Source organism: Cnephaeus nilssonii, assembly GCF_951640355.1.
Source record: "Cnephaeus nilssonii genome assembly, chromosome: 20".
In the NCBI taxonomy this organism is placed as follows: Eukaryota; Metazoa; Chordata; class Mammalia; order Chiroptera; family Vespertilionidae; genus Cnephaeus; species Cnephaeus nilssonii.
This window is the reverse complement of record NC_137091.1, coordinates 35,504,704-35,615,790: the sequence shown is the minus strand read 5'-3', so window position 1 is coordinate 35,615,790 and position 111,087 is coordinate 35,504,704. Positions and strand designations below refer to the sequence as shown.

General features: G+C 51.5%; 9 protein-coding genes across 21 annotated transcripts; 2 read left to right on the top strand and 7 right to left on the bottom strand.

Annotated features, from left to right (window-relative positions):
* Positions 1–328: 328 nt before the first annotated feature.
* Positions 329–13,730, bottom strand: ARHGAP33 (Rho GTPase activating protein 33). Of its 2 annotated transcripts, XM_079799579.1 has the most exons (22): positions 13,415–13,730; positions 11,438–11,535; positions 11,275–11,359; positions 10,828–10,908; positions 10,586–10,723; positions 10,062–10,154; positions 9,375–9,497; positions 9,208–9,285; positions 9,056–9,122; positions 8,913–8,972; positions 8,669–8,821; positions 8,482–8,584; positions 6,948–7,092; positions 6,785–6,867; positions 6,594–6,701; positions 5,152–5,297; positions 4,764–4,805; positions 4,365–4,518; positions 4,135–4,280; positions 3,983–4,057; positions 2,030–2,692; positions 329–1,937 (listed from the first exon to the last, which is right to left on the bottom strand). In XM_079799579.1, the coding sequence occupies exons 1-22, from the start codon at positions 13,553–13,555 to the stop codon at positions 661–663; spliced, it is 4,059 nt and encodes a 1,352-aa protein (XP_079655705.1). In that variant the 5' UTR covers positions 13,556–13,730; the 3' UTR covers positions 329–660. The 2 variants fall into 2 exon arrangements, with proteins under 2 accessions (XP_079655705.1, XP_079655706.1); XM_079799580.1 differs by lacking the exons at positions 4,764–4,805; positions 13,415–13,730.
* A 2,922-nt stretch (positions 13,731–16,652) lies between these two features.
* Positions 16,653–25,883, bottom strand: PROSER3 (proline and serine rich 3). Its single transcript, XM_079800366.1, is given in 12 exon segments — positions 16,653–18,221; positions 18,224–18,273; positions 18,431–18,512; positions 18,595–19,480; positions 19,584–19,759; positions 22,043–22,176; positions 22,278–22,360; positions 22,974–23,080; positions 23,548–23,675; positions 24,523–24,725; positions 24,921–25,069; positions 25,747–25,883. Coding segments are annotated over 11 exon segments (2,004 nt in total). The 5' UTR covers positions 24,927–25,069; positions 25,747–25,883; the 3' UTR covers positions 16,653–18,072.
* Positions 25,884–26,809: 926 nt separating this feature from the next.
* Positions 26,810–29,314, top strand: HSPB6 (heat shock protein family B (small) member 6). The gene is made up of 3 exons (XM_079800367.1): positions 26,810–27,298; positions 28,134–28,256; positions 28,362–29,314. The coding sequence occupies exons 1-3, from the start codon at positions 27,101–27,103 to the stop codon at positions 28,548–28,550; spliced, it is 510 nt and encodes a 169-aa protein (XP_079656493.1). The 5' UTR covers positions 26,810–27,100; the 3' UTR covers positions 28,551–29,314.
* Positions 29,315–29,391: 77 nt separating this feature from the next.
* On the bottom strand, positions 29,392–34,492 carry LIN37 (lin-37 DREAM MuvB core complex component). 4 transcript variants are annotated; one of them, XM_079800280.1, is made up of 10 exons: positions 34,272–34,492; positions 32,359–32,463; positions 31,436–31,511; positions 31,209–31,259; positions 30,854–30,883; positions 30,693–30,778; positions 30,442–30,608; positions 29,753–29,893; positions 29,591–29,664; positions 29,392–29,517 (listed from the first exon to the last, which is right to left on the bottom strand). In XM_079800280.1, the coding sequence occupies exons 1-10, from the start codon at positions 34,303–34,305 to the stop codon at positions 29,436–29,438; spliced, it is 846 nt and encodes a 281-aa protein (XP_079656406.1). In that variant the 5' UTR covers positions 34,306–34,492; the 3' UTR covers positions 29,392–29,435. The 4 variants fall into 4 exon arrangements, with proteins under 4 accessions (XP_079656406.1, XP_079656408.1, XP_079656409.1 ...); XM_079800282.1 differs by having other exon boundaries at positions 29,753–29,835; XM_079800283.1 differs by lacking the exon at positions 32,359–32,463.
* A 903-nt stretch (positions 34,493–35,395) lies between these two features.
* On the bottom strand, positions 35,396–36,857 carry PSENEN (presenilin enhancer, gamma-secretase subunit). 3 transcript variants are annotated; one of them, XM_079800192.1, is made up of 4 exons: positions 36,728–36,784; positions 36,454–36,546; positions 35,956–36,060; positions 35,396–35,775 (listed from the first exon to the last, which is right to left on the bottom strand). In XM_079800192.1, exons 2-4 carry the CDS (start codon positions 36,512–36,514, stop codon positions 35,636–35,638), a joined length of 306 nt encoding a protein of 101 aa, XP_079656318.1. In that variant the 5' UTR covers positions 36,515–36,546; positions 36,728–36,784; the 3' UTR covers positions 35,396–35,635. The 3 variants fall into 3 exon arrangements, with proteins under 3 accessions (XP_079656318.1, XP_079656317.1, XP_079656316.1); XM_079800190.1 differs by having other exon boundaries at positions 35,407–35,775; positions 36,454–36,593; positions 36,728–36,857; XM_079800191.1 differs by lacking the exon at positions 36,728–36,784 and having other exon boundaries at positions 35,405–35,775; positions 36,454–36,721.
* Positions 36,858–36,895: 38 nt separating this feature from the next.
* Positions 36,896–41,633, top strand: IGFLR1 (IGF like family receptor 1). Of its 5 annotated transcripts, XM_079800187.1 has the most exons (7): positions 36,896–37,020; positions 37,180–37,243; positions 37,573–39,246; positions 39,673–39,871; positions 40,314–40,486; positions 40,794–41,070; positions 41,188–41,633. In XM_079800187.1, the coding sequence occupies exons 4-7, from the start codon at positions 39,715–39,717 to the stop codon at positions 41,511–41,513; spliced, it is 933 nt and encodes a 310-aa protein (XP_079656313.1). In that variant the 5' UTR covers positions 36,896–37,020; positions 37,180–37,243; positions 37,573–39,246; positions 39,673–39,714; the 3' UTR covers positions 41,514–41,633. The 5 variants fall into 5 exon arrangements, with proteins under 5 accessions (XP_079656313.1, XP_079656312.1, XP_079656311.1 ...); XM_079800186.1 differs by lacking the exon at positions 36,896–37,020 and having other exon boundaries at positions 37,031–37,764; positions 38,326–39,246; XM_079800185.1 differs by lacking the exons at positions 36,896–37,020; positions 37,180–37,243; positions 37,573–39,246 and having other exon boundaries at positions 39,253–39,871.
* Positions 41,634–41,985: 352 nt separating this feature from the next.
* Positions 41,986–61,338, bottom strand: KMT2B (lysine methyltransferase 2B). Its single transcript, XM_079800184.1, has 37 exons — positions 60,846–61,338; positions 59,721–59,793; positions 57,497–59,475; positions 57,193–57,306; positions 56,949–57,099; positions 56,395–56,674; positions 56,178–56,233; positions 55,648–55,926; positions 55,247–55,341; positions 54,874–54,972; positions 54,619–54,732; positions 54,336–54,482; positions 54,140–54,235; positions 53,600–53,717; positions 53,005–53,118; positions 52,657–52,841; positions 52,492–52,581; positions 52,295–52,399; positions 52,094–52,167; positions 51,425–51,540; positions 51,244–51,335; positions 51,027–51,164; positions 50,170–50,328; positions 49,825–49,945; positions 49,670–49,748; positions 49,412–49,572; positions 48,091–48,318; positions 46,718–48,008; positions 46,547–46,624; positions 46,366–46,469; positions 43,893–44,030; positions 43,736–43,810; positions 43,456–43,633; positions 43,052–43,159; positions 42,851–42,934; positions 42,606–42,735; positions 41,986–42,514 (listed from the first exon to the last, which is right to left on the bottom strand). The coding sequence occupies exons 1-37, from the start codon at positions 61,200–61,202 to the stop codon at positions 42,239–42,241; spliced, it is 8,082 nt and encodes a 2,693-aa protein (XP_079656310.1). The 5' UTR covers positions 61,203–61,338; the 3' UTR covers positions 41,986–42,238.
* A 971-nt stretch (positions 61,339–62,309) lies between these two features.
* Positions 62,310–65,089, bottom strand: ZBTB32 (zinc finger and BTB domain containing 32). 2 transcript variants are annotated; one of them, XM_079759992.1, is made up of 5 exons: positions 64,173–65,089; positions 63,618–63,691; positions 63,439–63,507; positions 63,158–63,322; positions 62,310–62,779 (listed from the first exon to the last, which is right to left on the bottom strand). In XM_079759992.1, exons 1-5 carry the CDS (start codon positions 65,051–65,053, stop codon positions 62,514–62,516), a joined length of 1,455 nt encoding a protein of 484 aa, XP_079616118.1. In that variant the 5' UTR covers positions 65,054–65,089; the 3' UTR covers positions 62,310–62,513. The 2 variants fall into 2 exon arrangements, with proteins under 2 accessions (XP_079616118.1, XP_079616119.1); XM_079759993.1 differs by having other exon boundaries at positions 62,635–62,779; positions 63,430–63,691.
* A 26,611-nt stretch (positions 65,090–91,700) lies between these two features.
* Positions 91,701–102,782, bottom strand: UPK1A (uroplakin 1A). 2 transcript variants are annotated; one of them, XM_079800504.1, is made up of 8 exons: positions 102,750–102,782; positions 102,369–102,457; positions 99,793–99,993; positions 96,211–96,285; positions 95,970–96,077; positions 94,442–94,621; positions 93,086–93,169; positions 91,704–93,003 (listed from the first exon to the last, which is right to left on the bottom strand). In XM_079800504.1, the coding sequence occupies exons 2-8, from the start codon at positions 102,447–102,449 to the stop codon at positions 92,959–92,961; spliced, it is 774 nt and encodes a 257-aa protein (XP_079656630.1). In that variant the 5' UTR covers positions 102,450–102,457; positions 102,750–102,782; the 3' UTR covers positions 91,704–92,958. The 2 variants fall into 2 exon arrangements, with proteins under 2 accessions (XP_079656631.1, XP_079656630.1); XM_079800505.1 differs by lacking the exon at positions 96,211–96,285 and having other exon boundaries at positions 91,701–93,003.
* Between the last annotated feature and the right edge of the window lie 8,305 nt (positions 102,783–111,087).

Genomic DNA, 111,087 nt, shown 5'->3' with positions numbered 1-111,087 from the left:
ATAAAGCAGCCCTGACCGGTTTGGCTCAGTGGATAGAGCGTCGATCTGCGGACTGAAGGGTCCCAGGTTCGATTCCGGTCAAGGGCATGTACTTTGGTTGCGGGCACATCCCCAGTAGGGGGTGTGCAGGAGGCAGCTGATCGATGTTTCTCTCTCATCGATGTTTCTAACTCTCTATCCTTCTCCCTTCCTCTCTGTAAAAAATCAGTAAAATGTATTTTTTTAAAAAATTATAAAGCAGCCTATTGCCTCTTCGTTCACTGAGCCTAGTCCCAGCAGGACACCAGCAGCCACATTTTCACCATTTTTATTCGTTAATTTTGTCAGATGGTTTAGTGGGGCATGTGGGAGATGGGCAGGAGCTGGCCCCCAGCCCCTGTGCATAGGTCAAGACATGCTGGGGGCCCTGGAGGAAGAGGAAGGACAGTTGTCAGCCTAGCCCTCAGATTTGTGTGAGAGCCCCAGGATAGAGGTTGGTGGGGGGATGGGGGTGCCTTTAGTCCAGGGTAGGGAAGCCATACAGGTTAGGGACCACATCAGAAGCAAGTTACAAAGTTAGAAACCTGGAATAGGGGTCAGGAGCTCAAGAAAATACAAAACAAGGAATTGGGTTGGGCCAAGATCAGTGAGGAGGGAAGGGAGGAAGGTCTCTGCTCTGATTCAGCAGTAACTTCGGGTCTGGCCCTCCGAGTGAAGGGACCAGCTGGGAGTCGGGTAAGGGGGTGGGGGACCAGCCCCCTCCCTTCCTTGGCCCCCATTCCTGTACAAGGACCCTCGGTGGTGCTTGCCCTGCCTCCCATAGGCTGGTGGGGCTGCCCTGTAGTACAGGAGAGGCTCAGGAGAGCCCCAGGCCCCAGGCACCCTGTGAGGGGTGTGGGGATCCCAGGGAGCCCTCTCTTTCTGGGGAAGGTGGGGGGCTGTGGGGCCTGAATCTGAATGGCTATGGGGATGAGGAGCAGGAGGGGAAGAGGAGCTGGAAGAGGTGGATGAGGGACCCCTGGGCCCTAGGGCTAGGTTGACATAGAGGGGCTCAGGCCGAGTGGGGCACCGGGCAGGGTGCTGAAGGGCTGAATAGCCCAGGTGGTTATGGGGAAAGCAGGAGGGGGGTGGTGGGTAGCTGAGTAGGAAGTCAGGGGACCTATGGAATGGTGGTGATTGGTCAAGCATGCCATATGAGGCATTCAGCCTATCTGGTGGCATGGAGTGAAAGGGACTCCAGGACTGGGTGGTGCCAGAGTAGGGGGACCCCTCACCCGCCTCAATCTCATAGTACAGGTTCTCTCCCCTGTCAAGTGGTGTAGGAGGACCCAAAGGGCTCCTCCAGACCGGGGTTGGGGAACTGGGCTGGAAGGATGAGGAGGTCAGGGGGTACAAGCCTGGTTTGGGGACCCCAAGAAAGGGTGGCAGGCACTCCTGGGGAGCTGAGGAGAAGCAGCCAGGGGTTCTCACAGAAGAAAGAACCTGTGAGGAGACACAACATCGGAACTGGGCCAATGTCTCTGGCACATCTCTGAAGCCCCCACCCTTCCTGAGCTGGGCACTGACCTGGGTAGAGCTTCTGTGTCCCCTCCTTAAGATCCCCATGGGCCGCTGGCTCCTCACCAGGCTCCCAACACTTCGTTGCCGTGGTAGGGAGGGTGGGGGTCCTGGAGCCCAGGCATCAGGGTGGGGTAGGGAGGGGGCGGGTGGCCCACTCCCTGAGGTCCCAAGGGGCTCACCGCCCACCTCCAGGGACAGTGAGCAGTAGAAAGGGGAGCGGGGAGCAGATGGGGTATTCCCATGCTCCTGTTGGCTCTGTCTCTGGGCCACCTGCTGAGCCTGCTCAGCCAGGGCCAGGGCCATGAGGCGTGCTGGGTTCTTGGGGGGCGGAGGTGGGGCCCCCCCAGGGCGCAGGAGGGATAGGGGTGGGGGCAGCAGTGGTGAATCCATGACAGGCCCTATACAGAGAGGAATGGGAAGGGGCGTCAGCCAGGTCTTGGATGCAGCCTCAGGGTCTGTGAGGGTGTTGGATGGGTTGAGTAGGACTCACCATGCTGTCGTTGGGCTTCCCCGGGACCGGGTAGTGCTAGGTTGCTGCAGATCTCCTGTGGACAGGTGTCACTCAGCTGGGCTTCAGCTCCATGTGGCAGCAGGGGGATGGCATGGGGGCACAGGCCTGGGCTGGGGCTGAGTGCTGGTGTTGGGGTGAGTGAGGCAGGTGTTCCCCCAGCCCCCAGCAGCTCCAGAACAGCAGGTGGCACTGATACAGCCAGGGGCTCTGAGATGTCCAGGGCAGTGGGCGAAGCAGGGCTGGTGGGCCCATGGGGCAAAAGGGCCTGGGGAGTTGCCCTGGGTGGGAAGGCAGAAGCAGGGGCTGGGGGGGCCGGGCTGGCAGGAGGTGCAGGGTCCCCTGGGGTAGGGCTGCTGCAGCGAAAGGTAAGGGGATCAAAGTCGAGCCCCCGGAGCCCCTCCAGGCAGTGAGGTGGGCTGAAGTCCAGATCATCACCATCATCTAGCCAGGCCGAGGTTCGGTGAGAGGGGGAGCCGGAAAGTGCCCCGAGCCCAGCTGCTGAGGAGGAGGAGGACGCAGAGGAGGAGGAGGACGCAGAGGAGGATGAGGACAGGCTCTCACAGGAGCCCGCGGGTGCTGGGCCCACAGGGAAAGCATCACTGCTGGAGTGGGGTCGCCGTAGCCTGCTCAACCTCTGGAGGCCTGGGGGCGAGGAGGGGCAGTTAGGGGTCAGGGCTCAAAAGTTTACATACCCTCACATTAGTGAGAACAGGGCACACAACCCAGGAGGCTGGGAAAATAGCATGCAGAGGCACTTCCCTGGGTAGGGCCACATGGCTGTGAATGCAGGGAGAGCTGTTCAGACTCACAGTGACAAAGGAAATGAATGGCAAGTCCCTGGGGAAAACCATTCCGGACCCAAGGGCCAGAATAGTCTGACAACCCCACGGCTGTGAACATGAGACCAACAGGATCCCAACCAAGGCTGCTGGGAGTACAGACTGGGGCGACCACGTTTGGAAAACAATTGGGCATTTTCTTGTTCAGTTGAGCTCTCTCAGGAGTGTGGGCATGGCAGGGAGCACCCATAGAGCCCCCAAATCCATCAGGAGTGGGATGGACAAGCAACTCCCAATGAAATATCCACATGGAACACTAAAGATCAGCAGGCAGGAGTGAGCCTGAGCTGCACCTGGCAATACGATGGTATCTGTAATGCAGCGGTGAATGAAGTCGTTTCACATACAGCACTACACCCCCTTTCTTATGATACCTTTAACTGACATTTTAAAACGACTAGAACTGCTCAATATGTTTATGTATACATCTGTACATGATAAAACCTTAAAACCAAGGATGACAGCCCTGGCCAGTGTTGCTAAGTGGTTAGAGCTAAGCCCACTCACCAGAGTCCTGGGTTCAATTTCCAGTCAAGGGCATGTACCTGGGTTGCAGGTTCGATCCCTGGCCCTAGTCAGGGCACGTGCAGGAGGCAACCAACCGATGTGTGTCTCTCTCATAGCTGTTTCTCTATCTCCTCTCTCTCACCCACTCTCTTCCCTTCTACTTGCTCTTAAAAGAAAAAAAGGAATCAATGGAAAAAATATCCTCCAGTGAGGATTAACAAACAAACAAAAAAATCAATGAAGATGATGACATCTAATCAAGAGGAGGCCTCTGGTGGATAGGCAGCAGGTAGGAGAGGGGAGGAGCTTGAAGATAAGGTAGTGGGGATTCTTTTAGCTCTGGCCAGTGGGTACATGGGTGTTCATTATATTATTTACATTTTTTCAAAAGGAATGAATAAGACTGTTTGAAAGGACCCTGTATGAACCATTGATCACAGTGTGTCATGAACTAAGGGTGATGCTTTATCCAATTCACCATACCCAATGTCCAAATTAAAAACTAAAAAACCACCAAAACCCCCAAATTGGAAGTACAGCATTTGGAGGCTCCACCCCGCCACAGGCCAGGCCACCCTGAGCTCACCAGCCCCGCTGGCCTGAGATGATAGAGACTCCTCACTCTTGGCAGATCTCAGTGTGACTGTGTCAGGTCGGCTGCCTGCAAGGAGACAAGAAGGGTCAGAGAGGCATTCCAGAGTGCTGCACCACCACCACGCTGACTGTCCGACCTCTGACCTGAAGGCTGTGGTGGGGCGCGCATCCCCCCCAGCCAGGGAAGAGGCTTCTTCCGGGGAATGCTGGGGCCGCGGCCCAGTGCAAAGAAAGTCTTCCAGCTGCTACCGCCTGGCTTCCGCTGTTTCTGGCCTCTCTCCCCCTTCCTCCTGGGGTTTGGGTGAGACACAGGAGGCAGTGTGAGGAGCTGGGACCTCAAGGCTAGCCCCTCCTCTCCCCTGTGTCCGACTCACCTTTCCACAGGAGAGTCTGAAGCCTTGGGAGCTGTGGATTCATTGGATGTCCCCAGTCGGCCCTGGGTGCGAGCCTGGGCTTCCTCCAGTGTCAACAGGCGAGTGGAGGGGCCACTGCCCACAAGGGACTTGGGCCTGGGAAGGAGGCAGCGGCCTGGGGAGTTGGGAAAGTGGGCAGCTGTCAGCCCAGGGAACATTCAAGGCAACAGGTAAAGCTAAGCGCTACTGCCCAAGCTCCGGCCCCAAAGCATAACCCCCACCCTGGCTGGCAAGGCAGGGAACCAGAGAGGATCAGGTGGGAATGGGTGGGCAGCAGGCAGGTGAGCAGGAATGAGGCAGAACCAGCTGATGAGGCAGCTCCCAGCAGCCAGCAAAGGCAGTGGCTCTGGCTTCAGTTACCTCGGGCCAGAGGGCCCTCCGATGTGCTGAATCCTGATTGGGCTGGGGTCCGGGGCAGGGTGGGGAGTCTGGGTGGGGCCTGGGCAGGGTCAAGTCTGGGGACCTCCCACCTCCTCCCAGGTGGACCTCTGGCCCCAAGCACCCCCAGGAGCTACAAGGGGTGGAGGAAGAACGATGTCCAGGCCAAGAAGTAGGGATCCTGAGCGTAGGAGCTGAAATGAGAAGGGTGGGGAGGGGAGGGAGAGGCCGGGGCGGGGTCCTCAAGGAGCCAGGAAGGAGGTACAGCTTCAGTGGGTAGGGACAGGGCTGGGAGCCCCCCTGCCCTCCCACTGCAGTCCTGACAATGAGGAGGCAGTAGCCAGGACATCAGGAGATAGGACGAGCATACCTGCAGGGTCGAGGCCAGCAGAGATGAAGGTGTCACTGAACAGGACATCCACATGGGTGAGCAAGAATTCCACCACCACTGACTGCACCCGCACCTCACGGAAGGCTGCTGCCCCGCCCAGCCCCACTGACTCCAGCTCCATGGACCTGAATGGGAGAGGGAGAAGAGGTCCGGTGCCTTGAGCCACAGCTGGAGGAGGGGGAGGGTTGTGACTAGGTTAGGTAGGGAGCTAATAGAAGCAAAGACTGTCATTCAACAGCTCTGATTTTATCAAATTGATCACATCTACAACTTGGTTCTCAACTTTTCCCCAACTTGCTCCCTCACCACCTTCCCCATCTCAGTCAATGCAGTCCTTTAGTGGTTCAGGCAAGACACCTTGGAATTGTCCTTGACTTCTCTCTTTCCCTCACACCCACATCCAATCTGCCTAAAAACCTTGTGGGCTCCCCCCACAAAATCTGTCCAGAATCTAAACTATTCTCCCCCTCTACTGCCCCACCCTCCATCCTCTCCCTCCTGGCTATCACAGCCACCTCTTCCCTGGTCCCCTGGTCCCACCCCACCCCCACAGTCTGCTGCTCATGCAGAGCTGGAGGAAGCTGGGAACACCTCCTGGCGAAAGCAAAGTCCTCACATGACTCACAACCTATAAGTCACTCCTCCTCTATCCCAGTCCCCATCACCTACCTGACCTCATCATCTCCTCCCCCTCAGCCCCTTACTCACTCACTCACTCAGTTCCAGCCACAATGGCCTCTCTACTGTTCCTGCTGACCCAGCCCCAGGACCATTGCACTTATTGTTCCTTCTGCCTAGTTTGCTCTTCCCCAGATATCTCACCTGCTACAGTTCTTGACTCAAATGTTACCTTCTCAGTGGAGTCTTCCCCATCTACCTTATTTAAAACTGTAAGCTTTCTCTGTATTCCAGGTCTATCTTTGTTTCTTCCCCCCTCGCCCCCCCCATAGTTCTTACACCCACCACATATTTTGTTTAGGACAGAGAGCTTGCCTGTCTCGATCACCATCAAATTGGAGGCTCTCTGTGCTGCTGGCTATCGAAGACTTTTTTACTGAAGCCTTCCCTACCACCTACACATCCCAAAATGCCACAACCCTGTGCATGCCCCTTCCCTGCTTTGTAATCTTTATCCTTGCCACTCACTACCATCAGACCATTCTCTGTTTCCTTGTTACTAGTTCATTGTCCATCTCCCTATGAGAATATGAGCCCAGGAGCCCAGGAGCCCAGGATCTTGCTCACTACTCCATCCCCAGTGCTGAGAACAGGGGCTGGCACACTGGAGATATTTAATAAATATATGTTGAATGAAATGAACAAGAGAACCAAAAGTTGGGTGAGTTCCTAGGGTAGGTGTAGAAGTAGGGGGAGACTGGGGCTCAGCCCATGGGTGACAGGCTGGTGAGCTGCCAGCTTACCGTAGCAGGTTGGGTGCCCAGACAATGGCCAGGTTGCGGGCATGCATGCTGGTATTGGCACTGTGTCTTGCCATGCGGGCCAAGTGCCTCAGCAGGTACTCCAGGGTCCTGGGGTGGGAGTGGAAGGGGACATCTGAGTCTCAACTCCCTTGTGAGCCCACCACAGCCCTTCCCTACCCCTCCTGGTTTACCTATAGTGTGGCGGGGGCAGCTGTTGGATGACGTCATGGACACGCACCAGGCGTTCGTCCTCCCCAGGCACTGACATGGCCTCCTGAGATTGTGCACAGGCATGATGGGGACTGGGCCCAATGCATCCCAGCACCCTCTAACCTCACTATCTCCTTTACTCACACTGAACTTCCCGTAGAGCTGATATGTGAGCAGGGGGTTGGGCAGCTCTCGGAAGTAGAGCTTGCAGAGAGAAGACACACTGTGAATGTCCTGTAGGAAGGTGGGGCCAGACAGTTCAGGGATCCTCTCACTGTCAAACTCATGCCTGAGGCCACCAGGTCAAAGAGAAGAAAGACTCGTGTCAGAGCTGGTCTGCCTGGCTGTGCACCCCATACCCACACTGTCCACAGATGGATGCAACCCTCTTTCTGCACTGTGCTCCTCAAAAGACAGAGACTTACTTCCTCTACAATAACCCTGTCTGCCAAAGACAGGGGCACTCTTTCATAGAGGAAGACACTGAAGCTCAGGTGGGAGGTGTCCCTCCTGCGCCTGCCCAAGGCTATCTGATTCCAGAGCACGGCCCTGCTACTTCCAGCACATTATGCCATTCTCCTAACTTCAAGAGGTCACTGGAAAACTGGCTGAAATCCCAGTAGCCCCTCCTCACAATTATCTGGCTGTGTCTCACTGCTCGAGGGGAAAAGCTCAATGCACATGAACTCATGCATCTCTCACACCTCCGGGCTCTATACTCTCACTTCAGGGCCTCCCGTCAGTCTCAACACGTGTGCCTCACTCCTTCCCACCTCTTAGACTAGCATGTGTCCTCAGTTCAGAACCCTCCAGTGTAAAAGCCAAAATCCAAACAGTTGTTAAAAAGGCCTTGCACAGCCCTAGCTGGTCTGGCTCAGTGGATAAGAGCGTTGGCCTACAGACTGAAGGGTCCCGGGTTCGATTCCGGCCAAGGGCACATGCCCGGGTTGTGGACACGATCCCTAGTAGGGGGCGTGCAGGAGGCAGCCAATCAATGATTCTCTCTCATCATTGATGTTTCTATCTCTCTATCCCTCTCCCTTCCTCTCTGAAATCAATAAAAATATATTATTTTTAAAAAGGCCTTGCACACTCTGCCCCTAATTACTTCTCAGACATCATCTCCTGCTACTTTGCCTTGTGGACTGCCTGTTCCCTCCACCATGAATGCTTTTCCCAGAATATCCACAGGGCTCGCTCCCTCCCTCCCATCCTCCAGAAGGAGCTCCCCTCCAAGAGGCCTTCACTGCCCACCCTTATTTAACACGGCAACATCCCTCCCAGATTTACTATTATGATTCTCCTTACCCCCATCTCTTTTTCTCCATAGCACTTGTCACCTACTAGTAAACTCTCTCATTTCCTTGTTTGTCTCTACCTCTAGCATGTGAGGGTGGGAATGAATCTCTGGTCCTCAGTGCCCAGTGTTTAGCATGTAGCAAGTACTCAGTGAAGGTTATCTCTCTACTTCCAACACTCATTCTGCTCTCACCTTTCAGGCCTCAGCTGGAGTCACTTCCTCAGAGAAGCCCTCCCTGTCCACAGCCCTGATCCAACCCCGTTAGATGCCCTCCCAATTCCCAAGAGCTCTTGTCACCAGCACATGGCACGGGGCCTAGACTAGAAATGATGTTCAGTAAGTGTCTGTGGAGGGAAGGGGTTGGTGGAGGGCCCTCACCGTAGCCTCTGGATATTGGATGACACGCCTGAGAGTCGGTAGATTCCATCCACTACCCCATGGGCCTCAATAAACTCAGAGCAACAGCGAAGCACCTGGGGCACTGGGAGAAAGCAGTGGAGTCAGGAATGGGCGGGTCAAATCCTGGGCGGGAGGGGTGGGCTAGGCAGGTGGGCCCGGACCTCACCGTCCTGGCCTGAGTTACTGAGGTGCTCTCCAAGGTCGCAGCCAAACACCCTCTGCCGCAGGATACCCCGTTGTCGCAGCCGCTGCCGAGAAGGGCGGGAGCGCATGAAGGTACGCAGGAGGCCAGCCAGCTTCCCACGTGGCCGGGGCACAGCTGTGAGAGTAAAAGGGTCAGTGCACACAGGTCAGTGCAGTTATCAGTCCGACAGGAAGGAGGCAGGGACAGAGCCTCTTATTTCCATTACCTGAGGTCAAAGAGGAGACACCCTGGGGAGCCGCAACACCACACAGGAGACCATCGGCATCTGTGGGGTGAAGGATGGGTGGAAAGGATGGACAGCAGGCAAAGGATGCAGGAAGGATTCCCCACTTTGCCGCTGGCACTTACCCGCCTTGAGTCCTGGACTGGGCCGCTCTGTGAATAGCTCCACACACTCGCTGGGGAAGAAACCGACCTGAGGAGGGTTCAGGGTCAGTGCCTGGGCCACCCTAGCTAGCACAGTGCCCTAGCCCCACCAGTCCACCCCAACCCAGGCTCACCTGGAAGCCTCGCTTGCCCCGCCACCAGCTCCGATCCTCTGTGGGCGGCATGTCGATCACGGAGACAATGTCTCCCACCTAGGAGAGGGCAGATGAGATGAGGGAGGGTCAGAAGTGGCCGGAAGAGGGGAGTCCAGATGGAGTCTGCCCCACCCCCACAGCCTCACCTCGAAGGACAGCTCGTCTGGTGCCTGAGCTGTGTACCGCTTCACCACATGGGCGGCAGCCACCGCAGGGATATTGAGGGAGGCCTCCTCACTGAGGAGCAGGCGCCTGCCATGGTTGTCCAACTGAGGTGGAGGGTGAATGTGGCAGGGAGAGGCCAGAAGGTAATACAGAATTAAGGCGGAGAAGGTTCTTCCAGGCCCAGTGGAGGCCACTACTTGCTCCACATCTAAGAGCCCCAATCACTCAGAGCTATTGATCAAACACCTAAATTCAGGCCCCTTCCAAAACAAGGCCCCTTCCTTCCTCTCACATGCCTCAGGATTCCTCTACCCTGAAGTCCTCCTGATACACCCCTGCACCCTCACCATCCATAGCAGACACTGCACATCTGCTATCTAAAAGCTGCTGGCTTAAGTCACTCTTAGCCAGGCGTTCTTCTGTGAGTTACAGCCAAACCCATTCGATATACCTCGAAATTCTCCCCACAGCCCAACACCTGCTCACACACACGCACACGCACACACACTCATTCTAACAGACATACACCCAAACAGACACTGAAATGCCAGTGACTCCTCCTGTCCGGCTCATTTCCTTCCTGTGCCCACACACACTCCCAGGCTGGTTCTCACTCTTCCGACCTCCCTCACTCACTCCCAACTTCAAGCCCTGTTGCCCGGGCCCACCTCCATCCAGGTGAGCACAGGCCCACAGTTGAGGTTACTGTCCACCAGTCCTGACAGGGTCTCCAGGTACTGCAGCAGCAGCGGCACCAGCATCTGTGGTCAGATTGTCAGGGGGGGGGTCTCGTGAGGAGACCCCCGAGAGAGCCCAGTGCCCTGCTATACTGCCTTAGCTTGCCTCTAAGCAGGACAGAAATTCACCCTCAATGCATGGGTGCCACTCTACTGTTAGGTACTAAAATATTGGCATAGTAGTTGGGAACAGACTATGTCAAGCTCCTCTGTGCTTCCATTGGTCTGGCCATATTGATCCTCCCATGGAACTCCCTGGAAGTCTTTATGATCCTAAAGCTAAAGAGGGCCTCCAGAACCTTGCTGCAGTCCTATGGTCTCTCCATTCTGATTGGTTGGGAGTCAGGCCATACTCGTGATTAAGTATTTATCAATCCCTCTGCCTTGATGGTTTCACACATCGATGATGAGGACACATCATGGCTGAGGCAGGGATGGGATCACAAGCAGTTTACCTGGGCAGCCCTGGCACCCTCTGGGGGTGGGGGAAGCTCCGGGAGGCAGGAAAATCTCCGGTCAAATATGCACCGATGGAGGTGGGCATCCAGGGAACGGAAGTCATCGTAACTGCGAAGAACTGGCCAAGAACGGCCCTGTGGGAGGGTGAGGGACAAAAAGGAGCAGTAGTCCCATTTCACTGAGCTGAGGACCATGGCAACCATTCCGACAGGCCAGATGAGAGGCAGGGTGGCCTTACCTGACAGGTCACCTGCACCCCAAACACCAGCTCGTTCTCCCCAGAGAAGCTGGAGCCATCACGCTCTGGAGACAGTAGGAGCTGTAGAGGGGAAGAAAAGCCCGGGGGAGAGGGGGGTCTCACTTTGGTTCCTGTCCTAACCTGTCCGAGTTGGCACTCTCTAGGGATGGGGCTGTGCTCTCCAAGGGCAGGGCCTAGTGATGCCTCAATCAGAGTGCAGGGTCCTGGCACAGAGCACACACCTAACAAAAAGCTGTTGCAGAATGAATAAAGGAACAAATGATGAATGATGAACAGCTCTTCCTTCCCACCCTGCAACTCCAGCCACCGACTTCTCGGATGGGCAGAGCAGCCAATCCCAGGGACAGCTCTCAGGGGTAAGGTGGCTAACGTTGCTTCATGGTTGGGTGGGATCTCCTCTTCCCACCTGGGTGAAAACCCTCATACCTGAATGTGGCCAAAGTCAACATTCTCATAGTGGAAATGGGCACAGTCAGCCAGCCGGGGAAAGGGACCGCGAGGAGCCGAGAGCCTGGAAGACAGGGGACACATCACTAGTGGCTCCTGTGCTTGGCCCCCTCCTCAGCTGGGCCTCTCCCTCACCTCTCACCTCTTCCCAGGCTTCTCCTTCACACTGGGACCCCCAGTGGGGGGCAGGGGCTGCACCGAGCCCTCCCCTGGGCCATCCAGGCTGTCAGTGCTGCGGGCCTGCAGAGCAAAAAGAATCAGAGGCCCCCAGCGATGGGAGCAGAGACAACAGGAGCATTGTTATCTGCCACCTTGTGCCTAGAGGCCTGAATCACTCCATACACTGCCCTGAGCATGGAGGAGCAGAGGTCAGGGGGAGGTGGAGACCAGAGGAGGATAGGGCTTCATCTTCCTGTGTGGTCTGGGGTGAGGGGGCTAGAAGAGGAGGGGCCAAGGGTGAGGCAGGAAGAACGAAGGCTGGTACCATCGCTCTGGATTTAAACTCCTCCTGTAGCCCCTGCAGAGTATCGTCATCTTCCAGGTGTGCCTCTCCACGCCTCTCCACTGTCTGGACAACCACAGCTCCCAGTTTATCAGTCTTCCTGCTGCCAGCCTCTCCCCTCCTACCAGCATCTCCACAGCAAGCACTAGTATAATTTTCACACAACACAAATCTGCCTCTGTCTCTCCACAGATCATGGGCCTTCAATGGCTCCCTGTTGTCTTCAAGATAATCCTCTGGTCTCTGTTTACCTCTCCACCCTTATCGCTTCCCATTGCCTCCACTCTCAGAGCGCTCGAATTTCTCAGAGCCCAAACGAAAGCACATCTTTTCATTTCCTTCCTAGGCCCTCTGCGTGGAACACCCTTCCCCATTCTTTCACTAGCTGCCCTCTTCCGCATCTCCCACCTCTCAACCCTTCCCGTTTCCTCCTCTCAGTTCTCCCTGACCCTTCAGGCTGTATCAGTCACCTCTTCTGGACTCTCCCATCCCCTGAAGTTCCTCCATCCTAGCTTGATGACTCTGTCTGGGTTTTTCCCATTATAGCCCTGAGCACTCTGGGACGTCACGATCTGGCGTCAAGTCCATCTCCCACATTGGACTGTGACCTCCCAGCATCACAGCCTGGAGCTAAGCACCCCAGCTCCCCAGCATCGCCCAGCACGGGGGGGGGGGGGGGGGGCGTCAAGTCCATCTCCCACATTGGACTGTGACCTCCCAGCATCACAGCCTGGAGCTAAGCACCCCAGCTCCCCAGCATCGCCCAGCACGGGGGGGGGGGGGGGCACAGAATTGGTGCTCCTCACAGGTAGGGTCGTGCCTGATTCTTCGCTGGGTCCTCATGCCCAATTTCAGCCAGTTGCCAGCAGGGACCGGATAAAATCTGATGAATTAACCAGCTGCCAGATGGGGATTTCCCAGACTGGCTCTAGCTTCTCCCTCCTTCATATCCCTGCAACCCCAAGTTCGTTCTTGGGTCTCCCCCCTCGGATCTGTCCCCTTCCAACCCATGAAACTCCCCAAAGCAGGATGGGTTCTGACTTTCTCTGTGTCTAGAGCATGGGCTTGCAGAGGTCTCAGTGAGTATCTGTTAAGTGAGGGAATGAGGGGATGGATGAATGAGCAGGAGCAGCATGGTGGAAGAGGGAGCCGGTAGGGGAGGGAGGACGAGGACAAGATGGAGAGGACCCAAGGATCAGTGCCGGGGTCGGAGTGGAGTCAGTAGGAGGGGAGCAGCTGGAGAGCATGAGGTAAAGGTTCAGGCCGATGGGAGTGGAGGAGGTCTGGTTGAGTGGGCCTGGGCTGGGGTGAAAATGAGGAGAAAGAGAAGACAAGGGTTAGGCTGAGGATGGAGCTGAGTGGGGGTGGGGCTGGAGAATGAAAAAGTGGCGGGTGGGAGGAGGAGGAGGGGGCTAGGCCCGGAAGGGTGGAGGTTGGGATGAGGACAATGAAGATGGCTCGGGTGCGGGGGGTGGTGAGGAGCCAGGGGAGCTTCCGCAGGCCCCTGCGGGGGACCACTCGGGGGATGCCGGGTCCTGCCCGGGACCTGCCCCTCCTCCTCCCAAGTCCAAGCCTTCGGCCACAAACACCCCACCCGGGCGGTGGAAGGAGACGCACGCTGAGAGGGCGGGGCCGGGGCGAGGGCTCGGACCCAGCCCGGCTGGGGGACCAGAGGACCCGCGACGAGGGGTGAGGGGAGGCGCAGGCCCCGGGCTCGGGCGGGGCCGGGGGCGGGGCGCGCGGGGCCGAGCCGTGCATGGACAGACTGCCACGCGGTTGGTCTGACGGCCGCGTAGGCCCCTCACCACCATGGTCGCGAGGCCTCCTCAGGCGCTGGCCGCGCTAGACCCCTCCATCGCCGTCCTCGTCGCCGAAGCCGCCGCCATGGCGACACAAAGGGGAGGGCGCGAGCCGCGCGCGGGCAACTGGAGTCCCCGCCTCCAACCCGCTCAGCCGCGAGCCCCGCGGGGGCGGGAACAGCGGGGGCGCGGCGCCGCTTCCCATTGGCCCCACCCTCGGCCTAGGACGCCCCACCCACCTGGCGGCTTTTCATTGGCTTCGGCTCGAACACCCTTCCTGGCTGGGTCTCCGGTCCCGCCCCGAAGAGTTTGACAGCGCCGCGCCCCGGACCTCTTTCATTGGCCGCCTTTCCCCTCCTGAGACACACCCCCAGGTTCTGGAAGCTTTGCTTTTTCTGACACTAAGCAATGGCCCTCCCCTTCGTCTACGCTCAGCGACCACGCCTCTGACACTCACACCTGGATTCTCCCGTGGGCTCGGGGCTTTTCTCCATCCCCAAGCAGCTTTCCGAAGCTTCAATCCTCTAAGCCACACCTTGAATGTCAGAATACTGAGGACATTCGCCCATGGACATTTCCCCACCGACTCAAAAGCCCTGCCCGGAACATAGAATTCTAGGCACTCTGTGACTTGGCTCTACCCACTGGATATTTTCCTTGCCTTCTCTACTGCTTATTTATTTTTATTTTTTTATATATTTTATTGATTTCTTTACAGAGAGGAAGAGAGAGGGATAGAGAGTTCGAAACATCGATGAGAGAGAAACATTGATCAGCTGCCTCGTGCACACCCCCTACTGGGGATGTGCCCGCAACCAAGGTACATGCCCTTGACCGGAATCGAACCTGGGACCCTTGAGTCTGCAGGCCGATGCTCTATCCACTGAGCCAAACCGGTTTCGGCCTCTACTGCTTATTACAGGTCAGCCTCCAGCCTTGAATCCTTTTTCCTAGGAATAAGTTTAGCCCAAAATGCCAGAACATGACCATGCCTCCCAAAAAGCCAATCCCAATCTTTCCTGCTGCTGACTGAGCCGGATTCAGAAAACACTAACAACACCCTTTCCAAGAGAACTCTCGTTGCTCATGCCTTCAACAAGGCGTTCACCTCAGAAGGCTCATCCTTGACCCACCTACTCATTCATTCAAAAAACTCCTACCACTTACTTAATTTGTGGACACGTCAGTAAACAAAACAGGTAAATGTACTCTGCCCACATGGAACTAAAAAACTAGTGGGAGAAAACAGTGAACAAAATAAGTATTAAAACATATAGAATATTAGAAGGTGATAAGTTAGGGCCCAGCTAGTGGGCTCAGTGATCATGGTTTAATTCCTGGCCAGGGCACATGCCCAGGTTGTGATTCCCAGTATGGGGCATACAGGAGGCAGTTGATCAATGATTCGCTCTCATTATTGATGTTTCTTTTTTAAAAAAAATATATTTTTTTATTGATTTTCCACAGAGAGGGAGAGGGATAGAGAGCCAGAAACATCGATGAGAGAGAAACATCGACCAGCTGCCTCCTGCACACCCCCCACCGGGGATGTGCCGGCAACCAATGTACATGCCCTTGACCGGAATCGAACCTGGGACCCTTCAGTCCGCAGGCTGACGCTCTATCCACTGAGCCAAACCGGTTTCGGCATTATTGATGTTTCTATCTCTCCCTCTCTCTTCCTCTCTGAAATCAATTAAAAAAAATTTTTTATTAAGCAGAGATGGGGGGAGTACTGGAGGAGGGGTCAGTTTACAGTTACTCACTTCAACTTATTAAATTTGCAGACCTCACTCCCATCACAGATACCTTCCATGTGATGTTCCCTCTACCTGGAGCAGTCCTCTTTTCCCACTCAACCTCTGTGGTGGTTGCAAATCCTTTGACACTTCTCTCATGAAAAGGTAGAAAGTACATCTCCTCCCCTTTGAATCTGGGCAGATTTGTGACTTCAACTAATAGAGAATGTGACTGCCACTCCGGCCAGCAATGCTAAGTGGTTAGAGCATCAGCCCACTTACCAGAAGGTCACAGGTTCAATTCCTGGTCAAGGGCACATACCTGAATTGCAGGTCCCATCCCCGCCCCCAGTCCGGGTGTGTGTGGGAGACAACCAATCAATGTGTCTGTCACATGGATGTTTCTCTCTCCCCCTCTCTACACCCTCCCTTCACTCTCTCTAAAATTAATGGGGGGAAATCCTCACTCCTTGGGTAATGATTTTTAAAAAATTATAAAAATAAAGAGAGAGATAATGTGACTTCCAAGGTTAGGTAATAAGAGGCAATACAGCTTCCTCCTTGTCTACTGGAATGACTAGCTCTAGATGTGTTGAGGCATGTGAGAAATGTGGTTATGCTGAGTTTTGAAGAAGCCCAAGCCACATGGAAATCATGTGTAGTTACTATAGACCAGTGATGGCGAACCTATGACACGCGTGTCAGCACTGACACGCGTAGCCATTTCTGATGACACGCGGCCGCATGCCGAGGATGAAACATTTGCTGCTCCTGAGGATGAAACATTTGCGACTAGAGTCTTGGAGTTAGTTTTTTCCTCAAAGTGACACACTACCTGAGTTATGCTCAGTTTTTTGGCGAAGTTTGACACACCAAGCTCAAAAGGTTGCCCATCACTGCTATAGACTATAGTTCCAGTTCATCATGTAAGCTCTGGTGCCAGATTGTTTTATGCCACTAAATTTTGGGGGTGATTTGTAACCCAGCAATAGTAATTAAAATAGCCCTCTGTCAACTAGTTAATTTCTACCTGTCACAGCTTAAATCTAATTTCTCAGGAATCCTTCTAGGCTTTGCTCACCCTCCAACTAGATCAGGTTCTTCTACTATAAACATCTTTTATTTTATTTTTATATCTAAACATCTATTTCCTTCTTGTTGGTTTAATTTAAATACATGTTTTGTTCAAAAAGGCTGAAAACAAATATTTACCATGTCTGTGATATACAGAAAATATTTTTTACAGAAATCTATTCCATCCTCCCATTTTAAAATAGATATCAAAATAATCCTGATTATATATTCTTCAACATTTTATTATGAATGTTTTATTAAGTTTCTAACATACAGCACAGTTGAACAATCTACAATATATCCACCACTTAGATCTTATAATTAACATTTTACTGTTTGCTTTATTCACATCCACCTATTACTCTATTCATACATTAGTCTAATTTTTAATGTATTTCAAAATAAATTAGACATTGGTATGCTGTCCCCTAAATAATTCAGCATGCATATCTTTAACTAGAGTTCAATATTTCTTTTTCTTGAGGTAAACTTTACATACAATGAAATTCAAAAATTTCACTGTATGTTGACAAGTGCACACACCTGTGTAACACAAACCCCTACCCAACATGGTAACTGGACTTTTTATATGGTAGCCCAGGGCTCGAGAGAGCAAGAAAGAGAGAGCGAGAGGAGCCACATGGAAATTGTATCATCTTTTCTAATCCAGTTTAGAAATTTAAAGCAGTATCACTTCCTCTGCATTCTGTTTATGGAGGCGGTCACAAAGTTCTATCCAGTTTCAAGGAGAAAAAACCTAGATTTTTTATAAGAAATGTTTCAAAGACCTTGCTGACAAAACAAACAGGTTTTTAATAGTCCAAACAGATAATTATAGCTTAGACTAAGGTGAGGGCCATGGAATGGAAGAAGGGGTTAAATTCTGGACAGATTTTAAAGGTAGACCTGACAGGACTTGCTGGTCAACTGACGGTGGGTCTGAGGAAAAGAGAGGAATCAAGGACGAGTATGAGGCTTTTGGACTGAGCAGGAAGAAGGACAAAGCTGAGGAAAGTTTGGGAGGAGCAGGTTTAGGGGGAAGATTGGGAGCTCAGTTTAAGACCTGTGCAGTTTGGGACATCTCTTAGACCTTTGAGTGAGGATGATGAGCAGGTGGCAGGATATAGAAGCCTGAGGTTTAGTGGCCAGGTCTAGACTGAAGATAGAAATTTAGGGACTATCAGAACAGAGATAGGATTTAAAGCCAGGAAGCTAACAGCATATGGGAATGAGTTTAGATAGAGAAGTCAAGGCCTGAGCCCTGGGACACAGCAAAATGACATGTTAGTGATGCTAGAAGCAGGGGGAGGAAATGCTTCAAGGAGGGTGGGATCAATGAACCAAATACAGTGCTGGTTCAGGCAGGATGTGGGCTGAGGACTAACCATTGTCCAACACTCTGATAGCTTCACACCAAAAGGAAGTTCCTTCTGTCTCATCTGAGACAGGAGGACCTACTCCTGAGTTAAGATGAGTCCCAGTCCTGCCTGAAGCTTTGCCTGAAACCCCTCCCCTGCCTTGCCCTCAAAGAGGATGAAACTAGAAGAGATTCTGTACCACAGTCAGTAACTAGGGTAGGGGTGGGCAGGACAGGGGAGGCAGGGGTGGGGGGGAGCCATTTCCCTAAATTAGCATGACTCTTGGCCTTTCCAGAACTCTTTTCTCAGAGACAACCTGTAACCCGAAAAGAGCATTTCATTGGGAAAAACAAAATTTGTACAATTCCAAGTCTTCTGGCCTCAAGTGAGGCTCCTTTCCTCCTCAGCCGCATCCTTGGGGACCTGGGGGTCGACCTGGCTGGAGGAACCCAGACCCTGAGTCTTCAGTGTGACCCAGCAGGAGGGATAATTGGGCGTCCACTTTCCTGGAAAAAAGCCAGGTAGTAGAGGCTGAGGTATGTGCTCAGGATTGGGGTCTGGGGCTCTGGATAGTTCTGGGAAAGGGGTTCAAGGGTGGGGGACACTTGACGGGAATCTCAGAAGATGAAGGGGCTCGGTGTTGTAAAGGCTGGAGATAGTCACCTTTTCTGCCGCCGCAGCTCGGCCCTCTGGACCCTTAGCACCTGCAGCACAGGGTCCTCCTGGAACTCGCTGCTGTCGGAATCTGGAGGGAAAAGAGCGAGCTCCGGGGGGGCTGGACTCACAGCCAGCCATCCAGATCCCAGCAGCCGCACGCATCAGCTCACCTTCCGCAGCCTGCAGAAGCCTGGCGGCCTGGGAGAGCAGGTCCTCTGGGGGGGCGTGGTCAGCAGCGGGCGAGGAGGTGGCCACAGCCTCTAGAGACCCCGCCTCGAATGAAGGGGGCGGGGCTTCAACCCCGGTGGAAGCCTCGGCAGCTGGCGGGGGCGGGGCCTTGGGCTGAGCATTCCTGACTTCACTGCAAAGCACCCACCCCTCTGCGGGGGGCGTGGCCTTGGCATCTCGAGACTGGGCCTGGGACCGACCAGGTGGGGTCGCCTGAGGAAACCATGGATCAGACAGAGGGGAGGTAACTTCTGAGCACGAGGGCGCAACCTTAGCTTTGGGCGGTGCGGTCTTGATTTTCTGAGATTCAGCCAGAGGTGGAGGCAGGCTCTCGAGGCGAGGGGGCGTGTCCTCCAGGCTGTCGGGGAAGAGCCGAGCTGTCACTACCTGGCCCAGAGGGCCGCGGAGCTGCGGGCTAGGCTCCAGGTCAGCCACCAAGACTCGCCCAGCAGATTCTGGGCGCCAGGCTCTACCCTTCCGAGGTTTGGGGTCCTGCCTCTCCAGCTGGGCGGAGCTACATGGCGCAGGGGTGGGAGGGCCCTGGGGGATGATTGGGGGCCCAGGAGTAGAGGCACAGGGCATGTGGGGGACGCCCCCAAAAGATACCCAGGAACCGGGCTGTGGGGCCCAGAAAAACCCATGGGGGTAGGGGCTCCGAAAGATGTGTGGAGAGAACTCTGGGGGAATAGGACGCCTCTCGACACAGGCTTCCTGGGGAGCAGGCCCGGCCACACTGCCCCAAAACGGGATGCAGTTAGGCTGTGTTCCCAGGGAACTAAGGGTCTCCGCAGGGGCAGGCGAGGTATGCAGACAGATGGGGACAGGGACCTGAGGGGGAGAGAAAGAGCAGGGTGTCCTCAGTTCCACTCAGGCCTCCCTCCCTCCAACCACCCTTAGGATCCCCCTCCAGTGCCTCCCTCCCCCATCTCACCGGAGTAGTGAGGGCAGAGGTCCCTGGCAGCACCCAGGTTCCGTCACCCTGACCTCCTTGAGCTTGTTCAAGCTTCCGCCGCTGTCGCCACTGGTACAGAATGTCATCCTCTGGCCGCAGGGGTGCCTGGGAGGAGACCAGGGCTGGAGCAGGGCTGGGGGCTGGTGCCAGAGTTGCTGTGGGGTAAGTAGAGGGAAGAAGGGTAAGACAGGAGGTTGGGGGGGGGGGGGTGTGAGCAACCTGATGACAGCCAGTGCACACACCTTCGACTGTACCAATATTCAGACAGGCTCTCCAGATAATGTCCCAACTCCTCTCGGGAGTGGCACGCGGAGAAGGGGCGAGAGGACTCATGGACTTCCCAACTTGCCATCATTCAATTCTTCCTTCATTAACAAATGTTTGTTTAGCTCTTACTACTGAGCCAGGCACTGTTCTGGCTCAGTACAACAGTGACTCAGGACAGGGCCACTGGCTGTCCTCGGTCCAGTAGGGCAAAAGAACATTTTCCCATCACCCAGAGCATCATTTCAACAGCAATGATCAGTAGGGCTACCACTGTCTCTCAGAAGCCTGACCATCTGATGCTGCAGAGGAGGGGGGCGGGGACCATCATCTCAGACCTCTCTCTCCTCCCCTACCCTCTATGTCCCCCAAAAAGATGTGCGGAGAGAATCCTGTGACTCTACTTCCAAACCTGGCCACTGCCCTCTACTCTGCTCCTCAGGCTCTGGCCCAGCATCTCGGTACCAGCATCTCTCACTGGGTACCGAGAGCAGCCAGGGGGAGTGTGTTAACACTCAAGGAAAATCATGTACCCTCCCAGCTCAGAACCCCCTCATGGCTCCCCGGTACTAAGATAATGACCAAATGCCCCCCCAAGCCCACATGGCCAAATGTAATCTGACCTCTGCCAATCTGTCCGTCCTTATCACCTACTACTCTCACCATTGGCTCTTGCCTTGTCTAGTTCACTGTCCGCACCATGCTTCCTCCCACTTCAGGTCCTCTGAACATGTTAGAAGGCGCTTGTCCCCACCTTCATCATTCAGGTCCCCACCTAGATAGCATCTCTTCTAGGAAGGCCTTCTCTGACTTCTCAGCATCACAATCCTCTCCTGAATAGCCCTCGTTTCTGCTTACATTTCACATTTGTTTGTGGGGTTATATAGCTACCCTATTCTACACTCACTATGCTGTGAGAACCCTGAAGATAAAAGTATTCATGGTTAGTTCACTGTGGAATCTCTAATCCTGCTCTCAGGGCCTCATACACAGCAGAAATTTAATTTTTGTTAGATGAATGAATGAATAAATTTGATCTGTAAAAAAAACAAACATGAAATAGGTACTAGGTTTATTCCTATTTTAAAGAAGAGAAAATTGAGGCTCAGAAAGGAAAGGTGAACAAAAGGGGGAACTTAGATGGAAGGAAGAATCAGACAGGTGAGTTTGAGCAGGATCACACACAAGCACGAAAACCTCTGGTTGTCTGTGCTTGCCTGTCCCCACTCGTGGGAGCCCCGTGAGATTGCAGAGCACCTGTCCTGTGCTCCACTGCATCCCAGGACCTGGGCACAGACTAAAAGTAACCACCACGATGGCAGCAACACTAACCCAGGTCCCTAATCTCATTTCTGAAATCTTGCATGTTTTAGCGAAGTTGTATGGCATATACAGTGTAGCCAGGGGTCTGATGCAGTACACCAGACTCAAACACATTGGTGTTTGGTTGAACAATATGCAATTGGCAATATTTAACCATTTTTTTACTTACAAAGGCAAAAATGTCATGTTTCAATGTAATAAATCCATAGCAGCCCTAGCTGGTTTGGCTCGGTGGATAGAGCGTCAGCCTGCGGACTCAAGGGTCCCAGGTTCGATTCCGGTCAAGGGCATGTACCTTGGTTGCGGGCACATCCCCAGTGGGGGGTGTGCAGGAGGCAGCTAATCAATGTTTCTCTCTCATTGATGTTTCTAACTCTCTATCCCTCTCCCTTCCTCTCTGTAAAAAAAAATCAATAAAATATTTAAAAAAGGGAATATATGTACATTTAAAAAATAAATCCATAGCAAAAAGTATGAAGTTGTCCTAATTGATAGATAGATAGATAATAAATATCCTTCTTATTGTTGAGATCAGATTTTGCTGTCAAATCAAGTGTAGCACCAAATTTGCAAAAAGCCTTCTGATTTTGGAGCTCTGTGTTTAGAGGCAGATAAGATACAGAGAGAGAACCTGTCAGACTAATGATAGCTACTATTAACAGACTGGTGCTAAGTACTCCATATTCACCAACTAATTTAATCTTCACCACACCCACAGTAGAAGAGTACAATTATTATCCTCCTTTTGGGGAAACAAGGAAGGCTCAGAGAGGCCCAAGGTCACAGAGCTGATTAGTGGCAAATGTGGGGTTCACACCGGCTGCCCTCAATCCTTGCTCTCCAGAACTCACCATGTGCCTTGGGGTCAGAGCCCTTGCTGGAGTCAGGGGTGATGGCCACAGAGGAAGGAGAAAGACCATCAGAGCTGACGGGGAATACGGAATTGCTGGAACTGCTGGGGCTGCAGGAGGAGACGGAGGCCTTGCTGTAGGAAAAATACAGAAGTGAGGCAGTCGGGGTCCCACAGGCAATGTGTGGGGCCTGGAGTTGTAGGAGTGGAGAGGATGATGGGGGCAGGGAAAGCACCTGTGTTTCAGCAGCCTGGCAGCTCTGCTTTGCAGGCTCAGCATCTCCAGGTCCAGCAGGGATGAGTTCCATGTGTTGAGGCTCTGTGAGGTGAGATGGTCAGAGGCCAGCCCAGAGTCCAAAGGCCGCTCAGACAGAGGGCACGCCACCTGGTACCCTCACACGCTGGCTTAGAATCTGCTCTTCCTCTTCAGGGAAGAGTGACCCAGTTTTCCTGTGTGGATCCACACCCTCAAGGAAATTATTGTTGTAGAAGTGTTGACCCTGCCTTCCTGGCCAGGCCTGGCTAATCACAACATTCTGTCCTCTGGTTCACAGTGATTGTGAGCTGATGAGAGTAACAAGGGCTTTGGATGGAGCTACTGGAAAAGGCTCCTCTTTCCTGTGGATAAATAAGTTAAAAGGCTAGAACTACTGAGGCCATCTTAGCTACGTTGAGAGGAAAGCCTGCCTGAGACTGAGCCCAACAAAGATGACAGAAAGCCAAACCAGTCAAGTTCTTCCCAATAGTGTTCAAACACCTGGATCCAGCCATGCCTGAAAGAAGCTACTTTTGGACTTTTTAATTGCATTAGCAAACAAATCTTTTGTTTGTTTGTTTATGCTTCCTTGAATTGTGGACTTACTCTAATTCTATCCCAGGGCTGGTACTATCAGTTCAGGTAACATAGGGGGAGGAATAAATGGGGATGTCACCTGCTTTATTTCCTGAAGGGGGGCCATAGCCTTAGCCTGCGATGCACTGGCAACCTTGGCAAGAGTCGGGACTTCTGTGGTGAGTCTTCCTTCTGGTTTATTGGCTCCTGCTGAGAAACCCCAATTGATTTAGGAAGGCCAGGAGGAGTGGCTGCTGAGAGCACTGGACAAGAAAGATTTTGGAACAGCATGAAGGGACGTGGAGAGTATTATGCTAAACAAAATAAACCAGTCAGAGAAAGACAAGTACCACATGATCTCACTTACATGTGGAATCTAATGAACAAAATAAACTGATGAACAAAAATGATCCAGAGACATTGAAGCATGCAACAGACTAACGTTATTTCAGAGGGAAGGAGGAGGGGGGAGAGATTAAACAATGAACTTATATGCATATATGCATAGCCCATTGACAGGCAATAGTGAGGGAAAGGCCTGGTGAAGGGACAGGAGTTGAGTGGAGGGGGTCGATGGAGGGAAGACAATCTGTAATACTTTCAACAATAAAGATAAATTAAAAAGAAAAAAGAAAAGGTTTTGGGCCAGGAGTGGATGGGACTGAAGCAAGTACCTGCTGCAAGTTGACTACTAGGGTCTGGAGATTCAGGCCGCAACCACCAAAAGTCAGCTGGGGTTGGGCCTGCAGGCTGGCGTTCCTCTCGGCTTGTGGGCTGAGCCTGGCGGAACCGGTTTATGAACCTGTGGGCATCAGAGAATGGGAGGAGGGTGGGGTAAGGAGAGCCAAATAATAACAGTAATAATCACAACAGCCAATGTTTATTGAGCATTATGGAAGCACCTGGTAGTTGTCCCTCAATATCCATTCTCTTTTCTTACATAGTAATACAATATTATGTAAGACTAGTACTGGACACATACCCACTCTTCTATACATACATTTACCAGGTGCCCTTGTAACTTTATGGCCATGTAACTGGGTTCTTGACTAACAGGGTATGAAGAGATGTGATTCTGAATAATGGAAGTTGTTGGGAGCCATTTTGGTCCATGAAGGAAAGGGCAACAGTCTAGGGGAGGGGGGAGGGGAAGGGGAATGAGATGGAAGGAAACTGTGTCTCTGACACCTCAACTAGGTGCTGCCATATCGGCCCTGGTGGTTTCTACCTGTACTGTTTGGTGAGGGAGAAAGAAACTATTTTGTTTAAGCCACAATTAATTTGGGGCTCTTCGTTGTAACAGTGAACTTGTGTCCTACAAATCCAAATGCTCACTCTGTGACAAGCATTGTTATAGAAGCTTTACCGACAGTAAGTAACTCATTGAAAGCTTAAACAGCCCTAGGGGATATGTTATTCATATCCCCAATTTACAGACAAAAAAAAAAAAACGCAGATGAAGATCATACAAAGAGTAAGTGACAGAGCAGGGATTTGAACCCAGGCAGCCTAACTCCAGAGCTCTTAACACACATGAAGTGTAGTCCTGAAAGTGCTACCTAAACAGCACTGGCTGTGGTAATCACAGGGTGCCTTCCCCCCGCCCCCCACCCCCAATCTTTCTTGCCCTCAGGGCTGATGGTACTTACTTGGCCACCACGGAGTCACCACTGTCAGTCAGAGTGGGTGGTGAGGAGGCACCCATCTGTTCCTCAGTGGTGCTGGGTGGGGAAGGGGTCCCTGACCTGGATGGCCAGGAGTTCTCAAATAGCTCAGGGGAGTTGGGATCTGTGGCCAAAGCCTTGGCAGTTTCTGGGATCCTGGATCTCTGGGACCTGGATGGGCTCAGGCTCTAAGATAGGGGAGGTGGGGAGAAGAAAAAGTGATATCCCTGAGACAAAGACACAAGTGAAGTCTTAGTCCAGAGGGGAGGAAACACATCTCACAGTGGTAACAACTCAGAGTAAACTCGGCTCTGATGGTGGTAGAGGACTAGATCAAGGAAGGGCCATGGGGAGGGGAGGAGGGACTGTGTTTAATCTCTCACCGGCATCTCTTCACGGGTCTTCACTCCCTTGCTGCTAGGCTGGCACACAGCACTCTCTGTGGGGTGTTCTCACCTTGGGGTGCCAGGTCTAGCTTTGGCCCAGGGGAACATCCCCAAAGGGGCTGTCTTGAGCGTTGAAAACTGGCAGGCTGCAAGGAGAGAGTAATGTTGGTAGGCAGAGCATGGTCACTGCAGCCCAGGAGGAATGGGGGTGGGGAGTGTAGAGGGCAGTATCAGGGCAGGAGGATGGGAAGAGGAGTACAGAACGACTACAATTCCCAGGGATTCCTGTAAGAGATGGAGTATAATTCCCAGGAAGCACCACTGCACATTCGAGATAATGATACTGGAGGCGCCAGCCCTTGGAGCAGTCTCAAAAGAGAACCCAGGAACTGCTAACGGTGATTCTCAACACTGGATGCAGCCTAGGAGTTGTCTTTAAAACAACAACAGATGTGTGGTCCTCACAACAGACTTAAAGAATAAGAATGATCTGGAAGCAGGAGTTAGGCATCCGTATCTTTTTCCTAGCGTCCCGGGGATTCTGAAGTGGACCTCGGGTTAAGAACCATGGCTAAAGCCTATCGCAGTACATTTCCCACAGGTCTTGGGGACACTAAGGAAAAAGGGGCAGATGGACTACAATCCCCATCAGTCAATGGGCTCTTCCTAAGCAAGAAAGATAAACAAACAAACGAAACAAAACAAAACAAAAAAACAACACCTATGGGAGTCTGGGGGCAATTTCAAAATTAAGAAACTTAATTCCCAAGATTCCCCTGGACACTCTTAGAAGAAGGGGAAAAAAGATCTTGGGGTCACTAACAGCGGAACGCAAGACACTATGGGACCGCCGGGGATGGTGACGTCCAAGACTGCAGCAGCAAAGCTGTGGAACAAACTTGGGTTTTAGTTCCCTGCGACTGAGGGGAGACTCCGGACCCCAGCCCTCCTGACCCCAGGTTGTGCTTCTCGCACCCTGGTCTTCAGGCATCCCTGTGGTCCCCGGAAGAGGGATGGCCTCACCTGCGGTTCATCCGGTGGCTACTTCCGCGCTTCCGCCTGCAACTCCCCTTCACGGACCGACCCAGCGCGCCTCTCGGTCGCTTAGCAATGCTCTATAGCCCCGCCCCTCTCCGGGGGTGCCCTCGCGGGATTACAGCCGCCTCCAAGGCGACCAACGGTGAAAAGTAACTGGACAGCGGCCGAAGGCGGGTGTCTCACAACTGGCTGTTAGAGTCCGCCCGACTGAGGGAGCGTGTGTGATTGGAGAACCATAACGTGCAGCAGTGATTGGCAAGCCTGTGGACCAATGGGAAGAATGGAAAGCTGTGTTCAAGGTTAGGAGGGGTTCGAAAGTACACGCGCTTCCCTGCAGCCTTGTCTTACAACCTCCCTGCTGCGGGAATCTCGTCCCGAATCTAACCCAACAAACGTTTTTCCCGTTGTAGGGGCAATCGGGGAGGCTGTCCCTTTCTAACGGACATCCCTCCGTCAGTCGGCCCTGCAGGACCGTCCCGCCCGGTCACCTGCTTCCGTCTTGCTGCAGGAGCAGCTGGTTGCGCCAAGTGCCAGGCCTGGGCTCCTGGCCAGGTGGCGGGATCAAAACAAGCTATTTCGGGCCAGGCGCGCGGCCCCCCCGGGGCCAACCAGTTGAGAGAACATCCACGGTCCCTGGCCGCTGCTCACCTGGCAGACCCCGCTCCTCTGTGCATCCGAGACTGAGTCAGAGGCACAGAATTAGGCCCCGCATGCCCGGGACTGGGCTGATGGAAATGGTCTGCCCTGTGTCCTTCTGACAGTTTGGCTGGTCCGCCGCATTCTCTGCACCCACGATTCTGCGTCATCCCCAGAGCTGCCTGCGGGGCGGGGGTGGACTAAAGGGACTGGGAGCTCTGCAGAGGGCTTCTCGAGCCCTGGGTCCCCAATTCCGGCCAGGCTCCGCCTCCTCAGCCTTAGTTTCCCTTCGGGGAAACTGGAGAATCTTGATACCTCTCTGGCATCCAGCAGGAGCTTAATAAATGGCCAAGTCATTGTTGGCTTTCTAAATAAGGCTCTGTCAGTGGCTGGGTCTGGCCGCAGTCCGAGTGTCCCCGGGCGGCCCGCGGAGGGGGGGACACAGGGCGCACTATAAAGCAGCGGGGGGCGCACCAGGGACGCGACAGCGCCGGAGGAGCAGGATGGAGATCCCCGTGCCCGTGCAGCCGTCCTGGCTGCGCCGCGCCTCCGCCCCGCTGCCCGGGCTTTCGGCTCCTGGGCGCCTCTTCGACCAGCGCTTCGGCGAGGGGCTCCTGGAGGCTGAGCTCGCCGCGCTCTGCCCCACCACGCTGGCGCCCTACTACCTGCGCGCACCCAGCGTGGCGCTGCCGGCCGCCCAGGTGCCAGGCCTGGGGAGGGGTGCTGGTCATCCTGAGGGGGATGAGGGAATGAATGCCCCTTGACTTTGAGAGGGACGAAGAATCCGGCCACTCAGAGGGGCTCCCGGAGTTGCCCAAGTACGGAATTTTAGAGGCCAGGTTATTAATGGAGGGGGTCGGAGGTCCCCGTCGATCTGAGGAGGATCTCAGTTCTCAGGGGACTGACAGGGTGAGGTGGTCACTCTGAGGGGGGATCCCGATGACTTTGAAGGAGGCTGGTAACCCAGGGAATCTGGGGGTGGGGGTGGGGATGGGAGGTCAATCATTCTGAAGGGCGTAGGGGCTCCAGTGAGTCCTGCAGGGAGGGAATGTTGGTTATTCTTGGGGAAGAGTTTGTAGATTATATGAGGTGACCCTAGGTATCCCGGAGAGGCAGAGAGGAGGGTCTTGTGACTTGAGAATGGGGAGGGGGCTGGCCACTGAGGGCGCAGGTGGTCCCGTGGGGGATGGGGGGGTGGGGGGCCTCTGGGAGGAAAGGCCTGGGGAGGCAGTGTCCAGGAGGACACTTCGGCTATGGGGTCGTTGACACGGGGGGCGAGGGGGGGGGGGGATGAAGGGGACTCACTCTGTGAGGCCTGAGGTCTCTGACCTGGCAGGGGAAGGGGCCTCTTCCCTCTGGGTGAGAGGAGGAAGAGACTGGTTCTTCGGGATGAGGAGGCCATCCCTGGCTACGAGCAGGACAGGGGACGCCTCCGTTTCGGAGGCCAGAGTCAGCTGCACTAGAACCTACGAGGGAGAGGCCCGGCTTGGGTCCCGGGAGCCCTGCCTCGCCCGCTGACCACGGGGCTGTGCGCAGGTGCCCACCGACCCCGGGCATTTCTCGGTGCTGCTGGATGTGAAGCACTTCTCTCCGGAGGAAATCACCGTCAAGGTGGTTGGTGAACACGTGGAGGTGCACGCTCGCCATGAGGAGCGCCCGGTGAGCCGGCTGGTGGGGGCGGCCCCGGGAGCCCGCTGCGGGCTGGCCTCAGGGGACGGGCAGCGCCAGGGAAGGGCGGGGCCCCTCAAGCCTCTCCGTTTCCAGGATGAGCACGGATTCGTGGCTCGAGAGTTCCACCGCCGCTATCGTTTGCCGCCCGGTGTGGACCCCGCCGCCGTGACATCAGCGTTGTCCCCTGAGGGCGTTCTGTCCATCCAGGCCGCGCCCGTGCTGGCGCAGGCCCCACAGCCGCAACCACAGGCTGCTGCCAAGTTGGGGTCTGGGCACACCTGAAGCCCGGAACCGCCTCAGGCACCTCTTTTAAAGCCGACCTGACTCCGCCCAGCCAGATAAACCGAGCTCGCCAAGACCCCCCCACCCCCCCACCCCCATCTGGGATCCAGCCCAGACCCTTCCAAGCTAGACTCAGCCCTGATCTCTCTCACACACCCTCGTTTTCAAACCCCAACACCTTCCTAGCTTCCAGACCCTACAAGCCCATCCCCACTAACCCATTTCTTATCTTGTAAACCCACTCAAAACCTATTTCCTTCTCATGATAAAATAATCACTGACACCAGATTATGATATAGACAGCCCTGTTCCCACCATAGGCCAATCAAGCATAACCCCTCCCCACTCCCCACAAAGTCCCAGACTCCGCAGACTTCCCACACTAGATCACCCAAGCCTGGTCTTCCCCTCATTCTCCCCCCATTCTCATCTTCTGACTTGAAATTCTCAGCCAGCCACCTTCAGACTCTTAAATCCCTTTTCTGACCCCCGCCCTTGGAAAACCTATTCTAGGCCAACCAAGACCCTCAAAATATAGATATCCTGCTCATTTCCCCAGGCTCTGCATAATATCCTAACCCTCATCTCCAACTTTACCAAGGGCACCCCAGTCACTTTGTCTTGACCCCTAAGTCTCTAACCACAGGCAATCCACTTTCCAGACTCCACCCTTATTCTCCAAGATCCAGCCTGCAGCCACTTTCTTTGATTTTGATTCCCCACAATTTCTCTCCCTCCCTGAATTCCCTGCTGCCCTATCCCCTCCCTCCTCAATAAACGTGCTAGAGCTGTGCCATCTGCATTGTGTGTGGGCCGGGAAGGAGAGGCTGGAGCAATCCGAGGCCAGTGTAAAGAGGGGAAATGTTTATTGGGGTCAGGGGAACATCACTGTCGTTCATACATCTCCCGTAGGATCTTCATGCTTTCTGAGTAACGAAGCTGGTTCCGATGAGATGCCTCCTTCCACCTGCAGTGGGAGAGGGAGGGCTCAGCAGTTGGGACAGGAGCCATAGAGGAGCAAGCAGGTTGGGGATGCTTACCTCTGGCGGATGCGTTTCCAGCGCTGCATGTTGCGATAGATGAGTGTGGAAGGTGAGGGTGAGGGTTCAGAGGGCTGTGTGGACAGAGAAGCCAGGCTGGGTGGCCATGTCCAAGCCCCACAATATATGTCCCAAGGCCCCAGGCAAGCTTTGCAGACCCACCTCATCCTCAGGGGTACCCTGTGTCTCAGGCTGCAGCGGGGATGGAATTCGGGATCTGCAGGCATCTCCAGGTGGCCCAGGGGCTGTGGGAGGAGGCAACTTGTACACATCACGACTCTTGCTGATGGTGACCTCTGAACCCTGGAGACACAGGAGCCCCATAAAAGGTCCAAGAGTCAGAAATGAGGGCCAGGGGTACACATTTTACCCCTCCTTCCTTTCCCAGTGACAACAAACATGAGCGTCTCCTCTGGGACCTGTACTTGGGAGTCATGTCTGAAGGATGGGGACCTTACCCGGCCAGTCGAGAGATTCCCATCTATGCCTGTGCACCCTAGGGCATCCCCATCTGCTCCTTTAGATCAGGTGGCTATGCCTGTTTACACTAAGGACCCCTTTCCAGCCCACCAGCTCTTGGGGATCCCAATCTTAGAGGTCACACATATCTGCCCAGGTGAACCCTGTCCCCTCTTTCTCCCAGAACAGGTAGCCATGTGTGTCTGCTCTGGAGAGCTCCATCCATACTCCCAGTCTAAGGGTTCCTATCTGTGTGCCTCAATGGATCCAGGAGACATTTAAGGGACACAGAAAACTGCCTGTCTATCCCAATAGCTTGTGAGGAGGGTACCTTGTGACCATCTACCCACTCCCTCCCTGGCTGCTGGGCAAGGGCCTACCACCCATCCCACCTCCTCATCCTCAGGCAGTGGGGGCAGCGGTGAGCTGGGTGAGCGTTCGTGCTCACGCACTGAGGGGCTGTTGCGCATCCAGGCACGGCAGATTGGATACAGCGGTGTGTTCTCACTGAACTGAGCCAAGTCCACACTCCGGTCAAACAGCTTGATCACATACGCGTCTAGGGAAGTGGGAGCGGGAGGTATGTGAACATGCTTATATAGCCTCTATCACTGACCGCCCTCTAGGGCTACCACCCACTCACTAGATCGCTGTGGCCCTCCTTCGGCCAGCCCATCATCCATCTCCCTTCTCTTCTTCCTCCGCTGGTGGGGGAAGCGGGCAGATGGCCTGTGTGAGTTGAGAGAACATCAGGACCAGCGCTGGGGACTTCTTTTCACCTGGCTGAAACCCCTGCCACCTTACCGTTTGCCAGTGGCCACAATGGAGCAATCCCTGTGGGAAGAGACAGGGCATGAGCAGGCTCACTCTTGAACAAATGCCTGCTCAAAATCTCCCAAAAGACACCCTATGGAGACTGAGATCAAGCCTGAGATGCCCACATGTTCCCCACTAACCCTTAGGCTTTGTGTCCCACCCAAGCCCCTGGGGCTCTAGTTGCCAAGTACGAGGGGACCTAAGCTTCTGCGGCCCCAGCGGCTTTGTACACAGAGTGGTTAAAATTGTGGCGGAGGAGGCAGGGGACAGAGTGGTCAGGGCTCGGGTGAGAGAGGTCATTCACCACAAACCCTCAGATACAGATCCCCCCAGGAAAACTTACTTGCTGTGGGTGTCTGAGGGGGTCTTCCTGGCTTCCTCATCCAGGCGCTCCCTGGTAGCAGAAGATAACTGTGGACTCAGGGTTCCCAGGGCCCACAGTGGTAAGGCAATGAGTGGCCTCTCCACTGGGCCCCTGCCTCCCTAAGCCAGGTTCTGGGGTCCCACCTAGATCCACCCAGGACTAGAGGGCCCAAGCCCCTCTGACCTCAGGCTGGCCCAGGTCCCAACCTGTCCATGTGACTCTTCTCCAGCAGACACTGTAGAACGGCATCCAATTGGTTCCGGGCCTTGGCCATCTCCAACTCTGGGGAAGAGGGTACCAAGCAAGAGTCAGTTCCCAGGCTCAAGGCAGGTGGGAAGTCAACTGGGCTGGGGAAGGGCATGCGTAGTCAAACCTATGGCCGGGCCCGGGCGTGCTGAGAGGGTGTGGAGGGCAGACTACTGAAGTGATGCGTAAGAGCGCTGGGTTCCTGGGCTGTCCCACCTAAGACAAGTCATCTTACCTCACTGAGTCTTGTTTCCTCTTGAAAATAGGTCTCCAAATGATACTTATTTGTTAGGACTGTTCGGAGACTTAAATAGGCCTATGTTGTATATGAATCTCTTAGCAGAATGCAATAATAAGTAATATATACAGAGTTTATGCTTATTATGTGCCAAGCATTATTCCAAGCATATCACACATATTAACCCGTTGAATTCCCACAAGAACCTACATATGATTTTGACCCATTTTACAGATCATGAAACTGAGGCACATAGATGTTAGGTAGTTGCCCAAAATCACACAGCTAGGGCTAAGGATTTGCATGCAGGCCATCTGGCTCCACAGCTGAAATTATATGGCAGGGACTCAAATGGGGCGTGGTATCTAGTCCCCAGATAAACTTGGTTTGGATGAGGCAGTGGAGTTACATTAAATCTGAACTGAATCTGAATGAGCTCACATTTAATTGGGAGATTTCACACAAGAGACCCGTTCCACCCCGCCCCCCCTCCCCCGCCCCTATCGCCACACACACATAAGAAATGAGATCTGGGCCCACCTTCCTGCATATCACAGGCCCTGCCTGGCCCTGCAGCCTGTGTTTTTGCCTCTGTTCATCACAGAACTTAAGGAGGTAATGATGTTATAAATATTCTCTTCTCACCCTGTGAGGTGTTTGCTCTCCTCTTCCAGCTAGTAGGTGCTTTGGCACAGTGCTCAGAGCCTGGAAGGACACTTGGGGATATGCTCTGGCCAGCCCTGGGACTTCCTGAGGAGACCAGAAGATGCACGGATTCCTGACATCACTCAGAGACAGGGTAGAGTGTGGATTGGGGCAGCTGAGATTCTAGTAAAAAGCCTTGTTCAGGAGACAAGGTATGGATTATGCCCACATCCCTAGCCCCCACTTCTCTCCTGAACCTCAGATCTTGGGATCTCATGGACTCCTGGACACCTCCCCCTGGTTCTTCTACCTATTGGCTTCCACATTATCATTGGCCTCAGTGTTTCTCTAAACTTACCCTCTTTCCTGGGCCCCCATCTCAAGGATAGCCCTGCTGTCCCCTAATCCCTCCCTGGGCCTCAACATGGACACCTCTCTCTCTCCTCCATCCCAAACCACCAACTCCTGTCCCCTTGGCCTCCTTTTCTACCACTTATCCCAACCCTTCCCTGCCCACCCTGGTCCTTTTCGTTCCTTCCCTTGGGTTCCCAACCTCAGTCTCCCCTTCTGATCCATCCTCCACAAGGTGGCCAGGGAAATCTTCCTAAAATCAATCCTGACCCCGATACTCGCCTTAGAACCCTCCACAACCCTGCAGTGCCTCAGGACAGAGCCTGAACCTTTTGCACTCGGATGTCGAGTGTGACTCGACACGGTTAGCATCGGTAGCAGCTCGTATGTCGAATTGTATTGAATGTATCAATAATTTGAAATATAAAAAAATCCAAATAAATAAGTTTGTATGAAAGGAAACTTCAGTTTTTTATTCTACTGCCGCGCTTTGTAAAATCTGGGGTATTTAAAAAATTAAATCCCGAGTAGAATAAAGGAATCGAGAAAAAAGCAAGCGAGTGCAAAGGGTTAAGCCTGGTGGTCACAGGCCTCCATGACCCGACCTACCCACATCATCACTGTGGTTGGGCCCCCTACACTTTTCCTTCCACAATTTTTTTTTGGCATTTGAAAGGCATCTTTATTAACTCACTCCTCAATTCAAAGCCCTCCCTTGGTTCCCCATTTCCCTCACAGCAAAACCTAAGTCCTAACCTGGCTCCACAAGATTGGTTCCTCTCCCCTCCCCTCTTTGCCTCCATCTCCTCACACTCTCTACCTCACTCACTCGGTTCCAACCACCCTGGCCTCCCGGCTGGTCCTTGAACAGGCCAGACAAGGCCTTTTCAAAGCTATTTCCTTTGTCTTGTTCGCTGTTCACTCACATACCCTCATGGCTCTCTCCCTCGCCTTGCCTCACTCCTGATCTCACATTTTCTCTCCTGTTTCATTTTATTCCATGTATACCATCCAACATCCTACATCATTTTACTATTATGTTTTGCCCGGTTTCTGTGCCTCTCCCACCGCCCTTAACCTGCCAGTCCTGGGTTCCCATAAGCTTGGTCCCAACCCAAAATGAATTCTTCTCTCTCAGCTTGTTTTCCCATCTACCGCATTTCCGACTTCCGGGATTACTGGGATACAGTGACTTCAAGGATTAAAAAACCTCCTTGTACTTCCGGCACTCAGTACGATGTTTGATTCATCACTATTGCTAGGAATGGAAAAACTGAGACGCAGCCAAGTCGAGTCTCTCTCGGCGTCACGGGGCTGGGAACCCCCCTGTCTTGCGGCACCACACTGCCTGAGCCGCCACCACTCCACCGCAAAGCAATCTCCAGCAGAGACGGGTAAGGCGTGCGGGCGGCAGGAATCGCTCCATGCCGGACAGAGCGATAGGCAGAAGGGCGGCCGGGAGAAGTCTCAGTCTACCTTACCGCGACGACCCTGTCTATCGGCACTCGCATCCCCTGATCAGACCCGTGCTCTTCTACAGGCCCCCGACCTCAAAACCTCACCTGATTTCTCCACTTTCACCTTCACCGGGAACATGGTTTGGGTCTGGAGTCTGGCTAGTTGGGTCAGAGGAGCCCAAAAGGGCCTAGCGTCACAAGTCAAGGGCACAGGCAGACGGAGACTCCTGTGAGATAAGCTCCGTCTGCGGGAGGTCTTCCGCCCTGAGCAGCGTCGGTCTACGACTGCCGCCGCCGCCGCCGCCGCCAGCACCTCCAGCTCCCCTTTGGTGGGGCCCCATCGGAAGTCGCTTGTTCCCATTAGTCACTACAACCGTCGATCTCCTACGCTGACCAATTGACAGCTCTCAGCCCTAAGTCCCACCTTGCTAGGGACCCATTTCCGGAAACAAACTAACGACGTCCCGGCACGCTTTCTGGGAGGCGTAGTTCTGGCTCCCGAGACTCAGCCGTGGTAACAGCGCCTGCGCCGCGCGATGCACGGTGGGAGATACAGGACCAGGGCAACGCGAGGTTTTTTGGAACTTATAGAGCTAGTAGCTTTTTAATAAAAGCCATTTAGGTGTTAACAGCACTTATTTAACCTTGTCCTTCTTGCCCCTAATTGGAAGACAAGTCTGGAGTTAGGCTTTGTTCCCTTTCACTGAGCACTCATTAGTGCCCGCTACCTATTAATCTCTTTTCAGGCACAACCTTATTCACTTAGCAAATATTATTACTGTGCGAGTCAGTCTTCTGGGCACTGGGGACAAGCAGAGTACAAAACAAACAAAAATATCTGTCCTAATAGAGCTTATATTTTGAGGATGGGGGCACACAATAAACAAGTAAAACACTGAAATTTTAAATAGTTTGGTTAAGGAAGCTTTCTCTAATAAAGCAGACATCTTCAGAAAATGGGGAACTTCATTTTACCACATATGCCTTGACCCAGATAAATTCCAAAAGGTAGCATTGTGGTCCACACTTTAGATGAGAATACTAAGGCCAAATGGAAAAGCAATGTTTTCAAACTCACATAATACCAGTAACAGGAGAGCAGCCCCTAGTAATAGAATCATATTCCTTTCTTGGTTCTGCATCTGTAAAATAGGTTTCTGGAACAGGACAGTTCCTATTCAGAAGGGTTATGAGTAGTATTCAGTGAAAAGATGCACATAATGTGTAAAGCACTAACCCTGGAACAAAGTAAGCATTTAATGAATGTTTCTGAATAGTAATAATCATTTTCTGTTTCAATGTTCAAAAGATCCCAGGAAGTCAATATAGAGAATTAGGGTCATTTATTGGAGTATGTCAACAGAGAACACAGGAGATGGGAATAAGTATTAGGGGCTTGAAAGTGGGCTCGGAGTACAGGAGCCCATCCTGGGAGAATGATCAGGTCCCGGCCTGTGCTGAAGAATTTGTCAAGGGGTACCCAGAGGTATGGTGAAGGAGAGGTAGTCCCCAAGGGCGCCCCAACGGGGCCGGTAGATCTGGAAGATGGTGATCCAGGTGGTGAGTATAATCACCCAAAAAAGGAAGCCCACAGCAGAGCGCCAGACATCTGTAAAAGGTAACAGGAGTGGGTAAGGTTGGCTTCCACCTGCTCTCTGGTCACCTCCAGACCAGTTCTCTCTTTTCTTCCACAGAGCCCTAGAATTCTGGAACTTCTTTCATCCCATCCCACCAGAGCTCCACCCCTCCTCCTCCCAATGGCCTTCTTTCAACTGTACCCTGGACTCACAGCCTTTGATTTGGCTCTGCTCTGTGTATGCGGGGACAAGGAAGGCCTCTCGGAAGAACCAGAAGATGTTGACCAACCAGAGAAAAGGCAGGAAAGCAAACCCACCTAAAGAGAAAAAAGCCAAACTAGGTCATAAGACAATGAGTATCTTCCCCAACGCCCACTTAGATGACTTATTTGGAAAGTCCTTCTCCCACACCCAAGTTCAAGTTGAGATCTCTGCAATTAAGGACTCTGATATCAAGGCTCCTCCCTGGGATCCAGGAATCTGATTCCTCAGCCATCTCTTCGTCAGGACCCAGGAGTCCAGCCCCCAATTCCCCTCTTGGGGCCAATAAGCTCTTGAGGCCCAGCCTCTCCCTCCTCAGGACCCAGTTCCTTCCCTCAGAGCTCGCGCTCCCAGCCCAGCGGCTTCATCCCTTAGACCCAAAAATCCAGCCCTACAGATCTCATCCCGTCCCCTCTCTTCTCCTGGGACCCTAGGAGACTGGCCCTTACCCAGGTAGTACTTGCGGCACAAGTTCAACTTCTCTTCGTTGGACACCCGCTCCAAGTTCATAGTTGCGCTAGGGCCAGGTCGTTCCGAGGGTCCTGAGGGGCAAGACACTGAGATGCAAGGATCGCGAAAATCCACGCCCCTTTTACGACAAAACAGAGATAAATTGAAGGATGGGTTTGCTGAAAGCAGGGCACCCCCGCCCCCACCAGCAAGTTCATTGGGTTGAGACGCTCTTGATGTTTACTGGGGTGCGTGAAACGACCCCCATCTCACCAGTGGAGTTTACTTCTTCCGGATAGATGCCTTTGCCACTTTCAACTTACGGACGTTTGCATGTGATGCCGCAAGGATCTCTGGAGTTTGTAGTCTTTTCTTAATAGGCAGCGCTGCACGCATGCGCTCTCAGGGAATTTCTGCCGGTGATTCTGTGGAGAGGGCGCAGGCTTCCAACACGCAAGCGCGTTAGGGAGTTGGTGAGCGCGTGCTACGCAAGACGAAGAACTACACTTCCCAATGTTCTGAAGCAACGGAAGTGACTTCGAGCCGATCGAGTTTGGAGAGCTCGGGTAAAAATGGCTGAATGTTTCGATATTCGGGACTGAGAAGGACAAGTGGAAACGGGCGCAGGCAATAGCCTATCGGGGTTGCTGGGCGGCGTGGGGTATTTCTGGGGTCTTCGGCCCTCGGTTCACCTCTCCCAGGGTTAACTGCTCCTTTTACTTTAGGATCGGGGCCTGCCAGCTTGGGGACCAGTGCTCCCGGCTTCACGACAAACAAACTTTCAGGCTGGTGAGACTTGGCACGGAGGCTGGAGGGTTAACGCCTCCGGGTTATTCCCCTTCCGTTGTCCATCATCCTGAGGTCCCGCCTTTTCCGGATTTCTTAGGCCCACCCTACCGCCCGGCTTTTTTTTTTTTTTTTTTTTTTTGTCGGACCTCTGCAAGTTCCTTCCTCAACCTACACACCTCGGTTGTCTCTCACTTCTAGGTCCTCCCTCTGCTGGTTTCCTTAGGGACATGCATCGCTGATGCACTCAAGATGCTTAGGCTTCTTCCCAGCACCTTTGCACATAGCCCTGCTTTCTCTGCTCAGGCCCTGCCCTTCTTAAATCTGTTCAGACAATGGTGCTGCTCAACCTGTACCGGAATCCACAGAACACCGCCCAAACCGCAGACGGATCGCACTGGACGGACCATTTCTTGGGGGCAGGACGGACTGTCCTCTGCAGGCCACCTCCTGATTCCACCCTACCCCCTCCAGGTCACGTGCCCGACCTAGAGGTGCAAGAACATTATGATAACTTATTTGAGGTGAGGATTGGCAGAGATGGGTTGAGTTGTGGGCCAGGAGTTCAGCTGAACACCTCCTGGTCTCCGCAGGAGGTGATGATGGAACTGCAGGAGAAGTACAGGGAGACTGAAGAGATGAATGTGTGCGACAACTTGGGGGACCACCTCATGGGCAATGTCTGTGTCAATGTGCCAGCTTTCCCCCCATTAGAGACCAGAGTTGGAGGCATTTCAGTGCCTAAAGGTCACCACTTAAGCCTCAGTTTGAGGTCCACCACTAAATCCAGTCCAGCCCCAGAGCTGCTTACAAATCCCCTGGAGGTTTCTGAGTTTGACTACCAAACCTGACCTACTTCCGGCCTGAAGAGGATGCTGAGCGGGCAGTAGCTGAACTCAGTAACCGCTGGTTCAGTGGGCAGGCTCTGCATGCTGATCTGTCTCCTGTCACCGACTTCCGGCAGTATGAGATGGGGTATGGCAGTAAGAGGATGGGATGGGCACCTGGAGTTCCAGACTCCTGTGTGTGTGTTGGTGGGGCTGTCAATGACAGTGTTCTCTTCCATCCATCCATCCTCAACCCAGAGAATGTACTCGTGGTAGCTTTTGCAACTTCATGCACCTGCGACTCGCCTCCCGGAACTTCTGGCAGCAGCTTTATTGGTGGGAACCCAGGCTCAGGTATCTCAGGACCAGCTTGCCAAGACTTCTCATACTCTGAAGCTCCTATAGCCTGAGATGAACCTGATTCTATGTCTCGATAACAATATCTCAAGTCTTTGGTATCCTAGGACTAGTACTGAGCCCATTCCAAGACCAGCACCTAAGTCCCAACCCCCAAACCATCCTGAATCCCAAACCCAAGACCAGCTTGGATCTCTAATCCTGAGACCAGCTCCTGAGCACCTATCTTAGACCACCCTCAGGAACTCTAGTTACTTCATCACCTGCTCTGCCCCATGCCTCTAACCCTTCTCCCCACTCCTGTCCCCAGGTCACCCCCAAGGTCCCATACCTGCACTGTCCCAAAGAAAGAAACTGACATTTCCCAGACCACCAGCAGGGCCACTTCTGAGTTCCTGACCCTCTTGCCCTTCACCTCTAACAGGTAGAGATGTTCCTGGCCAGGACCCCTCCTCAAAGCTCCCTTAACTCCTCAGGGCCATCTTCCCCAGCCTCTAGGGTCTGCCACTCCTCCCCGAATAAAGTTCTGTATTTTGAGCTTGAGTCGAGTCTAGCTGCGGGCTGGAGTTTCCTTCCACCCCCACATCCGATGAAAAGGGGAAGTAGGTTGGGCTCTAGCCACAACTGCAGCTGAAGAACTTCAAACCGGTGGAAAATTATTGGACTCCGGGCTCAACGCCCTAGAAACCCCCAAGTGGGACTGGTGGAGCGCCTTCGTGCTGGAAACCACCACATCCATCTGAGGCTTTTCAGAGGGAAGACGCCTAGTTGTGGCAGATTGGAGGATTCCCAACCCAGAAGAGATTTGGGTTAGGATCTAAGGTAAGGTCACTTGGAATTGAGTGGGAGTCTTCAGTAGATGAGGGCTGGGTCCTCCATCTTTGATTCCCTGAAATGGGAGTCAGTAATACCTAATATTTAAGCTTACCATATACCAGGTGCTGCCCTAAGAGCTTTACTTCTAATAAGGGTGTGGTTTTTTTAAATCACTTTTTATTTTTCAATTATAGTTGACTCTAGTACGTTTTAATTCTCCACAATACCCCTATGAGACAGGCAGATATGGGATATGAATCCACACGGTCTGGCTTCAGAGCCCTTGCTCTAGCAATCTTGAGGCCCGTGGCTTCTGATAATGGGTCAGGAGCTGGACTGAGGACTGGGAGGTGGGTGTAGGTAGATTCCCGTCCTATGCCCCCACATCCACTGTTTCCTTCTTCTCCCTGGTTTCCTGGGAAATGGGCAAAGGCGCTGTGGCCGGAAGTCCTGCACTCTGCACGCGCCGCTGGGATGAGGCCCCAGCACCTCCTCTTGTCTGCTGCGCTGTTCCTGGCCCAGGCAGTGCCGCGTGAAGCCTCCCAACACTGCAGCCGCCTTGAGTACTGGAACCCCGACAACCTGTGCTGTGGCAGCTGTCTACAGCGCTTTGGGCCTCCCCCGTGCCCCGGTGAGGAGCAGAGACTGGGCGTATACCTATATATACCTATGCATATATGTTTGGGCTGACTGAGGGGGTGATGGAGATCCTGTGAAGGAACAAGGTTTGGGGGCTTGCTTCTAGGTAGGGGCAGTGGGCCTTAATCAGATAAGGCAGTTATGGGGGCTAAGCCTGTGAGAAAGGTTAGAAGCAGGATCCAGGCAGTGAGAAAGGGGTGAGCTCTACAGATCAGTCCCAGCATGGGCAGAGCTTGGTGTGGAAGCAGGAGGGGCATGAAGGGTAAGGAGCCTTTTGAGACTAGCAGGGCTAGTGTGGGGGAGGGAGAATGGAGGGGTGAGCAGGCCTGCTGATGATGGGCGGATAAAGTCCAAGGGGCAAGGCCTGCTAGGATAGGACAAAAAGGATCTTTTAGGGGCTTGGAAGGCACTTACAAGACCCTGTCTCCCACTAGACTATGAGTTTTCAGAAAACTGCGGGCTCAATGACTTTGGTGATCACGTAATGCATCCCTTCAAAAAGTGTCCTTCTGGGCAGTGCAATCCGGACTTCGCAGAGCTATGTGGCTTCTGTGGCAGCAGAACCAGGGCCCCCACTCTCGAGAGAAGCCGGCAGCGCTGTAGAGAGGTGCTGGTCTGGCTCAGACTGCATGGGCAAAGGTGTAGCCTGCCAAAAGTGGGGTGGGATGTAGAGGGCGTGGTTTGGGATTGGGATTGGGATTGGGTGGGCGGGGTCTGGAGCAAAGGTGGTGGTGTACCTAGCCCCACTAAAGAGGATAGGGGTGGGGACATTGTATCTGGGGGTGACCAGCTACAGTTAAAGTACGGGGGGTGGGGGGTGTCTGAATCAGGCGGGGATGTGGCTTATAAGGATGAAAGATTTGGGCTGAGGGGGCAGGATCAGGGTTTACCTCCAGCTCTACTCCTATTCTCAGAGGCCTGCTCCTTCCAAGGGGCCCTGTCTCCTGAAGCCTGAAACATCCAGCGTCCTAAGCTCCCAGGAGACCACCTCACCAGCCGTTTCCAGCCCCTCTCGAACACCTGAACACACCGTCCTTTGGCAGGCCCTGATAACTTTTGCCCTGCCCCTGGTGCTGGTTCTGCTCGTGACCTCAGCAGCCATCCTCCTGTTTGCCCTGCAAAGGCACAGTCCCTGCCACCCCTATCCTGGCTCCAACACCTCTCGAGGCTCTCTGGTGGCATGGGAGGCAGGTGATCATGGATTTCTCTGCTCCCACTCCTGGCGGGGGGTTAGTCCCAGACATGCTGAGGGGAATATGGACTGGAAGCCCAACCTTCCTCACCCTCACCCCTCCCTCTGTTTCCCAGAGCTGCCAAATCTGGCATCACAGCCCCTGTCTCGCCTTCTGGATGAGTTGGAGGTGCTGGAGGAGCTGATTGTGCTGCTGGACCCTGAGCCTGGGCCAGGTGGGGCTTTGGCCTGTGGTACCACTCGACACCTGGCTGCCAAATACGGCCTGCCTGCTTCCTGGTCCACCTTTGCCTACTCACTGCGACCCAGTCACTCGCCTCTGCGTGCCCTGATTGAGATGGTGGTGGCAAGGGAGCCCTCCGCTTCTCTGGGCCAGCTCGGCACACATCTGGCCCAGCTAGGGCGGGCAGATGCTCTGCAGGTGCTGTCCAAACTTGCCTGATCTGGGGCTCGCCCGGCCTAGTACTCAATAAAGTTTCCCTTGAAATTAAGTGCCTGCTGTCTCCTGGATTCATTAGGAGTCCTCTTGAAATAGTCTTAATTGGGCCAAGACCCAGCAGAAAAGGGCCCATCCTATCACAGAAGACCAGATGTGGGAGAGCTGGTCTCAGTGTTTCTGGGCAACCAGGGTCCCCTCTTGAGGAAAACACCTGCTACCCAAGAGAGATCCACAGGCATCCAGCTGGGTTCTAACTTACAATATGGAAGACATTTGTTGCTCTGAAGCCTTGACAGACCCAATTTACTACTAATTCTGAACAATGGCCTCTCACCTGAGGCTGATGGCTTCCTTGGTTCAGAATGGGTGTGGGGCACGGAGAAATGGGAGCTTCTACATGCCTCCAGCACTATACAAACTGTAAGACCACCTCTCCAAACATTGACAGACTTTATTGGGGAGGTTCCCACCTGGGATCCCACCTCTTAAATAAAAAAGTGCATAGAAAAGAAGGGATTTAGAAACCTTTGTACAATATCTACATTCTGGGCCCCCAGGGCAAGAAGGGGGCAATTGCTGAGTGGGCTGGAGGGGTAGGGGCAGGGCCCTTGCCACCTGCATGCCCACATTCACCCTGGACATGAGGGTGGGGTGAGATGCTCTGGGGGGACTAGGGAGCCCCCAGACCAGGGGGAAGATGGCAGCGGGAGGTGTGGGCAACCACAGCTTCAGTTAAGGAACCGACGGCAGCGCTTGGCGCCACAGTTGCAGGGCAGCTTGTTGCTGGCATCCTCAATGGGGAACTTGTAGTCATAGGTGAGCTCCTCACCACGCAGGATGCGGCGCAGGGCAAAGATGACGATGTGCTTCTGGCCCTCCACGTGGATGACTCGAGAGAAGCAGTTGGGCTCACAGGAGTGGTTGATGAAGCGGGCGGCGTTGCCATGCATTGTGGCATCCACCACGTCAAAGTCATCCATGCGGAACATGTAGCACCCAATACCCTACAGGGACAAGGTAGGGGCAGTTAGATGCTCTGTTCCCATGGTAGACCCTGCTTCTCCCACCTCATTCCCATGACCTGGCAGAGCCCACCTTCCCATCGTAGAACTTCTCCCGCTTGTCAGTCAGCACAGAGCGGATGACAATGCCAGAGTACTCAATGACCATCTCGCCAGCATCGATGTTGCGCTTACAGAACAGTCCCCGCCCATGGATGGCAGATCTGCAGGGTAGGATGGGCAGGGGAGCTCAGGGGGCAGGGGGATAAAACCAGGGCAGCCCCACACCAGGGCACCTGTTATCCACCCAAGGGGCATCCTCCCCCCAACCCCACTAACCTGTAGACACCTACAGCCTCTTTGGATGTCTTTTTGAGGTGGCGAAAGCGCATGGCCATGGGCAGCTCCAGGCTGGTGGCACGTCTGGTGGGGGACAATAGTATCACACAGGCTAATACCCAGAAATGATCTCTTTTGCCCCTGGTCACCCTCTGTAGGACCCTTCCAGACCACCCCAGCACCCTGGCCTGCCCTCCATACCTGGTTGACCTGAGCTGTACCTCATCCTCTTCCTCATCACAGGTGGCTCCCTCAGGGAGCACCCTGTGCTGGGAGGCCAGGAAGTTGAACATGTCAAAGGTGCATTTCCTGTAGGTAGAAGAGAAAAATGGAGGGAGGTACAGAGCCATTCCTTCAAGATGCTACCCTCCTATTCCTGGCCTGGACCTGCTGCTGGCAGAGTAAGAGTAATACAACTACTACTGAAGACAAAGCAAAAGGAGAATGAATGAGGTTCATTCTGATATGACCCCTAGAAATAATTCCTGGAATAGCCTAGTGTCTTCTCCCAGGCCTCAGTTTCCAATCTGTACAGACTTAACTCCCACCCTCAAGACTGCCCATAAGGTTCCCCCGACGCAGGCATCACACCCCAGACCTCTCACCGAAGATAGACCTCGGCACGGGCTGCCCCATGGGGATTCAAGGGTGGCTCCTCCTGGCCTTCTCCCTGCTGGTGGTAGCGGAACTTATAGTGCTGGCAGTGCTGGGCCCCAGGCAGCTGCTCTGCCAGGAAGATGACAGCATCATGATGGATGCCGAGGAGCCTTGCTCCACTCATTCCTGAGGGAAGTCAAAGGTGAGGATGCACAAGTCATGTCAGTGACCCATCTTGCTCTCAGGACGTGATCCCAGCCCCCAGCGTCCCTGTGGATCCTCACTTACCACTAAAGGAGAGATGTCTTAGCCGGGCATGCCCTCGGGCCTCTTGCACCTTCTCAATCAGAGTTCTCCACGCCCCTGAGAGGGCAGGTCCACAGCAGAGTCAGGATGGTATTCTATGGCACATCCTCCCTCCCTGTCACCATTCATCCTAACTCACCCTCCAAGCTCTCTGCCTCCACGCTGAACCCATCCTCACTGCTGATCTCGAAGCGCAGATGTGGACCAGTCCGTTTTGGGGCCTGGTTTTCTTTATCCTCTGGAAATGGAGGCTCTTCCTCAGAGCTTGAAGCCTCACCTGGTCCCAGATAGCAGGTCAGAGTAGGTAAGGATCACCCCTCCTGGAGTCAAAACCTTCCCACTGCCCTCCCTCACTCCCTGGGCACAAGCACAGACTCTGGATCTAAATGCCTAGTGAACCCTACAGACCATTTTTTTCTAAAGGGTCTGCGGTTCCTTTTCTGCAGGACTTCTTGGCTACAGGAGCAGTTCCACGGAAGCTTGGAGTGTTTGGGCTCTGCAGGATATCCTGTGGCTTACTCAAACCCAACCTATCATAAACACCCACCCCTCATTCTTTTGTCTCACATAAAATTACAAATACTGGAGAATTATATTTTACACAAGTATATTTTTATATACAGCATATTGCTATAAATATTACACATATTATTTTACAGGACCATACAGAATCTAATACATGTACATTATGAGGTATTTAATGGATTTCTCATGGGCTAAAGATTTTAAAGACAGAGCAGAGAGGACTTACTGACGTAGGAGATGTAGATGTAAGAGAAAGAGGTGTGTGTGGGGGTTGGGGGGAGGGAGTGTCAAGGAAAACTCAGGTTTGGAACCTGAGCAACTGGAAGGACAGTGATTGTGAGGCTGGAGGAGAAACATGTTTTGTGTAAAGGTTGAAAGCTCAGTTTGGAACATGTTGAGTCTGAGATTTCTCTTAGAAAAACTTTCCTGGCAACTTGCTGGTGGAGATGGCAAGCAGGTACAAGGAGTGGCTAGCAACTTGGGGACTATCAGAATTAGAAATGGGATTTAGGGCCATGAAATTAGATGAGAGCACCCTGGACATGCCAAAGTTGACAGGCTGGGGCAATGAGGAGGCACAACTGGAGGGGAGGGGGCGGGTTCTGGAAGCCAGGAAAGAGTGCCTCACAGAGGGGAGGGATCAGCACACTGAATGTTCCTGGTTGAAGCAGGATGTGGACTGAGGACTGACCGCTGTATTTGGGTGGAGAGGGGGTAAGGAGTTTGAGTGAGCACACTTTAAGAGAGGCGGAACCCACGTGGTTGCTCTTTTCTCCATATCACTTCTCTGGGCCAACATGACCACATGACCTCCCAGCCCTACGCAAGACTCTAAACCTTGTTGTTGTGTGACTCACATCATCTCTAGGCCTCAGTGCCCCTGGGGCCACCTCTGACAACTTCTTCTACCGTTCCTTAGCCCTCTCCCATCCTCACTCCCTGTTCTTTGAACACAACTCTCTCATTGCCTTCTTTCTCACAGGGCTCATTCTAAGCTACAGTGCACTAATAATGTACATGTCTGCTTCCTCTACCAAAATGTGGTATGCTCCCTAAGGGCAGTCAGGACTGTCTTGTCACGGTCACTGCCACATCCTCGTGCCCTCTCTGACCCCGTAAGCAGTCTTTCAGTTAAGCAGTTTCAGTCTACCTCACTCCACTTCCACGCTCAGCAGCTGTGTTCTACACGATGACAAAATCCACATATCAGAACAGGACTGGGCCACTACAAATTCCAAACCTTGGGCTGCTAATTACTAGCTTTCATGGTTCCCACAGCTCTCTCTGCCCCCGCTGACTGACAGAGTACTTCTCCTCTGGCTTCACTGAGATTATCAGCCAAATGATTCCAAGTGCCCTCATCCTGTACACTAATGTCTCTGCAGATACACTTAACCTCACCGTTCTTCCATCTCAGGGGTCTCCTATTCTACCTGACCACCATGCCTCCTCTCACCTCCTTTGCCTTCATCCTTGGCTTTGCTGTCTCAGCCCTCACACCAAACTCCTATAAGCTGCTGGCCCACCTTCTCTTCCCAGACTCTTAGCTGAGCTTTTTGGTAAAGCATCTGGGTGTTGTTTGACTTATTAACCACCGTCTTTGATTCTGGACTCTGGCCCACACGGTACATACCAATCCTTGACACTGCAACCCTAGGGTCCTCTGTGGCAGTTGGGATGGCTGACTACTCCCTTCCCTGGCCTCTGATCTTCTTCCTACTGTTCCTGCCCCTTCTCTGGGTCCTAGGTGGGATCCATCTTCTCTGGATAATACACAGAACTTCATCTTTGGTTTTACCAGGTAACTAACCCTCTGACTCTGGCAGACTAGGCGCTGAAGCCTTCCCTGGGGCTCTTGGGCAAGGCACTTGCTGAAACTTCCTATCTGTCTGTTTCTGTCACAGGCCATAAGCTCCTTGAGGGCATCTCTGTAATTGTAACGCCCCGCCTCAGGCCTGTTCCCAGGTGGGTGTACAACGTGTTCCCACATGTTTTTTTGAAGGGTACCAATTCTCCACTGTACCTGTCAGTCATTCAGCTGAGCAAGTACAGGGAAGAAGGCAGTGAGAAGAAAAGGTTGGTCCTACCTGAGTAGTGGTGCCACTGGGATTCAAGGTCAGAGATACCATCGAGAGCCTGGGTAGGACCACCTTCTGCAAGTGGCAGCAGAGGGGACTGGTCCTGGAGGGGCCTGTGAGGAGAGACCTGTCAGAAGAGGGAAGGGACAGAGATCCCAGAGCTTCCAGGGAAAAGGGACTGGCCACTCACCTCAGACTTTCCTCCCCAGGATCATCCAGGTGGAGAACTCCACGCACAGTAGGCGTTTTCATCCTCACTCGGCTAAACCTGGTAGGGAGTGGGGGGACCACAAGAAGCCTGAGCTGCCTTCTCTTGCCCAACTCCCTTGCCCGCCTCCACAGCCTCAGGATACTCACTCACCCGCCGCCACTAAGCCCTGGACCCTGTGGGGAGTCCTCCAGGGCCTCTCCATCTTCCTCCATCCGGGGAGTCTTGCTCGGGGGAGGTGCTGGTGGGGAACGGCCAGAGAAGGTGGACACCCTTTTGACACGGATGGCCTGGCGGGGTGGGCTGGAGGGCCCACTGCTCAACACCAGTGTCAGTGGAGGAGGGGGTGGAGGGGGGGTAGGGCGGACCACCCCCACCACTGGCAACACACCCAGCAGAGATCCTGAGGGCAGAGTCCAGGAAGTGGGGGCTGTGGGGGGAATGGGAGGGGGAAGAGGCAGCTGCTTCACTGCAGGGGAGACAGGTTCACCCTCCCCAGCCATCTTCACAAACACTTGCCCCAACTTGTTGACAAGGATGATTTTGGATGTGGCAGGTTTGGGGGGCTCTGGGGGAGGGCCCAGGCTCAATACTCGAACCCCTGGAGCCCCAGGGAGCCAGGCAAACGTCCGAGTGGTGTCAGCGGGGCTAGGGGGCAGGCCCTGGGGGGGTTGGCTACCATTGGCCAGTGGAGGTGCTGGGGGGAGTGGCTCCTCTCTGGGGCCAGTAACCCCCTCCCCAGGCCCCCCTAAGTTCTTCAACACGAAATCCACAATTTCTGACGGCAAGTCTTCAGGAGGTCGGACCCTGTCCCCTGCAGCCCCAGTAACCCCAGCCCGGCCTGCTCCTGGCCCTGAAGGAGTCTCATGGCCCCGAGGCTGCTGGACTGCCTCAGCCTCGCTGTCTGTGCCATCATCCACTCCGTCCAGCTGTTCGATGCGAGGGGCTCCGGAGAGAGTGCCAGGGGGCAAGGGAGGGCCAGACACAACAGTCACAGGGAAGTGGATGTAATGGGGGACAGGGCTGGCCTCCTCCTCTGAGCTGTCTCCTGGGCCCCCGTGGCTGCTCCCCACTGCCCCTGCAGCCACAATCTCTTCCTGAAAGGGCTCGGTCCCCAGCAGGCTGGCAGCAAAGTCCAGGTCAGCAGCACTCAGTCCTGACACCACCTCCATGTCCTCAAAGTCTGGGCCCAGGTCTTCAGGGGGAAGTGGGGATGTGGCCGGGCCGGGGGGAGCCAGCTCCCCTGAGGTAGGTGTACAGGCTCTAAGGGATGAGGTAGGAGGGGGCACCCTGAGCTGAGGAGAGGTTCTGAGAGGTGGGGAGGCCCGCCGTGACAGTGGTAGCCTGGGGGCCAGGGGGCTGGGACGACGGGAGCGTCTGGGGGGAGCTGGAAAGTCCAGGTCTCCCACTGTAGGGATGTGGTGGGCCAGAGAAGATGGACTTCCTGTGGGGGGAAGGGTCATTGTCAGCCAGGTGCTCCTGCCTCACCTGCCCCTTCCCTCCCCTGAATACTCCCAAGTACTCACCAGGGGAGGGCAGGGGTCCAAAGGAGACACCCCCCAAGGGCCTCCGGGATGGTGAGTAGTTGGGCACTTTGATTCGAGCCCCAGAAAAAGAGCGGGGAGCTGGAGGAGGGGCGCTGCTTGGATCTGGCCGCAGAGTGGGGTCCAGGTTCTGAATAGGTGAGTGGTGCTCAGGAGCTCCAGGGATAAGGACATCTGTATTTGGTGGGGAGTTGACATGATCTGGGGGCTCTAAAGAGGCAATAAAATGACATCAGGGGTGGCAGGGGCTCTTTATCAAAGCCTTTTTTTCACATACCCTCCCTTCTTTTAAGCCAAATGCATCTTCTCCACCCTTGCCCCAGACCCAGTCACAATGGGCACTGGTCCCAGTCATCAGCCAGGCCCCAAACCCCTGCATGGCTTCTGCAAAACCTCCACACACACCTGGGGTCACTTTGTGACCCTTCCTCAGCCATCCTTTGCCATCTCCCTACTTCCTGGCCAACAACTGCTTTGATTCAGGCCCTATATGCCCTGAGGGACACTGCCCTCTCCAGCCAGGCCAGTCCTACCACTTTCTTACCTGCTCTGTGCATCCCTGCCACATCAAACACATCCGCCCCATCCTGGCACTTCTGGCTCCCCATTACTTGCTCCACCCAATTTGTGCCAGTTGATCTCTGCCACCTCCTCCCAACATTCCCTATTTCCATCCAAGTCAGCTGCACCCTCCTCCCCTCTCCATTTCATGTCAGACTCTAACCTGGAACAAACTCCTTACCTGCAAACACCATCCCAATCTTTCTCCTCCCATTCAGCCCCCAATGGCCTCTCCCTTTACCAATCTCCAAGCCCATTCTTTGCTCTGTGCCATCCAGTCCTCAGCTACATCCCTCAGTGTCAACGTGGCTGTGAAGGTGCCAGATTGGGAACTAAGCAGATCAGGTTAGAATCCTGGCTCCACCACTATGTTACTGTGGAGAACGACTACCCTTTCGAGCGGCAGCACAATGGAGCTGTGCCTTCCTCAGAGCTGTGGGGAGCATTACATAAGCATGGAGCCGAGTCAGGTGGCCCTAAAGGCTCCTTACATTTGTACAGAGTTGTTACCACCTCCCCCCACCCTAAAGCAGGTAGCATAGTGCCATCCCTTCACTTTCTGTGAAATCTGTGAAATGTTTAAAATAGCCCTTGTCACATGATGCATAGCCATTAAGTTATGTTACTGCCATTACAATGAGGGAAAGAATGCAAGCATCCTGGCGTTTCTTTAGGGAAGAGGAAAGTAAGAATTGAGAGGGTGGCATTCAGGGAAGAAAATGAAGTAGTTCTAAGGCCATACCAATGGAAGGGGCGGGGCTGTGCACAATGGTCTGGTTCTCCTCCGCTGCCTCCAGATGAACTGGCTCTTCCCTCGGCCCCCATGGCCGATACTCAAGAATTCGGCACCGATACCAGCAGCGCCGCCGAGCATCCACTGTGCTCCAGTACAGACGGGAGCATCTGTTGGGTGGGCATGTGGGACATACAGTCAGGACAACTTGGGAAATGAGATCTAGCCCTGGAGTCCCGAACCCCATCAATGCCCCGGGCTGCTCACTGGTAGCCAATGGGGAAGAGCCGTCCCTCGCAGTCCGAGAGATCAGACAGAGTACCCAAGGAGTCAATTCGAATGGAGCCTAAGGGCAGAGGAGAGTTCAGGAGGGTGGGCCCAGGCAGGGTCCGGAAGAACACGGTAGAGAGCAAGCAGCTTACCAATGAGCACATTGATGGCATCGGGCTCGAGCCCTGTCAAGAACTTTCGCTTGAAGTTGATGCCCTCAAAGTCTACATAGACTCGGCGAAGAACATCAAACCCATCGGGGGTTACGATCTCCTGGGAAGTGGGTGGCAAATGGGATTGCTGGATTGGTAGGGTGTGAGAGGGATGGAAGGAAAGGCTCTGTAGGTAGGGACTTGTGGGCAGGTGGCTTGGCTTAAGGGCTCAAGGAGAACAAGGACACACTGAGGCAGCAGGGCCAAGCCTGAGGGGCTATGGGGATCCCTAAGTGGAAGGGAGAAGAGCAGTGGGGAGCTATCTCCCCCACAGTAATGGCCCACCTTGCCATCTAGCAGATCTGTGTGTTTCTGACAGAAAACTTTCTTGTCGTCCTGGAAGATGCAGTAGCTGGCCCGGGCGCACATGAAGTGAAAGTTGCTGAGGCAGGAGGAAAGGCAGCAGCCCACCGTTGCTCCAGGCTTTAGGCAGAGCTCACAGCGCTGCAGGTGGAAGGGGCTGCTGAGGGGAGAAGCCAGTGACCTGGGCCAGGGCCTGGGCCTGACACTCAGCATCACTGTCCCCGAGATTCTGCTTGGGCTCTGTCTAGCCTAGCACTTCACAAAGGGCACTCACCAAACGTAACCTCTCACCTAGTGGCATCCAGGGTCAAGTTCATATCAAGCTACTTCAGATTTTTTGAAGCACAGTGTTACAGTGGAAAGAAAAATAACAACAGCTAATACTTGGTAATGCTGGCACTTACCATCTTTCTCACATGATTCTAATGTAGAAACTGTACTATTTCACTTAATCCTCAACCTGGCCCCTGTAGTAGGTACCTCTATCATCCCATTTTCTGACAGTGAGCTTAAGCATTCTACAGGTCCCACACTGGTGAGGGAGATTCTAACCCAGGCAATACCTCACTTCACAGGGATGAAGTAAGAGGTAAGTGCCAAACTGTATGGAAAGCATCCAGGACAGGATCAAACTGAGGTCTCCCAGGTCAGAGGGCTCAAAAGGGGGAACAAAGCCACTATGTCTCCTGCACCAGAGTCCTGGGACAACCAGGAAAGGTACGTAGGACCAGCAGTGAAAAGACATACTGTGGTAGACTGTGGAACAAGAGCTGTCTCCACTGAAGGGGGCGTCCCCAAGACCCCGAAGGCTGCCCACCTCTCCAGGCCCGTGCCCTCACCATCTGCCTCCCTCGAGCCACAGCAGCGTGCACATTCTTGAGGGAACCATCATTTTCCTCAAATACTTCAGCTGACCAAATGGCACAGTTAACGTGTGTCCACTCATTCTGCCCGATGTACAGGAGCCGTCCCGCCTCCTGAGGGCAGAGGAGTGATGTGAGGAGAGGCCCCAGGGACCAGACCCCACAACCTGGGGCTTCACGCAGCAGCCCTCACCTTAGAATCCGCATCACCATACTTGAGGCAGAGTGCACACTGACGAGGGTCCTCCAGGTGCGAAAAGGCAACTGGATCCTTGCCCTGAAAACCTGGAAGGAGTGTGGGAAGGGAGGTCTAAGAATCAGGACCCAGATCACCAACTCAGGGGCTCTAGTTTCCAGCTCCCACTTCCCAGTACCTGCTGAGGGGTCCCCTGGAGGCTGCCCTGATTCTGGCATCTCTGGTTCCTGCTGCCTCCACTGAGCGTAGACATGGTCCAAGGATGGGGGCAACACAGCATTGGGAAGGACTCCACTGTGGATAGGCTGGGTCAGCATCTGACATGTCTAACAAGGATGGCTGGACTAGACCCACCCAAAATCTCAGCCTAAACATGCCATGACACCCTTTGTCCTCTCTCCATGTAGCATTTCTCTCAGTCTCCCAAACAAGCTAGGCTCTCTCATGCCACCTTTGGCACATGAAATGCTTGTTGTTCCTCATGCTTGGAATACTCCTCCTTCACATCTCAGCTCAGACTCCATCACTTCTAGGAAGTCTCAGGCCCTAGGCTCCAATAGGCACCTGCCATGGGCTTCCTCACCAGGATCCTGGACTGTCCAGGTCATCAGTGCCTGCCCAACCCCCCAAACACAGTTCACCCACTGCTGTCCCCCACAGTGCCTTGCACAGAGTAGAAACTGAGAGCCAACTCCACAGTCCGAATCTTTGCTAGTCCACAACCACTAGGGACTGTCGTTCTAGTCCTACCATTCTCCAGACCCGAACTCTGCTCCTTATCCCCTCAGGTGCCCTTGGCCTTTCCACTCACTCCCTGATTCCCCTCCTGCCACCCAGCCTTGCTCACTTCGGCAGCCGGGTACTCCGTCGCCAGTACTTGGGGTCCTGGGCGTCGAACCAGCCGAACGTAGACTCTAGCAGCTGGGGAGTGGGTAACAGGATGAGAACTGGCTTCCCCAGTAGAGTTGGCAGGTAAAGGATCTGTGAAGGACCCACTTCCTCCCCACTACCACTGAAGCCACCCTATAAACATCCCCCAAGAGCTCACCTTCAATAGGAGCCCCTTCATCTGGCCTCCAGCCCGGTGCTCTGAGAGCTCTCCTTCTTCCGAGTGCCCCATCAGGATGCTCACCACATCCTCCATGAAGCTGTGCTGTAAGGGGGCTTGTCAGGATCCAAGACCCTGCCCAACCCCAGCCCTCTCTCCTCCTGGCATCCACTTGTTCCTCTCGGTGTCCCACTCACCACAGACTTGTAGTGGCCTTCCTCAAAGCGCTGACTCACAGCTTGCAGATTGCAGGGCCCAGGGTGCAGCTGCTTTCCATCTTGCCCACACTGCAAAGAGGGGAAGTCAGCAGAGCTGGTGCTAGGCCTGGCCCCACCCAGTCCTGCCACCTGAGCCCTCCAGACCTGGGTGCACAGCAGCAGTGGGACCGCCACTTTGGAGCTCAATAGGCCCTGGAGCACCTGTCGCAAGCCACCCTGCAAGGCCCCACTCAGGGCCTCTCGCCAGCGGGGGTGCGTGGCCCCAGCACACGGTCCACAGGTGTACAACACTGAGTCTGGCAGCCCCGAGAGGATCTCGTAGTCTTCATCTAGAACAGCCAGGGTGAGAAAGGAGAAAATGTTTGGGGGCTCTTAGCAGCCCTTAGTTCAATAAGACATTTAGCCCACCTCTCCGCTGAGGGCCTGTGGTGGGAGACAGGACAGGGATCCCCACAGGGCTGAGGTCACACCCCTGGTACACCCCCAACTCACCTGAGAGCCCCTCACACTTGGCATGCACCCAGTGGTCACACTGTGCACACTGCATCATCTTGCTCTCGTAGTCGTTGTCTTCATAGCAGCGTGTACAGATTGGGCAGTAGTTTCCTAAAGGAAGAGGGAAGAGGGCAAGTCAGAGTTTCTGCCATGGGGGTGGGAGCATCATCCCTAGGCTACTACGTGGGCTGCCTCCATTATGCTCCATCTTGGGTCCCTACCACTCCCAAAAAGCTGGCTGAGGATAAAACCTCTCTTCTAACCCTGTAGCCCAATGCTTCACAAGGAATAGGGCCCGAGTAAGTGAGAAATGTGCAGGTTTTCAAACTTGAGGTTCCGGGAAGCATCTCAGGACCACCATGAGGGTGGCTTCCCAGGCCCTCCGCTCCCATTGACCTCAGAGAGGCTCTGTCCCTGTTTTATGTACCGGAAGAGCCTCGATTGAAGAGTACCCTAAACAGAAGGAAAGAGTCCATGGCGAAAAGGGGGTGGAAAGCAACTAGAAAGGAGCATCTGTCCTAACTGCCTATGCAGGAGCCTGGCCCACTCCCCAGTGGACCCCCAGGACCCAGGGCCCCTGCCAAGTCCCCACCTTTCTCATAGAGCTGGGTGCACCTGGGGCAGAGGCTGTAATCTCCAGACCACTCGACGTCCCAGTTCTTGCCTGGAGTTGCCCCACAGCTTTTACAGCGCACACAGGCTGAGCAGATCTGGAGAAGCAGGGCAATATTAGGGGCAGAGCCAGATACCTGGCTAGAGCAGTGCAAGGGGAGGATGAGCAAAGAGAAGTGGATGGTAGGCAGGAGATAGGTAAGGAAGGAAGGGTAAGAGAAGGAGAACAGGAGAGAAATGAAGCAGGGAGACTGGTGAGGGAGAAACTGGAAGGAGTGGAAGTTAGGCTAGAGCAGGAGATTGAGCCTGGGATTGTGGAATCCATGAACCCCTGAAAAATAGTACATCTAATTTCTTGTCTATGTGAAATTCCTGAAGAAATGTAATGTTTATCAAACTCTCAAAAGAACCTCCAACCTTCCCCTCCTCAAGAGTCCTGGCCTGCAGTGGCGGGGGGGGGGGGGGGGGGAAGAGCATTAATTAGAATTCCAAAGCAAGGGGTGCGGGCCTCCTCTCTCACCCAGTGGCGCCTTTTGCGTGTGGCCCGGGTTGGGTAGCTGGGCCCCAGGCAGGCTGGGTGGTAAGCATGGCGGCAACGCTCACACTCCAGGAGGTGCTGTTGGATGTTGGAGAAAGACAACAATGGCAGGACCTACTGGCATAGGGATACCCCTCTCCTCCATTCCTCCATCCCCCCATGGCTCCAGTGCCTAAACCTTGGATCCCCGGCCTTTGCGCCCACAAACGTGGCAGAACTTGCAGCGGCGGCAGCACCAGGTGTCATGATGTTGGGGCAGGGGCCGCTCAGCTTCCTCCAGGCAGAATGGGTGGAAAGGGTCACAGCAGACTTGGCAGAACACCAACTGGGGGTGGAAGAGTGAACAGGGAACGATGAGCACAGTGAGGCCAGGGCGTGCGACCCTGTTGGGAGAGCCCAAGAAGTCAGACAGTAAGGCTAATGGAGACTTGAGGGGTTGTGAGAAAAGGCGAGGAACCAACCTCATGCAGGCCTTTGCTGGCACACAGCAAGCACACCATAGGTGGCCCTCCTGGCACGGAGGTCAGCACACTCAGTCCTCCCATCAGCCACACATTCTCCAGGTCACAATCCTCCTGAGGGAAGAGCGGACACAGGATCAGAGAGCAGTCAGGAACATAAGTCAGATCTATCCATCTTAAAGCACAGGCTTCTCAGACACAATCAATAACTTTCTTCCAACCACAGTTCTTGCCATCCTCCCCTCAAAGCCGTACCTTAAAATCCACACGGACCCGGTGCACACCGTCAGGGGACTTCTGTTTTCCAGTCCAGCCATTGGGAAAAGAAGGAAAGGGACCAGGGGCCAAAGCATCCTAGGGAGGGATGGTGATGGTCAGAAGGCGGCCCACCCCATCTTTAGAAGCTTCTCTCCTTGCTGCCCTCTCACCCAGCCTTCCAGACCCAATCTTTTGCCCAGATCCTCTGCTTTCCAGGACAGACTGTCTCATCCATCAGGGCCTGTTTTCCGGTGTAGACACACCACGGCACTAAGGTGAGCCCGCTACCCTGACTTGCCAGGAAGCTCCTGGAAGGAAGGAGCCATGCCTTCCACGAGGCTCAGGTTTCTTGGGGTGGGGCCGTGCTAACCTTGTCTAGGCGCCTTCGGGCCTTGAGCTGCAACACAGGCTGCAGGGTGGGTTTGCGGGGCCGGCTCTGCTCCTCAGGTTCTGGCACTGGTAGCTCTAGGCAGGACACATGAGCAGTGAGGTTCCCTCTCTTGCCTGCTGCACCGTGCCTTTTACAACCCCAAAATGTCACCTGGATCCCCAGGGCCTTCTTTATACAACCAAGGTCTGTGAGGATGGTCCTTAAGCCTTGCTCAATAAGCTACTAAACACCTAACATGCTAGTTCCCCATCCACCTAAGACTACCTCCTTCTTGCACCCAGCTCCCCTATCACACAGATAGAACCCTGGGGTCAGAGCCCCATCACTTCCACAAAAAGACATAGGACTGACCGATAGAGGAAGCAACAAACAATTCGCACCATTCTCTCGGGGAGTCCGACGCCGGGGAGCAGGGGGACCCCCGGGCTCTGAGTCATCCGAGTCCTCGAAGATATCATAGGAGGGTCGCTGTTTGACGCAGCGCCTGGCTGACTTGCGCTGCAGTAGGAGGGAGTCCTGCTCCTCGGGCCCTGGCGGGGCCACCACCTCCTCCCGGGGCCCCCCAGCTCCCGCCCCCCGGCGTGGGCCTGGAGGACCAGGGGAGGCCTCAGGAGATTCATCGGAATCCCAGGGCAACAGCGTCTTCACTATCGTCCGGCCTGTGGGAACAGGGGACTTAGTAGGATCTGACTTCAGCCAGGGACATGGGACATTTGGATGAGAAAAGCCAGAAGAAACAAGTGGGGCAGAAGAGAACAAGTACAGGAAAGATACAAAAGCACATGATGGGAAAAAAGACAAAGGTGGTGGACTGCAAAGATAAGGGGAGAAGAGCAAATAAAACATGGTTTCCTCTATACAACACGTCTAAATAAGGTTGTGTAAAGAAATGCTCCTCAAAACTCGTTACCTTTCTTAGCCAGCCGCTCCATCTTCCGAGCCTCTATCTTGTCGCACTTCCGGTATCTGGGGAGGGGAGCAGCACGTCACCAGGGTAGGGGACTGGTGGTCTGGGGGGAAGAGAGGAAGCTCTCCACAAGGGTGCCAATCCCACTGCTCTGGTGGGGCAGAGGCCTTGGTGATAGACAACCACGGGTGGGAATGGAGGCTGAATCCCAGCTACTCACACACAGCACTGCTTCTTGGTGTTAGGGCCACCAAACTTGGGCTTGTCCAGGCAGTTGACACAGGAGCCACAGTCCTGCACACGCAGGCAGCCCCGACAGTGTCCACATCGTGCCATCCGCATCTTCTTGCCATGATGGGAAGGCAGTGAGCGCTGGGGTGTATGGACCAAGGGTCCTCCTGACCCTGCAGGCTCTGAGTCTCCCCCCGGCCCTGCCGAATCCACCTTTCCCTGCTGTGACCGTGATGGGACACTCTCAGTCTCAGATGCTGATGATGTATCTAGAAAAGTGGAGGAGGGGATGGAGCTACAAAGCCACCAGGCCTTCTACTTCATCTCCCTTAAACCTCCTTCAACTGGCCCTCAGGCTCCTTTTGCAGTGCTCAGGTCCCTCGTCCCCAAACCCGCTCTGTCTAAGACCTAGCATGTGCTCCAACCCCCTTGCCACCTAGCCTTAAGCACCCAACTCAATTCCACTCTCCCAGGCTCTTGGTGCATTCGCTCGCTCCGACTTGACAAGGTTGTCAAATTTCCCCACAAGACACCCATCCCTACCCTCTGTGGCAAGGTCCTGCCGATCGCGGAGAGGGAGAGCACTGAGGCGGGGGACGTCTTCAGGCACCATAGCCCGGGCCTGACCCAGGGCCACAGCAGCATGACGGCAGACGTGTTTGATGCGGGGGCCTTGCACAGGGGACTCAGGGCCCTGGGAGAGGGGATACCAGGAATACATGTGGGCAGTTGCTAGTTGCATTCCTGCAACCACTCTCCTTCACAGGGCCCTCCACCCACTCCATACCGATGGTCTCTCTCTCTTAGTTTCCACAGATTCATCTTCAGACCTGACAGGACCTCTATCTGAGATTTGCTTGACAGTCCCCACGACCTCCTCCATCTGCCCTCCAGGGCTTGGCTGGTGGGGAAATAATAAGCAGGATTAGAGGCTGGAAAGTGAGCAAAAACAGCGCCAGAAAAGAAATATAGGAAATTGTGGGACAGGCTCAGAAGGTTCCCTGCAATGTTGGAGACCGGATGCTAAGGGATTGCAGGGAATTGAGGCTGGATGACTGGGGGCAGGGGCTTGGCCAAAGCACCATGCTTACCGGCATCAAAGATGCCACCTTTTGCTGCTGCTGCTGCTGCTGCTGGTCAATCTTGAACAGCTGCACCTTGGCTCTCTTGAGAAGGCTGAACATTTTCTCCTCTACACCAGACAGTGGCAAGGAACCAAGGCCTGCAATCCGGGCCTTTTCCAGTGCTGGTGGCTGCAGCTGTAACTGTGGCTGCAGTGGTGGTAGTGCCTGGGGCAGCAGCTGAGTTTGCAAGGCCTGTAGGGGCTGCTGTACCTGAGCCTGAGGCTGCCGCCCATTGCTCAGAGGTGGACTCCCAGATGGGGGCACCTCGACCTTAACAGGGGTGGTGACCACAGGGGCAAATCGAGGCAGGCTGAGATGGTTGGTGCGGCCCACTGCCCGTGGCTCAGGCTCAGCTGGAGATTCATCAACAGGAGGTGGCTCTGGCTCAGGGGCTTCAGGGGCCCCAAGTGGAGCAGTAGTAAGCACCGATTCATAGATCTTCAAGTGGGCTTCACTTGGGGTAAACTGAGGGGCCCGAAGGAGCAGGGGCCTCCGGGATGGATTCACAGGTGCAGGAGGTGGGGGTGGGGCTGGCGGAGGAGCCGGGGGAGGAGGGGGCAGTTCCCGGGTCAGTGAGGTCCAGCGAAATGTGGGTTCCCTTAGGATGGACCGTCTCTTTTCAGGGAGTGGGACTGGGATAGACAGGGGATTTGGGGCACATGGTGGAGAGGGGGCTGGTGCTGGTTCCTGGGGGGCGAGTGGGGAGACAGCAACAGGAGGCCGCAGAGGTGAGACTTCCACCTTTGGGGGTTTGGGGGGATCTTCATCCATAAATCGCCGGGGTGTCTTGATGACACGGGAGGACCGGGCACTCACCACAGGCATAATAAACTGCCGGATATTCTTCAGGAAGGTGGTGCTTTTGGGGGCCACAGTGGGGCTGTCTTCCAGAGAGCTTCCTGTGATGGTGCTAGGGGTTGGAGTGGTAGGAGAGGTGCCCTCTGGCCCTGCCCGAGCAGCTTCCCGCTCTGCCCGTTGGCTGGGAGTCAGGGGAGGCCGGCCCCTCTTCCTGGAACATGTAGCTAGGACTACGGGAGGAGATTCTTCCTGCTCCTCTGGGGCAGGAGGTGGTGGAGGAGGGGATGGTGGGGTTACAGAGGGTGGTGAAGGGCAAAGTGGGGATGGAGGAGACGTTGAGGGAGATGGAAGAGGTGGTGGAGGTGGAGGGGCTGGAGGAGTCAGGGGTGGTGAGGGCAGCTTTGCCTCTTCCTTTTCCTCAGCTAACATCATCTCTTCCTCAGTTAAAGCTCTCTCTTCCTTTTCTTCCCCTTCTTCCTTATCTTTTTCCACCTCTCCCTCCTCCTCCAACTTCTGCTCCTTCCTCCAGCAAGGGCCCTCTCCCTGTCCAGATTCAACTCTTCCTTGGGGAGCATCCTGCCAGCTTTCCTCATGTTGATCCTGACCCTGACCTGATTCAAGTCCCAAGGACAATCGTCCCATCTTCACTCTTTTGGCCTTTGAAACAAACTTGATCACGAGGGGGAGTCCACCTCGGCCTCGGCCCCTGCCTCCACGGCCTCCTCGCCCAGACTGTCCTCCACACTTGGGGGTCCCAGGTCCTGGGCCAGGCCCCTCCTTGCACTTCCAGCTCCCAGTGCGATGTTTTACTGGAACCATAGGAGGTGGGGGCTCAGATTTGGGGATTGTCACAGCTGCTTCTGCCACCATTACTGCTTGTTGCTTCTTCCTGCACGGGCCTGCTGGCCGTCCTGGGGGCCGCCCCCGAGACCGACGGGGGGTGGAGGGCTCACATGCCCGGCTCCGGGGGGCTGGGGGTGCCTGGGCCCGCCGGAGAAGTTCAGTCAGTGCTTGCACCATCCGTTCTGTACCCTCCTCACCCCGTTTCCGGGCAGGAGTCTTTGGGGGAGTAGGAGTCACATCTGCTAGGCGAGGAGGCAGAAGGGGGATCGTCTTATGCTTGTGGCCGCGACCTCGAGGGGCTCGACCTAAAAGGAGAATAGGTGTGGGGAGATGGGTCAAGCTAGCCCTTTGGACCAAGGAAGGCGCTGCAGGAAGGCCAGAACTAGTCTTATTTGTCTGCTTCCCCCACAGCCCAGCCTAGCTTGGGCTTTGAACACGGAGCATATTCGGTAACTGATGGAGACTCTAGTTGAACAGGGAAAAGCTGACACAAAGAGTGAGGAGTAACATTTCTTTAAAACTATAGAAGGACAGTTTCCCCATCACTCACCTCGTTGTGACCGGAGCGCAGAGCGCAGGGAACTGGGGGCCACATCGTCATCTGAATGAAAACCCTGAAATTCCTGATTTAGGGGACCAGGGGTGGAGGGGAGAAACAGCAGTCAGTGCCAAAGCCCTGGTTCCACCTGAGACTCAGGTATTGAGGAATATGTCCAGCTTCCCCCTTAACGAACCCCTGACTACTTACAAAAGAACTAAAAAGACTAGAAGGTGAGGGCAGTAGGAAACAGGGTCTCTCCTTAGGCAGGAAGACACAGGGGATTTTGAACCTCCACCTCTTATGCCAGACCACACCAGCACAGAAAACAAAACAGGGTCCTCTCAGGCCAGGCAGCAGGCACGACCCTGATTCCCTTAGACTCCAACACAGAAAAAAGTGGGGCCTCTGTGTACACCCTCTTGGGCCCTAGTTTCTTTCGGAACGAAGATGGGAACAGGACCACCCAAGCGTGGTGTGTGTATGTGTATATCAAATGGTTCATCACATCTGGATCCCCACACCTTCCTGCCTTTTCTGAGAGGCTGAGGGTACATCGTGAGCTGAACTCCGACCTGCCGGAGTGCCCAGTCTCGGCTCTCATTCCATTTCTCTTCCACCTGTGCCCCTAAGAGGAAGCCCTCCACCATGCGAGCCTCTCTCCACTTTGGGTCAGAAGAGAAAATGGGGCGGTAGTGAAAACCAGGGCTGTGTCAGGGGTTAGGGGCTGGGCGGGGCAGTGAGCGCCCAGAGAGCCCCAGCCTGGGTCCGCGAAAGCCAAGCTGCTGCTGTCAACCACCCCTGGGCGGGCCTGCGCTCGCCGCGGTCCCCTCGCCCCGACCTCGGCTGCCCGAGCTTTGCCGACTACCAAGGAGGACCAGCCCAGGGCACTGCAGGGAGACCCGCCAGGGGCCGGAGCCCGGCTGCAGCTCGGCTTCTCCATGCACTTGGAAAGGCCCCCTTTCGCCGACAGCTCCGTGCAGCCGACCTCCGCCCGTGCCTATTTCCAGGGCCCTTTCTCCCCGCAGGGGCCCCCGACGACCCCGCTTCCCCACGTCACTCCTCGGGGCTACCCGGACCTCTGGAAGCCCCGGCCTCCGCCCCGCCCGGCGCTGGGGACGCCTCCGACCGCCTCACCTCATCGTCGGATTCCCCGTCACTGCTCTCCTCCTCCGGCATGCAGTCCCGGCTCGGCCCCCAGCCCCGGCGCCGGCCCCGGCCCCGCTGAACGCGCGGGCCGGCCCACAGGCGGCGGAGCCGGCGCAGGCCCCGGCGGAGCCCCAGCAAACGGAGCAGGGCCGTGTCCTCCCCGGGCTCGGCTGCGCCCGGCCCCGCCGCGCCGCCGCCGCGCCGCAGAGCTACCCGCACTCTCTCGGCCCCGCTGCCCCGTCCGCCGCGGCCCCCTCCCCCGCCGGAGCCCCGCGGCCGACCCGGGAAGCGGCCCCGCGCGGAGCCAGGCCCCGGGCAACTGCCGCCGCCCGCCGCCGCCGCCATCTTGGCACCGTGAGAGGGGCCGGGGAGGCCGGGGGAGGGGCGGCCGAGCGCAGGCGGGGGGAGGGGAGGGCGGGGCGGGGCGGCGCGGCTGCGGCTCACGACAACTACCGGCGCCGCCGCGGGTCTGGCGGGAGCCGGGGGCTGGGCCGGCCACGCGCGGGGCACCACGGGAGCGGGAGTCCGCGGCCGGCGGGCCGTCACCTTAGACCGCGCCAGAGGAGCGGAGACCCCGCGTCGCGGCCGGAGAGGGGTGAGGCGCAGGGGCCTCAGGGAAATGTAGTCCAGGCGTCGCGCTCCTTCCGCCGGGAGCTAGGACCGCGAGAGCTGGGTCTGTGGGGGTCCCGACCCGACCCCGAAAGAAAGATAGCTCCCCCAGCCGCCGGGAGGCGTGGCTTTCGCCCCAGACTCCTCCCACCGTTCCTGTGCCGGCCAGCGGCCGGCGTGAACTACCACTCCCAGGGTGCCGGCGGCTTCTTTCCCTGGGAGCCCGAAGACTCCGGGAGGTGAAGTTCGCGGCTGCAGGAGCTGGGGCTGGGGAAGGGGCGGCGGCCAAGGGTTAGCCTCAGTTCCAGGGACGACCCGGCCGCCGTTGCACGCAGCGTGGAGGAAAGATGCCGCAGGAGCCGGGGCCCTTGTCCTCGAGGAGAGGAGGCGGGTGGTTGAAAGCAGAGTGGAGTACGCGGCTCCTCGAGCCCGGGCCAGGGACCCCCCCCCCAGACTCCGACTCCGACTCCGTGCGCCTTTGCTTGCGGCGGAAAGGGCAGGAACTTGGGTTCTTACAGCTTTCCCCCGCAGGGCTTGCTGCTCAGTCAGCCCGAACATCGAGCCCTCCCGACCCGCCGCCTCCGGGAGCACAGGGAGACCGAGGAGGTGGCCGCCGTGCCCAGCAGCGGACGGGCGGCCACGAGGGGCCGCCACAGGACCAGGGGCAAGGCTGCGCGCACCCCTTAACCCGCGCAGACTAAATTCTGCACTCGGCTTTCTTGTCCTGAGAGGAAGGCACGGAAAACGCTTTATTTTAGTAACGAAATCAACAGTCCCCACACAGTTAAGATTCGCTTGTGCAAACTTCACTTGCCCTCGCCCCACACGGGATCGCTAGTCCAGGCTTCTGCGGCCCTGGGTCATCCGGGAGAGGGTCTCTCGGGGCCCTTCCTGCGATGCTTCTTGGAGCCGAATTTGCTGCACTGCCAAAGCCAGGGTGGCGGATCGGAAGCCTAGCCAGCCCGCCGGCCTGTCCTTATATCTTTCATTCGTTAGCTGCAGCCAAAGAAGCCACTGACATCCCGCCAGGTGGAGGAGGCAGGGGACCTACTTGGAGGTGGAGTCCCAGGATGGCCTCGAGGAGGTAGAGGCGGAGGAGGAGTAGAGGAAGGTGGAGCGAATGGTCCATCCCGGCGGGAGCTGGCTGGGCGAGTGGCCCCGCATGTGGGCCTGCATGGAGGCCAGGCTGGGGCAGCCGGCTCGGCACAGAGGGCAGCGGTAGGGGGCAGCCCCGTGTGTCCGCAGGTGCTTGGTCATGGCAGAGAAGTCCCGGGAGCGCTGGGGACAGAGGCCACAGGAAAAGGGCTTCTCTCCTAGGGCGGGTGGAGGGGAAGGGCGGTGAAGATAAGAAGGGGGCGAAGCACTAGCCGGTTTGACTCAGTGGATGGAGCGTGGGCCTGCGGACTGAAGGGTCCCAGGTTCCATTCTGGCCTAGGGCACATGCCTGGGTTGCGGGCTGGATCCCCAGTAGGGGGCAACGGATCAATGATTCTCTTTCTCATTGATGTTTCTCTCTCTCTAGCCCTCTCCCTTCCTTTCTGAAATCAATTTAAAAAAAAAAATTTTTTTTTAAAAGAAGAAGGCGGCCTAAGGGTAGATCGGGGCAACTGGACAAGGAAGTTGTGTGGGAGCTAGGCAGCAGAGAGGGGCTTAGGGGCAGGCAAATCAGTGCTTGGGCAGGGTGCCCATACCTGTGTGGACTCGGTAGTGCGTCTCCATCTGATGCTTGAGTGAAAACCTCTTTCCACAGACAGAACAGGAATAGGGCCTGGACCGAGCAGGAGGAGGCCTGAAAGGCTGTTGGCGAGATGGGCAGCCTGCTTTGCCCCCATGACCCACACAGGTTGCAAGTGCACCTGTGGGAACAAAGGAGGGCAGAGTTGGGAATCCCAGGGTGGGCTCACTGGAACACCCAGGCGAGAGATCAGGGGCTACAATGAGACAGAAGCAAAAGCATCCTCACCCTCCTCACCTGTGCGCCTCTGATCAGACTCTTCCATCTCCCCAGGGCTGAGCTCGGCGGGGCCCTGGGGGAGGGAACCTGGAGAGAACAGAGGGAAGTAGGGGCCCTACTCAAGCTGGACTCCTGCAGCCACCATCCCAGCAGAGAGACCATATTACAGGGTTCACGCAGGACAGTGAAGGGCTTACCTGAGGTAGAGCTAGAGAAGGCCAACTGATTCTGGCTCCAGAGCCCTTTGTGGAGGTTCAGGGACAGTGGGATCCTTGGGGGTGGGGTGGGGAAGAGTAACAGAGTTGGCAAAACCTGAGATCCTGACCAACCCCATCCTGAAGAGGACCGTCACGTACATTCTCAGGTGCTGGGCTTTGGTTTCCCCTGTGGTGGGAGCTTTTTGTCCTATCTCCAGCTCAGGAAATGTACAATAGAGATAAAAGATGTGGTGCCCGCCCTAACTGGTTTGGCTCAGTGGATAGAGCGTCGGCCTGCGGACTCAAGGGTCCCAGGTTCGATTCCAGTCAAGGGCATGTACCTTGGTTGTGGGCGCATCCCCAGTAGGGGGTGTGCAAGAGGCCGCTGATCGATGCTTCTCTCTCATCGATGTTTCTAACTCTCTATCCCTCTCCCTTCCTCTCTGTAAAAAATCAATAAAATACCTTAAAGATATGGTGCCCTTTCACCAATCACCACTGCCTCACCTGAGCCACTCCCTCCCAGCTAGGCTTCCCTTGGACCCCTTCACTCACCTCTGATCCCGAGGCCAGACCTCTTGCCAGGCTGCAGTGATGGAAGTACTATGGGAGAAAGGAGTGCCATATCTGGGCGGCAATAGCAGGAGGCTCCACAGGGCAGGCTGGCTCTCCCTCAACCAAGGGGCCTCAGCCCACCAGGGCCTAGAGGTGATGCTGGTTTGGAGGGAACCTGGTGGGGGTGGGGGGCCAGGCAACTCCCCTAAACTTTCCTCAGAGCCCCCTGGACTCTCCTTCACCCACATGATCACTTCTTGTTTCCCACCTACTCCCCCGTGGTCAAAAAGGGATTGGTCGAGCTTCTCCTCCGATCGCATGTGCTCCCTCTGATCCTCCTGCGTTGCCTCTGCTCTCTCAGGGCTCTCTCCCAGTGGCCTGTGCTCCTGCACCGTCTCCTGTTCTCTCCCACCAGCTCTAATAAACTTCTCTGGTCTCTGCTCTCCAAGGTCCCCCACTCCACTCTCAGAATCCCTTGAGGGTTTCTCTGGCTTCTGATGTTCCTTCAGCCCTTGACTAAACTCTACTCTAGCCCTGTCTCTTCGAGCCTTCCTGCATGCCTCTTCCAGGGACTGCACCCCCAAGGCCCTGGCAGCCTCCTCCAGGGGCCCCAGTTCCCCAGGTTGCAGCTCAACACTCTCTCCGTAAACAAAGCACAGAAGCTGTGCAAACGTGGAAGGGCTGATTCCTTTCACCAGAGTCCAGTGGCCCCTGCGGCCTAGCTGCTGGCTTACACCGGCCAGCACCAGGCTGTGTGCAGGGAACTCCTGGCTCCCCACGGTGATAACGGTGTCACATAGTGCTGGCCTGAGCCTGGCTGCTAGCCGTACCAGCCGATCAGAGCCATAGGGGCTAGGCAGTCTTGTTGAGGACAGGGGCATTTTGCCTTGCCTGGGTACCAATCTCAGAGGTTCTGAGACAAAGGCCACCGTTCGAGGTCCATGGTGGAAAGGGGAGGAAGGAACAGCATATTTTCAAGCCTGTGGAGATGAGGGGAGGAAGAATGAGTTGTCTGTTCTGGATCAGAGCTCTCTATCCTGAATGGAGCAAATAAACTAACCCAAGAGAGGACTTGAGCTTATCCAGAACTATAACAGAGGCCCGGGGCCTAGAGTTCGGTGGCAAGAGAACGGAAATTAGATCAAAGTCAGGACTTAAAAAGCAAGGATCGGGTAGTTAACCACTATATTAAGTAGTGGGTTTAAGACTAGTGTAGATGGATTCTGCCAATTAGCAATCTCTGATTTAAATACTTGTTCTCTGAGCCCCTCTGAGCAGGCCAGGCTCCCTTCATTCGAGACAAAGAGATCTCCTCCAGACCCAGTCATCCCTGCAGTTAGGGATGGAGCAAGACACAGCTTCATGGGAGAGTTTAGAGAGCTAGTATGTCCCTTCACAAGTCCATCACATGGAGCTGAGGGTTGTGAGAAGCAGCAAAATCGGCAATACATGGGGTCATAGTTGCAGGAGGGCAGGCTCCAAGGCATCAATCATCTTGAGGCTGAAGCATCTAGAACACATCCTTAGAGAAGGAACTGGAAGAGACCGAAGATGCCTGTCTAGTGAGTGAAGAGCAGGTGTAGAAGTCACTGGGAAGAAGGCTCTCGATCCGAGGATAGAGAGAGGTTTGGGAGAAGACTTTGACCCCTGAGGACGTGAGCGAGAGGGAAATGAGAAGTACAGAGGAGAGGCTATTTCCTTTCAAGTTAAGATAAGAAGATGGTTTAATTTTGTTTTTCATAAGCCAAAGGTGAAGAATAAAAAGAACCCAACAAGACAGGAATTTCTCACACATCAAAATCACCACTTTTGCTTTGAAGCAGAGAACTGGAAACACAGATACGAAGAGACAGACCCAAGTGTCCCAATACCCAGCAGGCATATTCCTAGATGTGGCGAGGACTCCTGGGGGAGGCAGGATTATTACTTGGTCACCTCAGGGAGAGGGCTGTAGGTTGGCAGGAAGTGGACAGAAAGGGATATAATGGGAAGAAAGTCTCAGCTGGGGAGAAGAAACCACTCACCGGTTGTAGCTTCCTCCTGAACCACCGCACGTTCTGAACTTCTGTTGGGCTCCTGCCCACCCCCTTCCCCAATAACTCCGCCCCTGACCTCACAATCTTCCATTGGATGTCCCAAGTATGAGCCTGCCACAGTGCCCCCACAGGGTGTGGTTTGATACTCCTGGCTCTGCTTCACGGCTCCAGGAGAGACCACCCCTTCTATTCTAGAATCCAGGCACTCTGCCTCCTAACCTGTCTCCTTATTTCACTTGTGAACTTCTAGAGTCCAAGAAGTGTATCTGAGGCAACAAAAAAAAAAAACAACCAACTCTGAACTAATCAGATCTGCATTTGAGTCTCATCTCTGCCATTTACTAGTTGAGTCACCTTGGGCAAATCATCTCTCTGAGCCTCCCTTACCTCATCCATGAAATAGGGTAAACCTCTGCTCATCTCATTTGGAGATGGGGGTGAAGATGAAGTGGTGAATGTGAAAGAGGTTTGTCAGTACATAGCATCACTCAGATAGTATTCATTCTGTTTCTTAGAGGTATCGGCAGAGCCCCAGCAGAGGAAAGCAGTTTCTACTCTCTCAGAGGCAGAAAGGACTGAAATATCTGGATTCCAGGGAGAGCGTGAAGGAGAGCCGAAAGCATGCCTGACTTGACACGAGGAAGCCTTGGCTGCTTTGTGGAAATGACCTCTGCCATTTGGACCATCACTGAGGACTGGGTGTGTGAGTGACTCAGATCCTCCCATCCAACGCTGAAGCGGGTAACCCCAGAAAGGGTCTGTGGTGGTCTTCGAAGAGGAAAACTCCTTTTCTTGGGTTGATGACAAATTACGTTTCTCTGAAATCAGAACTCGGGGGTTTCTCTCACTTCCTGCCCAAAGGGTCAAGGTCCTTGGAGGTTTCCCCTCTTTTCACGTCAGCACTTGTTAACTTGGGAAAAGGATGAGGCCTGAGAAACTCAAATTTCTTTTTCATATTATTCCATGATCCCTCATCCTATGACAAATTTTCAATGATTTGACAAACGATAAATCACTTATATGAGCCTGGCATATCATATATGCCCAATAAATAACAAAGATAAACAAGTCAGGCATTGGAAGGCTTCTCTGGTTTCTCCCCACTCTCCAGCCTTCTCCCTTAGATTCTGGGTCCTCTCCTAGACTCAAATATTATGTCTCTAAACTCCTGTTTCTCCCTTTGGCCCCAGGATCCCAAAATATTCAGACCAGCCTTCTACTTTCTCCCTCCAGACCTAATATGTCTTCCCTCTACTCCTCGTTCTACCTTGGGTGCAGGCAGATGTTAACCCTTCCTAGATCAGACAGGGTGTGCCATTGGGTGGGGCTGGTAGAGGGGCAATAATAGGGTGGGGAGAGGGGAAGATGAGTCAGAGTGAAAGGGAAAATGCAAATGGGCAAGCTGTATTCATTTGCTACTCTGAACATTAAATGTTTTTCATTTCTGAGCTTTCTAACTCCTCACACCACCACACCCAGGGACTCATTATACATCCATATAAAAGACACTTGGCCTAGACACATAAAAGCTCTAATGGCTGATATTTCTACAGATTGTGTATACAGAGGAACACACAATCCCTGAAGATATGGAATGCGTGGGGAAAGCCATGAGGGAGAAACCCTAAGTGTGTAAGGAAAGGTAGAGTGGTCTGGAAGACCCAGTGGTGTGTGGTCCCCCTCACCTCCCAGCCCCATGTCATGGGTCTGTGACTCAACATCCCCACTGGTATGGTTTGCCCGTTGATGATCAAGAGAGTTGGAGACAGCTCAAAAGGCAGTGTCCTCTGTAAGCCACCAAATGTAGTTGGCAGGCAGTAGTCAACAGGCTTTTTAGGAAGTCTAAAAGGGAGCAGAAGAGGCAAGGGATCTCCCCATTCAGTGAATAAAAGCCCCCCAAGAATGGGAAACTTTTTAAAAAGTACATTTTATTGATTTTTTACACAGAGAGAGTTAGAAACATGAGAGAGAAACATTGATCAGCTGCCTCCTGCACTTCCCCCACTAGGGATATGCTTGCAACCAAGGTACATGCCCTTGACCGGAATTGAACCTGGGACCCTTCAGCCTGCAGGCGGACGCTCTATCCATTGAGCCAAACCGGTTAGGGTAAGAGTGGGAAACCTTATCTTGCCTCCCACTTGGTGTCTACTTCATCTAAGGATATCCCTTTTAAGACTTCCTCCCTCCTTAGGGGTATCTCTAGAGCTCTCTACACCTCAGCCCTTAGGCTGGTAACACTCTAGGCCAGGGGTGGGGGACCTTTTTTCATCCGAGGGCCATTTGGATATTTATAACATCATTTGTTGGCCATACAAAATTGTCAACTTAGAAACTAGCCTACTATATTTGGTCAGACATTTAATTAACCCAGCCCCAATGCTTCAGATCAAATTATTTCGTGGGTTTTAAATGGCCTAAGGGGGTCAGACGTTCCCCACCTCTGCTCTAGGCCTCTCTCTCCCTCTCCCCTCCCCCCCTCTCTCCACATACAGTATATATGATTTTTAAATTGGTTTTGAGAGAAGAAGAAGGGAGAGAGAGAAACATTGATTGATTGCCTCCTGCATACCCCTGCCAGGGATTGAGCCCACAACCTGGGCATATGCCCTGACTGGGAATCAAACCAGCAATCTTTTCTGTGCACTTGCCCAACCAACTGAGCCACATCGGCCAAGGCTCCCTCTTTACATTTTTTACTGCACCGCCCAAGCCGCCTTGCATGGAGTGAGCAGTGACACCAGAGCAATGGAAGGACAGGGACACTGCCCTTTTTATTTGTGAGAGGTCTCTTCTCCCCAGCCTCAGAAGCCTTGTTCACCTACCACTTTCCGACCTGACTCAGTAGGAATCACCTGCAGTTTTCTCCCTGAGAGCCACAGGTTATGAGGACACAAGCCTGGACCCTGGGAGAGGGTACAGTAGGTAGGAGAGATTAGGTCGGACATCATTGGAAGAGAAGTATGTGGGAAAAGGAGGTATGGTGTTGGCTCTCAGCCTTTTACAATACTCGTATTACTAAGGAAAGTTTGAAATCTGGTATTTTTTATTCTCACTGATAAGCTTAACCAAGAGCCCCTTCAGGCACAACCCATCTTGATATAAATACAGGGTGTTCTCCCCACCCCCCCAAAAAATGTATACACTGCTAGAAGTTGATAGCTCAGTTTGTTTCATTCTTTTCAGGTTTAACTCATTGGAATTAATAATTACTCAAAGTGTGTATACATTTTTGGGACACCTGATATTATAATTAGTATTAATCAGAATAGGGGGATGGTTATTTTATGAAAAACATTCTTCCTTTATCTCACGTATTTTAAATGTTGAGTAACTCCAAAGCTAAGTTTTAACAAAATTCTATTCAGGAAAATTTTATAAATTTTCAACTCTTCCCAGGAACACATTTCTTTACCCAAATTAAGGTGGTTAACACTCCTCCCCATATACACACAGCTTTTTTTGTTGTTAATTCTCACCCAAGGATGTTTTTCCCTTGATTTTTTTTTTCCAGAGAGAGTGCAAGAGAGAGGGAGAGATAGAGAAACATTGATGTGAGAGAGACACATCGATTGGTTATCTCCTGCACGCACCCTGCCCAGGGCCAGGGATCAAGCCTGCAACTCAGGTATGTGACCTTGATCGGAATCAAACTGGAACCCTTCAGTCCTCTGGCCGATGCTCTATCTACTGAGTCAAACTGGCTTGGGCACACACAGTATTTTCTATAGATTAAGACAAATTATCCAAATCTTACATAAACTTTTAAATGTTCAATCATTCTGGTTAAATACATCCAACACATACCAGAGAAGAGACACCACAGAGCAAATTCCTTTTTCTTCCCTTAAATCTATAGTCTACACAACCCAAGAGCCAGATATAGGCATAGCCAGGTGAGCTAAATCTAGGTCATAGAGAACTATCATAGCACATCTTAATTATTTTTTATTTTTATTTTTGTTAATTCTTACTTGAGGATATCTTTCCATTGATTTTTAAAGAGAGTGGAAGGAAGGGGAAGAGACAGAGAGAAACATCAATGTGAGGGACACACATCAATTGGTTGACTCCTGCACCAAGGCCAGGGATCCTGCCTGCAACCAAGGTACGTGCCCTTGACCAGAATTGAACCTAGGACCCTTCAGTCCGAAGGGCAACACTCTATCCACTGAGCCAAACTGGCTAGGACTCATAGCACATCTTTTGAGAATTAAGTGGAAAAAGAACTAGACTAGATGTAAAACAAAACACAAAACTTAGGTTTCACAGCATCCTCACATCCTTTTTCTTCAGCCCTAATATGGGCCTAAGTCTTCCAAAACCCTCAACTTCCTCACAGGGACTGTTTTCAAGAACAGTACTGAATACCAGTATTGCCTAAACCCAGGGAGGGCCCCATTCTGACATCTTCTGGCTGTGTCCCTCCATGGGCTGAGAAGTCCAAGGGAATCTAGAAGTGCCCACCTGGAACCTGTGCCCACCCCTCAATTCTAGACATGCTCTGGGAACTCAGAACCCTGGACCTCCTAGCCCAAATGGCCCAATTCCAGGGCCTACATGTGCCTCAACCCCAGATCTATACTCATGAGAGTTGACTTCAGAACTGATGTAACCTTAGACCCTGACTGTGTGAGAGGCAGGTAGACTGAGCTTGGACATGCAGGCTAGTATGTGAGATACCTTAACATGTATGCCAACAGCAGGTCTGGAAGAAAAAGGGGAATCTTCATTTCTAGTCATATCCAGGCCCCATAAATAATATGGAAGCCTGTTTTAATCCAATAGTCCTTAACCTCTTAGGTCAGTTACCATTCCTTTGAAAATATAAACTATGGAGTCAACTCTTTACATCAGAAAATTGTAGTCTCATTATTTTGCATATGAATGATAAGGAATTCACAATCTGCTCTAAAGCCCATTCTGGAACAGGTCACCTACTCCTCACTTATCCCTGTGACCACTTTTGCCCCCTCTCTCCCAAAAATTCAACATGCATAGTTTTCTTATGATTTCCAAGAGTTCACAGACTCTTGAAATCCACTCATAGACTACTACTCCCTTGTATCCCCCACCCTTGGTTTAAGAACTCTGGGTGTGCCTGGCCGGTGTGGCTCAGTGGTTGAGCATCAACCTAGGAACCAAGAGGTCACCGGTTCAATTCCTGGTCAGGGCACATGCCTGGGTTGTGGGCTCAATCCCCAGAAGGGGGCGTGGCGTGCAGGAGGCTGCCGATCGACGATGTTTCTTCCTCGTTGATGTTTCTATCTCCCTTCTTTTAAAAACATATTTAAAAAGAAAAAAAGAGCGGAAACCGGTTTGCCTCAGTGGATAGAGCGTCGGCCTTCGGACTGAAGGGTCCAGGGTTCAATTCCGGTCAAGGGCATGTACCTTGGTTGCGGGCACATCCCCAGTGGGGGGTGTGCAGGAGGCAGCTGGTCAATGTTTCTCTCTCATCGATGTTTCTAACTCTCTGTCCCTCTTCCTTCCTCTCTGTAAAAAAATCAATAAAATATATTTTAAAAAATAAATAAATAAAATAAAAAGAAAAAAAGAGAACTATGGGTGTACATGAAAGCACTCTGAAAGCTTTAATACCAAGTAATGCTGGAAAAAGCTGAGTGAAAGTAGATATCAACACCCACCCTGTCCCATAAGTATAAAAAAATCTTCATAAAGACAACCTGGGTGGTTTCCTAAAGAGCAGGCTATTTCATAGACCACTTCCTGTGCCCAGTACAACATCCATCTTTCCCACGCACCTGCCCCATGCTTACAGCCTGATGATACCTTCTGTCAGTGACCAGGAAGGGTTTGGGGAAGAGATAGGGACAGGTACTAAAATGCCCCAGACATGACCCAATCTGGGTTTTATCTCAAGTCACCACAAGTCAATGATACTTCATGGAGGGCAAACAACTTGCCTGGGGGTTGGAGACACCTCCCCCATTCCCCAGAACATCCATAAGACTATGGGCCTAACCTCCTAGCCACACTGTCCAACCTGGACCCAGTACTGTAAGATCTGCCGAGAGCACCTCAACCCCGAATCCAGAGACCTCTGAAAGCCTGCACAGCCTGGATGCAGTGACTCTTGGCAACTTTCCATTGGGCTTTTGACTGCATCAATGCTCACTCTTCAACCCAGGCCGGATCCAAAGACCCAGGAAACCCCTCAAGTGCACACTAGTTTCATCTCTCGGCCAGTGAATGCCAATAACCTATGGAGATTCACAAGCGTCTTCCTCTAGTCACCAGATCCAGACTCAGTCCAGAGACCCCAGAAAACCTCTCACAGTTCAAAGGCCATGCCTCATGGCCAACGATGCCACACACGGCTCCAAGGGCCTCCAAGTGCCCCACAACCTACTTCCAAATCAGGCTGGCATCAGGAACCACGGACCAACTCATAGGGCAAGCTGGCCTGGCCTCTACCCAGCCAGGGCCCTAAGGTGCCCAGGAGGCCCCATTTCCAGCCCCTCCAAAGGCAGAGGGAGTTCCCATGGCCTCAAGGCCTCAGCCCTCACTTCCTGACCCTCACGGTAACCATTCCATCACCCATGTCCCAGTTGTGCCTGGGCCAGGCCCAAGCTCAAAGAAGAGTCAGAAAAAAAGCATGGCACTTACCAGCTTCAGACCCTGTTCCTCTTCCCACTCGGCCTCACATGCACTTTGGGCGGCGCAAGCCTGGGTGACCGTTAGGAAGTGGGGATCGTTGCTAGGCCAGGAATGGGAGACCCGGGGCGCGAGCTCTTCGCACCTGGAGCCCGAGGCGGATGCTGATTGGTTGCAGCGCTGGCTGCGCCCCCTTTCCCGGGGCCCCACCGAAGGAGCGTGCCTAGCAGCTGGGAGGCCCCCAGGACAGCTCCAGGATCGAGAGCCTGCCTCGCACCCGCACCCGCCGCTGATGGGCTGTGGGGCTCGTGCTCGCTAACCCTCTGAGGAAGGTAAGGTATTGAGTCTGGTCTGCGGACTGATGCTTCCGGCCTCTGGGGCTGAGATCTAAACCTCCAGCCTGTGCCCAATTTTGTGTTTTTGTTTTTTTTTAATTTCTCTATTGATTAAGGTATCACATATTTGTCCTCATCCCCCCATTCCCATCCCACACACCTCCCCACGCATGCCCCCACCCCCCCATGTGCCCAATTTTGATTGACTGCGGAATTTGCTCTCTCCCACACTTTGCTATAAAGAGCCTGGGACCTGAGCCTCCTTCACCTTGGAGGCTGCCCTTCGCAAGAGTTCAGGGAAACCACCGCTTTCTCGCTTCTGTCTTGCCAAGGTGAGTAGCTCTAGTTGCAAACCCGAATTTCACCTTTTTCTCAACTCCTTGCAATTTATGGAGAAGTGTGTGTGTGTGATTGGCTGGGAGGCCCTCAAGAGCCAGCCAGACTTTAGGTGCCTGTGGGCAGCTCCCCTTTCCCGCCTCCTGCCCTGTCCCACCACGGACTGGCTGCAGAGCGCACCCTGCCTCAACGGGAAGCATGCGGGGACAAGGAAGACACAAGAGGAGGCAGCCTCGACCCGTGAGTGGCCTGGGCCTAGATACTCTTCAAATGCTCGGGGACACCTCGACTGCCAGCTGAGCCAGGATTACCTGCGCACTGCGTGTACCAGCCCCCACCGCACTGTAGAGGAAATGTCCCCTTGCACCGTCCTGCCATTAGTTGGCCCGGTCTTAGGGCCCGGCCAGCGGACTTTCTGCCTAAGCAGGGTTTTCGGTGCGGACGGACTGCCAGCTCGCGACGCGACAGTCTGCACGGGCCAACTGCCTCCCTTCTCCCACCAGCTTTTCTGCGGTTGCATCGCTGATTGGCTGGCCACCTGCTCTCTTCTAAGAGACTTAGCCTTGGATTCTGACTCATCCAATGAGATACAAGGGCGCTGCGAGGAGGCGAGCATTGCTCAACCGCTTCCACTTCTGATTGGCCCCGAGGCTTGCTCCTTCCTTTTTAATTAATGAGAGGGCCGGGAGGCAGAGCCCAGCCCAGCGGTTTCAGGCGGCTGAGGTTCTGTCCCAGTGCTTCGGCTCAGCTCCGGGGCTCCGCGGGGAGCAAATCCCTAAAAAAGTAGGGGGAGCCCTAGCCGGTTTGGCTCAGTGGATAGAGCATCAGCCTGCGGACTGAAGGGTCCCAGGTTCGATTCCGGTCGAGGGCATGTACCTTGGTTGTGGGCACATCCCCCGTGGGGGGTGTGCAGGAGGCAGCTGATCAATGTTTCTCTCTCATCGATGTTTCTAACTCTCTATCCCTCTCCCTTTCTCTCTGTAAAAAATCAATAAAATATATTTTTTTAAAAAAAGTAGGGGGAAAGACAGTCTTTGTAAATTAAAAAAACCCCAAAATACCCTCATTTATAGATGAGGTAAACCAGGGCCAACTGTGACCACATCAGACCCCATCCCACATCTATAAGATCAACTCTACTTAATCACAGTATACCTTGACTGCTGGCCTCTCACCAGAACAAGGTCGCAGTCTCAGCAATGGCCATACTCGCTGTGGGACAAGTGACTGCTTCGGACAGAGGTTAACCTGGCATAGCAATCGGGTTATTTAGGAGTCAATGAGATGCCACAGAAAGCATGGTGCAAGTCAAGGGCTCAGTAAGCAGAGCTGCTATCACTACGTTTTGGACTTGAACCTGGTCCTGAAGGCCCCAGCACTCGGCACATACTTGCAACTCCTCAAACAGTTGGACAAATGCATTTGAATTCTAGAAAAGGAAACTTTAAAAATCAACCTCGTATCGTTGCCGCTTACACGGAACCAGGCCAGTTTTAAATGCTTCACATGCATCACTTGATTGAATCCTCATAACAAGTTCTATCAGATATTCACTGTTATATTTCTCACTTCGCAGATAAGCAAATTGAGGCTGAGAAGAAAAAAAAATTAATTTCCCTGAGTTCTCACCAGAAATAATTGCCAGAGCTGGAATTTGAACTAGGTCTGTTGCACTCTGACTCAGAGCCTAAGCTCCTAACCATTGTTATACGCTGCCCACCGTCCTAACAGCTACAGCGTCCACAGTGTGGGCACACATGGTTCCGGGCAATCCTCAGTCAGCCCAGGAAGAGGAATGATGACAAAACCCATTGAAACAGACAACCAAGGTGCAAGGAGGTGAAGACACTCAGCTTCTATAGCTGGTCCTTGGCAGAGCAAGGAATAGAATGATACATAACCATCTGAATTCAATCCCACATTTTTTTAATGTATTTTATTGATTTTTTACAGAGAGGAAGGGAGAGGGATAGAGAGTTAAAAACATCGATGAGAGAGAAACATTTATCAGCTGCCTCCTGCACACCCCCTACTGGGGATGTGCCTGCAACCAAGGTACATGCCCTTGACTGGAATTGAACCTGGGACCTTTCAGTCCGCAGGCCGAGGCTCTATCCACTGAGCAAAACCAGTTTCGGCCAAACCCACATTCTTTTTTTTTCTTCTTTTTTAAAAATATATTTTATTGATTTTTTTTAAAGAGAGAAATTGAGAGGGATAGAGAGTTAGAAACATCGATCAGCTGCCTCCTGCACACCTCCCACTGGGGATGTGCCCGCAACCAAGGTATGTGGCCCTGACCGGAATCGAACCCGGGACCCTTCAGTCCAAAGGCCGACGCTCCATCCACTGAGCCAAACCAGTTTCGGCCAAACCCACATTCTTAATCACTCCTTGCACTGCTCCTTTCCCACTTGACAGATGAAGATAATGAGGCTCTCAGGAAAAATCAAAACTGAAATTCAGACATAGGTATATCAGACCCAAGAGATCGTGCCCTGAACCACACTGCCTCCAGGAAGTACTTGTCTGGTAGATAGATCCTGGGTTGAATCAGGTGAGAGGTCTTTTCACCCAGCCAGCCTTGTCTGCAAACAATGGGTTCATCTGGTCCCAACTTTGGCCCAGTGGTTGGGCGTGTATTTTACAGCCTTAGGACCATTGGGGGTTTCTCATTGTGAAGCCCTACTCATAATTGCTACCATTTTCCAAACACTTCTTATGGGTCAGGCAAGGTAGAAAGCATTTGCATTTTACAAGTGGGGAAACTGTGACCCAGGGAGGGATATAACATTTCTTTGTTTACAGAGCTAGGGAATGGTAGAAACTGTGGATGAGAACCTAGAGAGCCTAAAATCCAGCTACCCAGTATGTGCACGCATGAGAAGATGACGTGAGGGACCCTGGACTCTGGCAGGGCGGAGTAGGAAGGGCTGTTGACTTCATTCTGAGGGTTGGATTGTAAGTAAGATAAGGAGAGTCAAATGTTTGAGAACAGCAGAGAAATAACTATTGCTTACTGTGTAACTACCTTGTGCCAGACCCTATGTTAAATAAGTTTAAAATTAAAAAAAATTTTTTTTATTGATTTTAGGGAAGAAGGGAGAGGGAGAGGGAGATGGAAACATCAATGATGAGAGAGAATCATTGACCGGCTGCCTCCTGCACGCCCCTATTGGGGATTGAGCCTGCAACCCGGGCATATGCCCTTGACTGGAATCGAACCCAGGACCCTTCAGTCTGCAGGCCAGTGCTCTAGCCACGGAGCCAAACCAGCTAGGGCTAAATAAGTTTTAATATACATTGAGAAGCAAAGAGCCTTGTAGTTAAGCTGTACACTAGATCCCAAACTTCCTGGATTCATAGCCTATTCCTGGTACTTAATAGTTGTGAGACCTGCCCGGCTAGTGTTGCTCAGTGGTTGAGCATCGACCTAGGAACCAGGAGGTCAGGGTTTGATTTCTGGTCAAGGGCACATGCCCGGGTTGCGGGCTCGATCCCCAGTAGGGGGCGTGCAGGAGGCAGCCGGTCTGCGGACTGAAGGGTCCCAGGTTCGATTCCAGTCAAGGGCATGTACCTCGGTTGTGGGCACATCCCCAGTGGGGGATGTGCAGGAGGCGGCTGATTGATGTTTCTCTCTCATCGATGTTTCTGACTTTCTATCCCTCTCTCTTCCTCTCTGTAAAAAAATCAATAAAATATATTAAAAAAATAAAAATAAAATGGCCTCCATAATCCTCCTCTCGTTTGCACACCTTACACATTAATCCTAGCCATTGACTTGTTTTGACAAATTGGACAATAGCAAGTGTGATTAAAAGCAGAGACCTAAAATTGTTTGTTCACTTTGATACTTGTCCTCTCTTGTGGGTCTTGAGAACCCCAAGCACCACCATGTGAATAAGCTTGGGCTGGCCTGCTGTCGACACATGGTCCCATCAAAACCATTACCCCCAGCCATCTATACCAATTGCCATCCATCCATAAATGTGAGGATGGCCACCCTAGACCAACCATCCCCCAGTCACCCCACTAGCTGGCTGCACTTGCATCCTTCATGGGAGTGAGCCCAGATGAGACTAAGAGAAGAACTGCCCCGCTCACTTCAGCCCAAATGATCCCACAGAATCAGGAGCTTAAAAAAATCAGCCAAAACTGGTTTGGCTCAGTGGATAGAGCGTCGGTCTGCGGACTGAGGGGTCCCAGGTTCGATTCCGGTCAAGGGCATGTGCATTTGTTGCGGGCACATCCCCAGTGGGGGTTGTGCAGAAGGCAGCTGGTCGATGTTTCTCCCTCATCGATGTTTCTAGCTCTCTATCCCTGTAAAAAATCAATAAAATATATATTTTAAAAAAAATCAGTATTTCAATGCCCTGGTCAGTGTGGCTCAGTTGGTTGGGTGTTGTCTGGTGCACCAAAAGATTGCTGGTTCACGAACAGACAGATGAATTTCAGAGGAAAGGTGGAGGTGAGAGGGGTGTGGGGAGAGATAAATCGGGGAATTTATATGCATACTAGAGGCCTGGTGCACGAATTCGTGCACCAGAGCCTGGTCTGTGGGATCGGGCCAAAACCAGCTCTCTGACATCCCCTGAGAGGTCTCAGATTGCGAGAGGGCGCAGGTCAGACTGAGGGACCCCCATTGGTGCATGATTGATTGGGACTGGGGAGGGACGTGGGAGGTTGGCCAGCTGAGGAGGAACAGTGGGAGGGTTCCAGGGCATGTCCAGCCCGTCTTGCTCAGTCCTGCTCAGCCAGACCCCAGCAGCAAGCTAACCTACCAGTCAGAGGGTCTGCCCCCTGGTGGTCAGTGCACATGATAGTGAGCCTTTGAGTGGCCTTAGCATATCATTAGCATATTACACTTTGATTGGTTGAATGGCCGACCGGACAATCAGACACTTAGCATATTAGGCTTTTATTATATAGGATATACATAGCCCATGGACACAGACAATAGTGTGGCAAAGGCTTTGGAGGGGCAAGTGAGGGAAGGAGGGGGTTAATGGGAAAAATAGACCAAAAAAAAAAAAAAAACCACAAAGGGGACAAGAAACAAAATGGCAATGTAGGTAAATGTCTGTGCTCGCTGCCTCCCACAACCACATCAAACTTATAACTAAAATGCAGAACAACCATCACTCAGAACTGCCTGAAAGCTGGATGAATGGAAGTCCAACAATTAGAGAAGTAAAAAAGAAAGCACACTGAGACTGGTAGGAGGGGTGGAGGCGCAGAATGGGCTGGGCTGGCACCCATGTGTGCCATTTTCTTTAATCAGGAGAGAGATGTCTCTTTGGAGGCCACCCATGTGGAGCAAGGGGTCCCAGCTCCACACCAGTCCTCCATACCAGGGTTCCCGAGCTGAAAAGAGAAGTCTCCTCAACTAAGGGTTGTAAAAACCAGTGGAAATTGTGGCTGGGTGACATGTGGATGCTGGAGACCCAGATGTTTTATTTAAAGGACTCATGCATGAACTTACTCAGACTTCCAGCACCGGGTGGCTTTGGGGGACCCAGACACTTATGTGGAGGAACTGTCTGGCATTGGAGCAGGAACTTGGGAGCAGCTTTCTCTAAGAGAGGGGTGCTCGCAGGGGTCATTGTTCCTGTGCTGGGACCTTCCCTATTGCAGGGCTGACTGGAAGCCATATCTGAGTCTCCATCGGCCTGGAGCACACTATTCTCTCTGCACTGGGACCCCACCCCATCCAATTTCCAGCCCCACCCAAGCAGTTTTCCATATGAATGGCCTGTCCTGGCTCAAGCTTCAGACTTTGCTAAATGTCTCAAACAAGCTGCAGCTGGTGACAGTGTGCCCCAAACCTATCAATAAAAGGCCTAAGACCTGGCACTAGCACCAGCCTGCCTTGCTTCACAGCTGGGCCTCACTTTGGGCACCTCCAAACCCAATACAAATAGCAAATAGCTGTCTGCAGTTCCCTCTGTAGCTCCTGCCGGTTGGCCCCAGGCAGTGGCTGACTTTGCACCTCCCAGGAGGCCCTAGAGCCAGTGCACCCAATGAGTAGCTTCAAACCACAGCAGATTACAACTCTACACATCCACTAGCGACACACTCAAGAGGCACTCATGAGCACCAAAGCCCCACTAAAGCAAGTCCTGCTCCATAGCGGTGTTTTCTGCACAGCAGCTCTTCCACTGTAGTTGTAGCTGGTCCTCACAGCCAATTGTCCTGGAGGTCAACTCCTCCTAGTGACGCCAACAGCAATCAAGGCTCAACTACAAGACTGCACATAGCCACACAGGGGCACACCTAGAGTGCCTAGCTCAGGTGACTGGGGAGGCTGAGCCACTGGGCCCTATAGGACACCTACTACATAAGGCCACTCTACCAATTCCAGGAGATATAGCAGCTCTATCTAATACATAGAAACAAACACAGGGAAGCAGCCAAAATGTGAAGATAAAGAAACATGTCACAAATTAAAGAAATGGAAGCAAGCAAACTACTGGATACAGAGTTCAAAACCATGGTTATAAGATTACTCAAAGATCTTGATGAGACTTTCAAGGATCTTAGTGAGAATGTCAGAGACCTGAAAAAGGACCAGTCATAAATTAAGCATACACTAACAACTGAAATAAAGAATAATTTACAGGGATTCAACAGTAGAGTAGAGGATTCTGAGAATCAAATCAACAATTTGAAATATGAGGAAGCAAAAATCAGAAGAGCAAAAAGAAAAAAGAATCCAAAAATATGAAGATAGTGTAAGGAGCCTCTGGGAAAACTTCAAGCATACCAATATTTGCATTACAGGGGTGCCTGAAGGAGAAGAGAGAGAGAGAGAGCAAGATATTGAAAACCTATTTGAAGAAATAATGACAGAAAACTTTCCCTACTTGGTGAAAGAAATAGATTTACAAGTCCAGGAAGCACAGAGAACCCCAAACAAGAGGAACCCAAAGAGGACCACACCAAGACACATCATAATTAAAATGCCAAGGGCAAAAGACAAAGAGAGAATCTTAAAAGCAGCAAGAGAAAAGCAGTTAGTTACCTACAAGGGAGTGCCCATATGACTGTCAGCTGATTTCTCAACAGAAACTTTGCAGGCCAGAAGGGAGTGGCAAGAAATATTCAAAGTGATGAATAGCAAGAACCTACAACCAAGATTACTCTACCCAGCAAAGCTATCATTTAGAATTGAAGGTAAAAAAAAAAGCTTGACAGATGAGAAAAAGCAAAAGGAGTTCATCACCATCCAACCAGTACTACATGAAATGTTGAACGGTATTCTTTAAGAAGAAAAAGAGAAAGAGGAAGAAGAACAAGAAGAAAAGAAAAAAAGAGAAGAAATATGAACATTAAAATGGCAATAAATACATATCTATCAACAATTGAATCTATAAATCGAAATAAATGAATAAGAAATCTAATGACTTGGCCGACAGCAGATGCTCTCTCACTGCAACAAGACTTGATGGAGATGTCTCGCACCCATGATCCGGGGAACTGGGGTCTATGATATCTAAATCCAGCCTAGCACCAGGAATGCTCAGGGCCTACTCAAGAAGGCAAATAATCCTCTCCACTAATAATTACAGGGTAAAACAAGATGGTTGTTAGAGTATTAAATTTGACAGTAAAATAGTAGTCAAGTTTTCAGACTAATTTAAATGGGCCAATAAAAATAAGCAAATACTCTAGAAAAATCAATTGTACTGGACAAAAAAGCTGTTCCTAAAGTGTTAACTAAAATTTTTATTAGTAGTTCATCTCATGGTAAAATTGCGTAACATATAATGAACCTAAAGCAGTCACATTTTAGTGCAAAAAAGTAAAATTTAAAAGCTATCAAGATTACAGCATAAAATTTCCAAAAGCCTCCAAATATTTAAACCAAAAAAGGGGGGATAGTAGAAGAATATCATGTAAGGAAAAACATCCTGTAAATAAATTACATCTAGAAAATTTTTACTTTAGAAAATTAACTTTCATTTGTAATGCTAACAGCAAGACACCCAGGTAAAACATACATGGTGTCAAAACAAGCCAAAGGAAAATCGTGTGGGCAAAAAAATGAAAAAGGATCGCAAGTCAAATTTATAGAAAATATTCCTTTATTAACTTTTGGTCGAGAATATGTTTGTATATTTTCAGAAAACAACTCCGAGACCATGTGGATTCCTGCAACAGAGAGGAATTGACAGGAGTGCTCCAGCCATGAAGTCAGAAGAGAAACAGTCCAGAGATGGAAGACGCTGACCATGCCTTGCCATACTAGCAGTCAGCAGATGTGCGTCACTGCAGATTGCCCAGGACCAAACCAGAGAGGGTCGGACCTGCATTACCACCATTTGTCCACCATCCAGAACTGAAATATCATTGCTGTTATGAACACATAAACAACTGTTGGACATAGAAATCGGGACTCAAAAGAACTGTTGGCCCAGAAAGAAACTCACTATAGACTGATTCATTTGCCTCTCAGCATAACCATTATTGCTTGTCTCATTTTCGGTTCCTATAAGTGTATTCCTAGTATCACATGAGCTCACTCATCTAGGGGAAAAGATGAACAACATAGACTGAAGAACAAGAACAGCATTGATCAGACTATCAGACCTCAGAGGGAAGGTAGGGGAGGGTGGGGACAAGGGAGATAGATCAACCAAAGGACTTGTGTGCTTGCATATGAGCCTAATCAGTGATCACGGACAACAGGGGGAGGGGGGCATGCGTGTGGGGGGGTTTGGGAAGGGAATGGGGGGGTTGGTGACAAATATGTGATACCTTAATCAATAAAGTAATAAAAAAAAGAAAGAAAGAAATCTAATGAATAAACTAAACTGGTGAATAAAATAGAATTAGAGACATGGAAGCATAGAACAGACTGACTAATCTCAGAGGGAAGCGGGGGAGGGGGAGGTGGGAAGAGATTAACCAAAGATCTTACCTATGGACACAGACAGTAGGGTGGTGAAGGTCTGGGGCAGGGTGAGAACCATGTGGAGACAGGCAATGAGGGGAAAAGGGGGAAATATGTAATACTATCAATAATAAAGATTTAAAAATAAAAAATAATAAAAGGATTTGTTCCCAGGGAAAAAAATCACACCAGAAACAAAGGGGACATCTGTAATACTTTCAACAATAAAGATTAAAAAAAAAAAAAGAATGCTGGTTTGATTCTGGTCAGGGCACATTTTGGGTTGTGGGCTCGATTCCAGGTCAGGGGCATGCAGGAAGCAGCCTATCAATATCAGGCTCTCATAAAGTTCTCTTTCTCCCTCTTCCATTCTCACTCTCTAAACATCAATAAGAAATATATTTTTAAAAATCAGTATTTTAAGCCATTGTGTTTTGGGGATGGTTAGCAAAAGCTAACTAAGATGCCCCAGACCAGAGTAGTTTCTAGGCAACAAATATCACTTGCCTTGACTCTGAGTATAGATCTTTTTTAAAAAATATATATTTTATTGATTTTTTACAGAGAGGAAGGGAGAGGGATAGAGAGTTAGAAACATCACTGAGAGAGAAACATTGATCAGCTGCCTCCTGCACACCCCCTACTAGGGATGTGCCTGCAACCAAGGTACATGCCCTTGACTGAATCGAACCTGAGACCCTTCAGTCTGCAGGCTGACGCTCTACCACTGAGCCAAACCAGTTAGGACTGAGTATAGATCTTGAAAGTTAAAAAAATTCCTTCAATTTCCAGACTTGTTTCCTTAATTTTCTTGATGAATTTTTATGAGATGAGCTTTAATACCATGGATCTTTTTTTTCTTTAAACATTTGCCCAGCAGGGCTGGAAATGGCTCTTTGAAAAGATCCTTGTCTCTGTTCTGCATCTTTCTATTTCCATTTGCAGAACATCCGAAAAGACAGTCAGTTCAGTGAGAAATCATGATTCTATTCCCTGTTTTCAATAGATGTCTTACTTGGGTTAAGTGCTGTGTCCCTAGCTGAGCTCCAAAAGGTGATGAGCTACAATGTGGAGGAGAATGGCAGCCACCTACTGGTCACAGCGGAGGAACAAGAACAAAGCATTGGAATCTGGAGAGAAGCCCCTAACTTCTGCAATGTCCTTCTAGCGCCCTCTACCGACAAGGCCTAACCTGTGTCATCTGATAAATTTTTGGAATTATGAGGCAATAAATTGGTAACTGGCACAGGTGAGAGATGGGGCCCCCTGATATTAACAAAAATGACAGTAGTGCCCTGACCGGTTTGGCTCAGTTTTTGCTTTCTCCCTTGCCACTCCTAACCCCCACCTTGCTCATCCAGCTGGACCATTGGATGAGGCTGATTCCATCCCAAGGCAGGCATACGCCCCAGGAGTGGCCCATCAGAGCTCCCCGCCACATGGCGACAGGACAGCACAGCATCCAACCAGAACCATGGGAAACAATCCAGAGGGGGGTGCATGCCACTGCTGGAGGCTCACACATCCAGTTGGGATGAGAATGTGGTGATGACAATCCCTGCCTCCCTTCCCCACTAGTTTTAAAAATTCTTTTATTTTTACATTTTATTTTTCTCTTCAGCACTTACTACTCTCACATGTCCATTTCCCTTATTGGTTTTCTCTATCCCCCCCTCCAGAAGGTAAGCTTTATAAAAGGAGGGCGGGAGCTCTTGATTTGTTCCCTGCTGGATCCCCAGAACCTAGAACAATGCCTAATGCACATGTAGGCGACTCATATTAGAATGCATGAATGAGTTGATGGTATTCACAATTTTACTGGAAAAATGGTCACAATTTTACCACCTGGGACAGGGGCAGAAGCAACCTATCTCCACAAGACTTCCTGGGCCTTCTGGGACATGGGTATCGTGCATAAGGATCTGGAAAGTTGGTTCTTGTAATACTACAGCCTTTGAATCCCCAGGACTTCTATCACCATTCCGGAAAACCTTACATAACAATGGAAGCGTTTCCATGTAAGGTAGGTTCACCCACCCTGCACTCCTGGTTCTCACCCATAACTCAGGGTCAGCCATGCCACAGTGGGAGCCAGCAAAGTCAGTGGCCAGATTTCCTGAAGACTACCTGCTGTCTTCAGGTTCTCACCTTTCTGAGACGCCCGTTCCCTGCTGTCTGCTCTGCCTTTGACCCAGGACACTTTTAGCTCCCTTGCTCTGAGGGGACCTAAGTAAAGAAAATTCCATTTCCCTACAACCTGTGAAGCCATTTTGGTCAACACTGTTAAAAGCATTTTTGTTCAATTCAATGAGTGGGCCATTTGGTGATATGAGCATTCTGTGAGTTGTTTTCCAGTAAATTGCCCTGTTTCTTTACTTTCACTCCATTCCTCGGCCATGTGTAATTTCTAACTTCAATCCAAAACTAAGGCATTGGATTAAAAATAATCCCATCAGATTAAAAATTTCAAAGAATGACATTGGCACTCTGAAAAAAATCATGATGCAAGTGTGTGTGTGTGTAAATTATTTTTAAAATATTCATCAATTATCAAACTGGATAATCATTCCAGAATTAAGAAAAAGTAATCATCATAAGAAAGGATGTATTCTGTGAATACACAAACTTATTATTTTTCCTCCTCTTTAGAGATCTACAAATATAGAAACATACAGTCAATTTTTTTTAAATGAACTTTTATGTTGCAAGAATTTTAGATTTACAAAATAGAGGCAAAGATAGTACTTGTATACCCTTCTCCCAGTTTCCCCTATTACATAGCCATTGTAATTTCTTAGTCAAAGCCAAAAAATTAACATTGGTACAATACCATTAATTAAACTCCAGATTTTTTTTTCAGATTGTACTAGTTTTTCCACTAATATCTGTGTGTGTGTGTGTGTGTGTGTGTGTGTGTGTGTGTGTGTGTTAATCCTCACCTGAGGATATTTTTTCCATTGAATTTTTTAGAGAGAGAGGAAGGGAGGGAGAGAAGGAAGGAGGGAAGGAGAGAAAGAAAGAGACAGACAGACAGAGAGAAATATTGATGTGAGAGAGACACATCGATTAACTGCCTCCCACTTGTGCCCGGACCGGGGCCAGGGATCGAACTTGCAACCCAGGTATGTGCCCTCGACTGGGAATCAAACCCGAGACCCTTTGGTGCACAAGCTGACACTCTAACCATAGAGCCACACTGGTCAGAGCACTCTAATGTCTTTTTTATTCTCTTCCAGGATCCAGTCTAAGATTGCATTTAGCATACATTTAGTTGTTTGTTTGTTTTTAATTATTTTATTGATTTCAGAGAGAGGAAGGGAGAGGGAGAGAGAGATAGAAACATCAGTGATGAGAATCATTGATCGGCTGCCTCCCGCATGCCCCACACTAGAGATCAAGCCTGCAATCCGGGCATGTGCCCTGACTGGGAACCGAACCATGACCTTCTGGTCTTGGTAAAGCCCTTTAAACTTAACGGCATAGTAGTCCATTATGTGAACAAATGAATTGTATAACTAGTTCGCTTTTGACATGATTTAGGACGTTTCTTAGTTATCACTTTTCAGTTACTTCTGTGCACAGGTCTTCGTACAAACTTGTACGTGCGTGTGTAGGATAGAGTCTCAGAGGTGGGATCGGTGGGATCAAAGGAATGTGAGTTTCACATATTAGTGAATAAGCCAACTTGCCCTTATGGAAGGTACAGTGGCTATAGCTTGATGGCTATATAACACCGTGGTTTATTCTTTCCATCCTAGGATCTCAGATGGTGAGAGGAAGATTGGGTCAGTTGGGGCAGGAGGAAGAGGTAAGCCTGGGGAAGTGGCAAGGAGACGGGCCATAAGGGCCCCTTAGGGCCTGACTGAGGAGTTGGACTCTGTGCTGAGGGCACTGGGGGCCATGGAGGGCTTGAGGCTGGGCTGAGTCGTGGACAGATGTGACCATAGAGCAACAGTCATTGAATGGCTGCCTTTCTCCTGGGTGCCCTGACACTCATGTGTTTGCTCCCCTCTCACCCACAGGAGTGGGCCTCTGAGGGGAGGGACCAGAGCAGACCAACCTGTCCTACCAGCTGAGGCCCGCCTTGGACAGGTCACGCTGGTGCCGCACTGGCAGGCATGTGGCCAGAGGGGGCCAGAGAGGTGGTGGCAGATCTGCGGCAGAGGGGGAAGGGCCTGCCTCATGGCTGCACCGAGGCCAATTTGATCCCAAGGCCTGACCTGTCTTGACTGCTCAGTTAAAGTTCGGAAATATTTAGTGGGTAACTCTTTTCATTGCACTTCTCACGTCCAGCAGTGACTTTTTGGTAAACATTTATTTCTTGATTTTTTAAAAATATATTTTATTGATTTTTTTCAGAGAGGAAGAGAGAGGAATAGAGAGCTAGAAACATCAATGAGAGAGAAACATCAATCAGCTGCCTTTTGCACAACCCCTACTGGGGATGTGCCCGCAACCAAGGTACATGCCCTTGACTGGAATTGAACCTGGGACCCTTGAGTCCGCAGGCCGATGCTCTATCCACTGAGCCAAACCGGTTTTGGCATATTTCTTGATTTTTTATTGGAGGACAAAAGCAATAATCATCATAGAATATTTGGAAAACACCAAATGCTCGAGGGATGAAATAAAAATCCCCTGCAAGTGTCTCCTCTTTCTTAAGGACTAATGTTAACCTTTGGGAGACTTTGCTAACAATTTTATTGCAAATGTGCACATATATATGTTAACCCTCACCCGAGGATATTTTTCCCCCCGTTGGTTTTTAGAGAGAGTGGAAGGGAGGTGGAGACACAGAGAGAAACATTCATGTCAGAGAGACATTGATTGGTTGCCTCCTGCACGCACCCCGAGTTGGGGGGCTGGTGGGGGCGGGGGGTAGGGATCCAGCCTGCAACCACGTAGGTGCCCTTGACTGGAATCAAACCTGAAACTCCTCAGCCTGAGGGCAGACACTCTAACCACTAGGCAAAAACAGCCAGGGCCACATATCTATATTTTTTATCAGAAAAGCAATCATGCCTAGCATGCTATTTTGTAATCTTTTTCCCCCACATAATTTTATAAGTATTTTCCCATGACCGTTTAAATATTTCCTCAGCAGTTTAAATATTATTTTGCAGTGTGATTTTTTTAAGGCAAAAACTGATTTTATGCATATGAGTCTCCATTAATTCCACATTCTTTAAAGACCCTCAGGCAAAGAAAGAAAAACAGAACATATTAACTTGAACATATGCTGAGCCCTCCCCTCAGAGAAATCACCAGCCATTTTCAAGTACGACTTCACTTTTATAAGTACAAATATCTGAGTCACTTCAAAGAAACAGCTTCTATATGAGCATAGGAGAGCCTCAAACATTTGAAATTGGGGTTTACCAGAGATAGGCGCAGCCGCAGCAGACAGGTTATTTCTGCAGGCTGAGAAAATTCCTGTTTCATAACAAAGAGGTCTCCTGGTTCTTGGGCTGTATGCTATGAGGTAGGGACTGTTGGAAGCCCCATTTTACAAAAGGGCACATTGAGGCCCAGAGTGTGGTGGGGCTGGTGAGGACACAGAATCCGGTCACAGACTAGGTCATGTAAACGCTCATGAGGACATACCTGAATTTAAAAGTAAGTACATTAGGCCGGAATTGACACATTTACAAGGCAGCCAAATATGTGCCCAGGATGGAGAAGTCTTATTCCAGGGCCTGAAGAAAAGCCAGTTAGGCCAGTTAACCTGGAGGGGCCCTTGTGTGTTAAAATAGGTGCGTATCGCCCTAACTGGTTTGGCTCAGTGGATAGAGCGTCAGCCTGCAGACTGAAGGGTCCCAGGTTCGATTCCGGTCAAGGGCATGTACCTTGGTTGTGGGCACATCCCCAGAAGGGGGTGTGCAGGAGGCAGCTGATTGATGTTTCTCTCTCATCGATGTTTCTAACTCTCTATCCCTCTCCCTTCCTCTCTGTAAAAAAAATCAATAAAATATATTTTAAAAAAATAGGTGCATATCACATTTAAGTGGTGTCTTAAATTCTGGCTTCATAAGTAAAGGTGTATATTGTTTAGTATTTTAGAAACCCTTTTACTAGTCTTTTGTTTTTGAAAAGTAATAAATAATCTTTACAAAAGTATTTTTAAACATAAAAATATATATGATGTGAAAATTCTTCCTCTTCAGCCCTCCATCCTACTCTCATTCTCAAATGAGTCTTTCATGGGAAATAAGTACACATAATTTGTTTAAAAATATATTTTATTGATTTTAGAGAGGAAGGGAGAGAGAGATAGAAACATCAATGATGAGAATCATTGATTGGCTGCCTTCTGCACGCCCCCTACTGGGGATCGAGCCTGAAACCCAGGCACGTGCCCTTGACTGGAATCAAACCTGGGACCCCCTCAGTCCGCAGGCTGACGCTCTATCCATTGAGCCAAACCAGCTAGGGCTGTACACATAATTTTTATAAAAATGAAATAATTTATGCATACTATTCTTCCCCTTGTTTTACTTGCTTAACAATAGATCATGACGGTCTATGATACATCTATACTCTGAAATACATTGCAATCATAAGAAAAAAAGAGGTGAACTCATATATACTGACAAGAAAAGATGGCTATAATATATATAGGTAAGTGAAGAAAGCAAGTTGCAAAGCAATATTTAAAGCATGTTCTACTAAACATATGTGTGTACTTTTATAAGTAAATATAGATCTGTCTATATAAACTTTTGAAAAGTTGAAAAGGAATTTTACTAAGTGTTAATAGCAGTTATCTAGGTAGGGAGTTGGACCAGATTTGAGTGGGGGGAATTTACTATGGAGTGAAACATGGGATGCTTCTAAAGCAGGATAGTAAGAGGCTAGGAATATGCCTGGGCAAGTGGAATGGGGAAACTGAGACAAAATAATTAAACAAGACCAAACAATTTGAACAACTTAACAGCCAGCCAGCGAATCACAAAACCTTCCCTTCCCTAGTCAAGAACACTTGAGAGCAAATGGTTTATACCCTCCTCCCTAACCAGAGAATAAACAGCTTAAGTCACCTTTGTTGGGGAGATAGGTAACAGAGACCCAATTAGTACCATTTGTGCCAGCAAAACCCAAGGACGGATGAAGTCAGGGGAACAACAAACAAAAAAACCTGATTAGCACCAGACAAACCCAAGATGAAAGTAAAACAGTGAAGCTGACCAGAGAATAATCCCAAACTCCCCTATACGCTCATTTTAATGAATCAGCATATTTTAAATGTACCTGGAAAGCTGATGAATATGCTCCCGAAACCCTCACCTAAGATTCTCGTCCACAGAAGAAGGATAAAAACCCCAAGATAAAGACCTGGTGCAGGCTCGCTCTAGAGCATGCCCGTGCCCCATCTTGGGGATGAACTTTTTACTTCCTCCTAACTCTAAGGGTCCCCACAAGACTGGCAACCAGGAGAGCAGTAGCCAGCGGCAATCTGTCCCGGGCTCACCCCCTGATCCCGTCCCCAAGGCCCCCTTTGTCTGGACTTCCTAGTGAGCTGAGAGCAGCCCCGCCCTGGCTTCTTTCCGGGAACGCTTCTAGGGAGCCACAGCAGAGCACTGGTGAGGCTCTCTCCTGGGGCTTCTCCCACCCTCGTCCTTCCTTTGTGGCACTTCCCCAGCGTAATAAATGGGCTCTCAAAACCACCTGAACTTGTGTTGTGAAAACTTTCCTGCATGAAATGAAGAACCCACACACTATAGGCTGTCCCGAGGCAGACCTGCTCTGGGCCCGAGGCCCCGTCCGGTAACACTTCCATTTCTAAATTTTTATACACTTTTAAGTGAAAGGGTTACACGTGAGTTTACTTTTTTAAAATATGTTTTTATTGGTTTCCAAGAGGAAAGGAGAGAGAGAGAGAGAGAGAGAGAGAGAGAGAGAGAGAGAGAGAAATATCAATGATGAGAGAGAATCATTGATCGGCTTCCTCTTGCATGCCCCACACCCCACACTGGGGATCGGGCCTGCAACCCGGGCATGTGTCCTGACCAGAAATTGAACCGTGACCTCCTGGTTCATGGGTTGGTGCTCAACTACTGAGCCATGCCGGCCAGGCTGATTTACTTTTTAAAAAGTATTTTCCTGCCCTAGCTGGTTTGGCTCAGTGGACAGAGCATCAGCCTGGCTGATGAAGGGTCCCGGGTTCCATTCCAGTCAAGGGCACATGCCCGGGTTGTGGGCTTGATCTCCAGTGTGGGGCGTGCAGGAGGCAGCTGATCAATGATTCCCTCTCATCATTGATGTTTCAATCTCTCTCTCCCCTCTCCCTTTTTCTCTAAAGTCAATAAAAATATGTTTTTTAAAAGGGATTTTCCTATTATTTTAAACTTTAAAAAAATATCTTGACCCATTTTTTTAAAAAATCCAACCCTACATATGTATCTACAGGAATAAAAGTACTGTATGCAGTTAGCAAGTTTTTCAACTTTGCATTTCTTAGAGTTTTTTCCATGTTAAAACATTATGTTTTTATTACTCTGTGGTATTGTAAAGTAAAGATATAGCATAGCTTCCCTAGCCAGTTTGGCTTAGTGGATAGAGTGTTCGGCCTGTGGACCAAAGGGTTCCAGGTTCGGTTCCGGTCAAGGGTACATACCTTGTTTGGAAGCTCCTACCTGGCCCGGGCCCTGGTCAGGGTACTAATTAGAACTAATCTACTGATGTTCTTTTAGGTCACTGTAATGAACATCCTTATACAGCAGGCCCTCAGGTTACATCGGAGATCCGTTCCTACAGCGCTGGCGCGACGTAACGCTATTTTCGCCATAAGCACCTACGTCACTCACATGGAGCACATACACAGCAGTAATGAAGTGAAACATTAAAAAATTTAAAAGAAAGGTAACAATTCCTGACCTTTACTTGTGGTAAATAAATAATAAAAAAGCATAAAGCACATATGTACATATGTCGAAATGATGGTACTTTTTTTATATATATATAAATAAATGGGAGATGGCGACGTAACCACAAAACAACATACATCGAGTTCAACGTAACCCGAGGACCGCCTGTATATGCTTTCTGGTTATTTATATCATTATGACATCTTTTGATATAAGCTCACATAGATCCATCTTATTTTTTAAAAACCCATACAGATTTTTATTCATTTTAGAGATGGGAGGGAGAGGGAAACATCGATTTGCTGTTCCACTTATCCATGCATTCATTGTATGTGCCCTGACCCAGGATCAAACCCGCAACCCTCGCATATAGGGACAAGGCTCCACCCATCTGAGCTACCCAGCCAGGGCAGGTCTGTCTTCTTTTTAACAGCCACTGAGAATTCCAGTCCAAGGATAGAACATGCGTTGTGCAACCCATCCCCTGCTGATGGATATGAGGTTGTTTCCAATGTTTTCATCCCAACAGACTTCTTTGACCATTACAGATTTTTTAAAGCTGATATCTGAATTTCGCACCTGCAGAGCATCAGTAGACCAGTGGACCCTGAGAAACTCCATTTGATGGGGAAGGAAGCCAGGCTTTCCTGGCAGGGCCTAATTGCTGTAAAATGGCCAGAGGATGAGCTTGCTTCAGAGAGGACAAAAAAGCAGTGAGGAGAGTCTTAAAGTTTGCTGTCTGTCATGTTAAAATATTATTTTTATTACTTAGAGAACTTGCTGGAAGCTCTAGTCCCTAATAGGAGGGTGTCTGTCACCTCTACTGGCGCCTCGGCCCTGTTCCCTGATTTTCCTTTGATAAACAACCCCTTCTCAACACCACCCGGGGATGCCTTCTCAGCAGGGTCATTAGTTCGAAGCTCTCCTTTCCCGAACCAAAGGGTGGGCCTAGAACCTAAACCAAGATGGTGAGATTTCATCCTTGACCTTGGGGACAGAGGCCCTTCCTCAGTGCTGTGTTGCTTAGCTATCTAGTGTTGCAGAGAAATCCTGCCTCCGAGTGAAGCCGGTTTCCTAGAAACCTAGTCTGAACTCCTGGATCCAGCCCTACTGACTCGGTTACATGAGCCAATAAATTTCATTTCATATTTCAGTCAGTGCCAGTTGGGTTTCTGCCATTTCCATTGGAAGAGTCCCTGTTCATTCACCTTTGTCCCAGAAGAAAACAAATTAACTCATGCAAACAGTGTTTATTGAGTATTGATGCTCAACCCAGTGCTGGGCGAAGCTAGGGATAGTAAATGGCCATGACAGAACATGTCCCCCCCCTCATAGCAATCCCAGTCTACCGGAGCGTCAATAGACTATCACAACCCACTCAGTAATAATGGCCATATCCCCCAGGAAGGAGGCATCTGTGAAGGGGTGGTGAGATCTAAGGGTAGGAATTTAAGTTGCCACTGATAGATGGGCCAGGAATCAACCAAATGAAATGAGGTTAAGGGCTAAGGGCCCATGCATGCATGTCCAGGGGGGTTCAGAGTCCTAGCAGAACTCAGAAACCTGGTAAAAGATCTTGGGAGGAGGAGGGAAGGGTGAGGAGGTGGAAAGGGAAAGGTGAGGCAGCCAGCCAAGCTTCAGCTGGAGGAAGCAGGAGCAGGAGGAGGGGGAGGCCAAGGTATGCACAGGGCCATCCCTTCTCGTTCCTCACAATGTGGTGTAGAAATACATGGCTATCAGCATCACAGGGAGCTGGAGGAGAAGGCGGTCGGGTTAGGGGTGCTCCAGCCCCACACCCACATCCCACCCAACCTATAGGCTCCCCGCCTCTCACCGTCCACATCAGGATGGCAAACCCAAACCACGAGATGCCCCACGTGTAGCTGTCGATGGCATGGCCAATGTGTTCGAAGCAGCCCTGGGCAGGGGGAAAATGAGGGTTTGAGTAAATTCCCTCAGGAGGTTGGCTGCTGAAAGCAAGAGTCACTGTATGCCCTCAGGAAAGTCACTTCCTTCCTTGAGCCTTGGTATTTCACTTGTGCAATGGGGATTATGGCAGTGTCTACCTCCCAGCGTGGATTCAGGGCGCAGGGATGTGACCTTGAATCCAGGACCTGTATAAGTAGGTGCTGCCATGATGGCGATTACGGCAGCCTGAGGGCACTGTTATTTAGAGCAGGCTTTCCATGCTGCCCACAGGTGCCAAGGGTTGGAAATGTGCCTTTAGGATCAGCCCACTTCTGACATCTCCTCATTGAGAGATGAAGCTGAGTGAGTCCAGAGCCCACCCTTCAGGTAGACCACTGCCCCAACTTGGAATCAGCCAAGAACAAAGGCGCCCTGGAGTTAGGCAGGACTGAGGCGATGCACTAGCTCTACCTCTTGTTCTCTGTGGAGCCTAAATAGGAATCTGACCCTCTGAGCCTCAGTTTCCCCCTCTGCAAAGTGGTGGTCTGAACAGCACTGCCCTCTGAAAGCAGTTGTGACGATTCCATGGGGATGCCTGTAAGCACTCTGCCCAGGGTCTGGGCTGGAAACATGGCTGTCTGACTCTGCGCGTGGTGATGGTTTGCACACCTGAGCTAAGATATGTTGCTGACGGGCCCCAGGCAGCCAAGAGCAACCAGAGGAACACTGGGACCAGTTCTCCTAGTCTCACCTCTTCTGGTTTCTTTTTCTGCCTCTGCACTCCCCTCACAATGGTTAAAGCATCTGGTTGGGGCCTAACTGCCCGAAATCAAACCCCAGCTCCATCCCTCACTAGCGAGTGACCCCTCAGTTTCATCATCTGTAAAATGGGATAATTATAATCTTTACCTCAGGCTGTGGTGAGAAATAAGATGAAAAGCTTAGAGCACTTCGAAGGATGCCTGGTACAAAGTATGAGCTCAATAAATGTGGGTTGTTATTGGTGTTGTGCTCCTGCTATTATTGTTGTTGCTCCTATTCCCAGACAACCTGAGAAAAATTGCAGGTGCCAGGTCTAAATCAGACAGACCCTGTGTGCATCCCGCTAACTTTCAGAGGGAGAGAGAGACAGATGGAGGGACAGTTGAGAGAAGAGAGAGAGATAGAGAAAGCCAGAGAGGGGAGAAGGAAATAATAGACAGTAAAAAGGAGGAAGAGATAGAAGAAATCAGAGAGGGCCAGGGAGACCACAGACAGGTGCAGCAGGAGGGAAGGGACATACCTTGGTGAACAGGTAGTCCACGTGGCCCAGGCGGCAGCCTTCTTCATTGAGGGGAATGAAGTTGCCAGTCCGCCGACAGCACAGTGGGGGCCAGGGAAACACCACCTCGGGGGTGGCCGCCCGGAAGGTTGATGTAAAATTCACCCAGTCCATGGGACCAGATGTGCCACAGCACTCTTGCTGGAGAGGAAAGCAAGGGGTCAGGCTCCAGCTCAGAGCAGACCACTGCTTGCCTGAGGTCAGACAGTGAGAAAGGGCAAGGTTGTTTTGTGCCCCTGCTGGGCTCAACTTCCCCATGTCCTGGGCCTCAAGGAGGAGGGCAGTGTCTGTGTATGTGAGCGATGACCAGAAGATATTTGTTCCAGAACCAAGAGGCTGAGGGGGTATTTGGATCAAGCCCACAATCATGATTTATTTTAAAACTAGAGGCTCGGTGCATGAAATTTGTGCATTGGAGGGAGGGGGTCTTCAGCCCAGCCTGTGCCTTCTCGCAGTCTGGACCCCTCAGGGGATGTCTGCCTGCTGGCTTAGGCCCAATCCCTAAGCTGGCAGTCAGATATCCCTCTTGCAGTCTGGGGCTCTCTCAGTCCAGGACCCCTTGCTCCTTACCTCCAGCCTGCAACAGAGGCAGGAGAGGTTTCTGCCACCATCACTGCACTCACCAGCTATGAGCCCGGCTTCTGGCTGAGTGCACTGACCACCAAGGGGCAGCTCCTGTGTTGAGCGTCTGCCCCCTAGTGGTCAGTGCGCGTCATAGCAACTGGTCGGTCTGCTGTTCAGTCAATTTGCATATTAGGGTTTTATTATATAGGATTCTTTTGAGTTCACAGTCAACAAAACCTGAGCTAAATGACACCAAAGTTGGATTCTGTGTTGTTTTTTCTAGTCATATGGGTGTTTATTTTGTGGTCTCTGAAAGATGAAAACATAGACCCTTTTAAACATGGGTTCCAATCCTGGCTAGCTATATGACTTAAGCTGAACTGGGACCTCAATTTCTCTTGAATCCTCAATATTCTCCTCTGTGCTGCCATGTCAAGAATGTGGCTTCTGGAACGCAGTAACCTGGGTTTGAATCCTTCTGGTTCTGTGAACTACCAGCTGTGTGACCTTGTTCAAGCTCCTCAACCTCTTGCCTCAGTTTCCTCATCACTAAAAAGCTGATCTCCCTTTGCAGGTCTGAGGATTAAATAAACTTTCAAAGTGCATTGAACAGTGCTAAATAGAAGTTAGTGCTCATTAAATGTTTGCTGTTAATACAATATATGCCACGATTAAGAGCAGGGATTCTGGGTTTAGGCTACCAGGTTTGGATTCCAGCTCAGCCACTTACTCTGGGCAAGTGACTTCCCCTGTTTTGGGGCCAGTGTAGTCATCTGAAAAATGACACTGACTAAGAGCCTCCCTCATAAGAACCAAATACATGGATATCATGTGCCTGTGGGCATAACGGGAGCCCTATCTACCTCTGTAGTCAGAGCCTCAGGTCCTCCAGGCCTCCCTGCCACCACTGCCCATCCTCGCTCACCTCAATCATGATACGGTCCCAGAGGCGAGTCAGTTCTTGGCCCTGGTCTGTGTCTGCACTGTAGAATGTCAGCATCTGCTTGGTAATCAGGGATGGGTTGGACACCATCTGTGGAGGGCCAGGAAGAGCAGGGTCCAGTGGGGTTGGGTGGGAAGAAAAGCCAACTTCCACCCTTAGCCTGAGACCCTCAGCACCCTCCCCACAGAAGTCATGCCCCTCCCCTGGCCTCTGCCTGGCTCACATAGTCTCGGTGGGTGTAGGATGTGATGCAGGAGGCGCACTCGAAGATGTAGACGATGAGCATGAGCACCAGGTACTGGGGAGAGATAGAGACAGGGGCAAACGAACAGCCCAGTCAGGGCAAAACCTGTGGAATGACACCCCCTCAAGGGAAGTGAAAAATTCTTATGTGAATGGTAGCATCTATGTGATAGGCATGCAGGTGTTCGCTGTTCAAGTCTTTCCCCTTTTTTGTACGTTTGAAATTTTCCATAATAGAAAGTTAGGGGGAAATGGAATGAAAATATATGTAAAGTATTTCCTGAAGTTAACGAATATGCTTGGATGCCGTAAAATAAATGTCTACTCTAGAAAGGAAAAAGAGAGAGAGAGAGAGAGAGAGAGAGAGAGAGAGAGAGAGAGAGAGAGAGAGACATTCTTGAGGTCACCAGGGACATTTGAACACAGACTGAGTATTGGAAGATAGATTTGAAGGAACTAGGGTGAGTTTTGCAGGTGTGCCAGCAGCATGATAGTTGCACAAAAAAAGAAAATTTTACTTGACTGGTGTTTCATGTAAAGGATATTCCTGTCCTCACCTCTTCCCTTCACCCTTAAACCAACAGGGTGTGGGGCGTGGATTTGCTAACTGTACTGCTGAGAGATGAGATGCTGTGGCATTAACTTGCCTGACTGCTTTAAAACAATGTCCTTATCACTCAGAGAACTGTGCACTCACGTATTTATAATGACTTGGTGTCTGGAATGTGCTTCAAAACACCCCAGGAAATAAAAATGCGGGCAGGCAGAGAGTGGAGCAGAGGAGACAAACTTGGCCGTCTGTGACGGACCATGTTGAAACCAGGTGATAGGTACACAGGGTTCATCAGGCCATTCTCTCTACTCTCCTCTGTGTTTCCAATGTCACATACTGTGTGTTGTTTTGTTTGTAACTTCTATGAGTTCTTTAATGACAAACTAATAGACAGACACAAACTTTTTTTTACTGGTTGGGTGAACGTTTAGGGCTTTGGTTAAATTGTGATGCCAGAGAATTAAATGCAGGAAAGAAATTTTAAAAGAAGGAAAACAGGAAAGGAAAGAAAAAGAGTCTTTCCGTGGCTCCATCTCATGGTGAAGCCAAAGTCTTTACCAAGGCCCATAAGGCCCCCTTCCCTCTCTTCCCTCATCCTCCATGCCACCGCCCACTATTCTCTCCCCCACCCCATCTGCCCTCACCTCGGCTCCTCTCTCATCCCACCCCCACTTGGCTCCAGCCACACTGGCCTCCTGGCCTCCTCTGGCTTCAGAGCCTTTGCTCTTGCTGTTCCTTCCACCTGGAATGTTCTTCCCGCAGATACACACACAGGCTGATTCCTCACCTCCCCCAGGCCTTTACTTTCTCAGGCTGCAAGGCCTCCCCGCCCCCTTCCCCAGTTTCAGCTCACCCTTCCCTGGTCACCGTCTTCTCCCCCTCGGAGCACCCTCCTCTATGACAAGGGCTTTATGTTCTGCTCACTAGATGGCTTCGGTGCCTAGCATAGGGTTTGGCACCTGGTTCTTGCTCAATTAGCACTTGTTGATTGAATAAGTAGGTGGTCCTGGGAATTTAAAAGGCCCTCAACTACAGAGGAAGCACAGTGTTGGTTCTGTGTCATTGAGGCTTAGAATCCTTGCTTTCCCTGCTACCTGGGCTTTGGGCTCTTTGAGCCTCAGTTTCCTCATCTAGTAACTTCAGGGGGCTTCTGGAGAGAGTTCATTTTCTAAGCTGCTCAGCCTAGCATCAGGCACATGAGAGGCCCTTGGGAAGTGTGGATACTGTTGATGCAATTATTGTTGGCAGAGACTGAGAGCACAGGCTCAAGTTTAAATCCTGGCTCTGTCACTCACTTGCTGTGTGACCTTGGATAAGTGACTTCACTTCTCTGAGCCTCAATTTCAACGGTCAAGTGGGCTCATGACGATGATGATGATGGTGATGGTGATGATGGTATCTCATATGGAGTTGTGAGGAATAAATGAACGAACCCATGTAAAGCATTTAGAAAGTAAAGAACACTCACTAAATGCTGGTTGTGCTATTATTATTGTCACTAGAGGCCCGGTGCACGAAATTCGTGCACGGAGGGGGGTTGTCCCTCAGCCCAGCCTGTACCCTCGCCAATATGGGACCCCTCAAGGGATGTCCGACTGCCCGTTTAGGCCCGATCCCACCGGGATCGGGCCTAAACGGGCAGTCGGACATCCCTCTCACAATCCAGGACTGCTGGCTCCCAACTGCTTGCCTGCCTGCCTTCCTGATTGCCCCTAACCGCTTCTGCCTGCCAGCCTGATCACCCCCTAACCACTCTACTGCCAGCCTGTTTGCCCCCAACTTCCCTCCTCTGCCGGCCTGGTCACCCCTAACTGCCCTCTCCTGCAGGGTTGATCATCTCCAACTGCCCTCCCTTGCAGGCTTGGTCCCTCTCAACTGCCCTCCCTTGCAGGCCGGGTGCCTCCCAACTGCCCTCTCCTGCTGGCCATCTTGTGGTGGCCATCTTGTGCCCACATGGGGGCAGGATCTTTGACCACATGGGGGCAGAGATATTGTGTGTTGCAGTGATGATCAATCTGCAGATTACTCTTTTATTAGATAGGATAGAGGCCTGGTGCACGGGTGGGGGCCAGCTGGTTTGCCCTGAAGGGTGTCCCGGATCAGGTGGGGGTTCCCTTGGGGTGTGGCAGTCGGACATCCCTCTCACAATCCCCCCTGAGCGAGGGGCCTGTGGTGGTTTGCAGGCCAGCCACGCCCCCTGGCAACCCAAGCAGTGGCCCTGGTATCTGGAATTTATTTTCCTTCTACAATTGAAACTTTGTAGCCTGGAGCGGAGCCAAGCCTGGGGCTCCCTCCGAGGCCGGCAGCCATTTGTGTTGGGGTTATAATTGAAACTTTGTAGCCTTAAGCGGATGAGCCCGGCCAGGGTGTGCGGAAAGCTTTGCTTCCCCTGTTGCCGGCGGCAACCCTGGCCTGCTCTCTCAAGCTCCATTCTGCCGCCATTTGTTTGAATTTGTTTACCTTCTATAATTGAAACTTTGTAGCTTGAGTGGAGGCTTAGGCCTGGCCAGGGCAGGCGGAAAGCTTGGCTTCCTCTGTTACTTAGGAAACCTTGCTCTCTGTGGCTGTAGCCATCTTGGTTTGGGTTAATTTGCATGCTCGCTCTGATTGGATGGTGGGTGTGACTTGTGGGTGTGTCGGAGGTATGGTCAATTTGCATATTTGTCTATTATTAGATAGGATTATCGACAGCACCACTTATGAGCACAAACTCTGGAGACCAATTAACTGAGGTGCAAATCCCAGTCCTGCTACTCAAGAGTTGTCCTCCTGTGTAGAGAGCTTTATGCCCTTCCTCCCCCGTGTCCAAGTTTTCTCTTTGAAATGATGGTGACAGCTGAGCCTACGTTTTTGGGTTATTGGGAAGGTGAAATAAAATTATTACCATGAGGCCTGGGTGTAGTGCCATGATGAACACACAAGAGTGGCTGCAGTGGTGGTTGTTATTGTGAATCTATGAGGATGATCTTTGTGCCTGCGTGTCCCCATTCCCTCCTCCTGGGGCCTCACCGTGAGGATCATGGACCGCCGGCGGCAGAGCGCTGCACCCACGCCAAAGCTGGCCACGACGAAGAAGGAGAAGCCACAGAAGATGGCGATCCAGGCGCCAGCGAAGACATCATCCTTGCCTGAGACACCCATCAGTGGGTACACACGGTACTGGTCAGCTGTCACCCATACTGTCTCAGCAAACAGGGCCAGGCCTGACAGCTGGAAAGAGCAGCAGGATAGAAAGACCAACTCAGGGACAACAGCCCCAGGTGCCTGAGTCTCCGTGAGCAAGTTCCTTCCCCATTCTGAACCTCTACTGCCTGCCCAGTAAAGGGGGCATGTAATAAGAGAGGCAAAGACATCGCCTTTCAGGAACCGGGATGGGGCTAGACAGAGGCCAGAAAGGAAGGAGGGCCCAGTCAGAAGTGCCCCTCTCCCCTCACTGCCAGTTGCTTTAAGGGCAAAAGGAGGTGCCACATGCAAGCCTAGAGGAGATGCTTGGCCAACCTGCCCTTCCTTACTAGTGTTAGTCTCTGAATAGGGGAATCTGACCATTCCCAGAACAATTACAAATACACCAACTCTTAGGTTCAGCAATTCCACCTGCAGAAATCAACCCCCCCACACACACGTGCCCACGCAGGAAAATCACAAGCCACAAGGTGATCCCCTGTAGCACTGTGGGTAGAGGAACCAGGATGCCACACAATGGAGTGCTATGCAGTTGTGGAAAAGGACAGAGGGGCTCTCTTGAGGACTCCTGTGGAGTGGCCTATAGGATATGTGAGCAGGAGAAAATGGGAGGCACGAAAAAGGATATGGGATGAGTGACATTTGGGGCAAAGGGAGGAAATAGGTGTATACTTTGAGTGGCCAGATTATTATGATCTCTGAACACATAATAATCTGGCCACTCGCCCTAACCGGTTTGGCTCAGTGGATAGAGCGTCGGCTTGCGGACTCAAGGGTCCCAGGTTCAATTCTGGTCAAGGGCATGTACCTTGGTTGCGGGCACATCATCAGTAGGGGGTGTGCAGGAGGCAGCTGATCGATGTTTCTAACTCTCTATCCCTTTCCCTTCCTCTCTATAAAAAATCAATAAAATATATTTTTTAAAAAATAATCTGGCCACTCAGTGTATATCCCACTTATATAAAAAAAGGCTAATATGCAAATTGTCCCCTCAACCAGGAGTTCGACCAGCAGGCAGGCCAGCCAACCGCCCATGTCCCCTACCCCTAGCCAGGCTGGCTGGACCACACCCATGCACGAATTCATGCACCGGGCCTCTAATATATATATATATATATATATATATATATATATATATATATATATATATATATGTGTGTGTGTGTGTGTGTGTGTGTGTGTGTGTGTATGTATGTGTGTGTGTATATGTGTATGTGTATGTGTATGTGTATGTGTATGTGTATGTATATGTACATACTGAGTAACCAGATTATTATGCGTTCAGAGATCATAATAATCTGGCCACTCAGTGTATGCTCCTATTGCTTGCATTTGTTGCATGTTGGAAAAACTAAACATCTAGTTACCTGCAGGATAAGGAATGGGGAACAAAAGAGAGGAAATTTCTTGGTGGATTTGTTTGACAATAATTAAACTAACACTCCTAGAGTACTTCTTGTGTGCCAGGCATGGGACCTCGTAATTGGTTTCTGTGTGATGATTATTATTGTTACCAGCTGTAATGTACATTGTTGTTATGACTAATACAAAGAGTAACCACATGGGCCAAACTGGTCTAAGTACATTAATCCAGTAACTCATTTTATTCTCTCAGCATTACTATTTTATCTCCATCTTACAGATAAGAAAATAGAGGCTCAGAGAGGTGACCCCAGGTCCCACAATAGAAAATGGCAGTGCTGGGATTTGAACCCAGGCTGTCTGGCCCAGAGCCATGTACAGGCATGTACATATTTTTTAAAAAACATTAAATGTTAAGGAAAAGACATTGTTATTATTTTATCATGGGCTTCCTGTGTGCCAATCAGGCACTTTATATCTGTAATCATATTAATGTTGATAGCTAGCATTTCTTTTTTTTTTATAATATATATTTTTATTTATTTCAGAGAGGAAGGGAGAGGGAGAGAGAGAGAAATATCAATGATGAGAGAATCATTGATCAGCTGCCTCCTACACGCCCCCCACTGGGGATCGAGCCTGCAACTCGGGGATGTGACCTTGACTGGAATTGAACCTGGGACCCTTTAGTCCACAGGCCAATGCTCTATCCATTGAGCCAAACTGGCTAGGGCAATAGTTAGAATTCTTAATTACTTTTTCTGAGCTGAGGGTCATACAGGATTAATCCACACAAATATCCCCATAATGAGGACATAATCTATAGATGGAGAAATAGGCACAGAGAATTAAAGTCACTTGCTCAAGATCACACAGATGGGAGAGGCAGAGCTGAGATTCGAATGCAGGCTGCTCTGACTTGAGAGCCTGCAGCACTGGCCTGCTGGGGAGTCTTGGGCCCTCAGCCTCCACCCTCAGGCTCAGGATGGCCCCCTTCTCCCCACCTCCCACTCAGCTCCCAGCTCTGGGGGATGTCTCACCAGAATAATGATGTTGCCCAGGACCAGCAGCCCCACCACAATCGGAGATCCCTTCTCCGCCTCTGCTCCTGCAGAAGCCATAGTCGTGCCTGGGACACATGAGCAGGGATGAGGCCAGGCAAAGGTCAGGAGAGGAGGGAAGGACCAGCTGGACCCACTGCCCCCCAACTGCCATGGGCTGCTCCTTGCTCTCTGCTGGGCCTAGGCTGGTACTGAGTGCGCCCAGCTTCCCACAACCCCGATTGATGGGCCATTTTACAAAAGAGGATAGTGAGGACCAAGCAGGGTACTCCCCGTCCAGAGCTCAGCACTGGCCCTCCTTGTGCCTCAGACCACCCCAGTTCCCTCTACCCATCCAGACCCCCAGAGTCCCCTCCTCACCTTCTCTGCCTGCAGTTTCTCTGGCCAGCCCCTCCCACAGTGGCTCCCTATATATGCCCAGGCCCCTCCTTAGGAAGGGAGGAGAGCGTCTGGAAAAAGGGACAAGAGGTCAAGCAGGCAGACCAGCATGAGAGAACAGCTTTATGGGCCCCACCCGAGTGACTTATAGACCTGATATTCCAGATTGTGCTGGTATCTGGCCACATGGGCAGGGTGATGTGGTCCTGATAAGGCTGCTGTGGCAGGAGGGGGGGGGGGAGGGAGGGAGTGAACCACCTGATAACTCTCCTTAAGACATAGGCCTTCCTGGGAGCAGAAGAGAGATCCAAGTTGGACCTGTGTGTGAATCCTGAATCCCAGAACTGCCTCTTCTGCTGGTGGTTACACCTTTCCAAGTTTAGGAACCCAAGGGGGACACCCAGGTAGAGACTTGGCAGGTGGGGACAGGGCTAGACCAAGGCAGGGAGGTGGGGAGGAGAAGAGGGGGCAGGTGGCTCAGAGGCTGATTGCATGGGCTGTGGGCTGAGGGGAGAAGATGACAGGAGCTGGGTGTGTAAGGGGGGTTTGAGATGAGTGTACAACAAGGGCAGAAGAGAGGTATGCTATAAAGGGGAGGGGGCACACTGAATGGGCTTGGTGGGAGCAGAATAGCTGGGTCATGGATATGTATATGCCAGGTTGCTTTTCACAATGGCTGTCCCTAGTGTCCTCCACCCAAAAATTCATGAGGGTTCTGTATCCTTGGCTTTTTGACAGAGTAATTCAGTGTAAAGTGATACCTGCCATCATTTCAATTCTCACTTATTACTAATGATTTTAAGCACCTTTTCACACGTTTGTTAGCATTTTGAGTTTTTACTCCCATATACATTTTCATTTTTAACATATATGTATATATCCATCAACAAAGTATAGAATGGTTTTAGACGTTTTAATAAACTTTATGCATATAATTTGTACATATCCTCATGAAATGGATTTTTTTTTCACTTCAACATTATGGTTTTGAGATTTATTCATCACATATGTGGCTCTAGCTCAGCTGTTTTTCTTTGCAAGAATACTTCATAGGTTAAACTTTCCTTTCCAAATGAATTCATTTTAGCAAAGATGTCATCAGTGGCAGCACAGAGGTATGCAGACTTAGCAACACTCTGAAACCCCCAAGTTTGAGCCAGCAGGTAAAAGGCAAGAAAGAACATTTCTGACTGAGGGCATGTGGAATATGTAAAGGCTGGAATCTCAGATGCTCCTTTGGGTCAGCTGAGCAAAGGAGGGTCTGAAATTCATGGGTAGGCGTGGGACAGCTGAGTATTGTGCCCAAGAACGGGAAACTTTGGAACTAGGTAGGACCAGTGTGAAATGTGAGATGAGTAGGTGAGAGGAAAAAAGGGAAGGGAAAGAAAGATCTGGGGAGACAAGTACGTGGTGTGTGGTGGTGAAGCAAAGAGGAAGGCACTGCCTGACTGGCATGGCTCAGTGGTTGAGCATCGACTTATGAACCAGGAGGTCAGGACACATGCCCAGGTTGCGGGATCGATCCCCATTGTGGGGCCTGCAGGAGGCAACTGATCAATGATTCTCTCATAATTGATGTTTTTCTCTCCCTCTCCCTCTCCTTTCTGCTTTGAAATCAATTAAAAAAAATTTTTTTAAGGGGAAAGCGGCCTAGCCTGTTTAGTTCAGTGGATAGAGTGTCAGCCTGTGGACGAAAGGGTCCCGGGTTCAATTCTGGTCAAGGACATGTACCTCAGTTGCAGGTTCCTCCCTGGCCTGGGCCCTGGTCAGGGTATGTGCAGGAGGCAACAAATCTATGTGTTTCTCTCACATTCATATTTCTCTCTGTCTTTCCCTTTCTTTTCCACTCTCTGTAAAAATCAATGGGGAAATATGCTCAGGTGAAGATTAAAAAAAAAAAAAAGAGGAAATCACTAGTGTGGGGATAGTCCGAAGGTCTTTTTATTTATTTATTTATTTCTCAAACTTATCGAGTACCAAGTACCTAAACTAAGTATTAAGGGTGCACATAACATAACTAGAGGCCCGGTGCATGAAATTCATGCACTCAGTGGGCAGGGGGTCCCTCAGCTTGGCCTGCGCCTTCTTGCAGTCCGGGAGCCCTCAGGGGATGTCCAACTGAAGGCGGGAGCAGGCCTAAGCTGCAGTAGTCGGACATCCTTAGCGTTTCCGTGGAGGCGGGAGAGGCTTTCACCAGCCATGAGCCCGGCTTCTGGCTGAGCGGTGTTCCCCCTGTGGGACTGCACTGACCACCAGGGGGCAGCTCCTATGTTGAGAGTCTTCCCCCTGGTAGTCAGTGCGCATCATAGCAACTGGTCGTTCCACCATTTGGTCGATTTGCATATTAGCCCTTTATTATATAGGATGAGCTTTCTCATATCCAGCCCTGCATGGTGTGTGTGGAGGGGGGGGCAGAGGAAGGGGGGGGAGTGCAATGCTGGGAGCACACTGGTGATTAAGACAGCTCTGTTCCGCCCTGGTGGGTGTGGCTCAGTTGGTTGGGCATCATCGTCCTGTGCACTGAAAGGTTGCTGGTTTGATGCCTGCTCAGGGCACATGCCTGGATTGCGGGCTCAATCCCCAGTAGGGGTTGTGCAGGAGGCAGCCGATCTATGTTGCGTTCTCACAGTGATGTTTCTCTCTCTTCCGCTCCTTTCCTCTCTCTAAAAAAACAATAAAAAATATTTTTAAAAGACAGGTTTGTTCCTGCATTCATAGGAAACAGACCTTTACCAGAGTGTGACAGCCCAGAGTGGTCAGGGGAATGCTGAAACAACCAAGGCGTTGAGAGAGAAAGCACACCAGAGTGATCAGGGCCACAATGGGGAAGACAAGGGTGACTGTGTGAGTTCAGAGGAAGCACCTGACCCAGCTGGGGGCATAGGGGGAGGCTTCCTGAAGAAAGGGACATTGGAGGGAGAATCTGAGGCCAGCAGGTAAAAGGCAGGAAAGAACATTTCTTTTTCTTTTTTTAAAAAAATATATTTTATTGATTTTTTACAGAGAGGAAGAGAGAGGGATAGAAAGCTAGAAACATCGATGAGAGAGAAACATCGACCAGCTGCCTCCTGCACACCCCCTACTGGGGATGTGCCCGCAACCAATGTACATGCCCTTGACCGGAATCGAACCTGGGACCCTTCAGTCCGCAGACCGACGCTCTATCCACTGAGCCAAACCAGTTTCGGCAGGAAAGAACATTTATGACTGAGGGAATGTGATATATACATACAATGGAGTAATTCAGCCTTAGAAGAGAAGGAAATACTGCAATATGCAACAACATGGAAAAACCTGGAGGACGTTGTGCTAAGGGAAATAAGCCAGTCTCAGAAGGACAAATAGTGCATAATCCCACTTGTATGAGGTATCTAAAATAGTCAAACTCATTAAAGCAGAAAGTAGAATGGCGGTTGCCAGGGGCTGGGGAGTGGGGGAGATGAGGAGTTGCTAAACAATGGGTATAAACATTTCAGTTGTGCAAGATAAATAAGTTCCTGAGGTCTGCTGTATAACATGTGCCTATAGTTAACAATACTTTTACACTTAAAAATCTGTTAAGAGAGTAAGTCTCATGTTAAGTGTTCTTTAAAAAAAGACTGGGGCTGGAAAAATACAAAATAAATTTTAAAATAGCTATTAAAAAAAAAAAAGACTGGGAGGGGGAAATTTCTTTGGTGTGTCACAGACTAGAAAGGAGACTGATGTGCTGGGAGCAACCAATATTTAGAGAGTATTTCCAACATATAGGGAACTGCTCTAAGCACTTTACATATAGTATCAGGCACTGTTCTAGGCACTTTACATGTAACATGTCATTAAATCTTCAAAAGAGCTCTATGAGGAAGGTGTCATTAATTTCATTTTATAGATGAGGAAACTGAGGCAGAGAGGTCAAATAATTTGCATAAGTTCTCACAGCTGGTAAATGGTAGAGCCTGAATTTGAACACAGAGAGTGCCTACCCTATAACCACTATACTCTACTGCCTTTCTGTGTGTATACTGACACTGTTAGAGTATTCCTCCCCCACCTTTTTTTTTTCCAGGAGAATATATTAATATATTACTTGTAAAACCTGAAAAAGTTTAAGAGTATCAGGTTAGCCAGACCAGCATGGCTCAGTGGTTGAGCATGACCTATGAACTAGAAGGTCATGGTTCGATTTCCAGTCAGGACACATGCCTGGGTTATGGGCTTGATTCATGTAGGAGGTAGCTGACCAATGATTCTCTCATTATTGTTTTTCTCTCTCTCTTTCTGAAATCAATAAAAATATATTTTTTAAAAAAGAGTATTAGGTTGACAATAAATGATTTCTAAGTACTATTATTAATGGACTAGAGGCCCAGTGCACAAAATTCATGCACTGGGGGGGGTGTCTCTTAGCCCAGCCTGTGCCCTCTTGCAGTCTGGGAACCCTTGGGGGATGTCCCACTGATGGCTTAGGCCTGCTCCCCGCTAAGCCGTCAGACATCCTTAGTGCTGCCACGGAGGCGGGAGAGTCTCCCGCCACTGCCGCTGCGCTCGCCAGCCATGAGCCCAGCTTCTGGCTGAGTGGCGCTCCCCCTGTGGGAGTGCAATGACCACCAGGGGACAGCTCCTGATTGAGCATCTGCCCCCTGGAGGTCAGTGTGCGTCACAGTGACTGGTTGTTCCTGCGTTTGATCAATTTGCATATTAGCCTTTTATTATATAGGACTAGAGGCCCGATGCATGAAATTCGTGCAAGAATAGGCCTTCGCAGCCCGTGGCTGCCTGGATTCCTCCCTCACACCCTCCATACCGCAGCAGCTCTGGCTTCGTCCTGGAAGGGCATCTGTCTAATTAGCATATTACGCTTTTATTATTATAGATAAAGGCAAGGTTCAGAACACCAAGAACAGCAGGCTACTATGGTGGGTAGGCAGGTAGGAGGAAAGCTCTGCTTGCAAATGGATAAACTATCTTTGGAAGGACACACAAGAAACCAGTAATGGCAGTCATCTCCTTATGGCTAGAGGAGAAGGTGAGGGAGGACTGATTTTTCCTGAAATTTTTTGTGCCTTTGAAAGGGTTGAGGTGCGCTCTCTCAGGAGTGCACCCTCACTTTTCTTTCCCCACAGGCACGCATCTCCTAAACTCTTAGAGTCCCCACAAGACCTACAACCAGGGGAACAATGGACAGTGGTGGCTTGTACTGGACTAAACCCCTGGACCTGTCTCCAAGGCCCCCTTTTTAAAAATTTAATTTAAATTCCTTATTGTTTAAAGTATTACACATGTCTCCTTTCCCCCCCATTGACCTCTCCCCAGCTGCTATCCAAAGCCGCTTTCCTCAGACTTCCCAGTGAGCCCATGCAGCCCTGCCTAGGCTTCTTTCTTTCCTATGATGTTTCTCCTGGTGCTTCTTCCATCCTAAGCCCTTCCTGGTTCCACTGACCGCAGCTTTAATAAATGTATTCTTAATTTTAAAAAGGTGTTGAGAAATTGATGTTATCAAAATGGCTAACTGGGAATTTTTCTACCATCTTCCCCTTGAAGAACATTGATTTTGAAAAAATCACCCATGGAGGAGAAGTCCAGGAGTCCAGCAGAGAAATTCCAGCATACCACTGAAGGAAAAACATTGAGACTGGATGCATTGAAGAGGAATATTGAGAGTTCTGTACAACTGGGGGAGGGGGAAAGAAGCTGTGAGGATAGCAGCCAGGGATCTCAGAAAGCATTAGAGGGACTCAGATCCTACTAACCACATCACACACATCAGGAAGATAGTGCATGCACCACTGGGAATGGAATGCCTTGCCTGTGGATCCCCCCAACTGGTCCATAGACACCCCCAGCACTCTGTGCACCTCACCTGCACCTGCCCCCACCCCATGGCCGGCTTCCTGTGCACACTGCTGAGGGCTGTGAGAGTGTGCCTTTGCAGATGGTTAATGAGCGTGTACAGAAAGTCAGCCAACTCTGCAGGATTGGGAGGAAGCATACAAACTTGAGCATTCAGCACAGCACTAGGGAAAGCAAATGGGAGGCTGTCAGCATTTGCTCTGGCTTTGCAGAATTGAGAGAAGGCATTCGATCTTAAGAATTCCCCCTCCCCGAGAGGGAGCCAGATATGTGGAGCAAGTACCCATGGAAGGGTTCTGAGAGAGCCTTAGAATCCCTACCAGTGCTGATGAAAAGTATTTCTCACCCAAAGGCAGTCAGTAAGGCTGGAGGAGACGGATTCTTCAAATGTGAAGGCAGCATTGCTAGACATCAAGGAATATGGGAAATCAAGGAAGCATACCACCAACAAAGGAACACAATACTTTTCTAATAACCAACCCCAAAGCAATGGAAATCTGTGATTTTCCTGATAAAGAATTCGAAAGTTGGCCCTAGCCAGTTTGGCTCAGTGGATAGAAGCACATTCCTTGGTTGCAGGCTCGATCCTCAGGTGCATGTGGAAGGCAACCAATTGATGCGTCTCTCTCTCCATCTCTCCCCCTCCCTTCCACTCTCTCTAAAAAAAAAAAATAGTAATCAATGGAAAAATATCCTTGGGTGAGGATTAATAAAAACAAAAAAGAATTCAAAAGTTGTTTTAAGGAAGCTCAGTGAGCTACAAGAAACACAGGAAGACAATTGAATGAAATCAGTAAAAAAATTACAAACAAAAGGAAAGGTTTAACAGAGAGATAGAAATCACTTTTTAAAAAGCTAACCAGAAATTCTAGAGCTGGCCATAGCTGGTTTGGCTCAGGGATGGAGCATTGGCCTGTGGACTGAAGGATCCCAGGTTTGATTCCAGTCAAGGGCACATGCCTGTGTTGTGGGCTCGATCTCCAGTAGGGGGTGTGAGAGGCAGCTGATCAAAGATTCTCTTATCATTGATGTTTCTATCGCTCTCTCTCCCTCTCCCTTTCTCTCTGAAATCAATAAAAAAATATATATATATTTTTAAAAAGAAATTCTAGAGCCAAACCAGCTATGGCCAGCTCTAGAATTTCTGTTTAGCTTTTTAAAAGTGATTTCTATCTCTCTGTTAAACCTTTCATTTTGTTTGTAATTTTTTTACTGATTTCATTCAATTGTCAGGAGGTGGACCCTGCTAAGGCCAAGGCCTGCTTTTTGAGCCTACAGGTCATGTCCGTGGTGGGCGGCTCTGATGCCACCTACCTCCGGCACATGGGCAGCGCACTGGGCCCGGAGGACCCCAGGCCAGGGCTGGGATGTTGTGCTGTAGCCTGATGACCTCGTGTGTGATGAGGCTCCAGAGTACAGCCCAGGGGCAGGACCTGACCCAGGGGAAGCTGAGCTTTCTGCAAACTTCCCCAACAGGATATGGTGTCCAGCTGGTCCCTGGGGACACCGCCCTGCTTAGGAGGGAATTCAGCATCCTCCATTATTCTCCCTGGAACTAAAGAGGCAGAGGAGGGTGACTTGGCAACTGGGCCAGAGTTCTCCACCCAAGGACAGGGTCCTGGCTTCACTGGGACCTGCAGCAGTGGGCCCAGGGGGATGGGGAGACCCTGGGCCCTGGGGAGCTGCCCTGTCTCCAGCCCTTCAGTCCAAGGCCCTGGAAATGAGGGATGAGATCCAAGAGACCCCCAGGCTGCCCCAGGACATCAGAGGCTGGGAAGGACTGGCAGCTGCCCCTCCACCATAGCAAGGGGAGCTGTTGGCAAAGGATGGGGACTTGGGCCTGTGGTGGGAGAATGGGGGATGGCCTAGGGACTGAAAATGGCTTCTCAGTGGGAAGCAACACAAATGTCCTTAGCTGGAGAATTTCTTTTCTGTCAATGGTCGTGGAGTTCGCAATGTGACTGTCCACCTGCCCTGCCCTGACCGGGGAGAGAGATGTCATATGGGAAGTGACTTGGTTGCAAATGTTGGCTATTTTGTGCAGTTTGGCCATTTAGTTCCTGTTTCTTTGTATGTTGTTTTTCGTTAAATAAAATAAGTGTTTTTTAAAAAAAAAGTAAATTAAGCCTGTTAAAAAAGTATGTAAATTATGACATCAAAAATATAAAATAGCCCTGGCTGGTTTGGCTCAGCAGATAGAGCATCGGCCTGCGGACTGAAGTGTCCCAGGTTCAATTCTGGTCAGGGCACATGCCCAGGTTGTGAGCTCAATCCCCAGTGGGGGGTGTGTAGGAAGCAGCTGATTAATGATTCTCTCTCATCGATATTTCTATCTCTTGCTCCCTCTCCCTTTCTCTCTGAAATCAATAAAAATATATTCAAAATATATATATAAAATAGGGGGGAGTAAAAGGGTAGATTTTTTTTGTATGCAAAGTTAAGTTGTTAAGCAACTTTACTGAATTTGTGAATTAGTTCTAACACTTTT

Bases quoted from the DNA above. Each gene is read 5' to 3' on its own strand.
- ARHGAP33 (XM_079799579.1), bottom strand. From the start codon at position 13,555: ATGCACGGCTCGGCCCCGCGCGCCCCGCCCCCGGCCCCGCCCGAGCCC. The intron at 11,360-11,437 runs GTGAGAGGTGAG...CCTGTCTTCCAG, and splicing joins AAGGAGAAGCCTGGGAAGAG to GCTCTCGGCTCCTCGCGGTC. The intron at 9,123-9,207 runs GTGAGCCTGGGT...AACCCTCCTCAG, and splicing joins GGGGCAAGCGAGGCTTCCAG to GTCGGTTTCTTCCCCAGCGA.
- HSPB6 (XM_079800367.1), top strand. From the start codon at position 27,101: ATGGAGATCCCCGTGCCCGTGCAGCCGTCCTGGCTGCGCCGCGCCTCC. The intron at 27,299-28,133 runs GTGCCAGGCCTG...GGCTGTGCGCAG, and splicing joins TGGCGCTGCCGGCCGCCCAG to GTGCCCACCGACCCCGGGCA. The intron at 28,257-28,361 runs GTGAGCCGGCTG...CTCCGTTTCCAG, and splicing joins CTCGCCATGAGGAGCGCCCG to GATGAGCACGGATTCGTGGC.
- LIN37 (XM_079800280.1), bottom strand. From the start codon at position 34,305: ATGTTCCCGGTGAAGGTGAAAGTGGAGAAATCAG. The intron at 31,260-31,435 runs GTTGGGACCTGG...TTCTGCTACCAG, and splicing joins GAGAAGAGTCACATGGACAG to GGAGCGCCTGGATGAGGAAG. The intron at 30,884-31,208 runs GTAAGTTTTCCT...CTCTTCCCACAG, and splicing joins CCCTCAGACACCCACAGCAA to GGATTGCTCCATTGTGGCCA.
- PSENEN (XM_079800190.1), bottom strand. From the start codon at position 36,514: ATGAACTTGGAGCGGGTGTCCAACGAAGAGAAGTTGAACTTGTGCCGC. The intron at 36,061-36,453 runs GTAAGGGCCAGT...TTTTCTCTTTAG, and splicing joins GTGCCGCAAGTACTACCTGG to GTGGGTTTGCTTTCCTGCCT. The intron at 35,776-35,955 runs GTGAGTCCAGGG...TACCTTTTACAG, and splicing joins GCAGAGCCAAATCAAAGGCT to ATGTCTGGCGCTCTGCTGTG.
- IGFLR1 (XM_079800185.1), top strand. From the start codon at position 39,616: ATGCCCCCACATCCACTGTTTCCTTCTTCTCCCTGGTTTCCTGGGAAA. The intron at 39,872-40,313 runs GTGAGGAGCAGA...GTCTCCCACTAG, and splicing joins TGGGCCTCCCCCGTGCCCCG to ACTATGAGTTTTCAGAAAAC. The intron at 40,487-40,793 runs GTGCTGGTCTGG...TCCTATTCTCAG, and splicing joins GCCGGCAGCGCTGTAGAGAG to AGGCCTGCTCCTTCCAAGGG.
- KMT2B (XM_079800184.1), bottom strand. From the start codon at position 61,202: ATGGCGGCGGCGGCGGGCGGCGGCAGTTGCCCGGGGCCTGGCTCCGCG. The intron at 55,342-55,647 runs GTGCGAATTGTT...TGTCCTGCCTAG, and splicing joins TCGGACTCCCCGAGAGAATG to AGCTACCAGTGCCAGAACCT. The intron at 43,811-43,892 runs GTGAGTTAGGAT...CTGCCCTCTCAG, and splicing joins GGAGGCAGAGAGCTTGGAGG to GGGCGTGGAGAACTCTGATT.
- ZBTB32 (XM_079759992.1), bottom strand. From the start codon at position 65,053: ATGCCCCTGTCCTCAACAAGACTGCCTAGCCCCTATGGCTCTGATCGG. The intron at 63,692-64,172 runs GTGAGTGAAGGG...CCCACCCCCAAG, and splicing joins GTCTGGCCTCGGGATCAGAG to GATCCCACTGTCCCTGAACC. The intron at 63,508-63,617 runs GTAAGCCCTTCA...TGTTCTCTCCAG, and splicing joins CTTCTCTAGCTCTACCTCAG to GTTCCCTCCCCCAGGGCCCC.
- UPK1A (XM_079800504.1), bottom strand. From the start codon at position 102,449: ATGGCTTCTGCAGGAGCAGAGGCGGAGAAGGGATCTCCGATTGTGGTG. The intron at 99,994-102,368 runs GTGAGACATCCC...TGCTCTTTCCAG, and splicing joins TGGGCAACATCATTATTCTG to CTGTCAGGCCTGGCCCTGTT. The intron at 94,622-95,969 runs GTGAGCGAGGAT...TTTCCTCTCCAG, and splicing joins GGGACCGTATCATGATTGAG to CAAGAGTGCTGTGGCACATC.